At 41.5% G+C, this 104,382-nt stretch overlaps 4 protein-coding genes and 1 pseudogene across 4 annotated transcripts; 2 read left to right on the top strand and 3 right to left on the bottom strand.

The window, feature by feature from the left end:
* Positions 1-21,412: 21,412 nt before the first annotated feature.
* lg5h1orf74 (linkage group 5 C1orf74 homolog) lies at positions 21,413-24,275 on the bottom strand. Its single transcript, XM_020483669.2, has 2 exons — positions 24,159-24,275; positions 21,413-23,847 (listed from the first exon to the last, which is right to left on the bottom strand). The coding sequence occupies exon 2, from the start codon at positions 23,836-23,838 to the stop codon at positions 23,032-23,034; it is 807 nt and encodes a 268-aa protein (XP_020339258.1). The 5' UTR covers positions 23,839-23,847; positions 24,159-24,275; the 3' UTR covers positions 21,413-23,031.
* Positions 24,276-26,368: 2,093 nt separating this feature from the next.
* On the bottom strand, positions 26,369-27,584 carry LOC109891262 (mitochondrial import receptor subunit TOM6 homolog). The gene is made up of 3 exons (XM_020483668.2): positions 27,357-27,584; positions 26,890-27,014; positions 26,369-26,727 (listed from the first exon to the last, which is right to left on the bottom strand). The coding sequence occupies exons 1-2, from the start codon at positions 27,458-27,460 to the stop codon at positions 26,918-26,920; spliced, it is 201 nt and encodes a 66-aa protein (XP_020339257.1). The 5' UTR covers positions 27,461-27,584; the 3' UTR covers positions 26,369-26,727; positions 26,890-26,917.
* Positions 27,566-35,255, top strand: LOC109891261 (ubiquinol-cytochrome-c reductase complex assembly factor 2-like). The gene is made up of 4 exons (XM_020483666.1): positions 27,566-27,937; positions 28,462-28,536; positions 31,814-31,883; positions 35,017-35,255. The coding sequence occupies exons 1-4, from the start codon at positions 27,800-27,802 to the stop codon at positions 35,124-35,126; spliced, it is 393 nt and encodes a 130-aa protein (XP_020339255.1). The 5' UTR covers positions 27,566-27,799; the 3' UTR covers positions 35,127-35,255.
* Positions 35,256-36,819: 1,564 nt separating this feature from the next.
* LOC109890254 (translocator protein-like) lies at positions 36,820-39,284 on the bottom strand (annotated as a pseudogene).
* Positions 39,285-53,629: 14,345 nt separating this feature from the next.
* On the top strand, positions 53,630-92,789 carry LOC109891260 (fibroblast growth factor receptor substrate 2-like). The gene is made up of 7 exons (XM_020483665.2): positions 53,630-53,866; positions 55,056-55,180; positions 56,949-57,036; positions 62,274-62,460; positions 63,711-63,872; positions 89,156-89,280; positions 89,461-92,789. The coding sequence occupies exons 3-7, from the start codon at positions 56,971-56,973 to the stop codon at positions 90,841-90,843; spliced, it is 1,923 nt and encodes a 640-aa protein (XP_020339254.1). The 5' UTR covers positions 53,630-53,866; positions 55,056-55,180; positions 56,949-56,970; the 3' UTR covers positions 90,844-92,789.
* The last annotated feature ends 11,593 nt before the right edge of the window (positions 92,790-104,382 follow it).

Here is a 104,382-nt window from a genome sequence, read left to right as displayed (position 1 = left end):
GACGCCTGTATCTTTTGTAGTGACTGGGTGAACTGATTAATCGGAATGGCCGATTAATTAGGGCCGATTTCATGTTTTCATAACAATCGGAAATCGGTGTTTTTGGACACTGATTTGGCCGATTATTATTATTTATTTTTTTACACTTTTATTTAACTAGGCAAGTCAGTTAAGAACACATTTTTATTTTCAATGACGGCCTAGGAACGGTGGGTTAACTGCCTTGTTCAGGGGCAGAACGACAGATTTTTACCTTGTCAGCTCGGGGATTCAATCTTGCAATCTTACAGTTCACTAGTCCAACGCTCTAACCACCTGCCTCTCATTGCACTCCACGAGGAGCCTGCCTGTTACGCGAATGCAGTAAGAAGCCAAGGTAAGTTGCTAGCTAGCATTAAACTTATCTTATAAAAAGCAATCAATCAATCATAATGATATTACTAGTTTATCTAGCGTGTCCTGCGTGCATATAATCGATGCGGTGCGCATTCGCGAAAAAGTACTGTTGTTGCTCCAACATGTACCTAACCATAAACATCAATGCCTTTCTTAAAATCAATACACAGAAGTATATATTTTTAAACCTGCACATTTTGCTAAAAGAAATCCAGGTTAGCAGGCAATATTAACCAGGTGAAATTGTGTAACTTCTCTTGCGTTCATTGCACGCAGAGTCAGGGTATATGCAACAGTTTGGGCCGCCTGGCTCGTTGCGAACTAATTTGCCAGAATTTTACGTAATTATGACATAACATTGAAGGTTGTACAATGTAACAGCAATATTTAGACTTAGGGATGCCACCCGTTAGATAAAATACGGAACGGTTCTGTATTTCACTGAAATAATAAAAGTTTTGTTTTTGAAATGATAGTTTCCGGATTTGAACATATTAATGACCATAGGCTCGTATTTCTGTGTGTTATTATGTTATAATTAAGTCTATGATTTGATATTTGATAGAGCAGTCTGACTGAGCAATGGTAGGCAGCAGCAGGCTCGTAAGCATTCATTCAAACAGCACTTTCGTGCGTTTTGCCAGCAGCTCTTCACAATGCTTCAATCATTGAGCTGTTTATGACTTCAAGCCTATCAACTCCCGAGATTAGGCTGGTGTAACCGATGTGAAATGGCTATCTAGTTAGCGGGGTGCACGCTAATAGCGTTTCAAACGTCACTCGCTCTGAGACTTGGAGTAGTTGTTCCCCTTCCACTGCAAGGGCTGCGGATTTTGTGGAGCGATGGGTAACGATGCTTTGGGGGTGGCTGTTGTCGATGTGTTGCTGGTTCGAGCCCAGGTAGGGACGAGGAGAGGGACGGAAGCTATACTGTTACACTGGCAATACTAAAGTGCCTATAAGAACATCCAATATTCAAAGGTATATGAAATACAAATGGTATAGAGATAAATAGTCCTATAAATACTATATTAACTACAAACTCAAACCTCTTTCCTTGGAATATTGAAGTCTCATGTTAAAAGGAACCACCAGCTTTCATATGATCTCATGTTCTGAGCAAGGAACTTAAACGTTAGCTTTTTTACATGGCACATATTGCACATTTACTTTCTTCTCCAACACTTTGTTTTTGCATTATTTCAACCAAATTGAACATGTTTCATTATTTATTTGAGGCTAAATGGATTTTTATTTATGTATTATATTAAGTTAAAATAAGTGTTCATTCATTATTGTTGTAATTATCATTATCACAAAAAAAAAATATGTATTGTCCGATTAATCGGCATCGGCTTTTTTGGTCCTCCAATAATCGGTATCGGTATCGGCGGTCGACCTCTAGTATTGATACACCATCCAAAGTGTAATTAATTACTTCACTATGCTCAAAGGGATGTTCAGTGTCTGCTTTATCTTTTTTACTCATCTACCAATAGGTGCCCTTATTTGCGAGGTATGTTACCCACTATTATTCCACATAGAGTTAGTCCATGCAACTTATGTGATTTGTTAAGCAAATTCTTACACCTGAACTTATTTAGGCATACCATAATAAAGCGGTTGAATACTTATTGACTCAAGACATTTCAGCTTTTTTTGTTAATTTCTTGTTAATTTGTAAAAAAGAAAAACAACATCATTCCACTTTGACATTATGAGGTGTTGTGTGTAAGCCAGTAACCAAAAATATCTTTGAATACTTTATGAATACACTGTATATAAACTCAGCAAAAAAATAAACATCCCTTTTTCATGACCCTTTATTTCAAAGATAATTCGTAAAAATCCAAATAACTTCACAGATCTTCATTGGAAAGGGTTTAAACACTGTTTCCCATGCTTGTTCAATGAACCATAAACAATTCATGAACATGCACTTGTGGAATGGTCGTTAAGACACTAACAGCTTACAGACAGTAGGCAATTAAGATCACAGTTATGAAAACGTAGGACACTAAAGAGGCCTTTCTACTGACTCTGAAAAACACCAAAAGACAAATGCCCAGGGTCCCTGCTCATCTCCGTGAACGTGCCTTAGGCATGCTGCAAGGAGGCATGAGGACTGCAGATGTGGCCAGGGCAATAAATTGCAAAGTCCGTATTGTGAGACGCCTAAGATAGCGCTACGGGGAGACAGGACGGACAGCTGATCGTCCTCGCAATGGCAGACCACGTGTAACAACACCTGCACAGGAACGGTACATCCGAACATCACACCTGCGGCACAGGTACAGGATAGCAATAACAACTGCCCGAGTTACACCAGGAATGCACAATCCCTCCATCAATGCTCAGACTGTCCGCAAAAGGCTGAAAGAGGCTGGACTGAGGGCTTGTAGTAGGCCTGTTGCAAGGCAGGTCCTCACCAGACATTACCGGCAACAACATCGCCTATGGGCACAAACCCACCGTTGCTGGACCAGATAGGACTGGCAAAAAGTGCTCTTCACTGACGAGTCGCGGTTTTGTTTCACCAGGGGTGATGGTTGGAATCACGTTTATCGTCGAAGGAATGAGCGTTACACCGAGGCCTGTACTCTGGAGTGGGATCGATTTGGAGGTGGAGGGTCCGTCATGGTCTGGGGCGGTGTGTCACAGCATCATCGGACTGAGCTTGTTGTCATTGCAGGCAATCTCAACGCTGTGCGTTACAGGGAAGACATCCTCATCCCTCATGTGGTACCCCACATCCTGACATGACCCTCCAGCATGACAATGCCACCAGCAATACTGCTCGTTCTGTGCATGATTTCCTGCAAGACAGGAATGTCAGTGTTCTGCCATGGGCAGCGAAGAGCCCAGATCTCAATCCCATTGAGCACGTCTGGGACCCGTTGGATCGGAGGGTGAGGGCTAGGGCCATTCACCCAGAAATGTCCAGGAAGTTGCAGGTGCCTTGGTGGAAGTGTGGGGTAACATCTCACAGCAAGAACTGGCAAATCTGGCGCAGTCCACGAGGAGGAGATGCACTGCAGTACTTAATTCAGCTGGTGGCCACACCAGATACTGACTGTTACTTTTGATTTTGACCCCCCCTTTGTTCAGAGACACATTATTGTGTCTCTGAACAATTACAAAGGGGGGGGGGGGGCAAAGGCCATTTTCTTGCCTGCCGAAATTCTCTCCCCCTTCTATCTTGGGACTGCAAGGCCTGGCACACTTCAGAATCATTTTTGGTGACCTATCATGCCCTCTGATGTGTGCCACAGGAAGTATTAGACTTATTAGTCACAAAAGGAAGTGGTTATTTCAGCAAAAATAGTTTTCAGAGCCCTCTACTGTTCTCTCTACCCATCCCATCCCGCTTTTCCCTCTTATAGCTTTTCCTTTTAGTTTAGTTTAGTTTATTAATTCAACCATTTTTTTAAACAAACACACATAAAACTTGAAAAAGCCATACATGCACAAGTAAAATCATTGAGGATAACACACAATAAAGTCTGGGACTTACTTCCATTGTGGTCCTCTTGAGACAAGATGGAACACAGTTAAACACAGTATGGCAGTGAAATAATAAAACAAAATCAGAGAAGAAGAACATCTATCTCATCTTTGCAGGTACATCATAGGGGTTTTTCATATGGGCACAGACGACATCAAACATATTTTTACTTTATTTTTAAAGTTGCCCAGAGAGGACGTTGTTTTTATGGGTAGAGGCAACTCATTCCATTCTGAGGCTCCAGTATACAAGCTAGTACCATTCCCAGCATTATTCCAGAACCTGTATAAGCACACATCAGCAACACCTGATATGGTGCTGTGATTGTGTGCATCCCTAACACGAGGTAAGTAATCACTTAGATATCTGGGTGCAGGACCATAAATACTCCTGTAAACCAAACCTAGTCTAATCTGGGACACCCTAGCCTCAACAGGCAGCCGATTTAGTTCCTGAAATCAGCTCCTGCCTATGTGTGTATGTGGACTCACCTTCAATACTACCCTGATCAGCTTATTCTAAGCTATCTGGAGCTTCCCCTTAATAAGTTTAGATAAGGCCCCAAACCAGGAAGTACTAGCGTAGTCAAAATGGCATTGAATGAGGGCAGTAGCTAGCACTTTCATGGAGTCCTAATCAAGCAGCTTGGACTTTCTAGCCAATAACTTAGTCCTGGTATTAACCTTCCCTAGCACTTTATTGGCCATGCTCACACCTCCCAAGCTTCCATCAAGGATACATCCCAGGTAGCTAAAAGAGGTTTTAGTAGTCAGCACCTCGTCCCCTAATTCCACGCTGATTTCTTAGGACCTATTTAGGTCTGGATCCAAAAATAATTGCCTCAGTTTTCCCTAAGTGCAGAGATAGCTTATTACAGTATCTCCAAGCCATTTGCTAATGTTAGTAAGCTCTGTGCTAAGTATGCTCTCAAAACATAGTTTTACTTTTGTGAGACACCAGAAGTGTAAATATGCTCCGCATAAATAAAAAGACGGAAAGAACAAGCATATTTCATATCGTTAATATACAATAAAAACAGCAAAGGCCCAAGCACGCTCCCCTGCGGAATGCCACAACTCATTGGTTTTGCCTGAGACAGTGAACCATTAACCTCTACTACTTGCTCCCTTCCTGATAAATAGGACTTTACCCAGCCTAGAGGGATACTGCTTAACCCCAGTGCCTCCAGTTTGGAGATTAGAAGACAGTGGCTAACTGTATGAAGGGCCTTCTGTAGGTCAAGCAGTACCATTCCACAGAGATTTCCCTCATCAATCTCTTTCCTGATTAAGTCAGTCAAGTAAAGTAGACATGAATCAGTGGAGTATGTTTTTCTAAAACCCGACTGAAAATCATACATTAGACCCTGTTTGTTAACATATTCATACATTTGCTCATGTACAACTCTCTCCAGGATATTTGATGTTACACAGAGGATAGATGCAGGCCTATAATTCCCAGGGTCAGACTTTATCTCCTTCTTATACAGAGGTATAGCTTTAGCGTGTTTCATGTCCCTGGGAAAGGTGCCTTGTTCAAGAGAGATTAACGATATGCGTAATACACGGGCCAATTTGCTCAGCAGAATCTATAAGAAACCTTGCAGGAATATTATCCAGGCATGTGTCTTTGGAGCATTTAAGCTCTGCCAGCATACTGACTATTTTGGCTGTTACTACCTTTGCAAAAGAAAAAGAGTTTGGCTGAATCCCTAACTCTACATAATACTTCTTGACTTGGTTGCTTCCATACAAACCAGAACTGGTGGGCAGCTTGCTAACCAGCTTGCTGTAAACAGAAGTTTAAAAAAAGAGTTGAATTCATTGGCAACCTCTGCTATTTCATAAACCAACCCTGATGTTCAGTCCAATACTGTTTAGTTTGTTTTTGGTAGTACTACTACAGCCTAGTTCCTTAAATGATTTCCAAAGGTTTTTAGGGTGATTTTCTCAGCAGAAAAAACCCTCTTAGCTTCATCCATCCTGTTCTGTTCCTCATTTCTGTGACATTTATATAGGACACAATCAGGCTGCTCTTGAGAGTTCTTACATTTTTTAAAGTCCTTATTCCTTGCTTGGATAGATTCTAGAATCTCATGATTCAGCCCAGCCTCACATCCAATTTGCGCATAAATGTACAAAATGTATTTCAGCAGATTTCGTGCGTTTTTGTGCATTTTTGTGTGGTTCAATTCGTTCGAAAATACACAAATTTATGTGCTACTTAATTCGTGCGAAAAGACACGAATTTAACCAGTAGGCACACAAGCCTTTGCAACAACCATATACGCGACTATACCTTACCCTAACCTTAAACCTAACCTTAACCATTCTACTAACTATACCTAACCCTAACTCCAACTGGACCTAACCCTAACCCCCACCCTACGGACAGACGACTCTACAAGTGGGCAACCATGGGGCCCACAACTTTGGCCGGCCACGCCCGGACCCCTCCGGCCTACAGAGATGGAAGTGGATCAACCGACTCAAAACTAGAAACCAAACTCCTAGGTTGCACTATGCTTTCCACATCCGTTGACAAGCGGACCTAGACATCATGACCACACCACTCGATATGGACACATGGCAACCAACCGAGGACCAAACTTGCATAAGGTGCACAACTCAAGGGATTTTGCCTGATCCTACATCGAGTTTAAATTAAATATAAACTATCGCGTCTATATGGTTCTTGAAAAGGCTTGTGTGTAGCCTACTGGTTAAATGTGTCTTTTCGCACAGGCCAGAAAAACGCACAAAAACGCACAACATTTGCTGAAATGCATTTTGTGCACGAATTGATTGTGAGACTATGTTGCATGATTAAACCAAGGGCTTGATCTCTGCTTTACCCTGACCCGTCTAATGGTAGCCATCACATTCACCACATCAAGGAATCTACATTTAAAGGCTTCCAAGGCACTGTCTACCCCTACACTATCAAGCACAGGTGACCAGTCAATTTGATCAACTTCCTCTCTAAACTTTTCAACACAGTATTGTTTGAGTTCTCTGATTCTAACGGTTTTGTGACACTTAAATACATCTTTAAAAATCCTCCTTGTGCAAAATGTAATAAAATGATCACTGATTGTATATGGAATCAGTGATCATTTTATTATATTTTGCACAAGGAGGATTTTTAAAGACATATTTAAAAATGACTCCACTCTTCGATATTTTAGATTTAGCAGACACCAATATTAAGTCAATCATACTTTGCACTGTTTCACATATCCTGGTGGCATCTTTTGTTATTTGGGTCAGAGCAAGTGATCTACAAAAGTGCATAAATACATTATGAATTGGGCTATTCTTTTTTCAGACATCAGTATTGAAATCTCCTAACAAAAGTAGTTCCTTCAACAGGGAATCATTGCAGTTTGACAACATAATTTCAATACCTTCATAGAATGCATTCTGCTTGAGCGGCCTGTAACACACCCCCAACTAAATCGGCTTGGTTTTGGGAAGGCATATATCCAGCCAGACAATCCCCAGATCAGCGCTTAAATCCGATCTAATGTTAAAAGCAATGTCTGACCTTACAAACGCACATATCCCCCCACCGTTCCGATCCTTCCTTACAACAGAGTCACAAACAGATGAATCCAACCATGTCTCAGTAAAACACAAGACACCCACCTCTGATTTGCAAACCCACAGGCGTATCTCATTGATCTTCGGTAGTAGGCTTCGGACGTTTAAGTGCACAAAAGGTAAGCCCTTCTTCCTAAAGGCCTCATTGAATTCCCGATCCACTTGTAACTCGCCTCTCACTGCACTGCCTCCGGTGGCCTCTCTGTCCCCAGGTGCTACGCCATCGTCCTCACCACCGTGTCCCCCGTCACAAACCCTTTAGTTTGTCCATTTTCATCTCACTCAATTGTACATTCATTTTTCCAATTAAAAAATATCAATAGCTCCTTGGTCATGTGACCTACTGACTTTAAACAACGTTCAGACTGTGTGAATTTAAGTATGCTCTCTTTAATTCTTTCTTTCTTTCTCTCTCTCTGAGGATCTGAGCCCTAGGACCATGCCTCAGGACTACCTGGCATGATGACTCCTTGCTGTCCCCAGTCCACCTGGCCGTGCTGCTGCTCCAGTTTCAACTGTTCTGCCTGCGGCTATTGAACCATGACCTGTTCACCGGACGTGCTACCTGTCCCAGACCTGCTGTTTTCAACTCTCTAGAGACAGCAGGAGTGGTAGAGATACTCTTGTGATCGGCTATGAAAAGCCAACTGACATTTACTCCTGAGGTGCTGACTTGCTGCACCCTCGACAACTACTGTGATTATTATTATTTGACCATGCTGGTCATTTGTGAACATTTGAACATCTTGGCCATGTTCTGTTATAATCTCCACCCGGCACAGCCAGAAGAGGACTGGCCACCCCACATAGCCTGGTTCCTCTCTAGGTTTCTTCCTAGGTTTTGGCCTTTCTAGGGAGTTTTTCCTAGCCACCGTGCTTCTACACCTGCATTGCTTGCTGTTTGGGGTTTTAGGCTGGGTTTCTGTTCAGCACTTTGAGATATCAGCTGATGTAAGAAGGGCTATATAATTAAATTTGATTTGATTTGAGACTGTCCACATTAATTTTTCCAAATGTAAAATTTCAATAGCTCCTTAGTCATGTGACCAACTGACTTTAAACAAGGTTCAGAATGTCCACTGACTACCCTTCTATATTGCACATCCTCTGGTTTGTCAATTTTCATCTCACACGTTTTTACATTCATTTTTAAAACTTTCAAATTTCAATAGCTCCTTGTTCATGTGACCTACTGACTTCAAACAAGGTGCAGAATGTACACTCAGTGGGCCTACACATTGCACACCATTTAGTTTGTCGCCCAGGGATTTGGGAAGAAAATAAATTACAAAGGGCTCAAAGAGTATAAAACTTTTTGTTTTGCCTTGTTGCTCAACAGCACCTCTTTCTTCAAGGCACTCAATGCCTTTAGACACGTGTTTGCTTTTCAAATCACAACATAAAAGTCATCTTGTAGATGAATCACAGAAGCATTTAGATGAGAGTATTATGAAGTCAGAGAAGGTGATAGTGGAGGACGTGATGAGAGATGACAGTTATGAAGAAAATGCAATGTCAGCAAAAAACAAAACAATATGTAGACAATCTCCCTTCACATGTGAATTCATGTCAGTTCTTAAACATTTGCAGAGTCTTCTGGAGGAGAAACAGACAGGGCCTGAAAATGGTGTTTTCTGCCCTGGGATAATCGATGTTCTAATGGACACTTACATGGCCATTTTCCCACTTTGGAGTGGGATACTGCTCGGTGACCATACAAGATATTGTAATGTGACCAACACAACATTGCAATCAGTGAAATCACAGGACACCAACTGCTATGTGGAACAGTGGTTCTGGATCCTGAAGCATTCCATTTTGCAAAAGAAGAAATTGCTCCGTCCAGCTGAATTCATTTTGAAAATGCATGCCACCCTCCAAGGAAGGTTTAGGGAGCACATAATACAACATGATCAGCCATAATCACTGTTCTCTAAATCCCCCAACAAGCCGTTGGACCAGGAAGAGGAGCAGTGGGCCAAGAGACAAAGAAAAGACTCACCTCACAAGTCCAGGTCAAAGTATTTCCAGCCACCCAGACAATTACCTGAGCCAAAGAAGAAGGGTAAAAAGAAACCATCAGGGAAGGGACACCACAAGAAATATGAAAGCAGGGATAAGGCAACATCACTCCAAGACAACGAGGCTGCAGCCAGGTATGTTTTTTTTCCAAATGTTAAAGGCTTGTGATAGTTTGTTTTCAGTTGATGTTTAAGTGGACAATAACTCTTCTAAATGTGTTTGATTTGTATATTGCAGGTCACAGCTCTGTGGCGAAGAAACAATTGCGAGGTGGTGGTTGCTGTTGCGAAGTCTACAGACAAAAAGGTCCTCTTTCCTTCTCCATCATTCAGAGTTTAAAACTCTGCAGCCCCACAAATGGCTTGTGGGTGAGGTAATAAATACTAGTCATAACATGACAATAAGCATTTTTTTCAATCACAATTCAAAACATATCGTGTAAAAAAAATCATACAGTGTGAAGGATGAACATAGAAGAACGTTAGATGTGCACCTAACCAAGTCTAATGACATGTAATATCATTATGTAGTTAACTGGAATTGAATGTTTCTGATGACGTACACTTGAATATTTATGGCCCTTAGTCTGTCACTTTAAAGTAAATAGTGAAGATGTGTCATCATGTAAACACAGTATTGTCAGCAATAACACACTTTTTTTTGACTACATGACACCTTATATATGTTACTTAATCTCCCTAACAAGGCATATATATGTGACAATGACCCATTAAATTGCATGTAGTCAGAATATATTATACAAATAAAATCAAAGGCAAATGTCATTACGTTTGTTTTAAATCTCGATAAACAAACCAATATTCTCTGAAATGTCTATGTATTTTAGTTTATGCTTAATTATTTGTGTAATGTTCTTCACATTCAAAGCATTTGTGGTTTTACCTGCTCTCCTTAGCTGCGGTCACGGGACAAAGATTTACATACTAAATCATTACCCAGCCCAAGTCATTCTAAAGGAGAAAGAAGTTTAGTGCGCAAGCAAAGTCTGCCCAGGGTACTAATACAATCTGTTAGTGTAATTTTAAAGGTTTAACTATTGCTAAATTTTTTGAGCTTAGTGGCAAGCATGTGCAATTATTTATTTCAGGTGAACTTCGGTAACTACAATTCTGTCATGAGTTTCTTGAATGTGAACCAGAACCACTGGAAGTTTTCCTACTTATAAAGCATGTAGAGGTCTGTCATTTTTATCATAGGTACATTCAACTGTGAGTGACGGAATCTAAAACAAAAATCCAGAAAATCGCATTGTATGATTTTTAAGTAATTCATTTTATTGCATGACATAAGTATTTGATACATCAGAAAAGCAGAACTTAATATTTGGTACAGAAACCTTTGTTTGCAATTACAGAGATCATATGTTTCCTGTAGTTCTTGACCAGGTTTGCACACACTGCAGCAGGGATTTTGGCCAACTCCTCCATACAGACCTTCTCCAGATCCTTCAGGTTTCGGGGCTGTTGCTGGGCAATACAGATTTCAGCTCCCTCCAAAGATGTTCTATTGGGTTCAGGTCTGGAGACTGGCTAGGCCACTCCAGGACCTTGAGATGCTTCTTACGGAGCCACTCTTAGTTGCCCTGGCTGTGTGTTTTGGGTCGTTGTCATGCTGGAAGACCCAGCCACGACCCATCTTCAATGCTCTTACTGAGGGAAGGAGGTTGTTGGCCAAGATCTCATGATACATGGCCCCCTCCATCCTCCCCTCAATACGGTGCAGTTGTCCTGTCCCCTTTGCAGAAAAGCATTCCCAAAGAATTATGTTTCCACCTCCATGCTTCACGGTTGGGATGGTGTTCTTGGGGTTGTACTCATCCTTCTTCCTCCTTCCAAACACGGCAAGTGGAGTTTAGATGAAAAAGCTCTATTTTTGTCTCATCAGACCAGAAGACTTTCTCCCATTCCTCCTCTGGATCATCCAGATGGTCATTGGCAAACTTCAGACAGGCCTGGACATGCGCTGGCTTGAGCAGGGGGACCTTGCGTGCGCTGCAGGATTTTAATCCATGACGGCATAGTGTGTTACTAATGGTTTTCTTTGAGACTGTGGTCCCAGCTCTCTTTAGGTCATTGACCAGGTCCTGCCATGTAGTTCTGGGCTGATCTCTCACCTTCCTCATGATCATTGATGCCCCACGAGGTGAGATCTTGCATGGAGCCCCAGACCGAGGGTGATTGACCGTCATCTTGAACTTCTTCCATTTTCTAATAATTGTGCCAACAGTTGTTGCCTCCTCACCAAGCTGCTTGCCTATTGTCCTGTAGCCCATCCCAGCCTTGTGCAGGTCTACAATTTTATCCCTGATGTCCTTACACAGCTCTCTGGTCTTGGCCATTGTGGAGAGGTTGGAGTCTGTTTGATTGAGTGTGTGGACAGGTGTCTTTTATACAGGTAACGAGTTCAAACAGGTGCAGTAAATACAGGTAATGAGTGGAGAACAGCAGGGCTTCTTAAAGAAAAACTAACAGGTCTGTGAGAGCTGGAATTCTTACTGGTTGGTAGGTGATCAAATACTTATGTCATGCAATAAAATGCAAATTAATTACTTAAAAATCATACAATGTGAATTTCTGGATTTTTGTTTTAGATTCCGTCTCTCTGTCACGGTTTTCCTCCTCTTCATCTGAAGAGGAGAGGCGAGAAGGATCGGAGGACCAATATGCGGCGTGGTAAGTGTCCATGGTTCTTTAATATGAAAACTAAAACATGAACAAACTACAAAACAATAAACGTGAAAACCGTAACAGTCCTAACTGGTGCATAAAACACAAAGACAGGAAACAATCACCCACAAAATACCCAAAGAATATGGCTGCCTGAATATGGTTCCCAATCAGAGACAATGATAAACACCTGCCTCTGATTGAGAACCACTCTAGGCAACCATAGACTTACCTAGACAACTAAACTGAACACAACCCCATTAATCTAATAAACCCCTAGACAAGACGAACACAATAAATCACCCATGTCACACCCTGGCCTAACCAAAATAATAAAGAAAACTAAGATAACTAAGGCCAGGGTGTGACACTCTCACAGTTGAAGTGTACCTATGATAAAAATTACAGACCTAAGTAGGAAAACCTGCAAAATCAGCAGTGTATCAAATACTTGTTCTCCCCACTGTATATTCTTAAATGTAATAATTCTTTACGGCATACTGTGAAAAACTCTCTTGGCTGCTGGCTCTGTCACTTTCAGACATGCACAGAGCAGACTGAAAGGGAAAAGTAGCTCTTGACTTGAACCACAGGGGTTCTCTGTAAAGAGAGAGTAATCCAAAAGGCACAGACACACCCCTTGACTTTCAATTGGCACCGTTGACCTGTATGTATTCTTTCCTGATTGGCTCTGTGGTGCTTAGTCAATAGGAACTCCGTTGCTGGCCCCATCATAAAGTTTGTACACAGTCTGGCAGTCTGACTAAAGTGCCAGAGGTATGAGGAGAGACATCCTCCTTTGGATTTATGGGGAAAAAATATTTGCTAACACTTTGGATCCTATTCTTGGACAGTTAGAAGACACAATGCATCAAATGCACAAAAAACAAAACAAATTACTGTCCATGAGTAACCTCAACCATGTGGGTGTTTGGGCCAATAAAGTGCCAACTCAATTCTACCACTGATTAATGGGGACACAGGGCAATAGTTTTTAATCTAAACCAGCCCTTTTTTAATGGACTACACTAACCCCTAATTGGGGCTCTTTTCTTGACACACAGTAACAGTTTACCAGATAAGAAGTCAAGAAGATCAAAAAGTAGATTGTTGTAAGGGTGTATTACATCCATTCTGGATTCTGAGTGGTAAAATCATAGCTGACAAATGCCTTCATGTATGTGTATACTGTATGTGGGAATGTCCGTCCTACATGTAGTGTTGATACATGGAATATTCATCAACTGCATATATCATAAATTGCTATTGCAAATAGAAGTATTATGTTCAACAACTGACATTTTCAGATATTATTTTGACAAACACACTTTAACACACTTTGGTGTACAATTCATTCTCTTTAGTCATAGACTTGATGGGCAATGTCATCTGTGATCTTTGTGATATGACTTTCTTTAAGCACGTACTGATGAAACGGTCACTTAATATTTATTTCTTGAAGTCTACAAATGCTTTACATTTATTCACTCTGTGATAGGGTTGGGTCCTATATACTACTTTTATTATTGTCCTGTAAATGGTTCAGTGCCTATAATTTAGGCTGTGTGTAGAATGGGGCATTAAGGGAATTACCTCTACTAGATTATAGTAATAAGGAAAACAGCATACAGTTTTGGCCTGTCTATTCATTTGCCTATAACTAATCAGAATTAGTTATAGGAGAATACTTCAAAATGAGAAGATCCTGCCATGGAAAAGACAACTGGGTGGACATAAAGTAGAAAGGAGGGGAAATAACTCCCACCATGCAGCAGGACACCTTTGTAATGCAGGTTTGATAGTTATATTTTCAATAATGAACTGTTATGTGACAATTAGGTCAAAAACTATATTTTATTTTTTGGTGTAGATGGCCAAGGGAGTTGCACAGAACTTCCCCAACATCCCCTCCCAAATTGATATAGAACCTTCACAAAAACACATGGAGCAACTGCGAAAAGAAATGGCTGAGGATATACTAAAAATGTCTGGTATGTAATGACATTTAATTCAAAGTAAATTATTTATTTTTATGTAGTTGTGTGGGACATGTTCAGTTCATGCCTATGATTTCAGAGTTCAACAAAACCACTGATAAAGAACCTGGATGTGACCTGGATGTGGCCCAAAGACTGATTGGGTTAGTAACTTTCTTTAACATGTTTATAATCTTTTGACAACAGTGACGGCGTGTAAGACAACTTACGATTTAACACAATGGATGGCTAATTCGTCATACTGCATTGATATTTGATATTATTTATAACGTGTTATGCTTTGGTTTGTTTTAGATTGAATGTTTCCATGCCAACGGTGGTTCCATGTGCTGTGCCTCAGAATGAAGACAAAAGAGTTCAACAGAGTAAAGAACACAAACTGGAAGTGCAGTCTTTGTTGTTGAAAATGTCTGCTATACCCCATCCACACTGAAGAGGCTCTGAAATATACATCAACCAGGGATAAAGAGACAGTTAACACTGTGAAATGTTTCATACTTATTTGAAGTGTCAGTTGACATGTTGGAAAATATTAAAGGTCTACAATTTCTGTTTAATTTGTCAATATTCCATTTTTATTCATTGATTTTCTGGCCACCATTACTGTGGTTACATGTTCAGTATATGTATTGACCAGCAAACCCACTGCAGCCTACCTCACTAGCTCACTCTCCATCCCTGCTTTGGACAATTAATAGCATGACACTCGTACTTTGCCCTTTTCCTTTATGGTTGATATTAACAACGAAAGGAGATATTATCTGTCTCTCTCCTATTGTTAAATACAGTGGAAAAGAAAAAAAAACGGGAAAATAAGTACTTAGAACTACCAATTATTATAGATACATATTAAAGAAAAGGGTAAACACAACACTGGACTGAACCCCTTAATTGTCAAACTAATAATAATGTACAACAATATAGAAGATACATGACTAGAGGTTATGCAATATGGGTGCATATCCACAGCACGCATTTTAGGTGTGTAATTCACATGACCAAGAAGCTATTGAAATTTGAAATTTTGAAAAATTCATGCAAAATCGAGTGAGATGAAAATGGACAATCGAAAGGGTGTGCAATATAGAAGGGTAGTCAGTGGATATTCTGAACCTTGTTTGAGCTCAGTAGGTCATATGACCAAAGAGCTATTGAAATTAAAACATGTAAATAAATCATTTAAAATAGTGTGAGATGTAAATCGGCAAAAAAAAGTTTGTGCAATGTGTGTCTATGTCATCGGGTTAGGTACAACCAGTTTTGAAAGTTTTAGGAGTAATCTGTAAAAAGCAATTGAAATATGAAAAATTTGATTTGTCACAATGTTGACGGTCCCTGACTTCTGTTGGTGGACGTAAGCAAAACTACAGGCGAATATCCGTCGAATATCCAACCGGAAACTGTCTTTACCTTGGTTGATGGATAAGGCATAGAATTATTAGAAGATCTCCACCTTTAATTTGCGATTTCAGACTGGATTTCGATGAACGTTTTGGTTTGTGCCAAGGTGCTATGAAAGTGTGGTATATAACATTCCTTCCAAGTCCGAAGTGCTGGATGCCATCAAAAGTGATTTCATGACTGAGAAGTTGCTGAGAATGTACTATTCTTTCATCTAGATTGCAGATGCAATTATTTCCAGTGACATTTAAAACAAACATATCCTACATTTGTTTTTACACTTTTTCTGTTTTAGTTCTTAAGAATGTAGGTACAGTAGTAATAATAAAAAGAACAATAACAATAATAAATAAATAAATGTGTACCCTGTGCAAAAAAAGAAAGTTCATATATAACATGAGTGCATATCCATAATCACAGTAAACTGTTATAATATAAATAAATAAGAAAAATGAATGTATAATAATATAATAAAACAAAACTATGACACCATGAAGAATCCCCTCCCCAAAAAGTCCCTTTGCCCTCAATAGGATACCTCCACCATCCCCATCAACCTCCCGCCACCCCCCACTTCTCAACCACAAAACACAAATGATAATAATAATAATAGAAATTACAATAAAAAATATATATACCAAGATATATATACACATACATGTACAGTACATATACATAAACATATTAACAGGACACTCATCTTATCTCATCTCTTTTCCTACATCAGATATGCAGGTGACATTTCCACCTGGATGACAGCACATAATCAGCAAGACGGAGATGCTCTTCATCCGAGGGAATGCCTGTCCATTCGCAGATGTTAGATAATCCGAGATGATCACTTTATTTACATTCCAGCCCTTGTCAGCTCCAGATTTGACTACTTCAACTCACACACTGCTGGAATCCCTGCATTCTCAGATTCCCCTCGGTTATTAATCTCTATATTGTAATCAATAAAGTGTTTCAAAATGCTGTACTTTTATTAACATATGTTCAGATAATTCCTGAGAGAAGGGGTGTAATATCTCCAGATGGGCGTGTGATACCCTTCCTCACCCATGCCAACAAGATGTTACTTCTTGTTGGGTCTTTGCCTTGAAAGTATGAGACTATAAGTAATGTACAATTAACCTACTGAAAGTATACTGACTAAAAGGCAAAACAAGAACTGTCAAATTATATTATAGCTGTGTCGTTGTATACTTGCGAATTAGAATCTTTAAGTGTAACATAATTTTGTTGGGAAAAACTGAAATCCCTATAAATTTTTTCCCCCAGTTTGCTGAATGTGTTCTGAAGGAGGAGTCGATTGTCTATTCAAATACGGATAAAGATGTTAACATCATGAGAGAAGAAATAGCAGTCACTCTCCTCTAAAACACTGCTATGTTCCATTTCTAATTTCATATAATTGTAGATAAAAAAGCATTAATATGGATCTTTCGAGGTTATCTTTGATCCAACTTCTGACTAGATTGCCACTAAAACACATGTATTTAAGTAATTCTGTTACAAGAATCTTATACTATTCCCTTGTTCCCTGTTTGCTCAGAAAAATACATGTAAATATGTATAGACTACTTGACATTATGTTTTGCTAGATGACCTGAGCCAACTGTGCCACTTCAGTGGGGAGGTGGACAATAATGAGGAAGACACTAACTCGGTAATTGCTTGTTCACTTGTAAAGGCACAATTTTAGGAGTACAAATTTGTATAAGCCGTAATATTTCTAGAGGTAGTATAATCCTCTTTGTCTGATAATGAAATAATTGTAATTCAAGAAAATGTATTTAAAGTTTTAAATATATTAACATTCTTCATCATACATTTCAGATTGGTTGTGACCGCTGCCCACGATGGTTCCATCAGTCCTGTATAAAAACCATCACATCATTGGAGGATTGTGTCTGCACTGCCTGTCAGAACTAGAACTAGAACTTTCAGCTGGCAAGAAAATAGCATTGCCGAAATCCTCCCCCCTTCTCAATTTCCTTAATTATGTGGCTAGAGTCAAATACTTTCTGTGGCACACATAAGAGTAAAATACATTCTATAGAACAAACTTCACGTTTAGGCAACCAAAATCAATAATTAATGTATGTGTGTTATATTAAACATAGAGGGAGTAAAATGTAGGCAAGCAATAAACATTTCAGAACTACTAGTCGAATAAGACACGGGCGAAGAGATTTATTTATAGACTAATACACTTGAAACAAATAGTCAAACCGACATAAAAATAAAAAAAATTAAAAGCAGCCGAACGTGATCAGAAATCTCAATTAGCAAGCAAGTCGCAGTACTGTAAAAAAAAAAAAAAAAAAAAACTGAAGAATTGAGTGTGTGCGCGTTCACGCAAAGGGGGGTAGTGATGGGCTTTCCGGCTCTTTTCAGTGAGCCGGAACGTTCGGCTCAGCTCACCAAAAAGAACCGACTCGTTTGGCTCCAAAACGGCTCTTAAAAAATATATGTTTTTGTATTTTGTATCAAGTCAAACAGTTTGCAATAGTTTGACTATCATTGGTGTTAAAACAATTCTAATTAAATTATTACATTAAATCATACTCTACCTTAACCACAATGTATTTAAAAATGCATTGGTTTGTTATGAAAAAGAATGCTATTAAACATTTGCATTTAAAGTATAACTTTTTAATGTTTATAAACAAAGTGCATATAAATGTAACAATTCAAAGCGAATACAATCTGAACAACATAATAGAATATTGCACCATATCAAAGAAAAATAAATAACAATGTGCAAAACTGCAGCACCCCACTTAAAACATTAAACTGGTCCCTCTTTTCTCTCTCTTCTTTTTTTGCCATGTTATAACCAGCAGCACACAGCAATGCTGACCATATTTTGCTTTTATGAGAGATTTGCATTCAGAAATGCAAACTGTCTCACTTGAGGGGCTGATGCGGTTTCTTCTCTCAGTAATTATTTGTCCCGTTTTCGAGAAGACCCTCTCAGAGGGAACGGATGTGGCCACTATGCAGTCTATGTCATGTCATGACTTTAGTAAGCAGTGGGTAGACAGAGGCCTTGTTCTTCCACTAGCTCAGAGGATCTGCAGATCTTTGGAGGGGCTCCTCCAAATAGGATCTGACCTCCATTATGGCATCTGTTGAGGGATTCCTTCGTGCTGCATCCCCAGTCAAACAGCATCCCAACAGCAGACATTTGTGGCACCACTGCTGGTGCTTCTGCTCCATTTGATCCCTCTTCTTCCTGTTGCCTGAGCCAGCTGACTGCTGGGGCTGTCCCTCCCTGCTGCCGAGGTTATTCTTTGAAGAGCCTCATCAATCGCTCTGGCATCACTGAAGGCTAACTTCTTAAACCGGGGGTCAAGTGCAGCAGTTTCTGATTGCACGTGATTATATTACATTCTGTGGAACTTTCTGTCCATTGATGCACATAGGGTGTCCATCAACTCTGTCACATGTCCTGTGGTTACATTTGCTTCTCTCTGGCGGCTGGCTGTGATTCGCTGCAGACTTTTACACAGGAGTATCATTTTTGATACTATCACTAGCAGGCCCACAAGTTTCCCGTAGCTCCGCTACAGTTAGCTTCACAGTTGGGTACACAGTTCGCATATGCCGGTGTAGGTTGTGCATAGAACAGGCTTTATATGAGATTTTGTTTTGGCAAATTCTACACTGTACTCTAACATACGTCATTAAAATGCATCCAAATGCTACTGTGCTTCGACTCATTTTCCAGCTGTTGTTTTCACAGCTGTCCTGCTGAGTGTTGACGCGGCCCTCCCTCACGCATCTTTGGTTCATTGGTTGACACTGCGTGTCTGATTGACAGGAACAACAGGTGAGGCTGTTCGTCTGAGCAGACAGTCAAAACGAATGTGTGTGTGCTTGAGCATTTAGGCCTATATTATTTTATTTCTTTTTTTGTTCTTTGAATTAGTTAATTCTATTAATTTAAATATTTTGATTTTTCATATCTCAATTTTTGAGCCGACTCGTTCGCGAACGACCCTTCACTAGGGGGGAGAATTCTGGCAGGGGGAAGCATTTCGGCACAACACTGGCACTGCTATCATCTTCTTTTACCACTTCACAGAATCTTTCCCAAACATTATTTTTCTGGCCCTCCATTCTCTTTATTTTAAACTCTCCATTTCGCAGCTTTTCTCTTATTGAATTAAACTCCGACATTGTCCTTTTTGCCTCCATGGATCAACATTAACGGGAGATATGTATACTGTAGCTAAGAAAATAATACTAAGTGTATGTTGTATAGTAAGCTGTTAGCAGCCCATGTGCCTCACCCTAATAATTTGGTCCCTTTCCCCCTCATAACTTAGCCTACTGTCCTGACTTGGTGGTGCACATGTAACCAATAGCCTAATATTGTAAGAGATTTCATTGTCTGCTTATATGCCCCGAAAGCTATGCTGTACCTCGTGTCATTATAAGGTACGTTACATGACACTGAATTGTATTAGCTCTTTTCAATGTGTACTTTATGCCTGTTGCGGTTGTATGCTTATCGGTTTCCCTCCAATTAACCTTGTCAAAAAAATCTCATCAAATTGAAGGGGTTCCCAGCTGATGACGAGTTCAATGATAAGCCAGATTTCGTAAACAAAACATCAGTCTTGACTAAAGCGTTTCGTATGTTTACAGTCGAATACTGTAATAGACAAAGTGAACAATTACTGAGTCAGATAACTCCTAAATTCCTATCTTGGCTTTATAATTATCGCTTGGTGACCCTAATAATATTGTATTTAGAATGCGAGATGTAACAAACTTGTGATGAGGTGTCATTACACCGGTCATGTGTTCCTTAATTTACAATCTCATCTGGTCTGAGTGACATTTGCTCTTTAGACATTCCCACTGAAACACTTGATCCCAACAGGTTCCTTTTTTTGAAAGGTGTATCCGAAAACAACAACATTCAAAAACCATAAATCTTACTATGTACTCAATGCAAATGCAGATGCAGTTGCTGAGGAGACCCCGGACACTGAGTGACACAGAGTGGTGCGGCCCCTGGGAGGTGGGCAACATCATCTGTTCCCGCGGGTATCCAGAGCTTTGTGCCCGCCAGCAGCACCATCAATGCCCACGCCCTGGAGCGGCTAGAGGCCTTTTTCGTGCATCACTGGAGCTGTGCCTTCTTTTTTCGTGTATCTTCGTCATCACTGGAGCTGGGCTCTCCAGAGTCTGGCATCCCAGACTACCGCTCAGATGGGGTGGGTCTCTATGCTCGCACTGACAGGCGACCTATGCAGCACGCAGAGTATATACGCAGTGCCCAGTCTCGTCAGCTCTACTAGGCACAAATCCTTGTTTTTTTCTAGGTGTATTCTGGGTACAGATTCCTACTGGCAGCAGCTGACCAGAAGATCCCAATGGCCATCTTGAACAACGGGCCTACCAGGGCCGACCACCTGGCAGAGTTCTGTGCTCATTGTTGGGAGGTACTGTCAGTCATTCAGCCCCACTGACCAGAGACAGGCAGATGGCCTTACTAGGACTCCGGTCACTAATCCATAGACACTGACAACTGAACTACTCAATGGGCTCTACCTCTTGGTCATCCAGGCAGCAATGCAATCAGCCTCAGGACGTTGGGCTGGAGAGATGGAAGCTTGTTTCTATGACGTCTATGGGAAACCCTACTAGTAATGGAGGATATGCTTTATGGCTGACAGGGCGCTATTCTGAAGTTAGCACCCGCCATATTGATGGAAGTAACAATCATCCATAGAAATGAATGGTTATTATTCTACTTTCCACTTAAGTTGTCAGCATACTTCAGTTCGGCTGGCGCCTAGCCAGACTTGGCTACCCGAACGAGTGCGCTCACATACTTCCTTAAGACTGCTTGAAAAAGAGAAATAAAAGCGGCAAAAGTACTCATTGTACATTTTGAGACGTAGCCAGTATACACTTCTTCAGAATTAACCTATAAGTCAAGAAATCTTTCATTCATTTTTAAGTTTTTGCCAAAGAGATTAGTCACACAATTTTACATCTAACTAATTACATGTCAGGTGCAGTATTATTCAATGTGCATGAAAACGAGTTGCATTGTTTTGAATGACAAAGAGTGAAGAATCCCTACTGTTGACCAATCACCGATGAAGGGGCGTAGACTTCAGCACAGAACTTCGGCTTGCTTCCAGAAATAAATTGTGCCCCCAAACAGCACAAATAAAAAAAACTCACCGAAGTCCAAAACAAACAAAAACCGTCACAAAATGTCAATTTAGACGCGAACTCTACCGAACTGTTTAGGCTGAGAAGCATACGCCTTTAGCCTGTACACCATTTTAGCTAACTAGTATAAACACTCCTCTCTGTTTTTGGCTCTTTTCTCCAGCATTTTGGATTTGAGATCAAATGTTTCATATGAGCCGACAGTATAGAATGTCGCTTTTAATTTGAGGGTATTTTCATAACTTTGTTTTATTGTTTAGAAATGAAGGCATTTTATGCATCTAGTCCACCCATTTGAAAAAGTAATAAGTACTTGGTCCCATATTCCTAGCACACAATGACTACATCAAGCTTGTGACTCTATTAACTTGTTGGATGCATATGCAGTTTGTTTTGGTTGTGTGTCAGATTGTTTTGCCCAAAAGGAAGTGAAGAATAGAATGTTTCTGAACACTAATGTGGATTCTACCATGATTACAGATCATGAATAATGATGATCATATTATACTATTTTGGGCTCCTGAGTGGCACAGTGGTCCAAGGCACTGCATCTCAGTGCTAGAGGTGTCACTACAGACCCTGGTTCGATTCCAGGCTGTATCAACAACCGGCCGTGATTGAGAGTCCCATAGGGCAGTGCACAATTTGCCCAGTGTCGTCCGGGTTAGGGTTTGGCCGGGGTAGGCCATTATTGTAAATAAGAATTTATTCTTAACTGACTTGCCTAGTTAAATAAAAAATGAAATACCCCCAAAATCAGGAATAAAGATTATGATCTTTGTGCCTCTTAATTTCTCACTCATCATTTACAATATATTCATGATTACTCCTAATCATGGTAGCATACACATTCATGTAGGAGTGTTCTGAAACATATATTCTTATTTATAAAAAGTGACCCCAAAATGAAACAATATTAATTATTCACCATTCAGTTCCTATTGGGCAAAACAATCTGAAACACAACCAAAACAAAATGCAACGCATCCAACAAGTTTGTAGCCACAAGCTTGATGTAGTAGTCATTGGTGTAAACTTCCCTCACAAATGCATTTATATTTTAAATAAATTGTGTTTCCAAATTGATTATGTAAATCAGTTTGGAAACGTGAACAACTGCTTCAATGTTTGCTTATCAATTGTTTTACAGACAACATCCAAAATACAAATACCGTCACATTTTTCATACAATATCCATCCACAAAGTGCCATTATAATCATAGAGCCACAGAAGGTAAGGTGACAGTTGATCTTGTTACACAGAGGTCAGAGAAGATCGTCTGCTGCTGAAATCGTTCCTGAAGCTGTGTAGTCCAGCTAGCCATCACTGACAGAATCTCTGCCTGCAACATCTCTGGGGTGCTGAAGGAATACAGGCAACACCTGTGACCCTCAACTCCAGAACCACCACCCTGCCAGGATGCCACAGCCTTGGTCACCACCAGCGGAGACATAGCTAGGCAGTTCTCAAAGCTCCTGCTCTGGTCAAACCAGTATGTGGAGGGGTAGCCCAATAGAATCCCAAATAGAGTACACAGATTCCATGCCTCACAATGTCTCTTTTCAATTCGGTGAGGGACATTTCTCATCGCAGAATGTTGCCCAAACTGTCTAATATGAGCAAGTAAAGCATGAATCATGTCCCTGATAGCTCCCCACTGTAGCTCAGTGATGGCAGGCTGCTCCAATGAGTGACATACATCCACCACAGTCACAGTCCTCCTCAAGAGAAGTGCCTCCAAGTTTGCTATAGTTAGGGATGGGTTCACAATCAAGGAATTCTCACTGATGACCACTGTCTGGAGAGATTTAGACACAAGTTGTGCAGCCTGCAGAGAGTTTAAATACTGTTGGACCTGCTCTGCAGATGCTGTATTACTGTCATATAGCAGAGCGGGCTTCAGGCCCAAGTCCACAGCCAGGACCTGAGTAGCCAGGTTCAGACTCACAGTGGCAGAGAAGCGTTTCTTTCCAACTCGTAGACATTTGCGAGCAGCAGCAACAAAGACGTCTGAAGAAGCCATGGACTGCTCCTAGGGGAATTTGAACATGTGGCAAAATTACATGTTGATGAATGAAACTCCATGCTGACCAAAACTATCAGAATAGTGTGCGTTAGTACGAGTTTTGCACCTAAAACAAGCATGCCAAAGGAACTACAGTAGCCAGCTAGCATGATAGTTAGCCTAGAAATGCATGGCTTTTGGGAACCACGCTCATGCCTTCCAGTTACTTCCCACATATAATTTACTTTGACAAATTCATTAGTAGTCTACAGCTCATTGATCCTAAAGTGAATCTATTCATCGATCTACCGGCACCTTTAAAGCATAACGTTACTTACTTCTGGTCGTTGCACTATTCTTCTGCTTCGGGATTGGGTTGGCGGATCGCATCCAACTTTTAAGGTGCATAACCCGCCACCTACTGTACTGGAGTGTAAGGCCAGTCATGGCTTACCGACATTAAATTATTTTAATTATTCATATTCCAGTAAGAAAGTGAAATAGAGCCCTAGACACCACTTCCCTTCCCCCACTACACCACCCAAACACCAACCAGCCTCTCTAATCCTTTGACACAATCTCTCCCTATCTGCCTCATACTGTTCACAAAATATCCACACACTCCACTGTTTCCTCCACTAAACACTCATCACACAGACCTAGCATCCACAACGTGACATTCAAACCTGTGTGCCTAAACCATAGTCTACTCTGCACAACTTCCTCTAACATACATCCCATACTCCCCACCTCTTCCTTGACTGACTGGTGCATGCAATAAAAATTGTCTCCCCTTACTACTACCTTTGCCAAAGATCATCATCTTATTAACATCATTAGGACACAGGAACCATCCAACTCAGTCACCATCATCCACAAGACAGGAAAGCCAGCTACTTTGAACAGTATTTTGCCACCCCCATTCTCAGAACCCTGGAACCCCCCACCAGTGTTCAAGACGCGGAGAGATTTTGCCTTCAGGTTAGGTCTGCCCACGGCTGGGCTAGCATCGTGGAAGTACAAGGACATCATGGCCTACACCCGCTCCAAGGACACCATCGCGCGCCTAAGAGCCAGCTAAGCCGTGGACCCGCAACAGGTACGGTTAAATGTCAATCACCACAGCATCATGGATGGCTGTTCATGGTTGTCTCCCCACTAGCCAAAAGAGAACCATCGCACTCTCCCAGAAGCTTGGCTGATGCGTGAAACCCGCAAATTCAGACAAACAAAGAGTTGTAATGGGATTGAGATCCGGGCTCTTCGCTGGCCATGGCAGAACACTGACATTCCTGTCTTGCAGGAAATCACGCTCAGAACGAGCAGTATGTCAGGTGGCATTGTCATGCTGGAGGGTCATGTCAGGATGAGCCTGCAGGAAGGGTACCACATGAGGGAGGAGTATGCCTTCCCTGTAACGCACAGCGTTGAGATTGCCTGCAATGACAACAAGCTCAGTCCGATGATGCTGTGACACACCGACCCAGACCATGATGGACCCTCCACCTCCAAATCAATCCCACTCCATAGTACAGGCCTTGGTGTAACGCTCATTCTTTCGACGATAACCGAGAATCCTACCCACCACCCCTGGTGAGACAAAATTGCAACTCGTCAGTGAAGAGCACTTTTTTCCAGTCCTGTCTGGTTAAGCGACGGTGGGTTTGCCCATAGGCGATGTAGTAGTACACAGCGTTGTACGAGATCTTCAGTTTCTTGGCAATTTCTCGCATGAAATAGCCTTCATTTCTCAGAACAAGAATAGACTGACGAGTTTCAGAAGAAAGTTTTTTTTTGTTTCTGGCCATTTTGAGCCTGTAAACAAACCCACAAATGCTGATGCTCCAGATACTCAACTAGTCTAAAGAAGGCCAGTTGTATTGCTTCTTTAATTAGCACAAAAGTTTTCAGCTGTGCTAACATAATTGCCAAAGGGTTTTCTAATGATCAATTAGCCTTTTAAAATGATAAACTTGGATTAAGCTAACATAACACAGGAGTGATGGTTGCTGATAATGGGCCTCTGTAGATATTCCATTTTTAAAAAATCTGCCATTTCCAGCTACGATAGTCATTTTCAACATTAATGTCTACATTGTATTTCTGATCAATGGACAAGACATGTGCTTTTCTTTCAAAAACAAGGACATTTCTACATGACCCCAAACATTTAAACAGTAGTGTAAGTATACAAGCATGTAAAATATGTCATTATCATGTAATTTTGTCCATTACATATCTTATTGAAATACTGTAGAATTCCATTCATTCCTTTGGAGGACTGCTCCTTCTGGGAGTGCCATATGACCAACCAGTGGCTTCGAAGGCTCTCATTGGCCAATACATAGCATCAGCAATCCAGGGTTTATATACGTCATTGGTTGATACCAGCAGCTGGAGCATGGCACACACTTTGCTTGACTGTGGTTGAGTGGGTGTGTCCTGACTGTTTCATTATTTTAGAATTTCAATATGATTGATTTAATTCATACCTAGCTCAGTTTAAGTTCTCTCTAGCACTTTTAAAGATATAAATAATGTCAAAGCATTTATTTACATGGTTATTTATTGCATTAAGTTAACAATTACATAAAATGTTGAGATACTGAAAGCAATGTCATACAGTTTTAATAATGTATTAAGCAGGCAGGCACACCAGTTTCCAGACTATCACCAACAAACAATGATTTTGTGCCAACACAGTAAATATAAAGTAAATGGCCACGTTCGAGAGGATCAAAACCCTAATGAATAATAGGTCAATTGACCTGACTGACCTACAAATAAAATAACAAGATGTTATTTGTGATGCAAAGTCCTTTGCAGATCAGTCAGTCGGCAGTCACCTGCAATGTCAAACAAGCCCAAGATCTTGTCCCTTATGACTGACATTTTGGTCCGAGACACCTGAAAATAAAATATGAGAAATGTATTATTCTGTTAATTCCACATTCAACTGGCAACAACCAATATTAAACATTTGACAGAAAGAATACAAGTAATTTACACAGTAATACCAATAGTTATCAAACATGAATTCTGATGTGAGTTTAATGGCCTGTCCTGTACCTCTCACGATATCCATCCTGTTATTGCACTAGATGATTGGTTGAGGGGACATCAGGTCAAAATCTGAGAGATTCCTGGCAACCCAAACTCCAGCTGCAAAGAGTCCCAAGTTGACCAGAAGGTTCCTACAGAAACAGATCGATTAGCAACGAATTCATATCATTATGTACAATTATTGAATCGTTATTGAATGGAGATATTCATTAATTGAGTTACACGTTGACTCAATGACAGTTCAGTTGTGGGGGGGGGGGGGGGGTTTAATCACAAAACCCTCCTAATTTCCAGATAATGTTATGCTAGCAACAGACTGCTGAGCAATTAGCTCAGGGCTGTTGATAGAGGTATATCCAAGGACAATACATGCGCATGTTTGGCAAAGAAGCTAGCTAGTTGGCTAGCTAGCTAAAATGATACGTGAAACACGTTGCATTTGAAATAGGAATGTTTAGCCATCTGGCCCATACCTTCTGAAATCATTTCTATCTGTAGCAAATCGACATGCGGTACTGATCCATTCCACGACACCATAACCCGGTGCCCCGATAGCCTTTTTCCCAGCTGCGCTCATCTTAAATGTTTAATGTGAGCGCTTGCCTTGATGGAAAATTCTAGTTTTCCAATTTGGGGAAGAATTGACATGTAACACCATCACCGAAATACACCAGAGTCCACGCTATCTGGGATCGTTGGCACGTCCCTATCCCATTGACGTCGGCATTTCAAATGGTTAAGGGCAAAGGTTAGGGAAGGATAAATTATGTTTAGGGTTGGGGTTAAGAACGCCCCAAGGACATGGAATAGCAACAACAGGCCTAAAAAAAACTACGGTCTCCGATAGTGACCATACTCAGGTTGCTCATTTATATCTTTATCTATTCGTTTTGTTTTTAGCGTTGCATAACAGAACATGTCTGTAGCACGGTACCGCCGGTTCTTGAAACTCTGCGAAGAATGGCCACGGGACGAATCAAAGAAAGGCCGTGATTTAGGAACGTTTCTACGGCAGAGAGTAACCCATGCTTTTCGTGAAGGTGAAAACACACAGGTAGAGCTAATCCACTTACAATGTCGCACGAGAAAGTCAACCAATGTGGCTAGCTATATTTAGCTAGGATGATGGGGCACCCGTCCATATCGACCTTGCAGTTGCATGCAAAACAAACATGTTTAGCAATGTAAATCAAAGTATAGAGCTATAGTCAAGAGATGTAATTGAGTTGTGGTGAGACACGACAATCATGCAGTTAGGGCAGCACCAGAGGGGGGTGGTTCACTTACAAAAACAGAAAATTAATTTGAAAACCATAACCCCCGCTACTGTTTGGTAAATTGACGAATGAGACTGAGGATGAAATGCAGCCTAACCTATGATCAACATGATGGGTTTAGACGTATTTTGAAACAATGCATTACTCCTTTGCAAAAACACTTATTTTGAAATTGCAGGACATTTTACAGATGAAGCCTCTAAATCTTAAAAACAATCCCATATAACAGTATCTGTATGTGGATAGTTTCTAGATTATATTGTATGAACTCCCTATGAACTGATCTGATTTTTCTTGGCAGCTCTCTGATCCAGAGAAGTGTGATCAAATATATGAAAGCTTGGCCCGAATCAACACTAATGTATACCGAGAAAGAGTAAGTATTCACTTATACTGCATCCCCCCCAAAATTAAAATAAACATTTGCTCGAGCTGAAGAAGTCTATATCGGTCCGCTAATACAGGACTAGTAAAGGCCCAGTGCAATTTATTTTTAACTAAATGTATTTGAGTGTTGATCAGAATGTGTAATTTAAGTCTGATAATTATTTACAAAACCGTTAATCTCAAAGTACTTGTGGAATATAAAAGTACTTGCTTCATATGTTTTCCAGTGTCTTGAAATATTTAGCAAATGCAAGTTATTTCTATGTGAACTGAAATGGTCTATTAATTTCTTCCATTTTAGTAGACACACTTTTCCAGAGCAATTTACAGTAGTGAGTAGAGGTCGGCCGATTATGATTTTTCAACACCGATACTGATTATTGGAGGACCAAAAAAAACGATAGTGATTAATCGGCCAATTTTTTATTTTATTTATTTGTAATAATGACAATTACAACAATACTGAATATTTTAACTTAATATGATACATAAATAAAAATCCATTTAGCCTCAAATAAATAATGAAACATGTTAAATTTGGTTTAAATAATGCAAAAACAAAGTGTTGGAGAAGAAAGTAAAAGTGCAATATGTGCCATGTAAAAAAGCTAATGTTTAAGTTCCTTGCTCAGAACATATGAAAGCTGGTGGTTCCTTTTAACATGAGACTTCAAAATTCCAAGGTAATATTTGCAGGTTGTAGTTAATATAGTATTTATAGGACTATTTCTCTCTATACCATTTGTATTTCATATACCTTTGACTATTGGATGTTCTTATAGGCACTTTAGTATTGCCAGTGTAACAGTATAGCTTCCGTCCCTCTCCTCGTCCCTACCTGGGCTTGAACCAGCAACACATCGACAACAGCCACCCTCGAAGCATCGTTACCCATCGCTCCACAAAATCCACGGCCCTTGCAGTGCAAGGGGAACAACTACTCCAAGTCTCAGAGCGAATGACGTTTGAAACGCTATTAGCGCGCACCCCGCTAACTAGCTAGCCATTTCACATCGGTTACACCAGCCTAATCTCAGGAGTTGATAGGTTTGAAGTCATAAACAGCTCAATGCTTGAAGCATTGCGAAGAGCTGCTGGCAAAACGCACAAAAGTGCTGTTTGAATGAATGCTTACGAGCCTGCTACTGCCTACCATCGCTCACTCAGATTGCTCTATCAAATATCAAATCATAGACTTAATTATAACATAACGCACAGAAATACGAGCCTTTGGTCATTAATATGGTTGAATCCGGAAACTATCATTTCGAAAACAAAACGTTTATTATTTCAGTGAAATACGGAACCGTTCGGTATTTTATCTAACGGGTGGCATCCCTAAGTCTAAATATTGCTGTTACATTGTACAACCTTCAATGTTATGTCATAATTACGTAAAATTCTGGCAAATTAGTTCGCAACAAGCCAGGCGGCCCAAACTGTTGCATATACGCAAGAGAAGTGACACAATTTCACCTGGTTAATATTGCCTGCTAATCTGGATTTCTTTTAGCTAAATATGCAGGTTTAAAAATATATACTTCTGTGTATTGATTTTAAGAAAGGCATTGATGTTTATGGTTAGGTACACGTTGGCGCAACGACAGTCCTTTTTTGCGAATACGCACCGCATCAATTATATGCAACGCAGGACATGCTAGATAAACTAGTAATATCATCAACCTTTTGTAGTTAGCTAGTGATTATGATTGATTGTTTTTTATACGATAAGTTTAATGCTAGCTACCAACTTACCTTGGCTTCTTACTGCATTCGCGTAACAGGCAGGCTCCTCGTGGAGTGCAATGAGAGGCAGGTGGTTAGAGTGTTGGACTAGTTAACTGTAAAGTTGCAAGATTGAATCCCCGAGCTGACAAGATAAAAATCTGTCGTTCTGCCCCTGAACAAGGCAGTTAACCCACCATTCCTAGGGCGTCATTGAAAATAAGAATGTGTTCTTAACTGACTTGCCTAGTTAAATAAAGGTGTAAAAAAGAAATCGGCCAAATCAGTGTCCAAAAATAACGATTTCCGATTGTTATGAAAACTTGAAATCAGCCCTAATTTAATCGGTCAACCTCTAGTAGTGAGTGCATACATTTTCATACATTTTCATTCTGGGAATCGAACCCACAATCCTAGCATTGTAAGCGCCATGCTCTACCAACTGAGCCACATCACAGATGTGAGCCACTTGACATCTCAATGTACGGAATTACTGTATTGTGCATTGTTTTTCTTCATGGTGATGGCAAGTCTATAGGTACAAACCTAGATGACCAACCTATGTACAATACAGTAATGTACATTTACATTGTGGTTTGTAAGGATGGTAAATTACTGCATAGAAAGTGGTTGTTTTACTTGTTTTTGATCAAGACAAATATTTCATTTGATTGGGTGATTTGTGTCTTTGCCCATAACACCTTTTGATATAAATGTTTGAGGACAGGGGTTTGTTCTTTGTCATTCTAATGGTATCCAGAATCGCAGAGAAAGGGTCAGGGTAACAACACAACAACACTTACAATTCCAACTATTGAATCCTGCAAGATACTGTTATATACAACTACCTTTTCGGCCAAAGTGGAGATGTGGAAAACATTTTTTGGCCTGTGCTACAGACGTTTATATCGGTCTGCTAATACTAGTAAAGGCCCAGTGCAGTACTTTTTAATTTTATAAATATATTATTTTAATTCAGATTTTTCAGGGGGTGCTGCAGCACCCTACTATGGGAACATATCTTTCATATAGACAGAGTAAAGCCATAGGCTGCCACCTGTGCTAATTAGCTATCTAGTGTGCTCCGAACACCTATGTGTAAGCTAACTGGAGAGGAAGTTCATCAACTGGAGGCACAAACGTGTATGGATCTTTGCAAAACAGCTAGAGTAAATATATTTTTATTTTATTTGAAAGATTCTTTCTCGCTGACATGTACGATAAGAGGCATATCAGCACTTTTTGAAAAACATTTAGAAAGCGATGATTATTGACGTTTCTAAACGTTAAACAGAACGTAGGAATTGTAGTTTAACAGAGCCAAATGTGGGGGAATGTAATGGCTGAAAACCCTACATATGGAGAAGGGTTTTCAAGAGCTATAGTCCACAGCAATGACCATACACAGAGCGATGTCTGTTCATTACATGTGCATTTGCTTGTTGCAGCAGCTATGAAAGATCTGAGAGAAAGCCAATTGATGAAGTTGTGTGTCAATGAGGGTTATCGTTGCCTCTAACTCCTGTAATATCTGTTCACAGTTCCCCCGCACAAGAGATACCAGTTTTACAGGTGTCACAGTGGAAGAATGTAGAATGCTATTAGCAACAGGTATGGACACATAGTCCTAAGTACATCACATTCATGATTTATGCATACAGATAGATTAGGGATGGGTAACTGGTGGCCTGCGCTTTTGTAGGCCCGCAGATCAATTCACAAGCAGTTTCTCTTATGTCAGTCACTTGCTAGGATTCCATCCAATTGGCGACAGATTTTCATGCACATATTTTCTTTATTCAGATTTTAGAATATTCGCATTTTCCCACCAGTGGTCTTTCCACCAAACCGACCTCTTGCACGTCCAAATCAGTCCCTGATGATGTTATGCACACAAACTACCTTTTCGCTTAAGTTTTCATGTACTGAACAAAAATCTATGTGTTTCCATCACAGTTTCAACTCTACTGACAGTTTTGTCACAAACTGTCTATAGTAGCAAATGTGCCTACTCTGGTCACAGCACATGTGCTCTAGCCATCAGCTTGCAGATACAGTGCCTGTAGGGTAGTCTACATGATGAGGTTATTATGAATGAGCAAGAATATATATATTTTTTTCAGTCAAGCATCAATTGTCACCAGAATCAGACCCTCAATATTTGTTGGAAAAAAGCATCAAGATCATCGTACACTTTCACCACCCAGTGAAGTTCATCATAAGTTATTTAATCTGTAGCCTAATAAACTACAAGGTTTCCCAAGTCGTAGTGGGATGGGCAACATGTTTACTTCTATATGATGGTTATTACAGTGCCTTGCAAAAGTATTCATCGCCTTGATATTTTTCCTATTTTGTTGCATTACAACCTGTAATTAAAAAAATTTTGGGGGGGGATTTAATATTATGGACATACACAAAATAGTTTAAATTGGTGAAGTGAAATGGAAAAAAATACTTGTTTCAAAAATATAAAAATGGAAAAGTGGTGCATGCATATGTATTCACTCCCTTTGCTATGAAGCCTCTAAATAAGATCTGGTGCAACCAATTACCTTCAGAAGTCACATAATTAGTTCGATTTCACACAGGTGGACTTTATATAAGTGTCACATGATCTGTCACGTCATCTCAGTATATATACACCTGTTCTGAAAGGCCCCAGAGTCTGCAACACCACTAAGCAAGGGGCACCACCAAGCAAGCGGCACCAAGGAGCTCTCCAAACAGGTCAGGGACAAAGTTGTGGAGAAGTACAGATCAGGGTTGGGTTATAAAAAAAATACCAGAAACTTTGAATATCCCATGGAGCACCATTAAATCCATTATAAAAAAATGGAAAGAATATGGCATCACAACAAACCTGCCAGGAGAAGGCCACCCACCAAAACTCACGGATCAGGCAAGGAGGACATTAATCAGAGAGGCAACAAAGAGACCAAAGATAACCCTGAAGGAGCTGCAAAGCTCCACAGTGGAGATTGGAGTATCTGTCCATTCGACCACTTTAAGCCATACACTCCACAGAGCTAGGCTTTATGGGAGAGTGGCCAGAAAAAAGCCATTGCTTGAAGAGAAAAATAAGCAAACACGTTTGGTGTTCGCAAAAATGCATGTGGGAGACTCCCCAAACATATGGAAGAAGCTACTCTGGTCAGATGAGACTGAAATTGAGCTTTTTGGCCTTCAAGGAAAACGCTATGTCTGGCGCAAACCCAACACCTCTCATCTCTCGCATGAATAATTTTGCACGCCCAATTTTTCAGTTTTTGATTTGTTAAAAAAGTTTGAAATATCCAATAAATGTCGTTCCACTTCATGATTGTGTCCCACTTGTTGTTGATTCTTCTAAAAAAAATACAGTCTTATATCTTTATGTTTGAAGCCTGAAATGTGGCAAAAGGTTGCAAAGTTCAAGGGGGCCGAATACTTTCGCAAGGCACTGTACATACTTCCCTATTTCTCTTCACTAATACCAGATCTTCTACTACATGACAAAGTATGTGGACACATGGTTGTCGAACATCTCATTCAGAAATCATGGGCATTAATATGGAGTTGGTCCCCCTTTTTGCTGCTATAACAGCCTCTGCTTTTCTGGGAAGGCTTTCCACTAGATGTTGGAACATCACTGCAGGGAATTGCTTCGGTTCAGCCAGAAAAGCATTAGTGAGGTCGGGCGCTGATGTTGGGCGATTAGGCCTGGCTCGCAGTCGGTGTTCCAATTCATCCCAAAGGTGTTCGATAAGGGTTGAGGTCAGGCCAGTTAAATTCTTCCACACCGATCTCGAAAGGACAGCAGTGGAGAAGGTGGAAGGTTTTAAATTCCAGGGCATACACATCACAGACAAACTGAAATGGTCCACCCACACAGACAGTGTGTTGAATAACCTCAGTGTGTTGATCAACCTCAGGAGGCTGAAGAAATTTGGCTTGTCACCCAAAACCCCGGCAAACTTTTACAGATGCACAATCGAGAGCATCCTTTTGGGCTGTCTCACAGCCTGGTACTGCCGTCACACTGCACAACAACAAGGCTCTCCAGAGGGTGGAGAGTATATACTGTATTTTATACAATCTACTGCACCTTGCATATGCCGCTTGGCCATCACTCATCCATATACTTATATGTACATGTTCTCATTCACCCCTTTAGATTTGTGTGTATTAGGTACCTGTTGAGGAATTGTTAGATTACTTGTTAAATATTACTGCACTGTCGGAACTAGAAGCACAAGCATTTTGCTACGCTTGCATTAACATCTGCTAACCATGTGTATGTGACATATAACATTTTATTTGATAAACCATTTCTTTATGAACCTCGCTTTGTGCATGGGGGCATTATCATGCTGAAACAGGAAAGTGCATTCTCCAAACAGTTGCCACAAAGTTGAAGAACAGAGTTGTCTAGAATGTGATTGTATGCTGTAGCTTTAATATTTCCCTTCACTGGAACTAAGGGGCCTAGCCCGAAACATACAGCCCCAGACCACTGAAGTGTTAATCTGACTCATACCACCATCTAGTGGACTTTGAGCATACCAACATGTTCAGAGAAGCTTTTTTCTACAAGAGGAGAAACAGACTGGCACTCTAGCCTGGAGGCCTTTTTGCAGTCTAGACACCTGCACTCTTTCAGCAGGAGGCTGGCACCCAGGCTAAAGGAACTCCACAGGGTGTTGTTCTGAACATGCATGGTTGGTTCTGATGTCTCTCTAACCCCTCATCTCTTCCACCTCAGGTAACATGCAGCAGATGAATGAGAAGAAGAAGGGCTTGTGGAAAACTCTCACGGAGCGATTCTCCACCAAACAAGATGTCACCCCTGAGAAGGCTCCTGAGAACAAGTAGCACTTCTGTATGTTTTCTTTCCCCTTCAGCCACTTTAGAAATAACCAAATAAATCATGTTAATAATGTTTCATCTTGTCATTTTAGCAGGGCCATTGTAACATACAGAATAAATGACTGAGCACAGAAAGTCTGACTGAAATGTTTTTAAAGTGGCAATCAGCAGTAGAAAAAATAAAGCGGACTCCCCTGTTCCGGTAAAAAGCTGAGGGATGGGGCTGGAGAACTGTAACTATTCTCAAATTCATAGACGGAACTATGGATGCAAGGACTGACCATTCATGATATCAAACTTATAGTTAACCTTGTTTTGAGGCTATATAGTGTTTGTTTACAAAAATTGAGTAAGACAAGCTCATATTTTAGGTTCTGATAGGGTACAACAGTTGAACCAAGCTCATGAGGCATTTCAAAGTTATATTCTTCAAGATTCAATATCAATTTATAAGTCCAAAAATGGATGAATACAACAGGTGTAGATCTTACAGTGAAATGCTTACTTACAGGCTCTAACCAATAGTGCAAAAAAGGTATTAGGTGAACAATAGGTGCGTAAAGAAATAAAAAAACAATAGTAAAAAGACAGGCTATATACAGTAGCGAGGCTCTAAAAGTAGCAAGGCTACATACAGACACCGGTTAGTCGGGCTGATTTCATAATGCAGATAGCCCGGTTAGCCAATGTGCGGGAGCACTAGTTGGTCGGCCCAATTGAGGTAGTATGTACATGAATGTATAGTTAAAGTGACTATGCATATATGATGAAAAAAGAGTAGCAGCAGCGTAAAAAGAGGGGTGGGGGGGACACACACAATGCCAATAGTCCGGGTAGCCATTTGATTACCTGTTCAAGAGTCTTATGGCTTGGGGGTAAAAACTGTTGAGAAGCCTTTTTGTCCTAGACTTCGCACTCCGGTACCGCTTGCCATGCGGTAGTAGAGAGAAAAGTCTATGACGGGTGGCTGGGGTCTTTGACAATTTTTAGGGCCTTCCTCTGACACCGCTTGGTGTAGAGGTCCTGGATGGCAGGCAGCTTAGCCCCAGTGATGTACTGGTCCATACGCACTACCCTCTGTCGTGTCTTGCGGTCAGTGGCCGAGCAATTGCCGTACCAGGCAGTGATGCAACCAGTCAGTTGCTCTCGATGTTGCAGCTCTAGAACCTTTTGAGGATCTCAGGACCCATGCCAAATCTTTTTAGTTTGCTCCTTTAAAAGGTTTTATGCAACAGTTTTATTTCAATATCAAATCATTTCTGGGTTACAGTAAGGTACCTTACTGTGATGGTTTTCAATGAAAATGGTGGAAGAACAATTTCTCAAGCAGGATGCTTTTGCTCTCCGAGTGGTCTGAGGGGGGAAAAGGAAAACTGTTCTAGGCAGAGCGGTTTGGAACTCTTTTCTTATTGGCCTGATTTGAACAAATCGACAGGATTATTCCAACCTCTGAGAATATGTATAAATAGACACAGGAAAGTCACTGACTGCTCTGGGCTGTTAAATGCTATTCAAACACAGCCTTTTACATGGAGCAGGCAATCTTCCATATAACAGACGTTGCTCAAATGCCCTAGCATTGGGTAGATTACCGTCTAGGTTGAGTTTAAGGTGATATGAGTTACAAGTAGTGCATATTATAAAATCAGACATGGGTTCATGTAAATATGTTTATTGGAAGAAAGTAAACAAACCAGTGCAAAGAGAGAATGAGTTCAATCATAGAAATCAGTGTTTGCGGTGTAGCGGACATCTCATAAATTCAAGAATCCATCTTCAGGACAAGTAAAAAATATATTTTTAACAACAGGCAATTCTAATTCAAATCTGATGTACTTAAGGCTTTGCTGGCATGTACTTTCCTTGTAATAAGAGTTGGCACAATAAATCAGTTCTCTGCAAAGCCATGGTAAGCTTCGACAGAAATATTGGAATACATTTAAGAGTAAAGATGGGGTTTCTGAAATCTTGCAAAAACTAAGCACCAATTTCTTCAATGGAGATTAGTTTATGGGATAAACATGCATTTTTTTAAATGCAGTAGCATACGAATGGCTTAATTGTTTAGACCTTGGAGCTGTCAATACAAAGGCTATGCAATATAAAGAGTTTTTGATAACCGTATAGGAATGATGGTAGATGTTTCTGGGGTAATATGGCAATTTCTAAACAATTGTTTTATTATCAATAACATTCGCAATGTAATTAATTAAGATCATATTACTGATGTTGAGCATTGTTGCCTCATACAATTGTAGGCACAACACATAGTATAGCCATTTTTTGAAAATGTGGTTTAGTGCAAAAAATATTTTAATATAAACGCAACTAGTAAGACCACATTTTGGTGGCAATATCAACTGACAGTTATTTCAACAGGAATAAAGATATTTCAGAACCTGGTAGAAACCAAGTACGGCACAGTGTTGCCTACTCCTTTCCATCCTCATCCGGGTTCTCTCTCCAGATGCAGTAGTTGAGGGAGGTGGCCAAGCACAGCCATGCCAGGTAGGGTGTCAGGAGCAGGCTGGTAGTGCGATTGACCGGATGCCATGGTGGCTCCAACAGCACCAGTCAGCATCACTATCTTGATGAGGGCCTGGGGGAGAGACAACACAAAATGGCTCATATGTCATGTCACACTCACTGTAGCAGAATGAAGGTGGTTTTTACAAAAAGTGTCTATGGATCACCTATTGGAAAAATTATATTCAGAGAAAATTCTCATTGAGTGTACTGTTCTTTTTTTGTTTTTATTCATCAACTCCCCATTACCCCAAAACCTGAAGCCATGGGCCCACAACCTTTGCATGATCTTATCACCATTTTCAACTTGTGTGCACCAAAGAAGATGGGAGTCCAGGCCCAGTTGAGAGCCAGCTGCAACGTATAGAGTCCCAAAGGTGCCACAGCATCCTCAGTGAACCCCCCACACTCCATCCACACCAGGTAGGAGCCATACCTATCAGGGTGATCATCAACAATAAGATGCAAGTCAGTTCCATATTTCATGATCCGTTTAATAAAACAAGTGGGAACATGTTTTTCTGAATGAAGTGCGTGGAGCAGATTTCCAACAGATTCAGTTGGGAAACAAAATATATTTTCTAGAATCTATACTGAACAAAAATAAACGCAACAAGTAAAGTATTGGTCCCATGTTTCATGAGATGAAATTAAAGAATCCAGAAATGTTCATTTTGTGCACAAATTTGTTTACATCCCTATTAGTGAGCATTTCTCCTTTGTCAATATAATCCATCCACCTGAGAAGTGTGGCATATCAAGAAGCTGATTAAACAGCATGATCATTACACAGGTGCAACTTGTACTGGGGACAATAAAAGGCCACTCTAAAATGTGCAGTTTTGTCAAAACACAATGCCACAGATGTCTCAAGTTTTGAGGGAGTGTGCAATTGGCATGCTGACTGCAGGAAGGTCCACCAGAGCTGTTGCCAGAGAATTGAATGTTAATTTCTCTACCATATCGTTTTAGAGAATTTGGCAGTAAGTCCAACCAGACTCACAACTGCAGACCAGATGTTACCACGCCTGCCCAGGACACCCACATCCGGCTTCTTTACCTGCGGGATCGTCTGAGACCAGGCACCCGGACAAGCTGATGAAACTCAGGAGTATTTCTGTCTGTAATAAAAAAACATGTGGGGAAAAACTCATTTTGATTGGTTGGGCCTGGCTCCCCAGTGGGTGTGCCCCTGCCCAATCATGTGAAATCCATAGATTAGAGCCTAATGAATTTATTGCAATTGACTGATTTCCTGATTTGAACTGTAACTCAGTAAAGTTGTTGAAATTGTTGCGTTTATATTTTTGTTCAGTATAGATCGGTGTAGATTTACAGAACCATATTGGTTGACTTACAGTAATTACAATGTGATAACACAGAAGGGGCTTAGGTGATTGTTTTCAACCTAGCAGAGTATGTTGTCTGACACTCACTCCATGCCTGTGTAGAGGGTAGTCCACACTATAGGCAACGCAGAATTGGGTGGACGCCATGGCGGCTTGTTGAGAGTGGGGTACCAAGTCTTCACCTGCTTGCGTGTGATGTAACCTCCATAGAGCCCTCCTAGATGAGGCAGGGCAGTCAGGCAAAGCATTGGCAGCCACGACATGTCTGGAGAAGCGAGGGAGCTGTTAATGATTAGTTCATTATAAACTGGGTGGTTCTAACCCTGAATTTTGATTGGCTGACAGCCATGGTATATCAGACCGTATGACAAAACATTTTTACTTCTGTAATTACATTAGTAACCAGTTTATAATAGCAATAAGGCACCTCAGGGGTTTGTGGTATATGGCCAATATATTACGGCTACGGGCTGTATCCAGGCAGTCCGCGTTGCGTCATGTTATGAACAGCCACACCCCCTCGGGCCTTATTGCTTAATTATATACTGGTTAAACCTGTAAATTATTATTCTGTAAAATGTATTAGACTTGCAAAATTAGGCTATAATTTGATGTCTATTATTGCAACTTCAAGGGAAACTTCAATATTGTTAAACTTCATAATTGGTTTGATGCCATTTCACATACTCTACATGGTGAAAAGTATGTGGACAACTGCTCGTCTAACATCTCATTCCAAAATCATGGGCATTAGTATGGAGTTGGTCTCCCCCTTTGTTGCTATAACAGCCTATACTCTTCTCGGAAGGCTTTCCACTAGATGTTAGAACATTGCTGTGGGGACTTGCTTACTACTCTGTAAACTGGTAATCTCTGTATACCCGTCGCAAGACCCACTGGTTGATGCTTAAGGATCACCTCCCCCCCCTCCCCATCTGAGATATCTACTGCAACCCTCATCCTCCACATACAACCCCCGTTCTGCCAGTCACATTCTGTTAAAGGTCCCCAAAGGACACACATCCCTGGGTCGCTCGTCTTTTCAGTTCGCTGCAGCTAGCGACTGGAACGAGCTGCAACAAACAAACTGGACAGTTTTATCTCAATTTCTTCATTCAAAGACTCAATCATGGACACTCTTACTGACAGTTGTGACTGCTTTGCCTGATGTATTGTTGTCTACCTTCTTGCCCTTTGTGCTGTTGTCTGTGCCCAATAATGTTTGTAATGCTACCATGTTGTGCTGCTGCCATGTTGTGTTGCTACCATGTTGTTGTCATGTGTTGCTACCATGCTGTGATGTCATGTGTTGCTGCCTTGCTACTGTCTTAGGTCTATCTTTATGTAGTGTTGTGATGTCTCTCTTGTCGAGATGTGCATTTTGTCCTATATTTTTATTTGATTATTTTTAATCCCAGCCCCCGTCCCCATAGGAGGCCTTTTGGTGGGCCATTATTGTAAATAAGAATTTGTTCTTAACTGACTTGCCTAGTTTTTAAAAAAATAATTGAACATTTGTGAGGTCGAGCACTGATGTTGGGTGATTAGGCCTGGCTTGCAATCGGCGTTCTAATTCATCCCAAAGGTGTTTGATGGGGTTGAGGTCAGGGCTCTGTGCAGGCCAGTCAACTTCTTCCACACCGATCTCGACAAACCATTTCTGTATGGATCTTGCTTTGTGCATTGTCATTGTCATGCTGAAACAGGAAAAGGCCTTCCCTAAACTGTTGCCACAAAGTTGGAAGCACAGAATCACCTAGAATGTTGTTTTATGCTGTAGCATTAAGATTTCCCTTCACTGGAACAAAGGGGCCTAACCCGAACCATGAAAAACAGCCCCAGACCATTATTCCTCCTCCACCAAACTTTACAGTTGGCACTATGCCTTCGGGCAGGCAGGTAGCGTTCTCTTGGCATCAGTCAAACCCAGATTCGTCCGTCGAACTGCCAGATGGTGAAGCGTGATTCATCACTCTAGAGAACGCGTTTTCAGAGTTCAATGGCGGTAAGCTTAACACCACTCCAGCCAATGCTTGACATTTAAATTTTATTTTTATTTTATTTTACCTTTATTTTACTAGGCAAGTCAGTTAAGAACAAATTCTTATTTTCAATGACGGCCTAGGAACAGGTGATCTTAGGCTTGTGTGTGGCTGCTTGGCCATGGAAACCATGAACGTTTCCATTTCAATATAACAGCACTTACAGTTGACGGGGGCAGCTCTAGCAGGGCACAAACTGACTTGTTGGAAAGGTGGCATCCTATAACGGTGCCACGTTGAAAGTCACGGAGCTCTTCAGTACGGGCCATTCTACTGCCAATGTTTGTCTATGGAGATTGTATGGCTGTATGCTCGATTTTGTACACTTGTCAGCAACGGGTGTGGTTGAAAATGCTGAATCTAATTTGAAGGGTTGTCCACATACTTTTTGTGTATGTTGATGTTGGGGTAGTGCTGAAGATCATGAATGTGACATTGAAAAATTCCCATTCAGAATTAGCCTACAATACTTCACAACCTGCCAAACAGTTGAACTTTAAATGGTATTATAAATGAACAAGATGAAATAATTACTTGTAGCCTATAGGCCTGCATGTATCATTTATAAACTACTTGTTAAACTACTTGTTAATGTAGGGCCAGGTGTTTTAGTCGTTTTTTTTCTACCCCGCATCTCGTTCCTCCGACCTCAAGAGGCCGAAAAAGCACCTTCTCACACCACTTGAATTAATTGTCACGAGTGCATACCATGATCATCTAACGTAGTGGTTCCCAAACTGTAGGGCGTGCGGTCAGCAGGTCCCCAGCTCCCACAAGGTGCAATTTCGTAATTGGGTAGTGCATCATTTCCTCTTGTCATGTTAGTCATTGCATACCATAAAGAGTGATTTATAACTTGTCAGAAATGTCCAGATCAGCTAGCCCATATTAGAAGAAAAAATTGTTGTTACGCAAATATCACATGAATACACATTAGAAAATGTGCTTTAAAACTGTAAAATGTTCCTTGTACCCCCATGACAAAATGTATAGAATTGCTGGAAATAAGCTTTAAACCTCAAAATTCTCTCCACCAACAAGAGGGGTGTGAACAGTTTGTGTCAACAGTGCTTGTGCCCATAGAAATAGATGTGGCGTGCGCAGCGGGGGCTCGGGATGTTCCCCAATGCTGGAAGTGAAAAACTTTGGGAACCCTTGATCTAAATGCAGGGTGTCCAAATTTAGCCCCCGAGGCCGCATTCGAGCACTGCACTGACATTTGGTTGTATTTCCTTGCGTCTATTCATCAAGATTATTAGCGAGCTGGACAGTCAAACTATGAATATAGGTCTTATAATTTTTATACAGTTTCCATTTGGTTTTAGTCATTTTAAAGTATATTGAGTTCATCCCCTGCCATATGTTTGACACCCTTGATCTAATGTAATAATCCAATTAGTCCAACCATGTGGAATGACTTCAAATACATATTTTTTTATCTTCAGGCCATATCAACAAAAATATTGTACTTATTCATTGTCTTGTCAACATTATATGGGAATAATATACATTTTTTATGTTAGAAAATGTAACCTTTTTCCGAAAAAAGTAGCCATTTCCATTCGCTGTAGAAATACATGTCAAATGTAAATGCTAAGGATATGGCTTTTGTAAGTGCCAATATCCCAAAATGCACACATTCATTAACACATGTAAAGAACGGAGGTGCAGTCTGGTAAAAAAAAACAAAGCATCTCCATAATAACAGATAAATCCACTGACACACAAGACCAATATGTTCTTCATATTTTGTAGGAGAGCTGGGTGAAGACATTAAAGTTGGTCTGGCTGATACAGTGTATTTAGAGACAATGAACTATTCAACAGTGTTAAAATATAATTCCGAGTACCTGCACTTTTACATGCGCAAATTTTTTTTAAAGTACTTCTTCTCTCATGGTTTACTACCAGGAAGTTTGAAAAGACAGGCTGAGTGGGCAGGGAGCTTATATTCATGAGCTCGCCTTGACTGACAGCTCTTTGAAAAGCCCATGTCAGGAAACTTAGATGCAGCAAACAGTGTTGCAGTAAAATCATCTCGAGCAAAATCATCTCAAGCAAATCAAACTCAAACTTTGAAATTGCATCAATGAAGTATACATCTCCCATTTGGCATGTCTCTTGTGATGCGGTTCACAGCAGCACTGACAGATGTGTTGACATGACAACTGCATCAGAGTTTTGAACACCCCCCCTATGCTAGCTGAAGACCTAGCTAGCCAGTAACTAGGTAACACCAGACACATATGAAAGGGGAAACGTATAAGTATCTTTGCCATAGATGAATAGTGTAAACATTGAATTATATTTGCTGACACCCTACAGTCATATTTTGGCTCCAGTAGAGTATCTACAGTGGGGAGAACAAGTATTTGATACACTGCCCGATTTTGCAGGTTTTCCTACTTACAAAGCATGTAGAGGTCTGTAATTTTTTGTCATAGGTACACTTCAACTGTGAGAATCTAAAACAAAAATCCAGAAAATAACATTGTATGATTTTTAAGTAATTAATTTGCATTTTATAGCATGACATAAGTATTTGATACATCAGAAAAGCAGAACTTAATATTTGGTACAGAAACCTTTGTTTGAAATTACAGAGATCATATGTTTCTGTAGTTCTTGACCAGGTTTGCACACACTGCAGCAGGGATTTTGGCCCACTCCTCCATACAGACCTTCTCCAGATCTTTCAGGTTTCGGGGCTGTTGCTGGGCAATACGGACTTTCAGCTTCCTCCAAAGATTTTCTATTGGGTTCAGGTCTGGAGACTGGCTAGGCCACTCCAGGACCTTGACATGGTTCTCACGGTGCCACTCCTTAGTTGCCCTGGCTGTGTGTTTTGGGTCGTTGTCATGCTGGAAGACCCAGACACGACCCATCTTCAATGCTCTTACTGAGGGATGGAGGTTGTTGGCCAAGATCTCGCGATACATGGCCCCATCCATTCTCCCCTCAATACGGTGCAGTCATCCTGTCCCCTTTGCAGAAGATCATCCCCAAAGAATTATGTTTCCACCTCCATGCTTCACGGTTGGGATGGTGTTCTTGGGGTTGTACTCATCCTTCTTCTTCCTCCAAACACGGCGAGTGGAGTTTAGACCAAAAAGCTCTATTTTTGTCTCATCAGACCACATGACCTTCTCCCATTCCTCCTCTGGATCATCCAGATGGTCATTGGCAAACTTCAGACGGGCCTGGACATGCGCTGGCTTGAGCAGGGGGACCTTGAGTGCGCTGCAGGATTTTAATCCATGACGGCGTAGTGTGTAACTAATGATTTTCTTTGAGACTGTGGTCCCAGCTCTCTTCAGGTCATTGACCAGGTCCTGCCGTGTAGTTCTGGGCCGATCCCTCACCTTCCTCATGATCATTGATGCCCCACAAGGTGAGATCTTGCATGGAGCCCCAGACCGAGGGTGATTGACCGTCATCTTGAACTTCCATTTTCTAATAATAGCGCCAACAGTTGTTGCCTTCTCACCAAGCTGCTTGCCTATTGTCTTGTAGCCCATCCCAGCCTTGTGCAGGTCTACAATTTTATCTCAATGTGAAGAAAATAGTCTGCATGTTCCTCACAGAGAGGGCAACTGATGCCAGATGTCTATGTGTTAGGGGAAAAGCTCCAGGGGGTATCTGATTTTAAGTACCTTGGCATCATACTTGATTCAAACTTCTCTTTTAAAAGGCAGGTGAAAAAGGTAAATCAAACAACAAAATTCAATCTTGCTATTTTCCGATATGAAATTGTTTGACGACAGAGGTATCAAAACTGTACTTCAAATCTATGATACGCCCCCATTTAACATACTGCTTGAATAGTTGGGCCCAAGCTTGCTGAACAACATTAAAAGCCATTCAGTCTGTCTGCAATCAGGCTCTAAAAATGCTTGATAGGAAGCCCAATAGCCATCATCACTGTTACATCCTCAGAAAGCATGAGCTCCTGAGTTGGAAAGATCTTGTGCAATACACTGACGCATGTCTTGTATTCAAGATCCTAAATGGTCTGGCTCCCCCTCCACTCGGTACTTTTGTTAAACAGAAAACCCAAACCTATGGCAGCAGATCCACAAAGTCTGCCATGAGAGGTGACTGTATAGTTCCCTTAAGGAAAATTATCTTTTGTCAATCTGCTTTCTCTGTGAGTGCTTCCCATGTCTGGAATACCCTGCCACCAGACACACACAATTGTACCACCTATCACACCTTCAAAAATAACATGAAGACATGGCTAAAGGCCAATCAGACTAGTGAAAATAATCCCGAGCTGTGTATTGCCGCTTTCCATGTTGTCTGTAGCTGGTGAGACGTGGAAACACTATTTATTTTGTTTTGTTGCTTTTTGCGTGCTATGTGTTGCTTGTTCTATGTCACTCTGCGTGTGCTCACTGTTCCTTGATTGTCTGTATTGTAATTGTTTTAAATAACCTGCACAGGGACTGCGGTTGAAAAATAGCCGGCTGGCTAAAACCGGCACTTTTACTGAAACTTTGATTAATGTGCACTGTCCCTGTAAAAATAAAAATAAACTCAAACTGCAATCCACTTTCATGACCGGAGATTGTTCCACGTAATGGAAACAGATTATAATGTTAGAATACATTAACTTCCTGCTCAAATTCACTGGTGTTACCTAAAACTATAAAACCCAGCAACAGTAATCAGAAATTATCACAGAACATTTCCAATTCAACTATTCAGACCTCTACTGCAATTGTCCCACTTCATCCCTTACAGCCCGATATAGCCCAGCGAGCACGACTAACTCTTCTTTTCTTACCAGTAGGAAAAAAATATAACCCATTCTCTAACAACGTTCTGCGCTTACCTCTATTGTAAGGTTAAAAACAAACTTGACAACTTTCTCTTCTCTTTTGGCTCCACACTTATGAAATGTTCAGTCAATCCATAAGAAAAAACTAAACATTTCAGAATACCAGAGCCTTCTCCTAACCACAACTTCAGTTCATTGCAGTTGTATCCTGCAATAAGTAATACCCATGTTTAGATATAAATTATGATCAAGGGCATAGCTCTATTGCAATTACCTATCCGCTATTATTAGAATTCATTCGATTTAGGTAACTGTCTCTTCTTTGATTCAGTTATTTCAATACAACTCAGTATGTTATTCCAGCAGACCATTTAGGCAACAGACAATGTATTACATCGAAATCGCCTCGGTATTTATGCTGAATAAATTAGCCTTTCAATTTGAGCTAAGCAAGCTGTTAAAACGTTCAGTTCATATTTTAAACAAACCCTGGTGGTCGTATCTGTCCAGGCAAAACATACCAATAGTTGAATTACAATCAGAAACACAGATTTTAGTCAACACCATAGACCCAATGCTATTGAAATGATGAAGAAATCCTGCAAATAACCCAATTATGATGGTTTGTATCTTAACATCTGGCACATAATAATGACACAATTCCCAGAAAATAGCCTTAAAGGTCCAAGCATTTCTCCGCAGAGATTCTCACATGTGCAAAAGGAACAGATTAGCAGTCAACAAGTTAAATCGACATTCATTGATTAGGAAACAGATCTAATAAAATCAGATTATGTTTTCTCATGCAACATATTTCAAATACTTTACTACATCATATTAATCCCGCAATGATAATTAGTTTGATGGATACCCTAGGCTTTGTACAACATTATAAGTTACGTCGAGATTCCATCTTAAATCACTAACTTTATGGAAAAAGGTTCATTCAATAAATATAGCAACTCCTCTCATACTGGGAAGAAGATTTTTTTTTCTTCTTAAAACCTCTAGTGACTCCCCATCCCGCGTGCAGGAGCGTAATCATCGACTGACACTAATTAGCATAACGCAATGGACATAAATATTCCTAGAAAATAATCCTATTCATGAAAATCACAAGTGAAATATATTGAGACACAGTTTAGCCTTTTGTTAATCACCCTGTCATCTCAGATTTTCAAAATATGGTTTACAGCCAAAGCTAGACAAGCATTTGTGTAAGTTTATCGATAGCCTAGCATAGCATTTTGTCCAGCTAGCAGCAGGTAACTTGGTCACGGAAATCAGAAAAGCAATCAAATTAAATCGTTTACCTTTGATGAGCTACGGATGTTTTCACTCACGGGACTCACAGTTAGATAGTCAATGTTCCTTTTTTCCCAAAATATTATTTTTGTAGGCGAAATAGCTCAGTTTGTTCTTCACGTTTGGCTGAGAAATCGCCCTGGAATTGCATTCACGAAAACGCAGAAAAATATTCCAAATGAGCTCCATAATATCGACAGAAACATGGCAAACGTTGTTTATAATCAATCCTCAAGGTGTTTTTCAAATATCTATTCGATAATATATCCACCGGGACAATTGGTTTTTCAGTAGGACCGATTGGAATAATGGCTACCTCTGTATTTTACGCGAGAATCACTCTGGGAGCCATCAGGTGACCAGTTGCGCAATGTAGCCGCTTACAGGTATTCTTCAACATAAATGCGTAAAACTACGTCACAATGCTGTAGACACCTTGGGGAATACGGAGAAAAAAGTAATCTGGTTGATAGCCCATTCACTGCTCAGTAGGGACGCATTGGAACGCAGAGCTTTCAAAAGATGAGTCACTTCCGGATTGGATTTTTCTCAGGCTTTCGCCTGCAATATCAGTTCTGTTATACTCACAGACAATATTTGTACAGTTTTGGAAACATTAGAGTGTTTTCTATCCTAAGCTGTCAATTATATGCATATTCTAGCATCTTGTCCTGACCAAATATCCTGTTTACTATGGGCATGTTATTTTTCCAAAAATGAAAATACTGCCCCCTAGTCACAAAAGGTTTTAAGGGCAGTTTAAAAAAAAATCTTGTACCTGGGGGAAAGAAAATCCAATAAGCATTTTATAGTTACATCGTTAAGGTAAATTAACCAATAGTGGACACACTCCAAACAGTTTCTGAGACAATTGCCCAGACTTTGTAGACAGTTTAATAATGCTTAAACCTCATCTTTATCAAATGATCGATTAAAGAGACCAACTCAAAACCTACGTACGTCTACGTATGGGTTGTTTAAGTTGCATCTCATTATATTCCTCGTATGACTTTATCAAATCTCTAGTAAATGATTATTCACACATACACACATAGAATTAATCACATTTTCATATCTTCACAGAATCCATATAAAATATAGGAAATTCTTAGGTACTCACATCAACCATTCCATTTGCGTTTTCAAGGACTCTCCACTCCAAACATACTCCCAGTGTAACCAAAAAATGTACTTTTGTCTCCCGGACAATGACCAGCCCGTCATGGGATCCTCAACAGTTCTCTAACCTCCCAGAAACCACGGCAAAATCAAGCCTCTCAGGAACTATAGACTATAGACGCTGCTTTCTAAAATATGATCCCGCTCTCAATATCACCCTGTGATATTCAATGATGGGCAGTGAAGGAACAGAACCCCAAGATAACATTATATCAATGCTTATTATCCAAATTTCAATCATCTGATTAAGACTCATTTCCACATTCACACAACTCTCATATCACAGTCACGCAATAATTGTCACGGTTCATGAATCCACTGCCTCCCTCTCTCTTTCTCTTTCTCTTTCTCTCTCTCTCTCTCTCTCTCTCTCTCTCTCTCTCATGTTTGTGTGGGCGTGGTTCCCCATCTCGGCCTGATTGTCTGTGCCAGCTGGAATCACTTATCTTCCCTTTATATGTTCTGTAACCAGTGTTTCCTGTTGTCAGACCGTTGTTACTTCTCTGAGGTTGTGTCGTGTGTCCGTGCTCATCTCTCACCACCCTTGTGTGGATTATCTGCTGTGCTCCCTCCTACCCATCCGGACACACTCCCCTGGATTTCTCAGCACGCTATCATCGGAAGATGCGCCCTAGTCCCTGGGTCGGATTCCGTCTGAGTACAGTCTGTCTGCCCTGTTGCTGCTGTAAACTGTATTCATTAAACCATCGAGCATCTTGCATCCGCCTCTGTATTGTCACAATAATATTCCCAAACATACCTCATAAATTAATTGTTTTTCGACCTGCAGGAATATTTTCTATTTTCTAATGGTTAGTTCCTAGGATAATACAACTCATACATTTACATCTCTCAATACTTCTAAAATGGGGTACAGGTTTAAAACAATTACGCCTTAAGTGCACCTTACTATCTTATACTATATCATAAATGGCCTTAACTAGTTCACACAGATTCTAGTTTTCACTTGGTTCACACAGATTATAGATGTTTAACCCTAAATGACCAAACCCAGGGCATACATGGCTAGCACATTTAAAATAATAAAAACTTCACTTTGCTTGTTTCGCTCACCTCTTTCTTTTTTAAAACTAAGTTCGGGATGTGGTATCCACTTGGCTCTCTGCCTCTCAGATCAAAGGTGGGTCCATCTGCTCCATTCCCGAAGTGTGGTCTCCCTGAGATCCCAAGTTTGAGGGATCCCTCGTGCACGATTTACCCAGGTCGTCAGGAGCGGTCACCAAGTGAAGATTCACATCCCATCCTCATCGCCAAATGTGATGGGTAATTTCTTTACTATCAAATGAGGACAATTCAGAGTTATTCTTAACCTAAATCTTTATTCACAAATGAATAAGGGAGCAGATCAATACAACACACACATTTAAAGTGAATCAATTGAGTGCTCTACGTTAATGATAGCTGGTCGACGAAGCACCCTCAGATGATTTGTTGAGAGCCTCGAGACAAAAGTACAATGGTCTTTTATAGCCAAGATACACCCCCTTCAGGCTACACGACAAACAACATATGTATGGAATGGGTCACAAGGTTAATAACCTCTTACAGCTAACCCCCTACTTTTTAAATTTCTGCCTGAAGACATATCCAAATCTAACTGCCTGTAGCTCAGGCTCAGAACCAAGGATATGCATATTCTTGATTTCATTTGAAAGAAAACACTCTGAAGTTTGTGTAAATGTGAATTGAATATAGGAGAATATAACACAATAGATCTGGTTTAGATAATACAATGAAAAAACATACGTTTTTCATTTTTATTGTTGTATCATCAACTTTAAAATGAACAAGACAAAACAAACATTCAGATAGGATGATGGGGACAATTTCAGTGAAAAACATAAGAGGGCAACAGTACTTGTGCAAAGTTTCAGAATGATAACTTCCAAAATGAGTGTTCTACATGACATTTATCATGAAGTCACCCAGGTGTCCCACACAAGTTGCCCAAATGTACCCAAGTGGCCAAATTGGTGAAGGTATACATTTTGAACGGAATAACTATATACAAAATACCAAAATGGTTTTGTAACACACCACCCCCCAAAATGGAGAAAAAATATATATATTTTTTTACAAAAGAACACTTTCAATATTTGGAAGACCCTCAGTCCTCTACACAATATTGTGCTGCTGATGCCAGGTGCCATAGCAGTCTCTTTCTGCTGTAAAGCAGAGGGTCACCAAGCATGTGGTGCCGGTGATGGGGGACTTCATTTTGCAAAGAACACAGCGACGCCTCCATACTGTGCCCTTTTGGCCCTGAGGCACATCCATGCCTGCAGAAATAAATTTGGGCAGACAACACTTGTGGCAGGAGCTGGATGAACCAGCTTCAGTGGGGGATGGACACCTTGGCACTGGGGGCTCCCATTTGGAGTCAGTGTCACTGTGAAAGAAAATGTTCAGTCAGAATAGTTTCACATATGAGCCCTGTATCAACAGGTATAATAAACAGATATATATAGAGTACAGGGAACATAAGGTTGAATATATTATTATAGACCTGCTAGATCTACTGTCTCATTTATATTATGACATGTCAGCTAGATCTACTGTCTATTATATTATGACAGACCAGCTAGATCTACTGTCTTTATTATATTACAACAGACCAGCTGTATCTACTGTCTCCATTTCACTTTGGCCATTGTTGTGGGCCTGCCCTCCCCTCAACAGCCTCAAATAGGCTATTTCATTTCACAAATAATATTTTATATTATTAATTTCAAACAACGGCATTGGCATGAGAAAAACTTACCAGTCCAAAACGATGTCCTCTCCGTTCAAAAAATATTCCTCCATTTGGGAATCGCTAAATGAATCGTCCTCCAACAATCTCTGTCTCACTTTCCCGATCAATTTCTTCTAAAATTGTGTGTACAACTGTATATCTGGACTTACATTTAGCTTTCCCTGACTTAGTCGCCATACTGATTGATATATAAACAGCTGAAGATGCGCTTTCCCAAAACAATGCTGTGCGTAACATGCGTTGCTCCTTCCGGTATGAAACTTCAATGGCGAATGACCCTCTTTACGCCGGAGTTTACTACATGGGTTGGTCTTCCCACACATAAACATTACATATTGCCGTTTACCTCAGCTCATTGGCTATCTACCCAGCTAGATTTCAAGACGATCAGTGGTCATTGGGTTAAAATACAGTCAATCAACGAAACAGTGGTCATATCATTGGTGCACAATGATGTCATTACTTGTTGTCTTCAAATCAGTTTCTTTCAGTCAATATGTCCCGCGAAATGACCCATCAGGTTTGGTTGTGTTACAAACAAACCAGTTGATTGCAATGAAACCAAACATGACTGGAAAAGTCACATTTAGTGTGTGTATTTTCATCTAATGTGTCGTTGAAAATGGAATGAGACGGAATTCACGACACAAGCGGTTCACAAAATGTTTCGTGTTAGGCTATAAAAATTGATTTTATCAAACAAAAGACCATTCATTGTGTAACAATGACCATTGGGATTGCAAACAGAGGAAGATCATCAAAGGTAAACAATTTATGTTATTGCAGTTTGTGATTTTGTTACGCCTGTGCTGGTTGAAATAGTTGTTTTTTATGGGGCTCTATCCTCAGATAATCGCATTAAATCCTTTTTTAAATCTGACAACGGATTAGCAACATTCTAGGCTTTCGAAACATGTGAGTCACTTGTATTTTCATGAATGTTTAATATGACTATTTATGTAGCGATCACCGTATGTTGTCGAATTTCATCCCGCTAACTGGTTCGGTGCGCAGAGAGGTTAAGAAGAAGAGACTTGCTTTGGCTAAGAAACAAATTTGACCGGTTGAAATGTGTCCTTTGGTCTGGAGTCCAAATTGGAGATTTTTGGTTCCAACGGCCTTGTCTTTGTGAGACGTGGTGTGGGTGAACGGATGATCTCTGCATATCTATTTCCCACCGTAAAGTATGGAGGAGGTGGTGTTATGGTGTGGGGGTGCTTTGATGGTGACACTGTCTGTGATTTATTTAGAATTCAAGGCACACTTAACTAGCATTGCTACCACAGCATTCTGCAGCGATATGCCATCTCATCTGGTTTTGCTCTAAATGGGACTACCATTTATTTTTCAACAGGACAATGACCCAACACACCTCCAGGCTGTGTAAGGGCTATTTTACCAAGAAGGAGAGTGATGGAGTTCTGCATCAGATGACCTTGCCTCCACAATCCCCCTACCTAGACCAAATTGAGATAGGATGGGATGAGTCAGACCGCAGAATGAAGGAAAAGTAGCCAACAAGTGCTCAGCATATGTGAGAACTCCTTCAAGACTGTTGGAAAAGTGTTCCATGTGAAGCTGGAGGAGAGAATGCCAAGGGTCTGCAAAACTGTCATCAAGGCAAAGGGTGGCTATTTCTAGAATCTCAAATATAAAATATTTTTTGATTTGTTTAACACATTTTTGATTACTACATGATTACTACATGATACATGATTACTACATGATGTGTTATTTCATAGTTTTGATGTCTTCACTATTATTCTACAATGTAGAATTTTATAAAAATAAAGAAAAACCCTTGAATGTGTAGGTGTTCTAAAACTTTTGACCGGTAGTGTAGATTCGGGATTCCTAAAATAAAATTTTAGGCAACACTGTAGACCAGGGATGGGCAACTCCAGTTCTCTGGGGCCTGGATGGTGTAACACTTTTACCCCAGTCCCAGCTAACACATGTGACTCCAATAATCAGCTAATCATAATCTTCAGTTTAGAATTAGCTTAATTAATTCATTGTGTTGACTTGGGATGGGAGAAAAGTGTGACACTTTTCCGGACCTGTGGACTGGAGTTGCCCACCCCTGCTTTAGGCGATAACTCTGGCCTTGACTTCCACGTCCATGGACGTTGGTTTTTGGTCCAGTCCGGTCCAAATCTGAACCAATCATAGATGTCTATGTTTCGTTCAGATGTTGTCCGGTCTGGACCAGCCTTGATTTGGCCCAAACATAGATGTCTATAAATTACGTATTTCAACTCTCATTCAGAACTGAAAATGAACCTGATTTCAAAGTCTGGAAAATACGTATTTTCACCTTTCATTCAGAACCTAAATTGAAACTAATTTCAACGTCTGGATAAAATCCGTATTTTAGATGTCTTTTAAACGCCAATTTGCCTACTGTGACTATTCTTGTAGGGGCTGCACACGGGCCTAGCACCTACCACATCGTCCTATAGCAAACCATATTCACACCTTAGCGTCACATTCAGTCCTCCAGCTTTCTTTACCTTCTTGTCGCTCCACAAAACCTCGTTGTCTGATTGTGAACTCTCACCCCGGTGGTCGGGAAATGTCAAAGAGAGGCCCGTGCTGCAGCAGGGGGGGCGTAAATAAAATATAAACAACAGTTTATTGCTTTATTTTCAGATAATTTATTTTCCTTTCTTATTTAACAAGTGTCATATACAATACTAGCATCAGAAACCGACGCGTATCTGACCAGCTCTGACAACAATTTGCAGTCTTGATCATTCTCGTCTCGCATAACAATCCTTGCCAAACATGTGAGTAGCAACCGCTGCTGTATGTTTCCTTTAGTAAACCTGTTATCTGCGATATGGCTTTCTCCCATGTGTCCCCTCCCATTTTCACAGATAGGCTTAACAATGTTGGTGTGCATACAAAAAAGCTGTCTGTGTTCCTCTACAGTTATACCTGCTCGGCTGCTGCGCTGCACATTTATAAACGCTGCGTTTGTATGGCGACGTCGATTCATTGTTTTTTATTTTATTTTTTTAGAGTTCCCCATGCCTTGCGTTGTCTTAGTGTTTAGCTGGCGAAAGGAAATCATTATTAAGGGACCTAGGAATCGCTATCTATAGTATCTCTTTTGAAAAATAATTACATTTTCATCCCGTTTAATAACTCAGGATATCACATCGGGATCACATAGTCAGTATGGTGATATAGGCTGCTTAGCTATATGAAATTAGAAACACCACAAATGATTACAGTAGTAATATTTTGTATTCATTTTGTATAGGCTAACCCTAACAAATATCCCGTGTATGAATGATCAAAGCATTATTATAGGCTATTTGTCTCTTATTATGGGCAGGTAAGACATACTGACAGCTGGTGTGTCTATTTACAGTGCAGTTTGATTGGGGGAATTGCACACAAACATGTTAGTCTGTTTGTCTCAATAGTCCGTTATTGAAGTTATAACATGGTAGGCCTAATAAACATGGTAATGCAGCAAATGCAACACAAATGCATGCTGACCATCACTTAAAATAAATAATGTATCATAGTAGTGGAATACTCATATCTGGGCCAGCTGACATGCTGTTATTTATGTCTGGGCCCAAGGGTGGCACCAGACTACACTAAACACCTTGGATTCATCACCCACACTTCTAAGGTTGTATCTTGGATTTTTTTTTGTTTTAATTTATCCCTGTTATACTAGTGATGAGTTAGGCCTAGTCTACTTCATACTCAGAGTTTGGTTGCTAATTTAGTTGTTTTACTCAACAACAACAAAAAACACCGGGGGTAGAAACAATAAATTGTAAACCCGGGTCCGTATTCATAAAGTAGGAGTGCTGATCTAGGATCATTTTTGCCTTTTAGATCATTATTGACTGGAGGTTTACCTGATCCTCGATCAGCGCTCCTACTCTGAGACACTTTATGAGTACAGGCCCTTTAGTAAACCTTTCAATTTTTTCTCAAAATGTTCTCTTGCAGGAGGGAGAAAATAATGCTCCTGTTGCTGATGTCCATCCAACCTATGAGCTCTCTCTCCACCATGACACCCAGCAGAGGACTTTGGGATTGATGCTGGGATCACTCCCACTGATGGCCTGGACTGGGTAGGAATACTGTGTGTGTGTGTGTGTGTTTAATAGACAGTGATCATTAGACAGACAGACAAATGTCCCTTTTCAACACCATTATACCAGAAACCCTAGACCCACTCCAATTTGCATACCACCCAAACAGATCCACAGATTATGAAATCTCTATTGCACTCCACACGGCCCTTTCCCACCTGGACAAAAGGAACACCTATGTGAGAATGCTATTCATTGACTACAGCTCAGCGTTCAACACCATAGTGCCCTCAAAGCTCATCACTAAACTAACGATCCTGGGACTAAACACCTCCCTCTGCAACTGGATCCTGGACATCCTGACGGGCCGCCCCCAGGTGGTGAGGGTAGGTAGCAACACATCTGCCACGCTGATCCTCAACACTGGAGCCCCTCAGGGGTGCGTGCTCAGACTCCTCCTGTTCTCCCTGTTCACCCACGACTGCATGGCCAGGCACGACTCCAAAACCATCATTAAGTTTGCAGACGACACAACACTGATCGCCGACAATGACGAGACAGCCTATAGGGAGGAAGTCAGAGACCTGGCCGGGTGGTGCCAGAATAACAACCTATCCCTCAACGTAACCAAGACTAAGGAGATTATTGTGGACTAGAGGAAAAGGAGGACCGAGCACGCCCCCATTCTCATCGACGGGGCTGTAGTGGAGCAGGTTGAGAGCTTCAAGTTCCTTGGTGTCCACATCACCAACAAACTAGGATGGTCCAAACATACCAAGACAGTCGTAAAGAGGGCACGACAAAGCCTATTCCCCCTTAGGAAACAAAAAATATTTAGCAATGGTCCTGAGATCCTCAAAGGGTTCTACAGCTGCAACATTGAGAGCACTGGTTGCATCACTGCCTGGTACAGCAATTGCTCGGCCTCCAACCACAAGGCACTACAGAGGGTAGTGCGTACAGCCCAGTACATCACTGGGGCTAAGCTGCCTGCCATCCAGGACCTCTACACCAAGCGGTGTCAGAGGAAGGCCCTAAAAATTGTCAAAGACCCCAGCCACCCCAGTCATAGACTGTTCTCTCTACTACCGCATGGCAAGCGGTACCGGAGTGCGAAGTCTAGGACAAAAAGGCTTCTCAACAGTTTTTACCCCCAAGCCATAAGACTCCTGAACAGGTAATCAAATGGCTACCCAGACTATTTGCATTGTGTGCCCCCCACCCCTCAACCCCTCTTTTACGCTGCTGCTACTCTCTGTTTATCATATATGCATAATCACTTTTAACTATAAATTCATGTACATACTACCTCAGTTGGTCCAACCAACCAGTGCTCCCGCACATTGGCTAACCTGGCTATCTGCATTGTGTCCCGCCACCCACCACCCGCCAACCCCTCTTTTACGCTACTGCTACTCTCTGTTCATCATATATGCATAGTCACTTTAACCATATCTACATGTACATACTACCTCAAATCAGCCCGACTAACCGGTGTCTGTATGTAGCCTCGCTATTTTTATAGCCTCGCTACTGTATATAGCCTTGCTACTGTTATTTTTTACTATTGTTTTTTATTTCTTTACTTACCTATTTTTCACCTAATACCTTTTTTGCACTATTGGTTAGAGCCTGTAAGTAAGCATTTCACTGTAAGGTCTACGGCGCACGTGACAAATAAACTTTGATTTGATTTTCCTTGTATCAAAATGTTCTAATGAAATCGTTCATAGGTCTTTGGTCCCACTCTACAGTGTGTGTGTGTTCATGGGATAACATCTATCTTGTATTTTTTACTGTACTGTAGGTTTCAGCTGTCCTGCTGAGTAATGGGGAGCTGCTGGAGCTGTCTATACAGAGACCCCATACAAGACAACCATCTCACTAAATTCAAGGTTCCTTTCTAAACCCTCATATATTGGCTGCCCTAGTGTGTGGTTTTGATTTGATTTGATCAGATACCTAGTCTATGGTCTTTTATTGTTATGATGAGCTGTTCTTTGCTGTTGTGCTTTTGTCCTATACACCTGGCTATTATGGCTCGGATATAACAGTGGATAGTCAGCTATCCAGCTATCAATTGATGCCTAATATCTATAAAAATATATATATACAGTGGGGAGAACAAGTATTTGATAACCTGCAAAATCGGCAGTGTTTCCTACTTACAAAGCATGTAGAGGTCTGTAATTTTTTACCATAGGTACACTTCAACTGTGAGAGACGGAATCTAAAACAAAAATCCAGAAAATCACATTATATGATTTTTAAGTAATTAATTAGCATTTTATTGCATGACATAAGTATTTCATCACCTACCAACCAGTAAGAATTCCAGCTCTCACAGACCTGTTAGTTTTTCTTTAAGAAGCCCTCCTGTTCTCCACTCATTACCTGTATTAACTGCATCTGTTTGAACTCGTTACCTGTATAAAAGACACCTGTCCACACACTCAATCAAACAGACTCCAACCTCTCCACAATGGCCAAGACCAGAGAGCTGTGTAAGGGCATCAGGGATAAAATTGTAGACCTGCACAAAGCTGGGATGGGCTACAGGACAATAGGCAAGCAGCTTGGTGAGAAGGCAACAACTGTTGGCGCAATTATTAGAAAATGGAAGAAGTTCAAGATGACGGTCAATCACCCTCGGTCTGGGGCTCCATGCAAGATCTCACCTCGTGGGGCATCAATGATCATGAGGAAGGTGAGGGATCAGCCCAGAACTACACGGCAGGACCTGGTCAATGACCTGAAGAGAGCTGGGACCACAGTCTCAAAGAAAACCATTATTAACACACTACGCGGTCATGGATTAAAATCCTGCAGTGCACGCAAGGTCCCCCTGCTCAAGTCAGCGCATGTCCAGGCCCGTCTGAAGTTTGCCAATGACCATCTGGATGATCCAGAGGAGGAATGGGAGAAGGTCATGTGGTCTGATGAGACAAAAATAGAGCTTTTTGGTCTAAACTCCACTCGCCGTGTTTGGAGGAAGAAGAAGGATGAGTACAACCCCAAGAACACCATCCCAACCGTGAAGCATGGAGGTGGAAACATAATTCTTTGGGGATGCTTTTCTGCAAAGGGGACAGGACGACTGCACCGTATTGAGGGGAGGATGGATGGGGACATGTATCGCGAGATCTTGGCCAACAACCTCCTTCCCTCAGTAAGAGCATTGAAGATGGGTCGTGTCTGGGTCTTCCAGCATGACAATGACCCGAAACACACAGCCAGGGCAACTAAGGAGTGGCTCCGTAAGAAGCATCTCAAGGTCCTGGAGTGGCCTAGCCAGTCTCCAGTCCTGAACCCAATAGAACATCTTTGGAGGGAGCTGAAAGTCCGTATTGCCCAGCAACAGCCCCGAAACCTGAAGGATCTGGAGAAGGTCTGTATGGAGGAGTGGGCCAAAATCCCTGCTGCAATGTGTGCAAACCTGGTCAAGAACTACAGGAAACGTATATGATCTCTGTAATTGCAAACAAAGGTTTCTGTACCAAATATTAAGTTCTGCTTTTCTGATGTGTCAAATACCTATGTCATGCAATAAAATTCAAATTAATTACTTAAAAATCATACAATGTGATTTTCTGGATTTTTGTTTTAGATTCCGCCTCTCACAGTTGAAGTGTACCGATGATAAAAATTACAGACCTCTACATGCTTTGTAAGTAGGAAAACCTGCAAAATCGGCAGTGTATCAAATACTTGTTCTCCCCATTGTATATCTTGTCAAATACTGGATAGGTGCAGTGAAATATACTGTACTATGCCCTGTTTACCTTTTGTTTACATATAGTGACTGCATTATAGACAATGTACTTCCAAATACAATAATCGGTCTTAATTTAGACACAGATTCATGCTCTGCATCTATGTCAGTGGTCACCAACCTTTTCTGAGTCGAGATCACTTTCACAGTCAAAAAGCAAGCCGAGATCTAACGCTCAGATTTTTTTTAAAGAAGGAAAGATTACTTAAAAAATGTAACATTAACCTAATAGAAACAGTTCTGTAGGAATGACGTTTGTGCACTAGGCCTCATACATTATCACAGCATATTCAATATATACTGTATATGCCTGCCCTGCCAATATTGTTTTTCTCAGACCATATTACATTTGAAAACTTGAGCTTTATAACAAAATAGATCAGTTGGTGTAGCACTTGCGAGGCACAGCTGAGCATTAATTGAAATAATTTACAAAAAGTTTGCTTTTTTATTTGACTGGACTGATGGTACCTGCATCTGATGGACATGGTGCTTTCAAGACAACTGGGAACTCTGGGGGGAAAAAATGAGGTCAAATCATGACGTCAGGGATCTTTAAGTCGGAACGTTGGAGCTCTAGAAAGATGCCAGTTTCCGACTTGGAATTCGCAGTTGGATGACTGTTCAAAACTTTTTTACATAGTCGGATCTCTTTTTTTCCCCAAAGTTCCCAGTTGTCTTGAATGCATTGATGTCGGAAGTCAGAGATTTCCGAGTTCCCAGTTATTTTGAACATGGCTTTAGTCTCAGCGGAGGAAGGGAAGGAGAGCGCAGCAGAGGGTCTGCCTTTCACTGTCCATGCTCTTTCCTTCCTTTCCTGGGGCAGCAGGTAGCCTAGTGGCTAGAGCATTGGGCCAGTAACCGAAAGGTTGCTGGTTTGAATCCCCGAGCTGACAAGGTAAAAATCTGTTCTGCCCCTTCCGGAGGAATTACATTTATTTATTTAATTTAACTAGATAAGTCAGTTATGAACACATTTGTATTTACAATGACGGCCACTGTTCCCTGGTGGGCCGTCATTGTAAATAAGAAATAGTTCTTAACCGAATTGCCTAGTTAAATAAAAAATAAAAAGTTAATTCCTCCAGTGATACTGACCAGAGAGAGTGGACACCATCTTCCACCTGATGGCGAAACTCGAGTCGCACCGCATCTGCCTCAGGCACAAATTCATGTTGTTCCTATGACCAGAGAAAGTGAAACATTCCTTCATATTAAAATAGAAACAATGTCTGCTAATAATAATAAAAACACAGGGCTATCTATGCACTTGGCTTATCATTTATTGCAGTGCAAATGGAAGTAGAGAGAACTGCGTTTTATGTTTTGTTATAGTGTTGAATAAAAACAGTGTTGACAGTGCTGAATAAAAACTTAGACATGAACTCACTCATTAAAACAGTAGCTCTTTGCTGTATTCTTTGACAGTCTCTCACTGGTCATGGTTTTAGAAGTAATTAAATGTCACGTAGGCTATTACCAAAATTTGCTGTCTTTTCACACAAATGAATTGGTTCAAAAGGGGAACACTTTGCCTTCCTGATGCGCAGGGCTTCTGAATCAAGCGCACCTACAGTGGCTTGCGAAAGTATTCACCCCTTGGCATTTTTCCTATTTTGTTGCCTTACAACTGGAATTAAAATTGATAGATTTTTGGGGGGTTTGTATCATTTAATTTACACAACATGCCTACCACTTTGAAGATACAAAATATTTTTTATTGTTAAACAAACAAGAAATTAGACAAAAAAACAAAACTTTAGCGTGCTTAACTATTCACCCCTATTACAGCTGCAAGTCTCTTGGGGTATGTCTCTATAAGCTTGGCACATCTAGCCACTGGGATTGTTGCCCATTCTTCAAGGCAAAACTGTTCCAGCTCCTTCAAGTTGGATGGGTTCCGTTGGTGTACAGCAATCTTTAAGTCATACCACAGATTCTCAGTTGAATTGAGGTCTGGGCTTTGACTAGGCCATTCCAAGACATTTAAATGTTTCCCCTTAATCCACTTGCGTGTTGCATTAGCAGTATGCTTAGGGTCATTGTCCTGCTGGAAGGTGAACCTCCGTCCAAGTCTCAAATCTCTGGAAGACTGAAACAGGTTTCCCAAAGAATTTCCCTGTATTTAGTGCCATCCATCATTCCTTCAATTCTGACCAGTTTCCCAGTCCCTGCCAATGAAAAACTTCCCCACATCATGATGCTGCCACCAACATGCTTCACTGTGGGGATGGTGCACTCGGGGTGGTAAGAGGTGTTGGGTTTGCGCTAGACATAGCGTTTTCTTTGATGGCCAAAAAGCTCAATTTCATCTGACCAGAGTAGCTTCTTCCATATGTTTGGGGAGTTTCCCACATGCCTTTTGGCGAACACCAAACGTGTTTGCTTATTCTTTTCTTTCAGCAATGGCTTTTTGTAAAGCCACTCTTCCATAAAGCCCAGCTCTGTGTAGTTTACGGCTTAAAGTGGTCCTATGAACAGATACTCCAATCTCCGCAGTGGAGCTTTGCAGCTCTTTCAGGGTTATCTTTGGTCTCTTTGTTGCCTCTCTGATGAATGCCATCCTTGCCTGGTCTGTGAGTTTTGGTGGGCAGCCCTGTCTTGGCAGGTTTATTGTGGTGCCATATTCTTTCCATTTTTTAATAATGGATTTAATGGTGCTCCGTGGGATATTCAAAGTTTCTGACATTTTTTATAACCCAACCCTGATCTGTTTGGAGAGCTCCTTGGTCTTCATGGTGCCGCTTGCTTGGTGGTGCCCCTTGCTTAGGGGTGTTGCAGACTCTGGGACTTTTCCGAATAGGTGTGTATATATACTGAGATCATTTGACAGATCATGTGACACTTAGATTGCACACAGTTGGACTTTATTTAACTAATTATGTGACTTCTGAAGGTAATTGGTTGCACCAGATCTTATTTAGGGGCTTCATAGCAAAGGGCGTGAATATATATGCACATACCACTTTTCAGTTCTTTATTTTGTAGAATAAAATAAATAATAATTGATTTCACTTCATCAATTTGGACTATTTTGTGTGTCTCCATTTAAATTACAGGTTGTAATGCAACAAAATAGGAAAACGCCAAGCGTGATGAATACTTTTGCAAGACACTGTACCGCCAACAGCGCAACACCAAAAACAGGAGAGCAAACCTTTATGCATTCTTGTTGGCTTTTCTACAGAAATGTTTGGTGATCGACTAGGAATGCCTTGAAGATCGACCGGTTGGTGACCACTGATCTATGTCGTGCTTATGGAGACTATATGTATGCTATATAAATCCTTTATAAATTGTAGCTTGTTTGAAGTGGGACCACAAACGGGTACCTTACTTATTGGTATTTTCCCATGGCAGGTGACCAATGTGGATGATGAGGGGAATGAGTTGGGTTCTGGGAACATGGAGCTCACCCAGACCGAGCTCATCCTACACACACGCAAGAGGGACGCCATCCGGTGGCCCTACCTATGTCTGCGGCGCTATGGCTACGACTCCAACCTCTTCTCATTCGAGAGTGGCCGGCGCTGTCAGACTGGACAGGGTGAGTCTGAACCAACTGGCCTAGCAAATAGTTCATAGGTATTACAAAATGTTGCCCTATGAGATGTGTGTACATACAGTGCTGAATAAGGGCAACGTTTCTGTTCTACTTTGTATGAAAATGAACCACAATTGGAATGAGAATTTATTTTTGGTCAGGAATCTTTTCTTTCAAACAGCTTTAGATTAGTTTAAGATAACATATATATATATATACACACACACACACACACACACACACACACACACACACACAGTTGACGTCAGACGTTTACATACACTTAGGTTGGAGTCATTAACTCGTTTTCAACCACACCACAAATTTCTTGTTAACAAACTATAGTTTTGGCAAGTCGGTTAGGACATCTAATTTGTGCCTGACACAAGTCATTTTTCCAACAATTGTTTACAGACATTATTTCACTGTATGACAATTCCAGTGGGTCAGAAGTTTACATACACTAAGTTGACTGTGCATTTAAACAGCTTGGAAAATTCCAGAAAATTATGTCATGGCTTTAGAAGCTTCTGATAGGCTAATTGGCATTATTTGAGTCAATTGGAGGAAACCGGTACAAAAGTATATATATCCACAGTAAAAACGAGTCCTATGTCGACAACCTGAAAGGCCGCTCAGAAAGGAAGAAGCCACTGCTCCAGAACCACCATAAAAAAGCCAGACTACGGTTTGCAACTGCACATGGGGACAAGCATACTTCCAAAGTTGTGGCAAAATGGCTTAAGGAAAACAAAGTCAAAGTATTGCAGTGGCCATCACAAAGCCCTGACCTCAATTCTATAGAAAATGTGTGAGCAGAACTGAAAAAGCATGTGAAAGGAAGGAGGCCTACAAACCTGACTCAGTTACACCAGCTCTGTCAGGAGGAATTGGCCAAAATTCACCCAACTTATTGTGGGAAGCTTGTGGAAGGCTACCTGAAATGTTTGACCCAAGTTGAACAATTTAAAGGCAATGCTACCAAATACTAATTGAGTGTATGTAAACTTCTGACCCACTGGGAATGTGATGAAAGAAATAAAAGCTGAAATAAATCATTATCTCTACTATTATTCTGACTTCTCACATTCTTAAAATAAAGTGGTGATCCTAACTGACTTAAGACAGGGAATTAATGGATGACAGGATGAAATGTCAGGAATTGTGAAAAACTTAGTTTAAATGTAGTTGGCTAAGGTGTATGTAAACATCTGACTTCAACTGTATGTGTGTTTTCTCTTGTGGTTGTGCAGGGATCTTTGCGTTTAAATGTTCTCGTGCGGAGGAGATTTTCAACCTCCTCCAGGAGCTGATGCAGTGCAACAGTATCAATGTGGTGGAGGAGCCTATGATCATGACCGGCAGTGGACGCGCACGAGAGATAGACATGCCTCGAACACCACAGACACCCAACAGTAAGCACAAACAATTTAAAATGTAATTTCACAGTAATATAGGACAGATGTGGAGCAATAGCTGAGAATATGTGTTTGAAAAGAGTTGGGCGAAAAGCAGAGTAATAATTCTAGATATCAGGGATCTGGTGTCGAAAGAAAATCAAATAACATTTAATTTGTCACATGTCCCAAATACAAAGCCTTAACCGTGATTTTTTTTGCTTAAATCCAAAATCTAATTATATTTGTCACATTGCACCAAATACAACAGGTGTAGACTTTAACGTGAAATGCTTATGAGCCCTTCCTAACAATCCAGAGTTTAAAAATATAGTAAACACAACAAATAAAATATACAAGAATGGAACTATATACACATTTTTGTTCCTTATTTTATCTTACCTTTATTTAACTAGGCAAGTCAGTTAAGAACAAATTCTCATCTTCAATGACGGCTTAGGAACAGTGGGTTAACTGCCTGTTCAGAGGCAAAATGACAGATTTGTACCTTGTCAGCTCGGGGATTTGAACTTGCAACCATCCGGTTACTAGTCCAACACTCTAACCCAGTGGTTCTTAATCTGGGTTCGATCGAACCCCAGGTGTTCGGTGAGTCAGTCTCAGGGATTCGGCGGAGGTCATGACACACATCCGACTCATATGATTCGTGATGACACGCCCCGCTTGGCTATCATTGGCTGCAGGTGATCACGCTACATCGCTTGGCCTATCTGTGCTGCAGGGAATTTGGTGCGCTCAGTAGTCGACTTGTGACTGTCGTGATGGTACATCTTGTGATTTCTTTCTTAATATTTTAATCCCTTCATACTTACTATGTCTAGCAAAAAAAAGAAAGTAGTCGCACGAATATGTACAATATGGATTCACATGTATAACGGAACGTGATGGGAGTAAGCGTCCTAACTGCATGATTTGCAATGCCAAGTTGAGCAATTCTAGTCTAGCACCGGCAAAACTAAGAGAACACTTCCTTAAGCTGCATGTAGTTGGAAAATACAAGAACACAACGCTCGCTGAATTCAAGGTGAAGAGAGCCAGATTCGATGAAAAGGCTACTCTGCCTGTTCTCGGCTTTGTACCCATCAACAAACCGATCCTCACAGCATCGTACGAAGTTGTTTACCTGAGGGCAAACCACACACACCATTGGTGAAACACACATAAAACCAGTTGTGTTAAAGATGGCGAATATCATGCTGGGAAAAGAGGCTGAAATGAAGTTATCCCAAATTCCTCTTTCAAATGACACCATCAGTGACAGAATAGAGGACATGAGCAAAGACATCTTGGCTCAAGTAGTTGCTTGATTTCAAGCCCGGCAAATTTCAGCCTTCAACTCGACGAGACCACAATCTAAGCCAGCGCACAAATACAGCAGGCTATGTGAAAGACGACGTGATAAAGGAAGATTTTTTAAATTTTGTAAGCCTCTTACAACAACAACTAAGGCAGCCGATGTGAAGAAACTTGTGGAGGACTTCTCCAAAAACAACAATCTTTCGTGGGATATGGTTTCTGCAGTTTGTTCGGACGGAGCTCCAGTCATGCTGGGAAGAAAGTCTGGTTTTGGTGTGCTAGTGAAAGCCGATGCACCACACATCATTGTTACGCATTGTATTCTGCACAGGCATGCGTTGGCAACAAAAACCTTGCCTCCAAAACTGGCAGAAGTATTAAAAATTGTAGTGGAATGCGTGAACTGTGCGCCAACTAGTGCTCTGAGGCACCGCATCTTCAGTGAACTGTGTAAAGAAATGGGCTCTGAATTCGAGGTACTTCTGTACCATTCTAACGTTCGGTGGTTATCCCGGGGACAGGTGCTGAGTCGTGTTTTTGCCGTGTGTGTGGAATTAGCCCTGTTTTTGCAAGAGCACCAACATTGTCATGCAGATTGCTTCAAAAATTCTGAGGTCATTCTCATTTTAGCGTACATGGCTGATATCTTCGCAGCTCTCAATCATCTCAATCAAAAGATGCAGGGCGGTGGAGTCAACATCATCGAAGCGGAGGAAAACCTGTAGGCTTTTCAAAAAAAGCTACCGTTATGGAAACGACGAACACAGAACGATAACTTCGCAAACTTTCCCCTGCTGGACGACTGTGTAAGTAAGATCGAAGATGTATCTGGAATCGGAGACATTTCTGTACCCGCGGAACTGAAGCAAGCAATTGCCACGCACTTAGATGAACTTGCAAAGTCTCCCGACGGATACTTCCCTACAAGAGAGTCATATCCAGCATGGGTGAGACAGCCGTTCACGTTTAGTGTTGAGACAGATGTCAATGATGAATACCTCGATGAAATCATTGAAATTCAGCAGAGCCAGGTTCAACAGCAACTCTTCAGAACAACAACGCTTTCAACGTTTTGGTGTCAACAAATGGTAACGTACCCTGTTATTGCTAAGAAAGCTCTGGAGATTTTCATACCTTTTGTTACAACATATCTTTGCGAGCAATCCTTTGAGGACGCTGAACATAAAAACGAAGAAAAGGAACAGACTTTGTTGCGAAAATGACATGAGTGGCACTTGCCAAGGTGAAGCCGCACATTTCTGAACTGGTCTCTGAAAGGCAACAGCAGAAGTCACACTGATTTGCAGTAAATATTCATTATTATGTCTTTGTTTGAAAATGTTGATGATTTTGTTCTTTGAACACAGTGATGTTGATGCACGGTTCATTTTGTGCACCAGTAAAATATATACCTGTTTTGAATTTGAAAAAATCATATATTTTATTTTTCCAATTAATAAGGGTTCGGTGAATGCGCATATGAAACTGGTGGGGTTCAGTACCTCCAACAAGGTTAAGAACAACTGCTCTAACCACTAGGCTACCCTGCCGCCCCATACAAGGAGTACCAGTATCAGATTAGCGTGCAGGGGTAAGAGGTAGATATGTACGGTGCAGTCGGGATGGATTCAGACCCCTTCACTTTTTCCACATTTTGTTACATTACTGCTTTTATTCTAACTTATTCTAAGGCTCCTTAACAGCTTCTAACCACAAGCCATAAGACTGCTGAACAATTAATAGAATGGCCACCCGGACTATTTACATTGAGACATCCCCACCTCACTTTGTTTTTACACTGCTGCTACTCACTGTTTATTATCTATGCATAGTCACTTTACCCCTGCCTGCATGTACAAAATAACTTGACTAACCTGTAACCCCGCACATTGACTCGGGACTGGTACCCCTTATGTAGCCTTGTTATTTTTGTTTTATTTATTTGACTATTTTTACCTTAGTTTATTTAAGAAAATATTTACTAACTCTTTCTTGAACTGCATTGTTGGTTAAGGGTTTGTAAGTAAGCATTTCACGGTAAGGTTGTATTCGGAACCTGTTGTATTCGGAACATGTGACAAGAACAATTTGATTTGATAGTGCATGTCAGAGCAAAAACCAAGCCATGAGGTCGAAGGAATTGTGTGTAAAGCTCCAAGACAAGATTATGTCGAAGCACAGATCTGGGGAAGGGTACCATAACAGTTCTGCAGCATTGAAGTGGCACAGCGGTCTAAGGCACTGCATCACAGTGCTAGAGGCGTCACTATAGACCCGGGTTCGATACCGGGTTGTATCACAACCGGCCGTGATTGGGAGTACCATAGGGCAATTGGCCCAGCGTCGTCCGTGTTAGGGGAGGGTTTGACTTGACTAGTTAAATAGAGGTAAAAATGTATACAGTTGAAGTCAGAAGTTTACATACACCTTAACCTGAGTTTAAATGTACTTAGCTTTCACAATTCCTGACATTTAATCCTAGTAAAAATTCCCTGTTTTAGGTCAGTCAGGTTCACCACTTTATTTTAAGAATGTGAGATGTCAGAATAATAGTAGAGGGAATGATTTATTTCAGCTTTTATTTCTTTCATCACATTCCCAGTGGGTCAGAAGTTCATATAAACTTAATTAGTATTTGGTAGCATTGCCTTTAAATTGTTTAACTTGGGTCAAACGTTTTGGATAGCCTTCCACAAGCTTCCAACAATAAGTTGGATGAATTTTGGCCCATTTCTCCTGACAGAGCTGGTGTAACTGAGTCAGGTTTGTAGGCCTCCTTGCTCGCACACACTTTTTCAGTTCTGCACACACATTTTCTATAGGATTGTGGTCAGGGCTTTGTGATAGCCACTCCAATACCTTGATATTGTTGTCCTTAAGCCATTTTGCCACAACTTTGGAAGTATGCTTGGGGTCATTGTCCATTTGGAAGACCCATTTGCGACCAAACTTTAACTTCCTGACTGATGTCTTGAGATGTTGCTTCAATGTATCCACGTAATTTTCCATTCTCATGATGCCATCTATTTTGTGAAGTGCACCAGTCCCTCCTGCAGCAAAGCACCACCACAACCTGATGGTGCCACCCCTGTGCTTCACGGTTGGGATGGTGTTCTTCGGCTTGCAAGCATCCCCCTTTTCCCTCCAAACATAACAATGGTCATTATGGCCAAACAGTTAGATTTCTGTTTCATCAGACCAGAGAACATTTCTTCAAAAAGTACTATCTTTGTCCCCATATGCAGTTGCAAACCGTAGTCTGGCTTTTTTTATGGCTGTTTTGGAGCAGTGGCTTCTTCCTTGCTGAGCGGCCTTTCAGGTTATATCAACATAGGAATAGTTTTACTGTGGATATAGATAATTTTGTACCTGTTTCCTCCAGCATCTTCACAAGGTCCTTTGCTGTTATTCTGCGATTGATTTGCACTTTTCGCACCAAATACGTTCATCTCGAGGAGACAACGTGTCTCCTTCCTGAGCGGAATGACGGCCGTGTGGTCCCATGGTGTTTTGTACTTGCGTACTATTGTTTGTACAGATGAACGTGGTACCTTCCGGTGTTTGGAAATTGCTCAGAAGTATGAACCAGACTTGTGGAGGTCTACAATTTATTTTCTGAGGTCTTGGCTGATTTCTTTTGATTTTCCCATGATGTCCAGCAAAGAGGCACTGAGTTTGAAGGTAGGCCTTGAAATACATCCACAGGTACACCTCCAATTAACTCAAATGATGTCAATTAGCCTATCAGAAGCTTCTAAAGCCACGACATCATTTTCTGTAATTTTCCAAGCTGTTTAAATGCACAGTCAACTTAGTGTATGTAGACCTCTGACCCACTGGAATTGTGATACAGTGAATTATAAGTGAAATAATCTGTCTATACATTTTTGGGGGAAAATGACTTGTGTCATGCACAAATTAGAAGCCCTAACCGACTTGCCAAAACTATAGTGCATATGGAGTATGTTTTAAAACAAAGCTGTTTTTTTAAACAGGAATTGACAATGTCTCTTATGACTTCACCCGACAAAGAGCATAATGTAAACTGTAGCTTCTATACCACCTAGCAACTAGCTTTTCAACTTACTGAGTAGGGTTTAGACCACAGTTTGTGAGTTGCCCTTTGGGAGTTATCATAGATATCTTTAGACATCTCTGAAAACAAGTAACTTCATCTTAAGAGCTTGGACCCATGGGGAGATCATGAAGTTCCAAGAATACTTTTTAGAACACCTCAAAAGGTATATTTCAGTTCTTTGGGGTACCTTAGATTTAAGCCATAGATGAGGCCCATAAGCAACGTACATGACTGTAACACTGGGAATACCAGCCAGGACTTCTGCTCCTTCGATGCAGATCCCATGCTCTATATTCTGGTGCAGATCCTCACAGTGAACACTTTCATCACATGCTGAACGAGGTCCTCTCGGATCATGGTGTCGTCAGCATCCTGAGTGAAAAAAACTAGAACAAACTAGGCTACTAGATTAACTGTGCAACTTGAGAGGAGAGAGAGGGAAAGAAAGGAAAATACCTAATTTAGAGATAAATAAGGATACAAAAATAAAATCCTTTACCTTGTTTTCTGTGATAAGGTCTTCAACCCTCTCGCCAAGGTATATGATCAGGGCACGGATCACACGGTCTCTTCTTTCCTGGATGGTGTTGCACTGTAATATGATGTTATACAAATAATTGCATTTAATACCGGCAAATAAATACACAGTATATATACTAATGTGAAGGTGTTACTGTGCATACCCTGTACAGAACTTCAAGGATTTTCTGCATGTCCGCCTTGACAGCACCTCCTTTTGACTTAAACAAGTCCAATAGTTTTAGTGTAAATTCATCCAGCTTCTGCACAAAGGTGGACTCGAGCAACAGTTGTAATTCTGAACTCTTCCTTAATCTGAGTGAGAGAGAGAATTCTGAACAGATAAGGACAGAAGATGATCTGAGAGCCAGAATGCTATTGGGAAACCCCTCCAAAAGCATGTGCAGAGTGAGAATGTTCAGACTAATCTTTAATGCATATTTAATTGTAGATTAGAATATTAGGTCAAGACAACACAAAATATTTAAATCAATTTACATTTTTTACCTACATTGACTATTTTCATTCACCTATTTGGGCTCAAACAGGGCTGGCCATCTTTCTTTGAAGTCCTTCACAGGAAGGGCCTGAATGACATCTTGTCTTTGATATGAGAAGCTTCACAATGTTGTGGTTGTCACGTATTTGTACTTCTCCCAGTAGCTCCACTCGCTCCCTCTCCAGAGTCTCATCTGTTTCTCCAGCAGGGTGGGGTGGGAGGTAATTTACCTCAGCCGTAGTTTTTTTAATGTTCTTGGCAACGGGCCTGTCCTCTGGTGATTTTCTCTTGACAGAGTTCACTTCCAGTTCTGGGCAAACAATTCCTCTCAGTTTCGATCTGTAATTGCCCATCTTATACTTCAGGCTGGCTTGCCATCTGTACAGGCCTGAGAAGGACCCAGGCTCTTTAAGACATGGGTCATTTTTTACCAAAGCTTCTGCAACCTGCCAAATTTGTCTCTTGACAGAGGCTGTAAACTAGAAGATCCTTTCAGATAGTTTTTCCAGGATGTCTGATTTCAGAAAGATTGTGGAGTACTGTTCCATCCTTCATGTGTGCTTAATTAGCTGCCTCAAGAATGAGCTCTGTATCATAAAAAAAGTGAGGAATTTCGAACTCAAATGGCCACGGACTGGAGCGTTGGGAAGAGGTACTTTCTGGAAAGGACAATATCACAGTATCACGTGATCCAAGGGAGCCCCTCTCATCCAATGTCTCTGTGGAGCTGTTATTGAGTTCTTGTACATTTAAAGTAATAAGAGGTGGGCCGTCAAGGTCAACCACTTTGATGGCGTCTTCATCCTTTTGGTCTTCAGTATCAAGCAAAGAAAATAACAGGTCTCCAAATGCACTGTCCATGTACTGTAGAACAAATTATTTTTGAAGCTGAAATGCCTCTTGCACAATTGTGCGAAGCTCAGCCACAGTAGCAGGGATTCCAGAAGGAAATGTTAGCTTATGGATATTAGGGCCCTCTAATAGGTCCCGTAGCCTGGCAGACATTTCTGTTCTGTTGTAGCGAAAGTGATCCTGTCAAGAAAAAAATGCATAAAAGTTATCAAATGGTTATGATGTCAAACATGAGTATCCCATTAAATCGATATCAAGTGCTGCTTACTAGATCTCATAATAATAAACATGTAAAACCAAGCATTTCTATTCTATACCAAATACTAAATCCGGCATGAGCTCTATGAGCAATGCATTGTTTTTAAACCCATGTATAAATACACCACATTTAAAACTATTCCATTTTAAAAGATTGTTACCTAATATTGAAGGCAAATATGGTGCTTCGGGGTTACCATTCTCTTTTGGCCAACACCGTATGCTGTTAGTGGGTAGATGCCTGTCAGTTCCTTTTACGCAATGACCTTAAGCTTCTGTGTGGATTCCAGCTCAAACCCCCTACGGTGCTCATTATACCAAGCATTCTGGACTCTTGGCAATAAAAGCAAATTCACCATGAACAATGATCATTAGAAATATTTCAACAAAGTCTGGTAGACCTCCAGTGGATCCGTAGGTTAAGATCATTCCAACCGAGTAGTCGGTACCATTGCAGGAAAGTGTGTTTGCCATCTAAACAAAAGTCTCATCTGGAAAATAACACTGTACTGCTTCCTTTGTCATCCTTTAAGCACAATGCCAGTTCCAGAGTCAGGATTCCCTCAAAAAAGTAATGAAATGTTTAAATGTTTCAGTTAAAGCACACTGCTTTTTCACACCATAGCAATGTATTAAGGTGGGATTTTCTAAAACTGTCTGTATTTGTTCAGAATGTTGCTGCTTTGTTCTTGGTTGGAATGCCCCAGTTCTCACTTATTTTACCTGGATCTCAGATAACTCAGCCTAACAGAACCTGCAGACATGCATTGCACTGGAAATACTTTCCAATTTGAGCAAAAGGCAACCAATTTTTTGCTCAATGTCATTTTGTAATTCTGGTTCTTCTAAAGTTTCCTGCTCTTCGTGGACTTGTGTATTTGAATGGTCAATATGTTTTTGTACAACTCCAGTTCTAAAATCGCCCAGAGAATGCAGATTGTGTTTTCGACTCCTATGAGATGCAACGGTACCATATACATTTGTTCTAAATCCGCACTTGTCAAATACACAGAGGACAGTTTCATGTTTCTTTAGATGGAATCCAAGGTGTTAAAAATAATATTTTTCTGTTGAGAAACTGCAAGTTCTGCAAATTTCACATTTAAAAGAAAAGAGCTCTCCTGGTCTTACTGACTTGTCAGTTGCCCCATGTTTTAAAGGAATAGATGCAGTCTGGGTGGAGGCAGGGCAGTGGTTGATTATGTCCATGCCTCAGTCTATAGTGCTTCAAAAGTTACGTTTGTTTGAATGCAGCAAAACTGCAGATCGAACATTGCATGCACCACCTGATCCCTAAGGAATTAAGGTGAAGTCAATTATTTGTGTGTGTATATATATATATAAGCTTAAAACATTACTTACACATCCCATATGCTATATCATTGTAATGGCTCTCGTTGGTAGAAGGAGACCAAGGTGCAGCGTGGTAGGCGTACATGGTAACTTTATTGATGACGCCAAACAAAATAACAAAGTTTAAAAAAATAAAAAGTTCTGTAAGGCTACAGTAACTAAACAGAAAACAAGATCCCACAACCTAATGGTGGGAAAAGGGCTGCCTAAGTATGATCTCCAATCAGAGACAACGATAGACAGCTGCCTCTGATTGGGAACCACACTCGGCCAAAAACAATGAAACAGAAGACATAGAATTTCCCACCCGAGTCACACCCTGACCTAACCAAACATAGAGAATAATAAGGATCTCTAAGGTCAGAGCGTGACAATCATTCTAAAATAAGGAAGACACACATTGTCAATACCTGCCTGGGTTACAATGCATTGTGTAAAACACTAATAGGGCCCTATAAAATACTTTTGCTGTTTTATTTTCTGAAATTCCGTTAACTTTTTCAATCCATTTGGTTGATTTAAAAAAAATACAGTATATATCTAATACCTATTATTCACACTAATGTACACAAAAATGACAAAGGTTAGAAACAGCGCGAAGGTGATTAAATGCACTGCTAACTTACTAACGTAAACTCACCCCATTCCGTACAAATGTGCGCAACCGCGATATTCAAATGAGGCTGCAAAGAAAACTAATGGGACTGTAGCGACTGTGTTGACTTCAAAATCTGGGGTATGAACTACGTTTCTATTCAAGCATTGATCGACATGGTAATGGCTCTATAGTATTGGAGAAAAGTTGAAAAAACGGACCCTCCGTTATATCATGACGTGTCATGCCGTAACGCACAGCACGCATAAAGCTACTATTTCTGTCTTACAATCTCTCTCCACCAGGTGTAGCACTTCTCTCATCGTTTAAAAACAAGAAATGGACAGTGACCGGGGTCATATTTTGCGTCGTCACTGCAAGCGATCACGACTCAAAAAAACAATTTACTTCTGAAGTTCACTTTAGCACAGTCCTAAAAACCCGATTCAAATTAGACACAAACCTTCAAATAGGTATGTAATCACACATTATATAAACTCTTTATAGTGTTTTATTTACATTTTAGAGGCGATAAGGTGATACGTTGGACAGATCGAGTTAATTCCCCCCCCCCCCCCCCACACAACATCTCTCCTTCTCACTATCACGCTTTAGTTTCGTTCCCCTACCATTAAAAAAAATACCTAACGGGCTCATTGCCTTCTTGGATCATGCAGAAACAGGCAGCGTTTAGGTCATGTCATTTATTTTGTTGGAATGGGGAGAAAGTGTGCTTTACAATGGTATTGATATTACAGCTGATCTGGCAGTATTACGTTTTTGGGGTGCTAAAATAAGGTCAATTGTACGGACCAAGGCGATGTACAAAAGTGAGTGAGTTTACGTTCGCTAGTAGCATGCCCACCAATAGCTAACTATACAGACATCACGGCCGTTAACTAGCTAGCTTATCAATGTGTAAATATAATATGCTCTGGCAATATAGCTAGCTAAAGGCTTTTCGTACTTGAAGAATATTATCTAACTCTACCTTATCTTTACCACAAATATTTTCGAAATTCAGTCGAAAATATGTGTCGAGAAATCCAAACTACATTCCAAGTTATAATTTGGTCCTTACCTGCCGCATGGCCATTCCAGAGGGGAAAGATCAAGACAAAGTCAGTTGAAATGTTCCAAGCACGATTGACATTCGGAACTAGATTTAGCTTGTCAGTCCAACATAATAATGATACTTTGAAAATCATATTTTTAAGTTGTTGGTTGTTACTTAGAAATATTTGTTCTTTTTCAACACATATACATTAAGTATTATATTCTAAAATGTAAGTAAAACCAAAAACCTATTATTTTAAGTAAAAATCATTGATTTTCTTTTGCAATATTTACTAAGCCCGTGGGTCATTTTTTAAGGGTGTAGGCATAATTAAGTTATAATGCCCTCGAAGCCGCTGTTTGGAGGATATTGGTGTTCGTCGAGGGCCGGCAGGTTAAATGCGGAAGACACATTTAAGTTGAATGCATTCAGTTGTTCAACTGACTAGGTATCCCTTTCCAAACACCGGCTTCGAGGGCATTATCACTTTTATACAATGGGTTACCAACATATTCATTAAAATGGTTGTTTTGATGAATTTATTCATACTGTTTCATCCTTCCACAAGATATAGTCCCATCACAAATCTAGGGTTGCTAGAGTCATTCAGTCTTTTTGTTCTGAATCTATGGACGCGACCCAGTCGTTCGTTCTAGATGTTCCATTGAAATACTGGCTGGCAACGTTCTTATCTCTTGCTTGCTAGCTAGCCAACTATGGCTAATTTACAGTTACGTCAAAAAGTGCAGCCACAATAACAGCAAAGTAGCTGTTTCCTAGTTGGATTTAATTGGATAAATCCATAACAATGGGTTAATGATGCACGGTTTTGCCTGGCAGAGAAAATGTGCTCTCTTGTCAGGACAACGTTCAGACAAAAGAAAGACAATCCATGACATTCATTTGAGCTGATTTTAATAAATGAAACCATACATACATTGTTAAAAATCTAATTTTATTAGTCACATGCACCGAATACAACAGGTAACAACAACCTTACAAATGCTTACTTACAACCCCCTAACCAACAATGCAGTTTAAAAAATATGAATAAGAAATAAAAGTAACTAGTAGTTAAAGAGCAGCAGTAAAATAACAATAGCGAGACTATATACAGGGGGTACTGGTACAGAGTCAAGGTGCGGGGGCACCAGTTAGTCGAGGTAATTGAGGTAATATGTACATGTATGTAGAGTTATTAAAGTGACAATTCATAGATAATAACAGAGAGTAGCAGTGGTGTAAAAGAGGGGGTGGGGTGGGCAATGCAAATAGTCTGGGTAGCCATTTGATTGGATGTTCAGGAGTCTTATGGTTTGGGGGTAGAAGCTGTTAAGAAGCCTCTTGGACCTAGACTTGGACGCTCCGGTACCGCTTGCCGTGTGGTAGTAGAGAGTACAGCTTGACCCCAGTGATGTACTGGGCCGTACACACTACCCTCTGTAGTGCCTTGCGGTCATAGGCCAAGCAGTTGCCATACCAGGCACTGATGCAACCATGCTCTTGATGGTGCAGCTGTATAACTTTTTGAAGATCTGAGGACCCATGCCAAATCTTTTCTGTCTCCTGAGAAGGAATACGTTTTGTCGTGCACTCTTCACGACTGTCTTTGTGTGCTTGGACCATGTTAGTTTGTTGGTGATGTAAACACCAAGGAACTTGAACCTCTCAAGCTGCTCCACTACAGCCCCGTCAATGAGAATGAGGGCATGCTCGGTCCTCCTTTTCCTGTAGTCCACAATCATCTCCTTTGTCTTGATCCCATTGAGGGAAAGGTTGTTGTCCTGGCACCACACGGCCAGGTCTCTGATGACCTCCCTATAGGCTGTCTCGTCGTTGTCGGTGATCAGGCCTACCATTGTTGTGTCATCGGCAAACTTAATGATGGTGTTGGAGTCATGCCTGGCCGTGCAGTCATGAGGGAACAGGGAGTACAGGAGGGGACTGAGCACGCACCCCTGGGGGGCCCTGTGTTGAGGATCAGCAAGGCGGATGTGTTATTATCTACCCTTAACACCTTGGATGGCCCATCCAAAAATTCCAGGATCCAGTTACAGAGGGAGGTGTTTAGTCCCAGGGTCCTTAGCTTATTGATGAGCTTTGAGGGCACTATGGTGTTGGACGCTGAGCTGTAGTCAATTAATAGTATTCTTACATAGGTGTTCCTTTTATCCAGGTGGGAAAGGGCAGTGTGGAGTGCAATAGAGATTGCATCATCTGTGGATCTGTTTGGGCGGTGTGCAAATTGGAGTGGGTCTAGGGTTTCTGGGATAATGGTGTTGGTGTGAGCCATGACCAGCCTTTCAAAGCACTTCATGGCTACAGACGTGAGTGCTACGGGTCGGTAGTCATTTTGGCAGGTTACCTTAGTGTTCTTGGGCACAGGGACTATGGTGGTCTGCTTAAAACCTGTTGGTATTTCAGACCCGGACAGGGAGAGGTTGAAAATGTCAGTGAAGACATTTACCAGTTGGTCAGCGCATGCTCACAGTACACGTCCTGGTAATCCGTCTGGCCCTACGGCCTTGTGAATGTGGAGAGCGTGATCACACAGTCGTCTGGAACAGCTGGTGCTCTCATGCATGTTTCAGTGTTATTTGCCTCGAAGCGAGCATAGAAGTAGTTTAGCTCGTCTGGTGGGCTTGTGTCACTGGGCAACTCTCGGCTGTGCTTCCCTTTGTAGTCTGTAATAGTTTGCAAGCCCTGCCCCATCTGACGAGCGTCGGAGCCGGTGTAGTACGATTCGATCTTAGTCCTGTATTGACACTTTGCCTGTTGGATGGTTCGCCGGAGGGCATAGCGGGATTTCTTATAAGCTTCCGGGTTAGAGTCCCGCTCCATGAATTGGCAGCTCTAGCCTTTAGCTCAGTGCGGATGTTGCCTGTAATCCATGGCTTCTGGTTATCCACCACAGCTGAGATAGCTCAAATCAAATCTAAACAACAACCTCTCCCTCTAATTTTATTTGTCGCTTGCGCCGAATACAACAGGTGAAGACCTTAGTGAAATGCTTACTTACAAGCCCTTAACCATCAATTCAGTTGATTTCACAACAAAGTATCAATTTAGCCAGTAAAATTTGTAAAAGTTTTGTATGTGGCTATGACAACCAACTCAATGTGCTGTCTGTCTCATTCAGACACATTGACTTTATATTGGACGGTGGAGATCGCAATTCAATATTGAAAAGGTCAGAGAGACAGACAGCAAGGTTTATACAATTCTCTCGCTGTTGAAAACCAAATGATAGTCCAAAAGAAATGGGAGATAAAGTCTAGATGCTTTTTATAGTGGAGATCAAATTTATACATTTTCTGGCAGGGTTGATGAGACAGTGGATTGCGCAGTCAGATGGAACAGAGTAAATAGGCATTTCAGCATCATAGATTTAGTTGGTGGTAACTTGTGAAATAGACACCTGTCGCGATCGTAAGGAAAGACGGACCAAGGCGCAGCCCCCCCAAAGGTGAGGACTCTGGCCGCAAAACCTGAAACCAAATGGGGAGGGTGGTGGAGTGACTAGTGTCGGTGGTGGCTCCGGTGCGGGTCATAGCCCCCGCCCCGACCACAGATCTGGCCATGGAGCTGGGTTGGACGCCGTGCCTGGACTGGGCCCCGGCGCAGAGGAAGGCTCAGGCCTTGGAGCTGGACTGGGCACCGGTGCAGAGGAAGGCTCCTGGACACCGTGCCTGGACTGGGCACCGGCGCAGAGGAAGGCTCCTGCCCGGGAGCGGGACTGGACACCATGCCTGGACTGGGCACCGGCGCAGATGAAGGCTCCTGCCATGGAGCGGGACTGGACACTGTGCCTGGACTGGGCCTCGGCGCAGAGGAAGGCTCAGGCCGTGGAGCTGGGTTGGCCCCCGCGCCCGGACTGGGCTCCGGCGCCGAGGAAGGCTCCGGCCTTGGAGCTGGACTTGACACCGTGCTGGACTGGGCATCGGCGCAGAGGAAGACTCCTGCCAATGAGCGGGACTGGACACCATGCCTGGACTGGGCACCGGCGCAGAGGAAGGCTCCTGCCTTGGAGCGGGACTGGACGCTGTACCTGGACTGGGCACCGGCACAGAGGAAGACTCCTGCCATGGAGCGGGGCTGGACACCGTGCCTGGACTGGGCACCGGCGCAGAGGAAGACTCCTGCCATGGAGCGGGACTGGACGCCGTGCCTGAACTGGGCACTGGCGCAGAGGAAGTCTCCTGCTGGGGAGCTGGCACAGGACGCACCGGACTGGGGAGGTGCACTGGAGGTCTGGTGCGTGGAGCCGGCACAGGTGACACCGGACTGGTGACACACACTTCAGGGAGAGTGCGGGGAGCTGGCACAGGACGTACCGGACTGGGGAGGCGCACTGGAAGCCATATGCGTGAAGCCGGCACAGACTTCACCAGACTGCTGACAGGCTCTTCAGGTCGAATGTTGAGCAGAACACACTTGACCAACATCTCTCTCTCTCTCTCCCAACTTCTCCATCGCCTCCCTGACGGTCTCTGGCTCTTCAGGGTGAGTACGTGGAGCTTGCACAGATGGTACTGGACTGATGACCCGCTCTTCCACTCTCCGCTGCTCCGCCGACCACCCCTCGTGCCCCCCCCAAAAAAAACAATCTTGGGGTTTCTGAGGCCACGGTCCCCGGCGTCGTTGCTGTCGTTCCACCTTCCTTGGTGTCTCCTTCCAAGGAAGGGTCTCACATCCGGACATGATTTCCTCCCATGTCCAAAACTCCTTAACCCCCATAACATGCTGCTTGGTCCTGCGTTGGTTGGATATTCTGTCACAATCGTGAGGAAAGACGGGCCAAGGCGCAGCGTGATTTGAGTTCCACATAATTTATTTAAGTGAATCTTCTAAACAAAACAATAAACTAACATCGACCGTGAACAAACGTAGTGCTACATGCATCCACTCAAAACAATATCCCACAAAGCAGGTGGGAGAAAGGGCTTCCTAAATATGATCCCCAATTAGAGGCAACTATTACCAGCTGCCTCTAATTGGGAAACATACAACCCAGCCACAACCCAGCCACACAATGACTAGACACCCCCATCGTAACGCTCTGCCCTAAACACCATAGAGAACCGAGGGCTCTCTATGGTCAGGGCGTGACAACACCGTCTGGAATACGGTTTTAACCAATCAGCATCCACCGGTTGTATAAGGATCAATAATTCTGTGTCAATTTGTGTTGGTATACATGTGTGTATGTATGTGAGTTTGTGCTGTGTGTGTGTGTGTCTGTGTGTGTGTGTGCGTCAAATCAAATCAAATTGTATTTGTCACATACACATGGTTAGCAGATGTTAATGCGAGCGTAGCGAAATGCTTGTGCTTCTAGTTCCGACAATGCAGTAATAACCAACGAGTAATCTAACCTAACAATTCCAAAACTACTGTCTTATACACACAAGTGTAAGGGGATAAAGAATATGTACATAAAGATATGTGAATGAGTGATGGTACAGAGCGGCATAGGCAAGATACAGTAGATGGTTTCGAGTACAGTATATACATATGAGATGAGTATGTAAACAAAGTGGCATAGTTAAAGTGGCTAGTGATACATGTATTACATAAAGATGCAGTAGATGATATAGAGTACAGTATATACGTATACATATGAGATTAATAATGTAGGGTATGTAAACATTATATTAGGTAGCATTGTTTAAAGTGGCTAGTGATATATTTCCCATAATTTCCCATCAATTCCCATTATTAAAGTGGTTGGAGTTGAGTCAGTGTGTTGGCAGCAGCCACTCAATGTTAGTGGTGGCTGTTTAACAGTCTGGTGGCCTTGAGATAGAAGCTGTTTTTCAGTCTATCGGTCCCAGCTTTGATGCACCTGTACTGACCTCGCCTTCTTGATGATAGCGGGGAGAACAGGCAGTGGCTCGGGTGGTTGTTGTCCTTGATGATCTTTATGGCCTTCCTGTAACATCGGGTGGTGTAGGTATCCTGGAGGGCAGGTAGTTTGCCCCCGGTGATGCGTTGTGCAGACCTCACTACCCTCTGGAGAGCCTTACGGTTGTGGGCGGAGCAGTTGCCGTACCAGGCGGTGATACAGCCCGACAGGATGCTCTCGATTGTGCATCTGTAGAAGTTTGTGAGTGCTTTTGGTGACAAGCCAAATTTCTTCAGCCTCCTGAGGTTGAAGAGGCGCTGCTGCACCTTCTTCACGACGCTGTCTTTGTTAGTGGACCAATTCGGTTTGTCCGTGAAGTGTACGCCAAGGAACTTAAAACTTACTACCCTCTCCACTACTGTCCCATCGATGTGGATAGGGGGGTGCTCCCTCTGCTGTTTCCTGAAGTCCACAATCATCTCCTTGAGTGTGAGGTTATTTTCCCGACACCACACTCCGAGGGCCCTCACCTCCTCCCTGTAGGCTGTCTCGTCGTTGTTGGTAATCAAGCCTACCACTGTCGTGTCGTCCGCAAACTTGATGATTGAGTTGGAGGTGTGCAACGCCACGCGGACGTGGGTGAACAGGGAGTACAGGAGAGGGCTCAGAACACACCCTTGTGGGGTCCCATTGTTGAGGATAAGCGGGGTGGAGATGTTGTTACCTACCCTCACCACCTGGGGATGGCCCGTCAGGAAGTCCAGTACCCAGTTGCACAGGGTGGGGTGAGCTTGATGACGAGTTTGGAGGGTACTATGGTGTTAAATGCTGAGCTGTAGTCGATGAACAGCATTCTCACATAGGTATTCCTCTTGTCCAGATGGGTTAGGGCAGTGTGCAGTGTGGTTGATATTGCATCATCTGTGGACCTATTTGGGCGGTAAGCAAATTGGAGTAGGTCTAGGGTGTCAGGTAGGGTGGAGGTGATATGATCCTTGACTAGTCTCTCAAAGCACTTCATGATGACGGAAGTGAGTGCTACCGGGCGGTAGTCGTTAAGCTCAGTTACCTTAGCTTTCTTGGGAACAGGGACAATGGTGGCCCTCTTGAAGCATGTGGGAACAGCAGACTGGGATAAGGATTGATTGAATATGTCCGTAAATACACCAGCCAGCTGGTCTTTGCATGCTCTGAGGACGTGGCTGGGGATCCCGTCTGGGCCTGCAGCCTTGCGAGGGTTAACACGTTTAATTGTTTTCCTCACGTCGGCTGCAGTGAAGGAGAGTCTGCAGGTTTTGGTTGCGGGCCGTGTCAGTGGCACTGTATTGTCCTCAAAGCGGCCAAAAAAGGATATTTAGTCTGCCTGGAAGCAAGACATCCTGGTCCGTGACGGGGCTGGTTTTCTTTTTGTAATGCGTGATTGACTGTAGACCCTGCCACATACCTCTTGTGTCTGAGCCGTTGAATTGTGACTCTACTTTGTCTCTACTGACGCTTAGCTTGTTTGATTGCCTTGCGGAGGGAATAGCTACACTGTTTGTATTCGGTCATGTTTCCGGTCACCTTTCCCTGGTTAAAAGCAGTGGTTCGCGCTTTCAGTTTCACGCAAATGCTGCCATCAATCCACAGTTTCTGGTTTGCGAATGTTTTAATCTTTGCTATGGGAACGACATCATCAATGCACTTTCTAATGAACTTGCTCACCGAATCAGCGTATTCGTCAATGTAGTTGTTGGACGCAATGCGGAACATATCCCAGTCCGCGTGATCGAAGCAGTCTTGAAGCGTGGAATCAGATTGGTCGGACCAGCGTTGAACACACCTGAGCGCGGAGCTTCTTGTTTTAGTATCTGTCTGTAGGCAGGGAGCAACAAAATGGAGTCGTGGTCAGCTTTTCCGAAAGGAGGGCGGGGGAGGGCCTTATATGCGTTGCGGAAGTTAGAATAGCAATGATCCAAGGTTTTACCAGCCCTGGTTGCGCAATCGATATGTTGATACAATTTAGGGAGTCTTGTTTTCAGATTAGCCTTGTTAAAATCCCCAGCTACAATGAATGCAGCCTCAGGATATGTGGTTTCCAGTTTGCAAAGAGTCAAATAAAGTTAGCTCAGGGCCATCGATGTGTCTGCTTGGGGGGGAATATACACGGCTGTGATTATAATCGAAGGGAATTCCCTTGGTAGATAATGTGGACGACATTTTATTCATGAGGAATAAGTCAGGTGAACAGAAGCACTTGAGTTCCTGTATGTTGTTGTGATCACACCACGTCTCCTTAATCATAAGGCATACGCCCCCGCCCCTCTTTTTACCAGGAAGATGTTTGTTTCTGTCGGTGCGATGCGTGAAGAAACCAGCTGGCTGCACCGATTCCGTTAGCGTCTCTCGAGTGAGCCATGTTTCCGTGAAGCAAAGAACGTTACAGTCTCTGATGTCCCTCTGGAATGCTACCCTTGCTCGGATTTCAGCAACCTTGTTGTCAAGAGACTGGACATTGGCGAGTAGTATGCTAGGGAGTGGTGCACGATGTGCCCGTCTCCGGAGCCTGACCAGAAGACCGCTACGTTTCCCTCTTTTACGACATCTTTGTTTTGGGTCGCAGGCTGGGATCCATTCCGTTGTCCTGGGTGGAAGGCAGAACACAGGATCCGCTTCGGGAATGTCATATTCCTGGTCGTACTGATGGTGAGTTGACGTTGCTCTTATATTCAGTAGTTCTTCCCGACTGTATGTAATGAAACCTAAGATTACCTGGGGTACCAATGTAAGAAATAACATGGTGGTGCCATCATCATGCTGTGGGGTTGTTTTTCAGAGGCAGGGACTGGGAGACTAGTCAGGATCGAGGGAAAGATGAACGGAGCAACGTACAGAGAGACCCTTGATGAAAACCTGCTCCAGAGCGCCCAGGACAATTTTTAAAACCTGTTTTTGCTTCATCATTATGGGGTATTGTGTGTAGATTGACACTGCCTGATATAGAAATCATGGATGGCAGTGAGGTCGGCCCCTAGTGATGTACTGTTCGCTCCGCCCTCTGTAGCGCTTGAAGGTCAAGGGTGGTGCATTTTGCCATACTAGTCAAGAGGCTCTCGACGGTGCAGATGTATAACTTTTTGAGGATCCAATGTCCCATGACAAATCTTTTCAGCCTCCTGAGGGGGAAGAGGGGGTGTCATGCCTTTTCCTCGACTTTGTGTCTGTGTGTGTGTGAATCATGTTACGTCCTTATTGAGGCAGACGCCAAGGAACTTAAAGCTCTTGATCTGCTCCACTACAGCCCCGTCGATGTGGATGAGGATGTGGATGTGTTTTCCCCTGGCATTAAGGGAGAGGTTTTGTCATGGCACCACACTGTCAAGTCTCTGACCTCCTCCCTGTAGGTTGTCTCATCGCCGTCGGTAATCGGGCCTACAGGTCTACCACGTCTTACTGTAAACCCTTTCATCAAACTCAGTTTCAAGCTCCAACCTGTTGGAGGCAGGGAGGGAGGTGGAAGAGTAGGGAAGAAGGGAGGTGGAAGGGTAAGGAGGAAGGCAGGTGGAAGGGCAGGGAGGGAGGGATGGAGGGAGATGGAAAGGAAATGGAAGGGTAGGGAGTAGGCCTGGGCGGTATACCATGTACCGTATGCCGGGATATTTTGATATAGCCACGGGATGTTTTTTCAATAGCATCAATACCATTGAAACTATTTCTTTGAAGTTTTTTAATAAATTATCATATTTGTAGCTACTATTTAGGTAAATACCTGCAATTAACTTGTGTAATACGTTAGGAGATGAGGAAGATCGTGTTCTTCATTTCACATGTCACATAATTTTTTATTATGAAGCTACCGATAGTCCCCAGTCACGTGGTGTTTGTTTACAAGCACAAAATTATGAGAGAACGGAGCCTTGTGAGTCACATGCTGTTGTGCAGCACATGTCAGGTGATCTACACTGAGTGTACAATATATTAAGCACACCTGCTCTTTCCACATACCAGATGAATCCATGTGAAAGCTATGATCCCTTATTGATGTCACTTGTTAAATCGACTTCAATTAGTGTAGATGAAGGTGAGGAGATAGGTTAAATAAAAAAAATGTAAGCCCTGAGACATGGATTGTGTGCCATTCAAGGTGTTCCTAATCTTTCGGTATTCTCAGTGTAGTTGAAGTATGGAATTCACAACTAAGTGTTTTCCAGCTGGATATATTATAACTATTAAGTGAACTGACTAAAATGTCCTAAATGCTTTGCTTTGCAGTTGTGCATTTGGTTTGCTAATTTAGTAGCTAGTTAGCTAAGTGGGTTAGCATCTTCCAAAATCAAGCTTCACTTGGTAATAGCATCTAATATTGTGGGTATAATTTTTTTATAGTTTAACCTTTATTTAACTAGGCAAGTCAGTTAAGAACAAATTATTATTTACAATGACGGCCTACCAAAAGGCATCCTGCAGGGACGGGGCTGGGATTAAAAATAAAAATATAGGACTTAACACACATCATGACAAGAGACACCACAACACTACATGAAGAGAGACCTAAGACAACAACATAGCATGGCAGCAACACATGACAACACAACATGGCAGCAGCACATGGTAGCAGCACAAAACATGGTACAAACATTATTGGGCACAGACAACAGCATAAAGGCAAGAAATTAGAGACAACATTATGTCACACGAAGCAGCCACAACTGTCAGTAAGAGTGTCCTTAATTGAGTCTTCGAATGAAGAGATGGTGATAAAACTGTCCAGTATTTCTTTTTTTTCTGGGGGGTTCTTTTTACCCCTTATATATTTTGTGATATCCAATTGGTAGTTACAGTCTTGTCCCATCGCTGCAACTCCCGTACGGACTTGGGAGAGTCGAAGGTCGAGAGCCATGCATCCCCCGAAACACGACCTCGCCAAGCTGCACTCCTTGAAACACTGCTCGCTTAACCCAGAAGCCAGCCTCACCAATGTGTCGGCGGAAACACCGTACAGCTGGCGAAGTTGGCGTGGATGCGCCCGGCCCCCACAAGGAGTCGCCAGAGTGCGATGGGACAAGGATATCCCAGCCGGCCAAGCCCTCTCCTAACCCGGACAACGCTTGGCCAATTGTGCGCCGCCTCATAGGTCAAACCCGGATCTGTAGTGACGCCTCTAACACTGCGATTTAGTGCCTTCGGCCACTCCAGAGGCCCCAAAACTGTGTAGTTTGAGTGTTTTTTGCAGCTTATTCCAGTCACTAGATGCAGCAAACTGAAAATATGAGTGACCCAGGGATGTGTGTGCTTTGGGGACCTTTAACAGAATGTGACTGGCAGATGTTTTTGGGGGGTTAAGTTTAAGGAGCTTCTTTAGCACCTTAGACTCAGTGACTGCCTGCAGGGAGAAACTTTGTAGCGGGGCAGGGGGAAAAGGGGGAGGAGCATCGGGGCTAGTCGCATTAGAAGGGGTGGGAGATGAGGAAATTTCGGACAGGCAATGAGGCTAAAGAGCTCAGCCATGTGCTCCTTGTCAGTAACAACCACAGCTGTGAGGAAGAGGGTTTATTCTCCAGATCTTTAACCGTTTTCCAGGACGTATTGGAGTTAGACCAACAGAGAAAGAACTGCTCCTTAACCTCTCTAGGGTACGTGGGTCCCACCTTGTACGCTAGCGTCCCACCCATAATTAAAATTCCTCAAACATACAAGTAATTTACACCATTTTAAAGATACACTTGTTGTAAATCCAGCCACAGTGTCCGATTTCAAAAAGACTTTACGACGAAAGCACACCAAACGATTATGTTAGGTCAGAGCCAAGTCACAGAAAAACACAGCCATTTTTCCAGCCAAAGAGAGGAGTCACAAAAAGTAGAAATAGAGATAAAATGAATCACTAACCTTTGATGATCTTCATCAGATGACACTCATAGGACTTCATGTTACACATTACATGTATGTTTTGTTCGGTTCCTAAGTTCCTAAGTTATATCCAAAAATCTGAGTTTACATTGGCGATATGTTCAGTAGTTCCAAAACATCCGGTGATTTTGCAGAGAGCCACATCAATTTACAGAAATACTCATAATAAACATTGCTAAAAGATACAACTGTTAAGCATGGAATTTTAGATCCACTTCTCCTTAAAACGTCTTAAGGGCAGTATTGAGTAGCTTGGATGAAAGGTGCCCAGAGTAAACGGCCTGCTCCTCAGTCCCAGTTGCTAATATATGAATATTATTAGTAGTATTGGATAGGAAACACTCTGAAGTTTCCAAAACTGTTTGAATGATGTCTGTGAGTATAACAGAACTCATATGGCAGGTAAAAACCTGAGAAGAAATCCAAACAGGAAGTGGGAAATCTTAGGTTAGTTGATTTTCAGCCCCTATTGAATACACAGTGGGATATGGATAAAGTTGCACTTCCTAGGGCTTCCACTAGATGTCAACCGTCTTTAGAAACTTGAATGAGGCTTCTACTGTGTTGTGGAGCCGAATGGGTGGTCTGGCAGAGAGCCAGGTCCTGGTCTTGCGCATTTCACATGATAGCGACCTGCGTTCCATGGCTTCTCTACAGACAGCAATTCTCCGGTTGGAACTTTATTGAAGATGAATGATAACAACATCCTAAAGATTGATTCTATACTTAGTTTGACAAGTTTCTTCGACCTGTAATATAACTTTTTTAAAGTTTTCGTCCGACGTTCGAATGGACCTGCACGAGCGTTTGGATTTGTGTACTAAACGCACTAACAAAAGTAGCTACTTGGACATAAATAATGGACATTATCGAACAATTCAAGCATTCATTGTGGAACTAGGATTCCTGGCAGTGCATTCTGATGAAGATCGTCAAATGTAAGGGAATATTTATAATGTGATTTCTGATTTCTGTTGACTCCAACATGGCGGATAATTGTATTTATTTTCTGAGCGCTGTCTCAGAATATTGCATGGTTTGCTTTTTCCGTAAAGTTTTTTTAAAATCTGACACAGCGGTTGCATTAAGGAGAGGTATAGCTATATTTTCATGCCTAACAATTGTATTTATCGACATTTATAATGAGTATTTTTGTAGAATGATGTGGCTCTGCAATTTCACCGGATGTTTTTGGAACTAGTGAACGTAACGCGCCAATGTATATTGAGATTTTTTTATATAAATATGAACTTTATCAAACAAAACATACATGTATTGTGTAACATGAAGTCCTATGAGTGTCATCTGATGAAGATCATCAAAGGTTAGTGATTAATTTTATCTCTATTTGTGCTTTTTGTGACTCCTCTCTTTGGCTGGAAAAATGGCTGAATTTTTCTGTTTAGTTGGTGGTGACCTAACATAATCGTTTGTGGTGCTTTCGCTGTAAAGCCTATTTGAAATCGGACACTGTGGTTTGATTAACAACAAGATTACCTTTCAAATGGTATAAAATACATGTATGTTTGAGGAATTTTAATTTAGAAATTTCTGTTGTTTTTGAATTTAGCGCCCTGCACTTTCACTGGCTGTTGTCATATCGATCCCGTTAACGGGATTGCAACCCTAAGAAGTTTAATGCAACCGCTGTGTCAGATTTCAAAAAACTTTACGGAAAAAGCAAACCATGCAATAATCTGAGTACAGTGCTCAGACAACAAATCAAGCCAAACAGATATCCGCTATTTTGGAGTCAACAGAAGTCAGCATTATAAATATTAATTTACCTTTGATGATCTTCATCAGAATGCACTCCCAGGAATCCCAGTTCCACAAGAAATGTTTGTTTAGTTCGATAAAGTCCATCAGTTATGTCCAAATACCTCCTTGTTGTTCGCGCCTTGAGTTCACAAATCCAAATTCATGACGCGCGATCACTAGGTGCAGACGAAAAGTCAAAAAGTTCCGTTACTGTCCGTAGAAACATGTCAAACGAAGTATAGAATCAGTCTTTAGGATGTTTTTAACATAAATCTTCAATAATGTTCCAACCGGAAAATTCCTTTGTCTGTAGAATTGCAATGGAACGCAAGCTAACTATAACGTGAATGAGCGTGGCCAGCTCGTGGCTCCCTGGCAGACCTCTGACTCATTCAGCTCTCATTCGCCCCCACTTCACAGTAGACGCATCAAACAAGGTTCTAAAGACTGTTGACATCTAGTGGAAGCCTTAGGAAGTGCAATATGACCCCATAGACACTGTGTATTCGATAGGCCAAGAGTTGAAAAACTACAAACCTCAGATTTCCCACTTCCTGGTTGGATTTTTCTCAGGTGTTTGCCTGCCATATGAGTCTGTTATCCTCACAGACATAATTCAAACAGTTTTATATCTATATACATATTTTAGCTTTTATGTCTGAGTAGCAGGCAGTTTAATTTGGGCACGCTTTTCATCCAAAATTCCAAATGCTGCCCCCTACCCTAGAGAAGTTAAAGTAACTAACTTTGGCCTTCCGGATTGCCTGAGTGCACTTATTTCTCATTTGCCTGATTGAGAGCCAGTCAGCCTATACATGTGTCGAGCCTTTCGCCAAATGGAATTCTTGAGGTGGAGTAATTCTCCTCTGAGCAGCCATTACAAACACAGGCTGTGAAACAGTGAACACTACGGTCATTAGCCTTTCTGGGTGTTTGGAGTCATGCCTTGTGGGATTGGTAATAATCTGAGAAAGATTTAGGGAGTTCCATTGCTTTACAACTTGGTCAGGTGGTTTAAGCATGTCCCAGTTGAAGGGAGGGAGGTAGATGGGTTATGGAGGGAGGGAGGGTATGGATGGATGGAGGGAGGTGGAAGGGTATGGAGTGAGAGAGGTGGGAGGGTAGAAAACACAATGACTTGGGGGTAAAACAAAGGCTTCATTACTAAGCAGTCTATGCAATACACCACACACACACACACCATTAGATTTGCAGACATAAAAACATCTAACCTCATTTACCCAGACTCCCATTCAACACAGTTTGTATTGTCTCCAGCTCCATCATTCCCCGTCCAGGGTTTTCCCAATGGGTATCCGGGGTATCCCATGAGAGCTGAATCCTCCCAGCCCTCTCTAACTGACGATCCCCATGGCCACAGCCTCATGGGCCTGGATGACCAGGTAAGATTGACCCCTCACCGCTCCATTGTAGTTTTCACATTCTCGTGACGAACCGAGCTGCACTGTAACCGCTGGTTACTCCTCACCTCGCAATGTGTGTAATATCCTCTCTGAGTCCTTGCTAATCTTGCTCTCGTTCTTTAACTTTCTCGCTCTCTTTCTCTCTCCCCATCTCTGCAGGTTCACACCTATATGAATACTGTTACTGTGGATGGGGAACTCTCCAGTCGACACTGTGTACACTCTCTACCTGAGGTGCGGCCCACCTCCTTCAACGAGTCAACCCGAGGAGGCATGCCTGTCGGGGGCCAAGGAGGTGGGAAGGCCAGCATGCACTGCTGCCCACTGGAGGAACAACGCAAGGAACCCCAGGTATTTCTCCAGCCCTCCTCTCAGGAGGTCAAATTCATGCTGGGACCCACCCCTGCACAGCGCCACCTGCTAGAGAGGGAGAGGCACGGGGGCCACAATCCCCATCTCATGCTGCCTGTAGAGGGCACCACAGGCTCAGAGGCAGAGGGGGACGAGCCTCCTCTGCACTTGTGCAACTCCCACTCCTACCACCACCCTCACTATCACCATGTGATGCACCGGCACCCTGGCCATGAGCACCAGGAAAGCTGCCAGGGCAGCCAGCTCACCTATGAGAACATCAACGGCCTGAGAGGGGGGCGCCGGATGAGACTCAGCCCCAGCAGTGTGTCCCAGTCTGTGGGCTCCAGCAGCAGCAGTAGCACCACCGGAGACAGTCACACACAATCACACCCACACCCCCTCCAACCGCACCCCCACGGCCCATCCTCTCTGCCACCTCAGGGGTACCCCTGTGAGCGGGGCGTAGGGATGGGCGGAGGTCAGCGGCGAACAGCTCTGCTCAACTACGAGAACCTGCCGTCGCTGCCGCCGGTGTGGGAGTACCGCGCCCTGCATAGAGACGAGGAGCAGGATGAGGATGACGAGGAACAGGATGAGGAGGAGTACGAGGAAGAGGAAGAGGATTTTGACGAGTACGAGTTTTCAGAGGGTCCTGGGACACTCAACGGGTACCACCAGGACGGGCTAGGGAGGGGGGGGGTCCACCGTGACGCCCTGCAGAACTATGTCAACACAGAGCAGGCCCAGCCCAGCCGGCAGCGACATGCCTGCCCCCCTCACCTCCAGACCTGCCACCCCCAGTCGGACCGTGGCGGACGAATATTCAGCTTTGATTTCCGTAAGCGGCCGGGAGGAGGGTTTGGTCGGGGAGAGGGCTGTGAACACGGTCATATGACCCCATCGAGGCAGCTCAACTATATCCAGGTGGACCTCAATGCAGAACTGCCATGCCAGGCCCTCGGTGGGGGTGGAGGGGAAGTCCAATCTCAGCACCAGCCACTACAGCCACAGCACCAGCGCCTGCCACCCCTCAAATGTGGCCCCCAGCAGGCCCCACGGCGCAGTGAGTTCTACGCTGTGATCGACCTGAAGAAGACAGCAGCCATGTCCAACTTGCAGAAAGCCCTCCCCCGGGACGATGGGACGTCGAGAAAGACTCGCCACAACAGCACAGACCTGCCTCTGTAGACACAGTGAGGAGGAGGAGACAGAGAAAAATGAAGGGAGGGAGAAGAGAGAGAAACAGGCTTGGTTGGACAGACTGGTATAAGTAACTCAGCAGCACACTGGACCCCTCATTCTCATCCAGCCATCCGACTGTCCTTTTCTGTCCTGTTCTGTCCTGACCCGACCAGTTGGATCATATACAGGTACCTAATTAGAAAACTAATTGAAACCTATCCGTACATATTCCACTTGATGGAGCGAGATTGGTTTGAAATTGCAATATTATTATGGGTCACTTTCTGACTGTGGTGAGATGCTGTCTGAGTTAGCAGCAGAAACTTTGGTCGTGGTTGGCTGGGTTTATGGTTAAAGCCTTTAGCTGCCATTGTTTTTTGGTCCTCATTCCATTATCATTCAGTGTTGTTGTTTTATTTATTTTATGTCCCTGTTTACGAACATGGACTACTATCGAGTACAGGTTTACTAGTCCACATTGTTAAATTGGCAGAACATTTTCTGATATGAAAAATAGTTTATTATTCCCTCAATTGTATTCTAATAATGTGCGTTCTTCACCTCACAAGCACTTCTTTTGGCCCAGTGACTGATAGAAAGGACAGATGATGATATATATTTATAACTATCTGCCTTCAGAAATTAGTACAGATCAGTACAGTTTGCACATAATCCTTTGGAATTGTAAAATCGTACATCCTATCGAGTATTATATTTTGAGTATCAATTTTCTCTCTCCTCAAGATTAAATATAAATTTTTCACGTTGAAATTGTATTTAAAATGGAAATAATAGTTGTCCTTCATATAATGATAGTGTGTTGATAGAAGTTCAGCATCCTCTACTGCCCCCCTACACACAGATTATTCAATTGACCTCTGACCACATATCATTCCCACTTGAATAAGGAATCCATATCTAATTCCTAAACTATGCTTACCTTTGCACTTTTTACCTTCGTGGTCAGACACTGGCCACTGATGTCCCCACAGTTCAGAATCCATCTGCTCTGGAGTAACAGTAAGGGTGTGTAAGGTTGTGCTTTGACAAACTCCTTAGAGATGGTGATGTCATCACACAGGCCCAAACTATGTATGGATGTTGTTGTTTTTGCAACATTATAGAGACCAATAGCAACTGGAATTTTTCAGAGCAGAATTTGATAATGGATTTATAATAACCTCACATAAAAAGTAGGTCTTCTTGTTTACTATTTTAGTAAGTATCAGATGGGTAACTGAGGGTCTGAGGGGAATATATCACCATGTGTAATGTTAGCTATTTATGGACATTTTTTATTTTATTTATTCATTCATCGAGATGTCTATATTGTGATTGTTTTGCAAAAAAATGTGACGACCAGTTTTTCATAATCCAGTCAGTTGGTGATTTGGAGACCAAAGTATCACCAGTCAACAGCAGACTATCTGTGACACCATTGTAATACCATTGTTATGCCTGTAATTAATAACAATACATTCTGAAGAAGACTGTATTAACATATTAAAGTGCCAAATCTTTACTGTTACCTGTATGAACATTATGAATCAAATCAATGTTCCATTAGGATTTGTAGAAGAAAACTTGAGGGCTAAGAGGCAAGAAGGAGTTAGCCTACATGTCAAAAACAAAAGAAAAGTTGGAGTTCAAGGGCCAGTTTATTAGGTACATCTATCTAGTACCGGGCCTGACCCTCCTTTGCCTCCAGAACAGCCTGAATTCTTCTGGGAATGGAAACGTTGCTCAATTGGTATCAAGGGATTTTGCATGACGCAAAAGGAACCGGGATTTGTGGGATCAGGCGTAAAAAAAATAACAACTCCTCAATTTTCCGGTGTGCCCACCGGGGACGCTTCTTCTTGTTTTTATCTGATAGGGGTGGAACCCGGTTTGGTCGTCTGCTGCAATGGCTCATCCGTGACAAGGGCCGATGAGTTGTGCGTTCCGAGATGCCGTTCTGAACACCACTGTTGTACTGCCCTGTTATTTGCCTATTTGTGGCCTCACCTGTTAGCTTGCACGACTCTTGCCATTCTCCTTTAACCTCTCATCAACGAGCTGTTTTCACCCACAGGACTGCCACTGACTAGTTTTTCGCACCATTCTTGGTAAACCTTAGACACTGTCGTGCATGAAAAGCCCCGGAGGCCGGCCATTTCGATCATATCACGCTGAAAGTTGCTTAGGTCACTCGTTTTGCCCAATTCTAACATTCAATTGAACAGTAACTAGATGCCTGTCTGCCTGCCTTATATAGCAAGCCACGGCCACGTGACTCACTGTCTGTAGGAGCGAACCATTTTCGTGAACGGTGTGGTGTACCTAATAAACTGGCTCTGAGTGTATGTATCAAGAGTAGGAGTGCTGATCTATGATCAGGTCTCCCCTGTCAATGTAACCGTAACCATTGTGATCTAAAACGCAGCATTCCTACTCTGTGATTCTTGATACATATGGCCACAGGGTTTAAATTGTTAACCTTGTGTACTCCTCCTCATGAATCTCTCTAGCTGATTCTTAACTGGGCAAGAAAGACACATTTCACCTCATAGGCTAGGTTATACATCGACAGCCATATTAGAGTGAGACAAAGGATTGGTTGGATCTATCCAGTCATCACAACTCTGCTGGTTTTATGCTGCTATAAACATATTGAGACAGTATGTAAGCTATTTGTCACAGAAGTTCAGACCGTAAGAAGAGGTCGGGGTGGTAGTGGCTGTGCAGGATTGTACACCATATTGTTTAGTATGTGGAACTACCATATCTTATTCTTCACTCAAGAACACTGCATATGGGCTACCGGTATGGAAAGAAATGGTTTTTTAATTCAAGGAAGTTTTAATTTCTCATTTCCATTTCTTATTTCTCATTGGTGTGATAATCATCCTACCAAACCTTGTTTTCATTACGATCTGGCTGTCTAATCTGAAGTAAAGTGGCTGAAGGTGCAGCACAGGCCTAGCAGCTATAATCCACATAACTGTATTTCATCTGATGGAAAAAAGATATGTAGGTCTACTCACTGTGGGCATTTTTCAGACAGGGATATATCCATTTGTACACATCTTTTCATGGTACATTTTAAAGCGTGTTTACATTTCGCAATAATGGTTTAATAGAGTTGTATTGATTGAGATGAGGTTTATTCAGTCCAATGTGTGTGAGGTTTGAGGTGTGTTGTTGATGGATCTGCAGGTCTGTTGTACTTGATCCCTATTTTTATGTGAATCGACATTGTAACTAAGACCTTCCTCTGTCAGGCCGCCTGTTGATAATAATACAACTTTATTGTATACATGCTTAAATTAGAATGTGGAAAAATGCATGTTTCTGTTTTCTTGATTGTCTTATATACAGCAGATGTGCGCTTATTTTACACCTGACTTAACTGTGCCATAAGGGACTGTTGCCAAGCTTTCTGCTAGATGTGTGTGGGTGGCTCTTGAATGTTGAAGCCTTTTAAAGGGCCAGGTTAGGTATCAGGAGGCGTATGGCCAAGATATCTGTGTACTGTATTTGACTGTTGATCTAGGCCCATTCATTAGTCAGTCATTGTTATCAATTTGGTACACAGGAATAGTACCTTAAGATGTGGAAGTGTACCCTATACTAAAGTCATACTTTTGTCACATTGATGTACCTTCAAAATGAGAGAAAAGATTAAGGATTGGCCAGTAGTGCTAAGCGATTAGTCGATATTTCGGGTTTATGTTAAGTTTTTAATTAACAACATAGGCTCAATTATTTTAATTATATAATAATATAATATTTTTTCTTGCTCTTAACAGAGAAAGATGCCAAAGCAAGAGGTTTCACTGTTGCCAAAATATGTCCAACATAAGCCCAATTCCTTTCTATGGCCTTATTTAGGACTTAAGCTTGTCACCTGCCTTACGGGTTTTGGGACAACGACACCCATTGTTAGTGTGGAGGCTTCATTATGTATTGATCTCTGGCTCAACTTGGGGTTTGTCTTCAGAGATCAAGTATGAACTGTGGGACGTTGCAGGGAGGGGGTAAATAACTACAATGACCAGAATCCTTTGCGCCTTCAGCGGCCTGTTCACATTGGTTCAAGCTTGTGGGACCGGCAGAATTAGAAGGAAGGGAAAGACAGAAGTTCATAGAACGCTTCACGAATGAGGGAACAGTTGTTTAGGTATCTACCCGACCGACAATTCATTGAATGAATTGATAGTTTTTATTCATCAGTCTTAAAAGTGTGCCTTATCTACTTTGAAGAACTACTAGGCTGCCAGCCTAAATAGGATGACTATTTGGGGAGCACAGAGATAGATGGATAGATGACTGGCTGGCTGGCTGCTAATGTGATGACGATTTGGGATTAAATAATAAATCATAAAAAATTATAAACTGAGTGGTTTTGAGCCCTGAATGCTGATTGGCTGACAGCCGTGGTATACCACGGGTATGACAAAACACTTATTTTTACTGCTCTAATTCCGTTGGTAACAGTTTATAATAGCAATAAGGCACCTTGGGGGTTTGTGATATCTGGCCAATATACCACGGCTAATGTCTGTGTCCAGGCACTCCACGTTGCGACGCGCTTAAGAACAGCCCTTAGCCATGGTATATTGGCCATATACCACACCCACTATATTTATTGCTTAAATATACACTACTGAAATATTTGATTAAGGATGGTGCATTAAAAAGTGGTAAATAGTCATGGGCAGTCACTACCATCATTTGGGTTTTAATAATGAAATAATAAAGTCATCGCACTAAAAACAAATATGGAATATACTCTACCAAAATATGTTATTTAAAGATGCACTATGCAGAAATCGCACTGGCATTTCCTGGTTGCTAATATTCTAATAGTTTGCCTAATTTCAGTTTATGTATAAATCGCTGTGAAATATATTTTCCAAAACCAAAAATATTGTATTTTCAGCTGTTTGAAGCTGGTGTACAAAACCGAAAGTAAAAGACACATAACTAAATTTAAAAATGATTTGAATAACAATAGTTAACATAAAACCGATTTACTGCTTCTTAGACTTGCTTTCAATGACAATGACAGACCACAGCTTAATAAGTGATAGTAATAGGCAGTCACTACCATCAATTGTTGTGTAACGGCGTTCGTCTGTTGAAGGAGAGTCGGGCCGAAATGCAGCGTGGTGGTTACTCATGTCTTTTAATGAAGAAAAGCGATACATGAAATAACTATATATATATATATATATATATATATATATATATATATATATATATATATATATATATATATATACAGTGCCTTGCGAAAGTATTCGGCCCCCTTGAACTTTGCAACCTTTTGCCACATTTCAGGCTTCAAACATAAAGATATAAAACTATTTTTTTGTGAAGAATCAACAACAAGTGGGACACAATCATGAAGTGGAACGACATTTATTGGATATTTCAAACTTTTTTAACAAATCAAAAACTGAAAAATTGGGCGTGCAAAATTATTCAGCCCCCTTAAGTTAATACTTTGTAGCGCCACCTTTTGCTGCGATTACAGCTGTAAGTCGCTTGGGGTATGTCTCTATCAGTTTTGCACATCGAGAGACTGAAATTCTTTCCCATTCCTCCTTGCAAAACAGCTCGAGCTCAGTGAGGTTGGATGGAGAGCATTTGTGAACAGCAGTTTTCAGTTCTTTCCACAGATTCTCGATTGGATTCAGGTCTGGACTTTGACTTGGCCATTCTAACACCTGGATATGTTTATTTTTGAACCATTCCATTGTAGATTTGGCTTTATGTTTTGGATCATTGTCTTGTTGGAAGACAAATCTCCGTCCCAGTCTCAGGTCTTTTGCAGACTCCATCAGGTTTTCTTCCAGAATGGTCCTGTATTTGGCTCCATCCATCTTCCCATCAATTTTAACCATCTTCCCTGTCCCTGCTGAAGAAAAGCAGGCCCAAACCATGATGCTGCCACCACCATGTTTGACAGTGGGGATGGTGTGTTCAGGGTGATGCGCTGTTTTGCTTTTACGCCAAACATAACATTTTGCATTGTTGCCAAAAAGTTCAATTTTGGTTTCATCTGACCAGAGCACCTTCTTCCACATGTTTGGTGTGTCTCCCAGGTGGCTTGTGGCAAACTTTAAACAACACTTTTTATGGATATCTTTAAGAAATGGCTTTCTTCTTGCCACTCTTCCATAAAGGCCAGATTTGTGCAATATAAGACTGATTGTTGTCCTATGGACAGAGTCTCCCACCTCAGCTGTAGATCTCTGCAGTTCATCCAGAGTGATCATGGGCCTCTTGGCTGCATCTCTGATCAGTCTTCTCCTTGTATGAGCTGAAAGTTTAGAGGGACGGCCAGGTCTTGGTAGATTTGCAGTGGTCTGATACTCCTTCCATTTCAATATTATCTCTTGCACAGTGCTCCTTGGGATGTTTAAAGCTTGGGAAATCTTTTTGTATCCAAATCCGGCTTTAAACTTCTTCACAACAGTATCTCGGACCTGCCTGGTGTGTTCCTTGTTCTTCATGATGCTCTCTGCGCTTTTAACGGACCTCTGAGACTATCACAGTGCAGGTGCATTTATATGGAGACTTGATTACACACAGGTGGATTGTATTTATCATCATTAGTCATTTAGGTCAACATTGGATCATTCAGAGATCCTCACTGAACTTCTGGAGAGAGTTTGCTGCACTGAAAGTAAAGGGGCTGAATAATTTTGCACGCCCAATTTTTCAGTTTTTGATTTGTTAAAAAAGTTTGAAATATCCAATAAATGTCGTTCCACTTCATGATTGTGTCCCACTTGTTGTTGATTCTTCACAAAAAAATACAGTTTTATATCTTTATGTTTGAAGCCTGAAATGTGGCAAAAGGTCGCAAAGTTCAAGGGGGCCGTATACTTTCGCAAGGCACTGTATATATATATATATATTTATATGTATATAAACAAAACAACAAACGGAACGCGAAAACCTATTACAGCCTATCTGGTGAAATTACACAGAGACAGGAACAATCACCCACAAAATCCACAGTGAAACCCCGGCTACCTAAATATGGTTCCCAATCAGAGACAACGAGAATCACCTGACTCTGATTGAGAACCGCCTCAGGCAGCCAAACCTATGCTTGACATACCCCTAATCAGCCACAATCCCAATGCCTACAAAAAACCCAATACGACAACACACTAAGCCCATGTCACACCCAGGCCTGAACAAATAATTAAAGAAAACAAAAAATACTAAGACCAAGGCGTGACATGTTGTTTTCTGTGTTTTTACAGCATTCAACCCACATTAATGTTTTTTAAAAAATCGAAAACCGTGATTATTTTCTCAAACCGACCTCAAAAAGCACTAATCGCTCAGCACTACTGGCCAGTAACACATGACTTATGTTTGAGTAAGAAAACACTTAATTAAGGCCCAATATATGGCTAATAAGACTTAATAAAGACCTTTATGAGCTATGTACAGCATATACACCAGAGGTGCCTGGTGGGAGGAGCTAAAAGAGGACGGGCTCATTGTAAAGACTGGAATGGAATTAATGGAACGTATCAAACATGGAAACCACATGACTGACTCCATTCCATTGATTCCATTTCAGCCATTGCAATGAGCCCATCCTTTTATAGCTCCTTCCACCAGCCTCCTCTGATATACAAACGTATAAACTACAACTTAGTGGCTAATATGTGTATCTTAAAATAAAGTTTTACCATAATTTAATTCAAACAACAGGTTTTTGCCCTCTTTTCTGTAAATTCATTACAACTGCCTGACAGGCAGATCGCCATCAAGTGGTGTTTCTTGCAACAATGATGGGGATTATGGGAAAATGAGTAATTTTCCTTCCACAGCCCCTCGAAATGCCACTCTAGGTCCGTAATGCACTTAGTGCCATAATGTTACCACGGTACTAACAAAGTAGCTCAAAATCTACTAAATGTTACAGTGACTTGGTACTGTATTTTCTAAATGTTTTTGTTTTGTTTATTTATTTATTTACTATTGAATGCATGTGTGATATCCACTGGTGGGTGACGATGATATTGACAGGAGTCCGTTAATTTTCATCCAGTCACATGCTAAGCTAACACTCTTCTATTCCAATAAGACCAGATCAATGGAAACCTGTTGAACCTGTATGTTAATGGTGATAATAATATATATGTGATGGAATTTGTGCTGATTGGTTGATAGAAATTTTGGGTGGGCCAAACTAATTGACTGTGATGTACACTAATATTGACTGAGTGCCAAATGTCCTTGAGTACTATGACGTTGACCAAAGGTCAGGGACACACCTTGCTGCGACTCACCAGGAACTCTATAGGACTCTCCTTGAGAGACACCCTCTGGTCTTTACCTGCGGTATGAATGTAATAAGCAAAGAGAGACTCTGTATAGATGAAGGGCAACTATGCTTAATGTTTCTATCCTTGCTGAAAACAGAAAAGTGAGTGTTCAAAAGTTTTCTCAACTTAAAAATGTGCTATGCGAGTTTCTTCTTCGTATATATTTGCATTTCTTGTAAGTATGTGTCTCTCGGTATGTACATAATATATATGGGTATGATGCAGTGAAGGTCTTCTCTTGTCTTCATTGGAGCTACTGTAACTAAGCTATTTTTGCTACATCTGTTGAAATGTGGAAAGATGAAACTCATAGCATCTCATTATATTTGGGGAATAAAAAATGTCATATACCATCACTCTGAGAGAAGATGACCTGTATAATACAGGATGTTATCTGTACCCCTCCTGTCCCAATACAAAACTAAACAGGCATGCCATTTGCTCAATGAAACTATTTTGGTACATGCCATTTGGTGAGAATTGAAGAGTGTGACTTGTATGAAAAATATGTATGTGACTAAATGTAATGTCAACATTAAAATGAAACTGTAAAGAACATAGTCATCAAAATAACATTTTAATCCGAAGCAGTTTATTTTTTTACACTGAATCATTCCATTGGAGGAAATGATCAATAGCTGCCTGTACCTGTTAAAATTGCCCTCAGTAAGATTGGAGTATTTACATTTCAATGGAATATTACTTCATAATAATCTTGTTTTACAAAGAACCTGAAATTCAACATTACATACATTTTTAGACTGCTTTTGGCAGGTGAAATATTGTTTACTACCTTACTTTGAGCATGCACTTGGTATCTGCCTGTGTAACACGTTATATCATTTTTTTGTACAGAGAGCATGGTCTTGTAAGTACTAGAGATTTTGATCCAGCTGTAAATATGCTTTATATAGTTGTCTTGCTGTGTTGATATGTCTGTCTTGTTTCATGGCTAATGATCCATTGTGTCAAAAAGAGGAATCTCACAAATAAAGAAGAGCTTTTATTGTTTTTACTCCGTTTGGTGTAAGTAATATAAGATGCTAGAGGAAAGGTTCCAACTGATCTTAGGATCCATAGTTCATGTTTGTAGTGTTAACAGAAGAACCCATCCTGTGTAACAGAAGCTAACATTGTGAATGTTATTGAGCATTGACATCCTATAGGCCAGTGTTCCTGAGGTGACACTAGTTTGGTCACTTCTACAGTGCTATTTTGAAGCAGCCCCCCAAGGAGGAAAGATTATAGAAGTAGCTTACCAGTCCCTGATCAGAGTATATAAGCGGAATGTGCCCAATTTGAATGGAACGTGGAGCAAGATTCCCAAAGGCTAGATTGTCAGCCTTCTCGCCCGCTCACTTCAGGAGCTCAGGGCATGCCTGCCTCAGCATTTGTTTATTTTACCTTTATTTAACTAGGCAAGTCCGTTAAGAACAAATTCTTATTTCCAATGACGACCTAGGAACAGTGGGTTAACTGCCTTGTTCAGGGGCAGAACGACAGATTTTTACCTTGTCGGCTTGGGGATTCGATCTTGCAACCATTACTAGTCCAACACTCTAACCACTAGGCTACCTGCCGCCCAATTTGCAGCCTACTTGTGTGTTGCTAATAGCCCCTTACTTTAGCTACTGTCATGGAGTTCGCTAAATATTTTCATAAAGAAACTGATAAAACACACAGGTGCTAAATTAATGTGACTTACAAAGATGAGGACCAAGAGCAAGAGAGGGAGTGCGGTGATGTAGTGTCCACTGTTATGTGTAAGGCTTGGATACCACCTGCTTGTACACTCTAAAAATTAGGGGTTCTACAAGGGTTCTTCTAAGAGCCTCAAAGTTCTTCAAAGAACCTTAGGGTTCTTGGCACTGAAAATTGCCCCCAAAAGTTTCTTCCAAGTACCCCATAGGAGGTGGGGTTCATTGAGGTTGGGTGTTTTTGCAGGAACCTAACTGCCCAACTGAAACATTTGGATTTTAATTTGAAAGGACAGCAGGTGCAGGCACTTAATTGGAAAATGTTAAGATCTCCTCAATTTAAGGTAAGGTTTGTACCTTGTATTATGTAAATGGATATTGTTTTATGATGATACCATATATCTTTTCATATTTGTGCAAATCATTCTAAAACAAAATGGACACCACAATTCAATGGATATCAATCAACAAAGAGCTAAGAATATGTAGGCTATAAGAATATTTTGAAGTCTAGCTGTATTGGGTGCAGGTGACTGATCTGCTCACTTTTGTGTGTAGGTCTGTAGGTGTACAGATGAGGAGGCATACAAAGGTATGTCTATTGGTTTTGGTATGTTATGCAGAGCACATTTACCATCCTCCTCCCTTACCTCTTCAATGAATATCCCATAGGCCTCTACATTATGGACAAGGTATGGGTGTGAAAACTGTTTTTTTCCATTCACATTTACCACAAAGACCAAGGTACAGTTGAAGTTGGAAGTTTACATACACCTTAGCCAAGTACATTTAAACTCAGTTTTTCACAATTCCTGACATTTAATCCTAGTTTTAAAAAAATCCCTATTTTATGTAAATGAGGATCACCACTTTATTTTAAGAATATGAAATGTCAGAATAATAGTAGAGAGAATTATATATTTCAACTTTTATTTCTTTCATCACATTCCCAGTGGGTCAGTTTACATACACACTCAGTATTTGGTAGCATTGCCATTATATTGTTTAATTTGGGTCAAATATTTCAGGTAGCCTTCCACAAGCTTCTCACAATAAGTTGGGTGAATTTTGGCCCATTCCTCCTGACAGAGCTGGTGTAACTGAGACAGGTTTGTAGGCCTCCTTGCTCGCACACACTTTTTCAGTTCTGCCCACACATTTTCTATAGGATTGAGGTCAGGGCTTTGTGATGGCCACTCCAATAGCTTGACTTGGTTGTCCTTAAGCCATTTTGCCACATCTTTGGAAGTATGCTTGGGGTCATTGCCCATTTGGAAGACCCATTTGCGACCAAGCTTTAACTTGACCTGACTGATGTTTTGAGATGTTGCTTCAATATATCCACATAATTTTCCATTCTCATGATGCCATCTATTTTGTGAAGTGCACCAGTCCCTCCTGCAGCAAAGCACCGACACAACATGATGCTGCCACCCCTGTGCTTCACGGTTGGGATGGTGTTCTTCGGCTTACAAGCATCCCCTCTTTCCTCCAAACATAATGATGGTCATTATGGCCAAACAGTTCTGTTTTTGTTTAATCAGACCAGAGGACATTTCTCCAAAAAGTATGATCTTATTTCCCATGTGCAGTTGCAAACCATAGTCTGGCTTTTTTATGGCGGTTTTGGAGCAGTGGCTTCTTCCTTGCTGAGCGGCCTTTCAGGTTATGTTGATATAGGACTCGTTATACTGTGGATATATATACTTTTGTACCTGTTTCTTCCAGCATCTTCACAAGGTTCTTTGCTGTTGTTCTGGGATTGATTTGCACTTTTCGCACTGAAGTACATTCATCTCTAGGAGACAGACCACGTCTCCTTCCTGAGCGGTATGACAGCTGCGTGTTCCCATGGTGTTTATAATTGTGTACTATTGTTTGTACAGATGAACGTGGTACCTTCAGGCGTTTGGAAATTGCTCGCAAGGATGAACCTGACTTGTGGAGGTCCACATTTTTTTTCTGAGGTCTTGGCTGATTTCTTTTGATTTTCCCATGATGTTAAGCAAAGAGGCACTGAGTTTGAAGGTAGGCCTTGAAATACATCCACAGGTACACCTCCAATTGACTCAAATTATGTCAATTAGCCTATCAGAAGCTTCTAAAGCCATGACATTTTCTGGAATTTTCCAAGCAGTTTAAAGGCACAGTCGACTTAGTTTATGTAAACTTCTGACCCACTGGAATTGTGATACAGTGAATTATAAGCGAAATAATCTGTCTGTAAACAATTGTTGGAAAGATGACTTGTGTCCTGCACACAGTAGATGTCCTAAACGACTTGCCAAAACTATAGTTTGTTATCAAGAAATTTGTGGAGTGTTTGAAAAACGTGTTTTAATGACTCCAACCTAACTGTATGTAAACTTTTGACTTCAACTATATAAATACTGTTGTGTGCATGTTTTCTTAATCATCTGTATAATACATTTTTGGGGGATTCACAGACTTCACTCTCCCTACACCTCTGATGAATATAACAGGAAACCTGTTCAATCACCATGCACTGCAACATCATTCTGGCTATGGATAGGGAGAACATCAACATGCCAGAAAATATACCCATTATACATGAGGCTGTGCTGGGAGTTTACCTCATATTTCGATTTTTAAATTGTGCTTTGCCTCTTAAATCATAATAAACACTGACACCTATAATATAATATTATGTTATTGTTGTTATTTTTATGCATATTATTAATAATACAAATATTAGGGGAGGGGGTAGTTCAAAAATGAACCCCAAAAGAAACCATTAAAATTAGTTCTTAAAAAGGGTTATTCTAAGAACTTATTGGGGTTTCCCCACAGTTTCAATTTGAACAACCCCGGAAGGATACTCCAGGAACCTTTTTTGTGTTTAGAGTGCACCTTTGAACTACATTATGTATGATATGTAATGTTTAGCTTTAATAGTTCTCTGCAGTGTTAATCCCAGGGTTGGGTAGCATCTGAGAAGTTCATCCAGTTTGTTTACAAACTAGTGGGTTAAATGTTGATGACACAAGCTGGTGAACATACAGTACATGTATGTCTGATTCACACTATAGGGCCAACCCAAACTGTACTATGCTGGCTCACATATTTTCTTTTCACATTGTTCTGTTCAGACTGGTTCCAGCAACTATGGTGGATACTTAACCAGGCCAACTCAGTAACATAGTCAAAAGTTTACACCTGCACCTTAATTTTCTGTGAATGAATGGCATTTCAAAATAATTTTGCCAACTGAGAACCGCTGCTTGAAAAAATTGTACCTTGACACAAACAAAAACTGCAGTAATGTATTCAATTAAAATGTGTTATGTATACTGTACATCTTAATAAAACACAGATAAGTTTCTTGTTTTACAAAGATATAATAGGGAGAGAAGGGATTGTTGACTAAATATGTTTAAATAACAACATAATAAGTGGTCCATGATCAGCATTTCCCGATTACCAAATAACCAAAGCCTAATGACCAGCTCTGACATACCAGAGACAGCTCAGCTTATCTGGTTTAG

Source organism: Oncorhynchus kisutch, linkage group LG5 (assembly GCF_002021735.2).
Source record: "Oncorhynchus kisutch isolate 150728-3 linkage group LG5, Okis_V2, whole genome shotgun sequence".
NCBI lineage: Eukaryota > Metazoa > Chordata > Actinopteri > Salmoniformes > Salmonidae > Oncorhynchus > Oncorhynchus kisutch.
Note: the sequence above shows the minus strand (reverse complement) of the source record. Positions and strands in the feature narration are given on the sequence as shown.

Bases quoted from the DNA above. Each gene is read 5' to 3' on its own strand.
- lg5h1orf74 (XM_020483669.2), bottom strand. From the start codon at position 23,838: ATGGCTTCTTCAGACGTCTTTGTTGCTGCTGCTCGCAAATGTCTACGA.
- LOC109891262 (XM_020483668.2), bottom strand. From the start codon at position 27,460: ATGAGCGCAGCTGGGAAAAAGGCTATCGGGGCACCGGGTTATGGTGTC. The intron at 27,015-27,356 runs GTATGGGCCAGA...CTGTTTCTGTAG, and splicing joins GATAGAAATGATTTCAGAAG to GAACCTTCTGGTCAACTTGG.
- LOC109891261 (XM_020483666.1), top strand. From the start codon at position 27,800: ATGTCTGTAGCACGGTACCGCCGGTTCTTGAAACTCTGCGAAGAATGG. The intron at 27,938-28,461 runs GTAGAGCTAATC...TTTTCTTGGCAG, and splicing joins GTGAAGGTGAAAACACACAG to CTCTCTGATCCAGAGAAGTG. The intron at 31,884-35,016 runs GTATGGACACAT...CTTCCACCTCAG, and splicing joins TAGAATGCTATTAGCAACAG to GTAACATGCAGCAGATGAAT.
- LOC109891260 (XM_020483665.2), top strand. From the start codon at position 56,971: ATGGGGAGCTGCTGGAGCTGTCTATACAGAGACCCCATACAAGACAAC. The intron at 62,461-63,710 runs GTGAGTCTGAAC...GTGGTTGTGCAG, and splicing joins GCGCTGTCAGACTGGACAGG to GGATCTTTGCGTTTAAATGT. The intron at 63,873-89,155 runs GTAAGCACAAAC...TATTGTCTCCAG, and splicing joins AACACCACAGACACCCAACA to CTCCATCATTCCCCGTCCAG.